The 102,280-nt window shown below is 24.4% G+C and overlaps 4 protein-coding genes, 1 long non-coding RNA gene and 1 other non-coding gene across 9 annotated transcripts in view; 2 read left to right on the top strand and 4 right to left on the bottom strand.

Annotated features, from left to right (window-relative positions):
• The window catches only part of LOC127290915 (uncharacterized), a 2,442-nt gene extending 1,213 nt beyond the window's left edge, over window positions 1-1,229 (bottom strand). The window contains exon 1 of the mRNA XM_051319759.1: window positions 894-1,229. Coding sequence (XP_051175716.1) covers window positions 894-1,112 — 219 coding nt within the window. The 5' untranslated portion in view covers window positions 1,113-1,229. The remainder of the gene's footprint in view (window positions 1-893) is intronic.
• Window positions 1,230-6,029: 4,800 nt separating this feature from the next.
• On the bottom strand, window positions 6,030-6,148 carry LOC127290924 (5S ribosomal RNA). The gene has a single exon (XR_007844513.1). It is a non-coding gene; the product is annotated as a 5S ribosomal RNA (ribosomal RNA).
• Window positions 6,149-7,750: 1,602 nt separating this feature from the next.
• LOC127290913 (probable isocitrate dehydrogenase [NAD] subunit alpha, mitochondrial) lies at window positions 7,751-13,343 on the bottom strand. The gene is made up of 6 exons (XM_051319756.1): window positions 13,171-13,343; window positions 12,730-12,855; window positions 12,197-12,369; window positions 11,709-11,943; window positions 8,822-9,100; window positions 7,751-8,654 (listed from the first exon to the last, which is right to left on the bottom strand). Exons 1-6 carry the CDS (start codon window positions 13,195-13,197, stop codon window positions 8,415-8,417), a joined length of 1,080 nt encoding a protein of 359 aa, XP_051175713.1. The 5' UTR covers window positions 13,198-13,343; the 3' UTR covers window positions 7,751-8,414.
• Window positions 13,344-13,914: 571 nt separating this feature from the next.
• Window positions 13,915-22,648, top strand: LOC127290910 (myelin expression factor 2). Of its 3 annotated transcripts, none has more exons than XM_051319747.1 (7): window positions 13,915-14,008; window positions 14,691-15,063; window positions 17,559-17,825; window positions 17,940-18,815; window positions 19,243-19,378; window positions 19,759-19,824; window positions 21,130-22,648. In XM_051319747.1, the coding sequence occupies exons 2-6, from the start codon at window positions 14,701-14,703 to the stop codon at window positions 19,812-19,814; spliced, it is 1,698 nt and encodes a 565-aa protein (XP_051175704.1). In that variant the 5' UTR covers window positions 13,915-14,008; window positions 14,691-14,700; the 3' UTR covers window positions 19,815-19,824; window positions 21,130-22,648. The 3 variants fall into 3 exon arrangements, with proteins under 3 accessions (XP_051175704.1, XP_051175703.1, XP_051175702.1); XM_051319746.1 differs by lacking the exon at window positions 21,130-22,648 and adding an exon at window positions 20,471-20,805 and having other exon boundaries at window positions 13,938-14,106; XM_051319745.1 differs by having other exon boundaries at window positions 13,939-14,106.
• A 1,093-nt stretch (window positions 22,649-23,741) lies between these two features.
• Window positions 23,742-25,701, top strand: LOC127290918 (uncharacterized). The gene is made up of 2 exons (XR_007844511.1): window positions 23,742-24,530; window positions 24,603-25,701. It is a non-coding gene; the product is annotated as an uncharacterized LOC127290918 (long non-coding RNA).
• On the bottom strand, window positions 25,091-90,045 carry LOC127290908 (protein fem-1 homolog CG6966). Of its 2 annotated transcripts, none has more exons than XM_051319743.1 (8): window positions 89,504-90,045; window positions 34,526-34,685; window positions 32,558-32,758; window positions 30,470-30,721; window positions 30,079-30,235; window positions 29,037-29,475; window positions 28,474-28,680; window positions 25,091-26,500 (listed from the first exon to the last, which is right to left on the bottom strand). In XM_051319743.1, exons 1-8 carry the CDS (start codon window positions 89,561-89,563, stop codon window positions 26,087-26,089), a joined length of 1,890 nt encoding a protein of 629 aa, XP_051175700.1. In that variant the 5' UTR covers window positions 89,564-90,045; the 3' UTR covers window positions 25,091-26,086. The 2 variants fall into 2 exon arrangements, with proteins under 2 accessions (XP_051175700.1, XP_051175701.1); XM_051319744.1 differs by lacking the exon at window positions 89,504-90,045 and adding an exon at window positions 52,960-53,010.
• Window positions 90,046-102,280: the final 12,235 nt, after the last annotated feature.

Below are 102,280 nucleotides of genomic sequence, written 5' to 3'. Positions count from 1 at the left end.
TTTTATACTGTTTTAATTAATTCTTTTATTTTCTTTATATTTAATATATAAAATTGAGGGTGTGTGTGCGTGTGTGAAATTTTACAATCATTTTTGATCGTTTGAAGGACGATTATTTTTCAATCCCTGGATAACCCCTCAAAAGGGGCGATTCTCTCGTATAAATGAACAGCTACGATTTTGGGTCAAATTTTCTCGACTCTAGGTATGCTAAGGAATCACCTGATACCCAGGTGAAGATGGGGCATCGTAGGAAAACTTTTTTTTTCTTTGCAGCCACCAGTTCGGAATATTTAATTGCAATGTTTAGTGAAAATTGTGTAAAGATTTAAATGTCCCACTTGAATAATAAATGTTCAGGAAAGTTTCACATTAAACATTTATTTAATCGGGACATTTAAATCTTTACACAATTTTCACTAAACTTTGCAATTAAATATTCCAAACATTTTCAAATAAATATTTAGGAAAGTTTCGGTGCTGTCGGGGAACGGACAAACGAAAATCGTTAGTATAGTATTGGTACTTTTCAAGTGAGAAATTTCTCTCCGTGTATATTTTAAAGATTTGCCACCTTTTTTTGATTATTTTTAGGGCTGATAATAATAATTATTTTTTTAAGGAGGTTTTCTCCTTACATTGATAGAGTCAAAACAATGTCCATTTAATAGTAAGGAAAAAAATTTAACAATCCATCCAAGTCAAGTAGTCAATAAAATAAAAGAAATTATTTTTGACTCATTGAGTTTTAATGCATTGTCAACATTACCCAAGTTTTGGATTTTATAAAAAATAAAGTTAATGTTTAAATAAATGAAATTTCTTTTCAACTTCAAATAAGTGTATAAAAGTATATAATTATTTGAATTTCAAACAAAAAGAAAGAAACTTACTTTTTTGACAGCTGGTCGATAATTTTCCAAACCATCATTGAAATCACCAGCGGCAAAGCTTAAATCTAAATCGCGTGACGATTGTTCAACATTTTCGTCAACAAAATTGATGGGTTCATTTGCAGGAATACTGTTCGTATTGTCAACATAATACACTCGGCCAATAGCTGAGCTAATTACGAGGACAAGAACGAAAATGTACACGAATCGATGTTTCATGTTACGTGTTTATGTTTTACACTAAAACTAAATTCACATCAGTATATCTCTCTCTCTCTCGTTGTTATCCGCACAATGTAGAATATTATATAGAGAATACCAAGAGAAGAGAAAACACTTGCTTGTTATTTAATTATAGTAGCATCTACTTTCAAATTCTCATTTAATCCCCTCGTGTAAGAAGATTGTTCCATACTTTATTGATATAATTATTAATTGATATTCCTAAATTGAATATATATGACAAAAGTTTCTTCAACAGAAAAAATACGCGCAGATATTAATTTAAATTTTAAATCATCTCTTTTTTATTTCAATGTGTCATGTGCATTTGCAAATTATAAAGCCGAATTTAAATTTGAATAACAAATTATTTCAATCGAGAGGTTTATTGCTATATAAATCTACCTGCGATTTGTTTTACCGCAGTAATATACACACACATATATATATATATAGATGCAGAATCGTTCGAAAATATACTCGGGGCATTCTTTGTCAACTTTGACCCCCAATTTGTCCATTACAGATTTAAACGAAAAAAGTTTTTCTATGCCTCAAATTAAAGCTTGAAGTCTATATTTTTGTTTGTAATGTGGCCTTTATGAAAAAAATAAAATTAATTGATCTGAAGCAGTCGAGACACGTATAAAAAATTTATTTGTTGCTAAATAAATATAAATTCTATAATAAATGTCGTTCTTCTTACAACATACCCAATCAGCACGAAAACTTGCAAGAAATTTGCCGTGCAAGATGTGCAAGATTGCAGTGCAAACATGTAGCAAGTTTGGTGCAAGCAACAAAATGTTCTCTTGTGGCAAACTTGCAGGGCAACATTGGCTCAAGTTTGCAAAACTTAATACGATCCGCAGTTGTATAAACGGAAGCTCTTACGGCTGCGCAATAAATTTTTTTAACCTCTAAAGCAGGGTGTCCTTTATGTTTATTTAGTAACAAATTGTTTCGAAAAAAATTTTTTTTTAGTATTATACAAGCGTGTAACAAGCTTTTTGCAAGTTTGCTGCAAGCTTGCTTAACTACCTTGCCACAAGAGGACATTTTGTTGCTTGCACCAAACTTGCTACATGTTTGCACTGCAAACTTGCACATCTTGTACAGCAAGCTTCTTGCAAGTTTACTGAATATTTCTGGAGTTTATCCTGAATATTTCGTGACATTTTACAACACTCAGTTTCGTAAAGAGCTGTATCCGCTATTCCGTGATAGTTCTGTAAAATCTACTGAATTAATTTTTTCAACCGCTTCGCCCACAAAAATACGAGATTTTTGAGCATGTGTGGTAAAAAAATAATTATTCGAAAAAATGAAATTTCGGTAAAATAAAAACTGAGCTGAAAATTCATTCAAGTAACAATTCTGTAATATAAAAATTCGATTAAATGAAATTTCTGTTAAATAATAATTGGAACAAATGAAAATTTGTCTAGATGTAAATTCTAGATAATGAAATTCTGCCAATTGAAAATTCTAACAAATTCATTTTAGAGCTTATTCATGCGTTTTTTTTTACAGAAACAATATTGCCGCACATTGCTTTTGGTAACGCGGCAGAAATATTGACGAATTAAAAATTTGATTTTAAATTCTTTTTTTTCATTATAGAAAAAATATCAGCTTTCAAAATAAAAACAGAGTATAGAAAATATTGTCTAACAATGGGTTAAAATTGAAAAAAGACTTAATTTAAAAAAACGGCTAAAAATATTTTTTATTGCTTTAATTAAAATTAATCAAAAATTAAAATATCAAAAAAAAATGTATTAAATTCAAGTTTGGATTTTTTTCATAAATAATGAAAGAAATGACTTTTTTTTAAGTTGTTTAACGATTTGGGGAAAATTTCACTTCTATACAATGTAATCTATATATAAGTATACAAATTCTCTGAGGAAAGATTTCCCATTTACTAAATGGAATCTCGGCAAAATATATAATATTAAAAAACGGCTTTTTTTTCGCGCTCACAGGATCATTTGCACTGACTATATATATATATATATATATATGCGGGGAGGGTGTAGTAAGGCAAGTTCTGAATTATGCATGAAATTTGTTCCCGGGAATCGAATCTCTCTTCTCGTCACCGACGGCACGAGAACAAGAGAGTGAGCATAAATCTAAATAATTTTAGCTCTTCGAATTTTTATTATTCCTATATATATATATATGATGACTAAAGGTATAAGTGATGAATATGCATATATATATCGTTTAATGAAACAGTGAAGAATCGAATTTAAAATGTTAGGTTAAAAATACAAGTAATGATTTTTTTTTAATTACTAAAATTCTTTTAAAAATGTACTAAATACTTATGTTTCAAAGATATTCGGCCATTTACTGCAAGTTCGTACAGTTTTAACGGCTACAATTTTCTTCCTTTTAAAAATATGAGCAAAAACGTCGCTGCCCCGCCATAAGGGGCAAAGCCGTTTTTTTGCATCTTCTTGAAAATAATTAAATTAAATAATAATGCTTATAATAAATTAAAGAATTATTAGTAAAATTTGTTGTTAATTAGTTTGAAATTAATTAGAAAAAAAATCACGTAAATTGATGGTGTAATAACGAAAATATTTACAAATAAACGTTACATTAGCGTCTTTGCCCCGCTCTCCCCTACTCTTTCTACGCTCATTAAATTCACATAAAAATGCTGTCAGTCTTTTGGGATGAACTCTCGGTAAAAATATATACATATATTATTAATTTCAAGAATATTATTTTTCTTTTCTTTTTAAAACAAATTTTTGAAATTTAATATTCTTTTATGTATCTAGAAATTTAATCATCTCTCTTTTATTAAATATTAAAAATGTATAATAACATTTTTTACGGCAATTTGGACAAATTTACACCGCTATGAAAAAAAAAATGTGTAATTTTGCGACTCAGAGTTAAATAAATATTTAATTCAAATATAATTTGAAAAAAAAGAATGGTTAATTTTTCCAATTTTTAAAAAAGATTTAAAAGCGTAATAAATTAACGGATGAATTTTGATACCTTCAGGAATACATACATACATATATAAGAAATAAGCTTTTCCATGGGAAATTAATCATCTTGTAAAAAATTCCAATATCTAAATATTTTACAGGGACATATCCCCATTATTCACTGAGAAAATTTCTTATAAATCTTGGCGAATTAACGAGCAACAAAGATGACATTACGTCGTTGCTCGTTTCTTTTCGTTTTCCCCCTTTCGCTGTGGTAGATGATCGTTTGCCAAGACTGCGTGAAATATAGCTCGCAACTTTTCTCATACTTGCGGGGAAAGTTTTCTCAAAAAGCATATTCTTCACCCTCATTGCAAAATATTGTCTTATCTCTCAGATGAAAAGAAACCCGCGTGAATAAAGGAACCAACTGTTACATACACCTGATGACAGAGAAAAGATCATTTTTCTCTCAACTCGCATATATATATATATATATTGATATTATAAATTTTGCAACGAAACACTTTACGCGTTGATATTTGTATTTTTCTAATTAAATGCATTTTCAAATTTAAAAAAAAAGAAAACATGAGAAATAAGAATTTTTTTTCCTCAACAACAATTAAATTAAAATTTATTAAAACTGCTTTTTATTTTATTACATATTGTGACGCGCTCTGAAAAAAGGGACCTTAGAAGCAACAAAATTGAGGTTATGTTTTGAAATTTTAAATTGAAATAAATATACAAAGTGGATCAACTTTCAATAGAAATAATTGATATTTAAGTCTTCATTACATACAAAATATTTAATAAAAACTTATTTTAATTTTACAAAAGTAAAAAGAAACTTGTAAAATTACCGTAAACATAACCTATAATTCGTTTGCTTATAAGGTCCCTTTCTTCAAAGCGCGTCATATTTATATTGTATTAGATTCATATTTTATTATTTATTTTATTTATATCCCATATGGATATCCTGCGATATAATATCCAATAGAGATTTTGTGGATGTCTTAGGGATATCCTGTTGATGTCCCACAGACCGGCGGTTTGGATATCCTAGGGATATCCTGGGGATAATTCTAGGATATCGACCATTGATATGGATATCCTAGGGATATCCTTTTGTTATGAGGGTACCCTTAATACAACAAATTGTATTGCCGATTTAACAATTTAGTTTTTTGTTATTTCAACTGTTCCATAATAATTTTCTTTTTTCATCAAACAATTCTGTTTATTCACCCAACAATCCAAATAGTTTTAATAACAATCCCATTTGAACAATTTTTTCTTGTCTCAAAAACAAATAGAACTGCTGGTTCTATATTGACAATCCGGAATTGTTGTGTGGACTTAATTTTTAATAACCACAACAATATTTTTTTCTCCGTGTAGGCCATGTAATATTTTGTAAAAGAAAATTAAGTCAAAATACAGAAAGCGAGCAGAAATTTCAGGAATATTTAGTGCATTTCTGATACTATAATATAATAATGATTGTAACGATCATAAAGTCATACCCAAACAAAAGGATGCGAATCTGAGAAAGCGATTCTGCATCAGCTCAATACGCTTGATGTGCAAATCATAATATGGGAACCAGATCAATGATGCAAATTCCAGAATTGGCCTGACTAACAAAAAAAAACAATATTTTTAATAATAGGGAATTTTTAAATAAATTAGCGTTTCCGGTGACATTGTAAGATTAGCATTACCAATGGAGTATCTGTGCCTGGTTATAAGTCTTTTCCGTGATAAAGATAAAACAGAGCATTTTTCCAAATTCAAATGAAAATTATTATTATCACACCATGTCAACTGAAAATATTTTTTTCAAAAATAATAATTAATTTAAAAAAATAATTCTAATGAATAATAAATAAAATAAGTAAACAAAATTTTGAATTATAAAAATTAAAAAAAAAAAAAAAGAGGAAGCCAACACTACGCGGTATTCCCAAGCGGTCACCCATCCAAGTACTAACCGCGCTCAATTGTGCTTAACTTTGGTGATCGGACGAGAACCAGTGAATTCACAATGAAATGAGCGTTGGCTGAAAATATGAGTTTTACAAATTGTCCAAATATTCAACTCTCAGGTCTAACAACATTTGGCTACATTTATCAGATAGTAAAAAATAATTAATTATTAGTAAAAAAAAACTAATTTTCAGTGTAAAAATAACTGAAAAAATGTTGATTAATTGAATTAGTTATATAACAGAAATTTTTGTTTATTTTAACATAACCTAAAAGTTAATTTATAACTGATTTAAGTATTTAACTAATAATTTGTTTTTTTAAACCAAAAAAATTATTACAAATTTTACTATTATTTTCTCTAAAGAGAAAAACGTATAGGTAGCCCGACCTCAAAGTTACTTGGTGTTCTCTTTTTACAGGCATGGTGGAGGGGGGGGGGGTGATTTTTGAGAAATTAATTTCTATGGGAATTTATTTAATTTCTATATCTAAAACTGAATTTTTGCTTCTTCTAAATATTGATTTGGATTCAGTCTCAGTGACTTTAATTAATAACATAGAAATTGGATATATAAAAAAAAATTTTAAAAGCGGATTTTTTCAAAAAATTGTTTGGATTTTCTTGAAACTTGCTATTCGGGGGTTTTTGGGGTCCTTGATTACAAATATATTAGTTTATAAAAATTCAAAATGGCGGAAAAAATGAAACGATTTTTTAATTTTTGTTTTTTGAATAGCTTACCCTCTTGAATTTTTTTTTAATTTTTCATAATAAAACAGAGAATCTTAATTGAATATAGGAAAAATACGGAATTTGACGGAGAGATATATTTAATTTTAATTTGTCTATAATTTTTGCTATTTTAAATAAATTAAGAACTTAATAATAATAATAATAAAACAGTAAAAAAAAATAATTTGTAAGTTGTTGCTTAAAAATTGTTCAAAACAATAACTGTTGATAAAATTAAAATTTTGCATAACGACTTTTGGGACATATTTTGATTCGCAAAAACTACAAATTATTAATAAATTAAATATTTAAATTAATTAATAAATTATTAATTATTAACACTTAAAAATCTCATCATAAAAAAATTACTAGCCCATTTCAGAATTTTTTATTATAAATTCTGTCAAATGAAAATTTTATTAATAAAAAATTCAGTGATTTAGATAATTTGTCATACAAAAATTCGGTTAAATTAAAAATTTGCTGAAATAAAATGTTTTTAAAAAATTTAATAATAAAATTTGTCTCAATAAAAGTTCAACCATATAAAAATTCTAATTTATGAATTTTATTTATGCCTCAAAATTTTAGTAAAAATTTGTATATTTTTAGTGAAATTCCTGGTTAATTTCAAATTAATTTAAATACCAGTTAAATACTACGATTATTTCAAATATTAATGTAAAAATAAATTACATTTAAAATAAGATAAATTCTCCAATAATGAAAAGAAGCAATAAAAAGACTAACTGTTTGTCATGTTGTTATCTGTAATTAAGGTTACTTAGAGCACGAGATAATAACTATTTACGATAAATTCTATTTCAACACACGTATTAATTTAATGCTTGTCAAATCGACAAAAAAAAAATAAGTTTCTCGTCTTTTTAATTAAATTAACAAATAAAAATAGGTTTCTTTTCTTTTTAAAAGTTCTAAAATTGTTTTTCTACATTTTTATTGATTTTTTCATATATAATACTGCACAGCACGTCGATGCCTGTTTCTCTTTAATCGAGAACAATTATTTCGCGTGTTAAATCAATTAAAATTATTATACACATCTTATACATTATGTTACACTGGTAATTCGTGAACAATAATATTAATATTTAATATATAATAATAATTTATCTACTAGAGGACTCAAAATTAAATGAGACGGACATATTTACGAAATGACAAAAAGAAAACCTAAGCGTTAACAAAAAAAAAAACGCTTTCAGTCCCATAATAATGATAATTGTATTATACAAAGTCATCATTATTAAATGATAATTGAAAAGTTCAATACTAAACTCAATATTACAAGCAATTCGTCAATGAATATTGTTTTGTTTTGTGTTTTTTTTTAAAGTGACTTCTACAAGGAAAAATTAGAAACAATTCTTGACCGTTCCAACAATTATTTCATTAAATTGTAGAAATTTGATCGGTCTGTCAATAAAAATGTGTGCAATTTCATTGCATCGTATTTACGTGAACAAGAAAATGAGAGTATTTTTTAATAACAAATAAATCACTCTCATATTATGAACACGATTTCTACGAGTATTTGGCAGTTCTCAATTAATAAGGCTAATTAGGCTGTTTTTGTTGTTTTTTTTACTTTGTCTGCGCAGATATCTTTTTACAGATTTCATCAGTGTATTCACTGCACTTTGCAGTGCCACCAAGATCACCAGTGAGATATTTAGCTTCTTTGATTGTTTCATAGGCGGAATTCTCAATTATTCTTGCATGATCATTCAATCCCATGTGTTTTAACATCATTACAGCTGATAATAAAAGTGCTGTGGGATTTGCTTTATCTTGTCCTGCAATGTCTGGAGCAGTTCCGTGCACCTGAGGGAAAAAAATTGTTTATTTAAATTGATATTAATGAATAATTAATTGCAATTATAATTATTATAAAATTGCTTCTTTATAAACATTTTTTTTTTAATTTTACTGACAAAATTTTTTTACAAGACATTGAAATAAGTTTTATTGAAGAAAAAAAGGATAGTTACCGATTCAAAGAGAGCGCCATTTAAGCCAATATTTCCACTGGGTGTAAGTCCAAGACCTCCAACAAGACCGGCACACATATCGGAAAGAATGTCACCATAAAGATTTGGCATAACAAGAACATCATATTGACTTGGATCTTGTACCATATTTAAACAAACAGTATCCAAATATCTCTCTTCAAATTTAATGTTTGGGAAATTTTTCGCTGCTTCTCGACAACACCTCAAGAATAGACCGTCAGACATTCTCATAATATTTGCTTTGTGTACAGCTGTGACCTATACGAACATTTTTTGCAACAATAATATTTTTAAAATCATTTTAGGATTGTCGCAAAAGTTTTATTTTATGTTTTTCCCTGAGTTTCAGTCAGAATTAAAATTTTTTTTCCCCTAACTCTAATGAAAATATTATTCAAGAGAATTTCGATTGTAAAAAAATTAGACAATCATTTTTTAAAGCAAAAGTTTGAATTGGAAACAAATATTATAATTTTAGTAGTATTTTTTGAAATTTAATGTTTTTCCAGTACTTTTTATAAAATTTCCTGATTTCCCTGATTAGTGTAAACCTTGGATTTGTTACAAGTTATAATTTAAAAGAATTTTTGAATTGGAATAATTCTCAAAATTTGAACTGATAATATTTTTTAGAAAATTTTAATTATTCATTTGAATAATTAAATAAATTATTATATAAATAATATAAATAATTTTTATATTAAATCAAATAATTAGGCCTCGTATCGACTTTAAGGCGCAAAAAAGTCGTTTTAGTCGATTTACATACCAAAAAAGTCGATTTATTTGAATGAAATTTAATTAGTTAATAAATATTTTACTTTAAATAACCAATGTTCTTAGATATTAAATTCATTTTATTAATTCCTTAACAATAATTCTATAAGAATATTATCAAAAAAATTTATTTGGAATATTTTTGAATCAACCTAAGACAAATTTACGAAGCTGAAGTACTCAATGTTTATGATAAACGATTTTTAACGAAATAATTTTTTAAAATCAAAAATTCTATAATTTTTCGCCTCAAAATAATTTTTTTTATGATTTGTTGATTAATGAAAACTACAAGAAATATTTTTTAGGCAAAAAGTTGAAAAATTTTTCATTTTAATAAATTATTTCTTTAAAAATCGTTTATCATAAACGTTATGTACTTGAGCTTCGTGACAAATTTTCAAAATTTTAATTAAGTATAAGACAAATTTCTAAAGTAAATTCTTAAAGTTCCATTTTTAAAATTTTTTTCAAGTCTGATTTAAACAATTTATTTGATTTAAAATTTTGACATAGTTTTTAGTTTAAATAATCAAAAAAAAATTTCGGACAATAATTAAGTTACACAGATTTTTAAATTAATTTTTGCTTATAATAATTAAATTACAAAAGATTTTAAATTTAAAATAAATTATCTGTAAATTTAAACTGCTGTAGTTTTTTTATGACAACAATTTAATTTTAGAGTTTTTATTTCAAAATTTTTTTTTAAATAATTGAATTTTAAAAAAAATATTAAAATTATTAAAAATAATTGAATTTTGGAAGAGTTAAAGTTGAAATTTTTAGAAATAATTGACTTTCAAAAGATTTTGTTAAATTTCAAACAATAATTAAATTTTACAGAATTAAAAATAATTTCTCACATAATTTTAGATAATCTTTTTTAAAATAATTCAACTTTAGAAGATTTACAATTCAGATTTTTATAAATAATTGAACTTTAAGTGATTTTTAATTGAAATTTTTATTAATTTCTATTGCTGAAGAATTTATTAGAAATTATAGACAAAAATTGAACTTTAAAAGTTTTTAATTGAAAAATGTTTTCTGATAATTGAATTTTCGAAAAATATTATAAAAACATAAAAAATAATTGAATTTTCAGGGTGTTTAACAAAGATTGAGAAAAAAATTCCCTGACTTTTCCTTGACATTTTTTTATTTTCCCCTGACTTTTTAATAACCTTATTTCTGCTTTTTTTGGACAAAAATATGGTTACTGGCATTTTTAACAATAAATTAATTTCTAATGGTAGTAACAAATGGTAATAAAAACCATTCAAGTTTTTTTAGATTTAAAAATTTTTAAATTCAGAAAAATTTTTAATTTTTGTAGAAATTTACAGAAATTTCCCTGACTTTGAATGAAATTTTCTGAAATTCCCTGACATTTCCCTGACCAACAAAATTCCCTGACTTCCCTGACCGTTAGACACGCTGATTTTGGAAGAGTTAAAGTTGAATTTATTAAATTTCAGAAAGTTTTAGATGAAAAAATTTAGAAATAATTGAATTTTAGAAGGATTTAAATTAAAATTTTTGATAACATTTGAATTTGAAGTGATTTTGAATAGAAATATTCGGCAAGTTTTATTTGCTGGTTTTATAAAAATTTTAAACAATTTATTTATTTATAAAAAAATTCATTAAAATTATTGAAATTTAAATTAATTTAATTTAAATTTTCTAATTTACAGAAGAATTTTAGTTAAAAATCTGTTAAAGAATTGAAATAAAAAAGATCTGCATTGTATACTAAGAAATACGTATTTTGTTAACAAAATTTTTGTAAAAAATATAAAAAAAAAGTCGAAAAAATCACATCTTATTAAAAAAAATCAGACAAGTGCGAGTTAAAAAAATAAAAACTAAAAAAAAAATTAAAAAATAATAACTGTACTGCTTGTAAATCGTAATTAATTATAAATTGTTCTGTTATATAACAATAAAATACTTTATGGAAAACAATTTTTTATACTCTATTCCAATTTTAAATAAAAAAAATGTGTTTGAAAAAGTCGATTATTTGTAATTTTATTTCATAGATGTCGAAATAAGTCGAAAAAAAAATAATAATGAAACGTACCTTTTTTCTATTATTTTCCTGAGCATACTGAAAGGCAAATTCAGCAACTCTACTTGATGCTTCTTCAGTAATGAGCTTAATAGACTGTACAACACCATCAACAATCTCATGTTCAATACCTGAATATTCACCTTCAGTGTTTTCTCTAATTGTGACAACATTAACATTATCATAAAGAGTTTTATATCCCTCCAATGATAGACATGGTCGTACATTTGCATATAAATTGAATTCTCTGCAAAAAAATTTAAAAAGAAAAGAAGAAAAAGAAAATTAAATAATAATAGTGTAATCAAGTCACAACACTTGCATTCAGTTATTTATAAATTATCGTAAATCTAAAATTACTTGAAAGATAAGTTCAATGTTAGACTTTATAGTACAAGATCAAGGCGATAAAATGATTCATTGTCAATTAGAATTATCAATGAATTATATCATTTTCAAATGCAAATTGCATTCAATATATAGTATTTATAGATTCTTACTTTCGTAAAGCGAGATTCAGAGATCTATGACCTTTTCCTATTGGAGTCATTAATGGTCCTTTGAGGCCAATTTTATTTCTATTGACAGAATCAATTGCTGCCTGTGGAATTCCAAATTTTCCATCTGGACCTCTAACTGGTGTCACATCAACCGTTTCCCATTCTATTGGAACCTATTTTGTGAAAAAAAAACACATTTTTTTCCATAAAACATGAAAAAAAAAAAATAATAACCAGTGTGTCTTTAATCAATAAAAAGATATTAAATTGTGTCTTTAATTGGATCAATGCGGGAGAGATTAAAATGTCACTGGGACGAGTTAGGTCACCTTGCGCGACATTAACGGATAATTATTAAACAAATAAAAGAAAAATAAAGAAACACACTTTTTTTCGACTCAAAGTTACGTGATGTAAGTGAAAATAGGTCACGATCATTGGGGAAAATGTATAAAAATAATTGAAAAATCAACTTTGGTTTATAATAAAAGGAAAGTGAAAAAAAGGGTTAGTATTAGATAAAAATATCTTACCTTGGCAGATTCGAAGATCTTTTGTACGGCTGCTGAAATTTCGGGCCCAATTCCATCTCCAGGAATAAGTGTACATTTCTGTAGTTTACTGCTGTAAAGACGAACACCTCCAATTTTTGGGGAAATCTATTATACAAGAAGCAAAAAGAGAAAAAAAAAAGAGTGATGCATGAAATTTTCATTGTTACTTCGTTCTTTTCTTTCAACACTTAAAGAGTGATAAAATAAAATAAAGAAAGAAAACGAAATATTTAGAAAAAAGAATTAAATTTAAATGTTAAAATTTTAGATAATAATGATGATGAGAGCAGACGGATGTTTTTTTCAAATAAAAATACATGGGAATTTCTAACCTTTATTTCTTGTATTGTAATAATGATCAAAATAGAAAGGAGGTTCTCATATGATCAGTAGGATTTTAAAGATTAAATATTAACTTACAACTTGGCGTATCCATTGGCCTGCCATTCTTATTAATAAACTTTTTTTTTTTTGTTAAAAAAGAAGTTCACTTTTTTCTCTCTCTCTCTCTATAAATTAGATAAAATTAAACACGTCAGACCCGATACGCACAGAAGATGAGAAAAGAGCAGAAAAGCACTTGATTGGCCGGTTTCGAGAAAATCTTCTGCTATTCCAAAACGGAAGTTAGCGGACGACGCGTAAGAAAAATGTTCATTGCGCAAGCCGACAAATTTTTGCGGTAAATTCAAAAATATTCATCTTTTTTATATATTTTTATATAAATGTTTTTACATTGTTGTAAAGTTACAAGCACTATATGAAAAAAAATATAATTGCTTATTCAATTTTATACAATTGGGATAAAAGCTAATATGGCGTAGAGACAAAATATCAAAATATAAAAGAATATAAAATTTCCTAATTTTAAAAATCACAGTTAATTAGGTATTTTTAAACAATAGATTATTGTTAAATTATTATTATTATTTAACTAAAATAATGAAATTATTAATAATAATAAAATAATGATAACAATAACGAAAATAAATAATAATTATTATAGAATAATAAAAATATTAATATAATAATAATTGTAAAATAATAAAAAAAATATAGTAAAATTATTACAAAAATTAATATTAGGTATTAATTTAGTAAAATTTGCGAAAATACAGAAAATTAAAATTGATAATTCTAATTTGACGCACGTAGTTATTTGCTTCCGGTGCGGCTAAAGTTCATCAGCAAATCCGGCCATCTTGTTGGACGCGCTTCTCATAGGACGTGAATATTTTGTGACTGTGCATTTTCTGTTGTAAGTTTTAAGTTTTCTCGACTAAATTTGACATCAAAAAAAAAAAAAAATAATCATAACTACATTGTAGTTTCTGAAGAAAAAATGAAAACCGAGGAGTAAGTTTTTACATTATAAATTATTCTACTTCATTAAAATTGTTTTTACTTTAACAATGCTTTCGGCATCTTTTTTTTTCATCGGTTTATTTCCGCATTAATATTTCACATATTTGTGAAATTATTCTTCAACACGTTTATTGTGAATAATTTTAATATTTAATATTGAAATAATTTTAAGTGAACTTTTTTCTATTCAGCATAATTTAACGTATAAAGTACGTTTTTTTAAATATTAAAAAAAAAAAAAAAAAGTTTCGCCCTTGCGGCGAGTAACGAGTGCGTGTATAAGTATAATTCGCAAAAGGTTTCGGTTTCGTCATCAAACTTATCGATTGGTGTTTTGTTTCCATGGAAAGGGGATTATAAATTTAGAAATTTATTCAATAATTAGCTAAATTATGGAAAAAGTTGACAAGAGAAAATTCTCAATGTTTTTTGAAATAAGTTTGCAATTTTTATGAAACAATAATAATTTCATAGTTAATGTTGATTTTATTTTGTCTTATGATAAAAATTTTATGAACTTTTTTTTATGATTTTCGTTATTTTCTGTGTGATAATAATTTTTGATTTGCCTTCAGCGGTTCTCAAATGCAAAATAACGACGAGAGGGATCGGAGCCGAGAACGCGATCGCACTAGACGATCGGAAAGAAATAGAGTTAATTCGGCAAGTCGTGATCGTAGCCGAGACAGAAATAATGATCGAGGAAGAAAAATTTCCGAAAGACGTATTTATGTTTCAAATATTCCATATGACTATCGTTGGCAAGATTTGAAAGATTTGTTTCGCACCGAAGTTGGCAAAGTGGCACACGTTGAATTATTCACTGACGAAAATGACAAACCACGAGGCTGTGGAATCGTTGAATTCGAGGACGCTGATTCTGTTAAAGTGGCTGTTGAAAAAATGCATCGTTTTGACATTAAGGGACGCAAACTTGTTGTGAAAGAAGTGAGTTTAAATATTTATTATCTTTTCTTTTATTTCAATTTAGTTTGAAAATAATTTAGTAATTGCAATTAATTCCATTTTTCACTCTGTTTAATAAAAAAATTTCTAAAAAAGTTTTCTTTTTAACAGTTGTCAAAAAAATAAATAAATAAAATACACAAATTATTTAAAAATATAAATTTTATTAATTGCATTTTTTATTCAAAAAAGTTGAATTTATTAGATGGAAAAAATTTTATTTAACAAATTTTTCATGTAAGAGATTGAAAATAAATTTATTTATTAATTTTTACATGCAATTTAATTTTTTTTAAATTTATAATTTAAATTAATTAATGAATTAAAATTTTTTTTTTAAATTTGAAAAATATTTCCAATTTAATTGAATTTATTATTTTAATAGAATGAAAAATATTTGCAGAATTTTGATTTGACGAAATTTATTTCCATATAACAGAATTTAATTTTTAAAAAAAGAATTTTTATGAAACAAAATTTTTGTTTAATTTAATTTAATTTCTATTTATCTGAATTTTTAATTAACAAAACTTTTTGAACAGAGCGACAGTTGTTTTTACAAAACTTTATAATTATTTGTTAGAACCTTGATTTTAAAAATTTCATATATAAGAAAATAAAAACAAATGACGCTCTGTTCAATAAGCGGTTCTCAATTCATACATATTTTATAATCTCCAAAAAAAAATTCTTCACAAATTCAATTATCTTAAATTATTTTTGAACTAAAATTTTCATGAAATTTAATAATTGTTTATAATTTTATAAAAAAAATTAGCAAATAAAATTATCAAAATTTTTTAATTCAAAATCACTTGAAATTTAATTACTTGCAAAAATTTCTATTGTTTTCAATGATTTTTATAATATACTGATGTTGCCAAAGTTGAATCGACAATAAGAATTTTTTTTCCCTACGATTGAATATTTCCTCGCCTTAGTTGAGGATTTTTAGTGTTTAAGGATGTATTTGGGGTCGAAATAAAGAAAGTTTAAATTTTAAAAAATTGGTTCTTGGCCTTTAAACTAATCTGAAAACGAAAAATACGTTCGTTGATTTATCGAATCAACGTTGGTAACTTCAGCGTCATAAAAATTTCTCTTATTATAAAATTATTGTCTGAAATTTAACACAATCTTTGGGAATTCAATTATATTCAAAAATTTCAATTTAAAAGCTTCTAAAATTTAATTATTTCCAAAATTTTCTATGTAAAATTTTTTGAAATTTAATAATTTCAATTATAACTCTCCTGAAATTAAATTTTTTTTAATGATTTTCATAATATTCTTCGAAAGTTCAACTATCTAAAACCATTTTTCGCTAAAAACGTTTTCAAATTATGGTATTTTTGTCTGCAATTTCTTATAAATTTTTTAATAACAGAAATCATATAAAATTTTTAATTAATAGTCCTTTGAAGTTCAATTAATTTCAAAAATCAAAATTGTAAATCTTTGAAAATTCAATTACTTTTAAAAAATGTTATCTAAAATTATTTGATAAATTTTATTTAGTTCTGTAAAATTGAATTATTGTTTGAAAATTAACAAAATCTTTTGAAATTCAATTATTTCTAAAAATTGCAACTTTAACTCTTCCAAAATTATTATTTTTAAAAAAATGTTTATTTAAAAATCTGTAAAACTTGATTAAGTATTACCTGTAATTTTTTTTAACCATAAAAACTAAAAATTATGGCAAAATTTTTAATTTGAATAAATTGCTTAAATCAGACTTGAAAAAATTATAAAAATGGAACTTTAAGAATTTTTTTTAGAAATTTGTCTTACAATTAGTTTGATTCTGAAATATTGGAAATAAATTTTCTTGATAATATTTTTATAGAATTATTATCATTACAGAATTAATAAACTAAATTTAATATTTAATAACATTAGTTATTAAAAATAAAATATTCATTAACCAAATAACTTTTGTTAAAATAAAAATTCGACTTTTTCGACTTTTTTGTGCCTTAAAGTCGAAAATATGCTTTAACAGGGTTTCTACAAATCATGGAAAACATGGAAATTCATTTTGGATCATGGAATCATGGAAATCTCATGGAATTTCTGATCATATCATGGAATTTTTTCAATTCCATGATCTAAAACTCGAATTTACACGTTCGTTGAAAATGACCCATTTTCAGTATTTTAATTCGTTATAATTTAATTTTATAGTGAATTTTAAAGTAACATGGAACTTTTATCATTTATCACCTGGAAATCATGGAAAAATCATGAAATTTCGCGAAGAGAAATTTGTAGAAACCCTGTTTAATAATCGAAGAGCTTATATTACTTTTTTTTATATTAGATCTTGGATTAAAAATTCGCCTAAAATATTTCTTGCAGACCTGTGGATTTCTGTGTAAGAATATTGTAAAGGGAATTGAAAAAAACCCCACAAATTTGCTTCATTGAAAATAGTAATTGTATAAATATTGAGTTGAAAATTATTTCTATTTCAGGATTACGATGTAGAACGTGACAAGTACGGTCGTTTGGCTTCCTCTCGTAATAATGATAGGCCACCACGTGAAGATAGATTTAGAGATCCTCCCAGACAAAATTCAGGAAGACAAAATATGTCGGCACCAAGTAGTGGAGGAGGTGGTGGTGGCGGCGGCGGTGGCGGTAATGACAGCAAATTTGGTAACACTTATGGTCTTAGCACACACTTCTTGGAATCGCTCGGCATCAACGGGCCTCTAGTCACCCGAGTTTTTGTTGCAAACGTTAGTAGAAATATTTCTTTATTTTTCATTTTATTTATTTATTTTTTTTTTTTTTGTAAAAAAAATGTCTTTTTTCGAGAAAGAAATATGAAATTTATTTTTCCCTTGATTTAGCTGGACTACAAAGTGGATGAGAAAAAATTACTCGAGGTTTTTAAACTTGCTGGTAAAGTTTTACATGTGGAATTGGGTAAAGATAAAGATGGAAAATCGCGTGGTTTTGGCGTTGTGGAATATGATCATCCAGTTGAATCGGTACAGGCAATTTCGATGCTTCACAATCAACAGCTTTTTGATCGTCGAATGACGGTACGTCTTGATCGTGCCAATGAGCCTGATATGCCACCAAAATTGCCCGATGGCTTAAAAGGCATTGGCATGGGATTAGGAGCTAGTGGTAATCGTTTGACTGATGTTGCACGTAATATTCCCAATGTACAGCCAAATAATCCACCAGTAGTGAGTTCAATATCGGCGCCAGTACTTGCGACTGGTGCATTTGGCGGTGGTTTAAATAATGTTGTTCCTGCACAATTGGCATCTGTATTGTCAAATTCAAATGCAAATGCATTGCAAGCAAGTTTAGCGGCCGGTGGTTTGGGTGCAAATCTTGCGACAAGTTCACTTTTAAATCAATCGTTGACAAGTGAATTGGCGTCGAATTTAAGTAATTTTGGAGGCGGTGTCGGTGGATTGTCAAGTTTACAAGCATCATTGGCAAATGCTCAGGGAAATAATAGTTTTGCGCCAAGATTATCAAAAATGGATAATGACATTCCATTTGGTGGTAATAATGCATTTGGTGGTTCAAATTATGGAGGTGGTCGTGATTTTGATGGATTCAATAGAGGCGATGGAGATCGAGTTTCTGGTGGTAGTGGAGTATTTTCCACTAATCAAGGAAGCGGTGGTGGTGGTGGCGGCGGCGGTGGAAACAGACAAAATAGCAATGGATCGCGACCATTGTCTGACACAATTTTGATAGGAAATGTAAGTTAAATTTTTATTTTTATTAAGAAAATAGAAAAAAATTCTTTTTATTTATGTAGAAATTGATGAAACATTTTAGATGCGCCTAAAATTCTGAACGTTGAAATGAACGAAATAATTTTTTAGGTCTATAAATTTTTTTAAAATTACTATATTAAACAATAAATAAATTATTAATTTATTTTTGCATATAGAAAGGAATATTTTAGAATAAAATTTGAAGTTAAAAAAGTAGTAAACAGATCTTTTGTTCATTTGAAAAAATTTAAATTGTTCTTCATACAATGTTTGTTTAACATAATTTTCATTTGATCGAATTTTCGTTTATCACAATTTTTTAAATAGAATTTACATTTGATTAAAAAAAAATAACAAAATTCGTTAATGTCAGGGAAAAACACTAAATATTGAAATTTTTTATTTACAGCTTCCATCAAATGCAACGTGGCAAATGTTACGTGATAAATTCCAAGAGGTCGGAGAAGTCAAATTCGCTGAAATGCGTGGTTCCGATTTGGGTTTAGTGCGATTTGCAAATGACTGGGACGCAGAGAGAGCAGTGTGTATCCTTTGATGACAAAATTTATAACTTTCAATATTTAAGGGTCATTTTTGAAAATGATTTTACAATTATTTTTATTTTATTTTTGCAACAAAAAATTTAATTAGTTTCAATTATCATTATAATTAAATATAAAGTTTGGACAGTTTCAATTTTTAATTCAAAAATTTTATTTTCTTTGATAAAAATCAGATTTAAATAAAAAAAAAAACTCGAATTTTTTTTAACTAATGATTTTTATCAGTCTTGAAAAATATATTTAAAAACAGTTTCTATTTTTTTCATTTTTTTCTTTATTTTTATAAAATATTTTTTCCATTGAAATAACAATTTAAGAAAAAAATTATTTTCCTTAATGAATTTCTTTTTCTAAATAAACAGCAATGATGAATCGTTCACGACTTGATGGAAGAACAATTGATGTTCGTCTCTACTAAATCTCGTCAGGTAATTTTATTTATTATTTAGTTAACAATGGTTCGAAAATTATGAATTTTTTTCCCTTGATAAATTTGAAAAATTTTATTTCAAACTTTGTGTATAATTTTGAAATTGAAAAATTTTTCTAATATACACTAGATGAAATAAAATTTCTCTTTTCGGTATTTCATTATTTTTATATCTGTAATATTGCAATTGATCTCATATTATTATTATTATTTCCTGTATTCAAAAATATTTAACAAAATGGAATAATAATTTTAGAACCGAATATTTAGTTTCTTTAAATAGTCATTTTAAAGAAAGTAAATATGAATTAATGTCTAGAAATTTCTACACAGAGATAGAAAATCGTGGGCAAAATTTACGTTTTCTTAATTGAGAAAATAAATGATAAATTTTTGTCAATGATTTATCATCTTTTGTTTAGATAATATGCTTTTAATTAATTTTGAAACAAGAGAAATTAACGCATGTTTAAAAACAAGCAAAAAAAATGGACTGCTGAATGCTGACTACGTTTCTTGCTATTTGCAGAAGGTTTTTGAATATCTCTTGGACTTTTTTTTCTAGGAAAAACGCTCTCGTATTAGGGGTATTTATACTTTTTTTTGCTTAAATAAAAAAACAAAAGAAATTGGGTTTGTTTCAGACAATTTTCTATATTGGATTCGCAAGTTCAATTTAGGTGAAGAGTGTCAGACAATTAGCGTCTTCATTTTATCTGTGAGAAAAAGAGAAAGAAAAGAGAAATGCTGAGAAATCATTATTTTCTGGGAGGACTGCTCTTATCGTATTTTTTAATTTTTTTTTTTTATTTTTTTTTTTTAATTTTTGACTGCGATGAATCATGGACTCATCTATGAAAAAAGAAAATTCGTATTCTCGACTATGTGTAATAAGATTTTTGTCGTTTTCCTGGAAATCTTGATCGCCATTCTCTCATATATAATTATCTTTCATCAATAAATTTTTTCATTATTTCAATTTCTGACGGTTGGCTCTTTTTTCCATTTAAAAAAAAACTCTTTTTACCTTTCTAATGAAATATTTTGTGGAATTAAAAAAAAAAAATTCTTGTTTATTGCTTGAACATTTTCCTTGTGGGGCAATATTTTTGTTCTCTCTTTTGACCAAAAAATAAGCGAAAAATAATTATCACTTTTATTGATAATTTTAAATTGATGAAAAAAAAGAGAGAATCAACGATATTCACATTCAGAAGTCCATTTCATAATGATTAGCGTTGACTGGTATTTTTTTCTTTTTTTGTAAAAAAAAATAAGGTTTTTTTCGTATTGTGATTCACAGCACTATTTTATTTTGGCGACAAGAGCTCGATATTTCGGGGGATTCTGAATTCGCTTCGTTTTAATTGTGAAAGCATCAACCCAATTTTGCGTCAGGTCTTGAAAACCTATTATTGATATTAAATCGTTTGCCATCTTTTAGGGAGAGAAAAAAAAGAAATGAAACTTTTTTACTGGAAACAAAAATTGTTACCTAATTTTTTGTACGTCGAACACAATTTTTTTTGTGTGGATTTCGGAAATTCTTTGAAATATTGTGAGATTTACTGATTATTTGGTTCTTGGATGTAACGATGTTGGAAAAGATGAACGAAATACGAAGATGTATTCAAGAAAAATACAAAAGAAAAAAAAATTGATAAAAAAAAGTCGAGCAAAATTCATCGCAGAAGCCAAAGGTCGTACGCTTTGCACTTTAATGAATTAAATCTATTTTTTTTTTTTTTTTTTTTTTTTTAAGAAGATACATTTCTTCGATCAAGTGTGACTTTTTTTTGTAGAACTTTGTGAAAAATTGTTCTACATTTAGGGGACGAGTTGAATTTTGTTGATTGAAGTGGCATTTGTTTTAATTCACGTTGCTTTATTAGAGTTCAAAGATTTTTGAGAGCAAATTTTTTTTTCTATCCTGAAGTTCTCTATTTGTGCATTCAAAATGTTAGTTCAATTAATTTTTTGTATTTATAAAATGTATATTCCATTTTGAATTAGTTGAAGAAATTAAATTTAATGCATGAAAGATAGAAAATATTTATGTCATTATTGAAATGTCGCTTTTTTTTCAATGAAAAAAAAATGCATAAACTGATTTTCTTTGATCTGATGGAAAATTTGATTAATTTTTTTTTTCTTTCAATTTGTTAATGTATTAAAAAAAAAAATAATTTTTTTTTTCAAACAATAAAAAGAAAACGAGTCCCTGGTCTCTATAAGAATTTTGCAATTGTCCATAATATTCAACGTTACGAATTTAGTTTTCAGCGTTGATAGTTTTTAGTCTTTTAGTATGTTATTTAAGGTGAGGTATATTGTGGTTTGAGAGGTAGCAATGTCTTCAGTCGTAAAATTAAATTTTGTAAACATTTTTTAAATTTCAAAAAAAGCAAAACAAAAACAAAAGATATGAGAATAAATATCTTACTCGCAATAATAGGCTGTTGGTTCAATTTTTGACGAAATAAAAAATAAAAAGAAAGAATAAAGAATGGTTGATAGTTTTGTTATCGATATGTTTACCAAAAATAATTGGGTTTTTTTTAAATAGAAAACTACAATGACAATTTTGTTTTTAATTCTCCATATATTAAATTATATAAGCTTAATATTTATTATTATTGTAAATTTTCTCGTTTCTTGAAAGGTGTGATTTTTTTTGTTTTTTTTTGGTAAACATATTTTTTTCCTCTCGCCACGTAGATCTCAAGGAATATTCTACGCATTATATAACATTCTTGTATACTCATTACTATTGCAAAGATGGTGATTGAATAAATTTCAAATTCAATTTGTCTATGAAATCATTTTTTGGTCGTTTTGTGTTTTATTTATTTAAATATTGTGCTTTCTCTTTATCATACAAGGCATTATTTTTCCTGTCAAAAAAAAAGGAAGGAAGGAAGAAGAAAATGTTGATGGGCAATTTTGTTAATTTAATTAGAAATATTCATCATATTGCCGTCGAAACAACAATATTTATGGATCAATAATTTTTCTATAGATAATTTGAAAAATTCGAAGTACTAACAATGGGAATGTATATTTTATTCGAATCTCGCTAAATTCTTATTTTGTATTGTATTTTCCTTGATATCGGTTAATTATTGTGATATATGTTGATGATGATTAGATTCTTGAGAATTTTTTTTTTTTTTGCTCAGAGAATTTTAAATGGTCGCAAATAAGTTTTTTCGATAATTATTATGTAATCATTAAAGAAAAGAAAAAATTAATTTTTTTTAGTTACCAATCAGGATAAATTAATGTGTCAAAAATAATTTTTTGGCTTGTTGAAAATTAACTTGAGTGTCTACTAACGAATTAAATAAAATTTACTAAAGAATCAAAGAAAGGTAAGCAAATTTTTGTAAAATTTTGAAATTAAAAACATAACATTGAAAAAAGTTTACCATTTTTTCTAAATTCAACAATTACAAAAAAAAAAATAAATAAATTCACAATATTACGTAATTCATTAACAATATAAATTCGAATATATATTAAAAATTTCAATTGTAAATTAATTTTTAAATTCCTTTGAAATATTTTTTTTTCTTTTTGATGATCGTATTTATGAAAATTTGCATCTAATTATGTAATTTATAAATTAAATTCTGTACTTTCATGTTTTTTAAAAGCTTTTAATAAAATTAAAAATAATTAAATTTACAAATGAATAAATTTAAAAATAATTGCATTTTATAATTGTAATTAAATTTTTTAAAATACGTGAACTGTATTGTTAATGAATTAATAGTATTAATTTTTAATTTTTATAAGTTTATAATATTTAATTATAATTTTTCATAATTTATTAAATTTGGAAAAAATGATAAAACTTTTCAAAAAAAAAAAATATAATAATTAAATTTACATAATTAATTACGAAAATATTTGAATTTCAAAATAATTAAATTGCAAAGTAATTATATTTGAAAATAATTGATATAAACTTTAGACTAAATTTAAGACTCAATTTAAAGTTTTTCAATTGAAAATTTTCCTTCGTATTAATAGTTTACAATTTAATAGTTATTAATAGTTTAATAATTTTATGAAATTGAAATTTTAAATAAAAGTTAGTAGACACTCGAATAAAGTGAAAAAAATTTTTTTTAATGAAATATAAAGTTTACAGTCGTTTTTTTCCAAAGTAAATTTTTAAAAAATTAAAATTTCATTAAAATAATTATCGAAATTTTCAAGAATAAAATCCGTTTGTATAGAAAAAAAAATCATGAAAATTTGAAGATGCCATATGGTAAGTTACATTCTTTTTATATCTTCTACACAGTTGATAATCAATATTGATTGCTTGGTTTTCAATATCTTCAATTTGTTGAAAAAGATAATTTTTTATAAATCATTTATTAGGTTTTCAATATTTGTACTAACAATTTCAAAAAATATGTCATCGTTTAAATATTCTTCAAGAGTCTTTGTTGATGATGATGTCAGTTTTTTTTGCGTACAGAAAGTTGATTTATTTATCCAATTTATCTTCTCTCTCGTTTATGAAGATTTGTTAATCCTCGCATATAATACGCTTATAAAAATATTTTCTTCGTCGAGAGTGTTTCAATTTTTCCTTATTTTATTTTATTTTTATAAATATTCATCTTTAAATTTTATTTACTTTTTTTCAGATAAGAAAAAAAAATTTCTAAATATATAAATAACAATTCGGTAAGCAATAACTTCTCTTGGGGGACAGAAAGAGAAAAAAAAAATGTTTACATATAAATTTTCCTTTTACAGGCAATTTAACAACGCTTCTGAAGGTGATACTCGAGTTTTTTTTGTTTTTTTTTTTATGAAAAGTAAGTAGATATTTTTTAATAATTATTTAATACAATAAATTATATATTTATTTAAATAAAAATGTAAATGAAAAACAAAATATTTGTCATAGAAATTGTATAGGAAATGATTTTTTTAAATAAAAAAATAAATAATTAGCAATTTTTTATCGCACTTGTATTTTCACAATCTTTACATTTTATAAAATAGTTTGATGGAATAAAAAAAAGCAAGATACTTTTATTGTCTGTAAAGGTCGGAATTTTTTTTTCGCTAAAAAATACTAATTTACACTTTGTCGTAAAGATTGGGCAATTTTTTTTTTTTTTTTATAATCAACTTTTAAAATGTATCCGAACTTTACAAGATTTAAAAGAAAAATGTATCTTACTTAAGAAAATTTCTAGTACGTATTTTTTTTATACAATTAATAATAAGAATAATAGTAATAATGTATATATGTATATTTCTATCTATATGTCTCTTTTTATCACATTTTAAATCAAGGTATCAGTGTTACACAAATATTAAGAACGTATTCCTCCTTAATTAATTTCGTAGTTTTTGTTTCGTTTTTAAACGGAGTTCAATTTTTTTTTTAACATTTTGACATTTCGACAGTGCAAATACTGATCACTTTTTGACTGGATTAATTATAAAAAAAAATTTCTTTTTTTATATCTTAAGTCGTAAAATAAAATAAATTATCAATCGCCGAGGTTTTATACGATTTTATATTTGAGAGATACACTTCCAAGACCGTTGATTAAATTATCAGTAAGAATAGAATTATGCATAGGCGAGCATATTTTTTTTAATTTTACATTATTGAGTACATTACAGAAAAAAAAATTTGAGACAATATTTTTTTTTAAATATATAATATAAGAAAAACATTTATACATGAGTGCACAAAAAAAAGTCATTTAAGAAATAAATTAATCAAATATCGCGAAAATAGTTCTCAAAAATATAAATAGCTTTCAGTAAATATTATAATTTACAAAATATATTTAATTTTCCAATTATTACACGAAAAAAAAAAAATCACAAATTTCACTACACATTTTTAATTTTTCAATAACAATAATATTAGTACAAATCAATAAAGGCTCTTTATAAAAAAAAAATTCAATTTTTTTTCCAAGTACGTGAACGCTTTCAAGATTATAATGATGTACCCTTTTTTTAAATATACAAACGCAAATAAGAGACCAGTCTTTGCGAAGATTCTATACAATATTAATTGAAAAGAAGTTTTTTTTTTCTTTTACAAAATTGATTGTTTAAACCCCGTTGTTTTCATTTAAATTTTTCGGAGATTAGTGATCACAAATTAATATATATATATATATAAAATTTGACGATGTGTTCTCACAATAAAAATTAACTAACAAAATAATTCGGCATTTTTTCTTGTTTTATATATAATTATTATATTACTAATGCATTTGCACAAAATGTCGAAGATGTCTAGGTACATTGTTAATTGGTTGTGTTCTTTTAACAACTCTGGCAGCAAGACATGTTAATGTTGTATATTTAACGGGATTCACAGCATCATAACGTGTTTTATCATTTAAGAGCATCTCAAATGTTTCACCATCATTATTAACGGCATCAATATGAGCACCAGCTTCGAGTAATGTTTTTGCCACATTAATACGCCACGGTATTGTACTACGCCACATTGCAACAAGATGTAATGCTGTATTACCGTCGTAATCTTTTGCCGTCACATCGGCACCAACTTTTAATAATGCACGTGTTAAATGAGGTGATGGAAATTCACAGGCGGAATAGCTACTGACAAGTGCAGCATCTTTGCAGTGTGTCAATTGCAATGTGTCTCGACCCTGCAAGGAAAAAAAAATTGAAATGAAAAATTAGTCATCAATATTTGAAAATATTTGCAATTTCGGACAAATGAAAATTTCATCAATTAGAAATTCTGTTAAATGATTTTTTGGTTAAGTAAAAAATTCTCTAGCATGAAAAATCGGTTATATGGAAATTATATCAAATAATAATTCAAACAAATGAAAATTCATCTGAAAGAATAAAATGAAAATTCTATGCAATTAAATTTTACCCAACAAAAATTTTTTAAAATGCCTATTATGTTAAATGAAAATACGGGTAAATAAAAATTTGAATAAATAAAAATTCTGTGAAGCGAATACTAAAATACTAATTCGGCACAAAAATAATTATGACAAATGAAATTCCATAAAATGAAAATTATAACTAATGAATTTTAGAACACAGGCCTCGGATTATACGACTATTTCGACTTTTTTCGACTTATTTTAATAAAATGCGATTTTTTCGACTTTTTTTTACATTTATTAAAAAAAAATTTAAATAAAATTTTTAGTATACAATGCAGATCTTCTTCAGATCTTCTTTATTTCAATTATTTAACAAATTTTTAACTAAAATTCTTCACTAAATTAATTATTTTATTAAATTTTTAATGAAATTCTTTACAAATTCAGTTTTCTTAAATTATTTTTCAACAAAAATTTTTATGAAATTTAATAATTGTTTATAATTTTAAAAAAATTAGCAAATAAAATTACCAAAAAATTTTTAATTCAATATCACTTGAAATTTAATTTTTTGTAAAAATTCAAATTATTTTTAATGATTTTCTATAATATTCTTCGAAAATTCAATTATCTGAAAGCATTTTTCAATTAAAAACTTTTGGAATTCAATTTTTTTATGTGATTTCTAATAAATACTTCATTAACAGAAATCACTAAAAATTTCTCTTATTATAATTATTGTCTGAAATTTAACACATTCTTTTGAAATTCAATTACTTTTAAAAATTTCAATTTAAAAACAGTGCAGATCTTCTTTATTTCAATTATTTAACAAATTTTTAACTAAAATTCTTCACAAATTTAATTATCTTCAACTATTTTTCAATTAAAGTTTTTATGAAATTTAAAAATTGTTTATAATTTTAAAAAAATTAGCAAATAAAATTACCAAAAATTTTTAATTCAAAATCACTTGAAATTTAATTATTTGCAAAAATTTTAATTCTTTTTAATGATTTTTATAATATTCTTCGAAAATTCAATTATCTGAAAGCAATTTTCAATTGAAAACATTTGGAATTCAATTTTTGTATGTGATTTCTAATAACTTCTTCATTAACAAAAAACACTCAAAATTTCTCTTATTTTAATTATTGTCTGAAATTTAACACATTCTTTTGAAATTCATTTATTTTCAAAAATTTCAATTTAAAAGCTTCTAAAATTTAATTATTTCTAAAATTTTTTGAAATTTAATAATTTGAATTATAACTCTCCTGGAATTCAATTATTTTTAATGATTTTTATAATATTTTTCGAAAGTTCAACTATCTAAAACTATTTTTCGCTTAAAAAGTTTTCAAATTATTAAGTATTTTTGTCTGCAATTTCTAATAAATTTTTTAGTAAGAGAAATCATAAAAAAATTAAAATTAAAAATCACTTGAAGTTCAATTAATTTCGAACATCTAAATTGTAAATCTTTGAAAATTCAATTGAAAGATGTTATCTAAAATTATTTAAAAATTATTATTTTTAAAAAATTTTAAATAAATTATTATATTTTTTATTATGACAAATGAAATTCCATAAAATGAAAATTCTAACTAATCATTTTTAGAATATAATCATGCGTCCCAAATATAATGGATTGATTCTCATATTTAATAAAAAAAAATTTCTATTAGGGAAATTGAAAAAAAAAAATGATTCTTGTGTGTCAACCTTGAAAATTTAAAAAACAACTGAATAATAGAGAGAAAGAAAAGAATACTAACTTCTTTGCCCTTGGCATTGATTTTCACTAGTTCATAAAGTACTCGATGTAACTCCATGTGCTCAGCACTATCGGGTTTTGGTGTATCTCGAGTCAGCAAACATGCCAAATGAAGAGTGATGACTAAAACACGATTTAAATTTGACAAATCTCTTTCGCAGGCAGGCATTTTGTCTAACATTTGCTTGCCTAATTTAACTTCCAATACCTAAAATAAAGAAAGTAATTAAAATCATATACGTTTCAGAACAATATTTTGCTTTAAAAAAATATATTCGATAAAACATACTACCTATTTTCATACTAAAATAAATCCTTAAAACTGTTCGAATTTAGTGTTTCGATATATTTATAAAGTCGAATAAAATTTTTAATTTTCGAAAAGAATTTTATAAATCAGAATATACAAATAAGCCAAAATTAACCGAATTTTTCAATTAAAAATTTTTTATTTAACCAAATTTCTACTTAGCGTTATTTTTATTTAACAAAAATTTTATGCAACAAATTTTTTAGTTCACCGAATTTAACAAAATTTTCATAAGAAATAAAAGAAAAATTTACCGCTTTTTTGAAGACTCGCATTAATTCTTCACGTTCAACTGGAGGCACACGTTGTCCTCTACTCGTTTGTTTGACATCGTCACCAACCATAAAACTAAAGAGTTCAGTGAAACTAAAAAGTGAGCCTTGTGTCATTGAATTAAGGGGTTCAAGCATGCTTTGCTGTATGTCAAGAGCATAATTCCATAGTTCAATGCATCGATTAAATTTTCCAGAATCCGCATAAATAGCACCACGAAATCTTATATAATAACTTGTGTCAGGATGAGCTGGTCCAAGTATTCGTTCTCTAATAAGTAATGCTTGCATTCTCATTTCATCAGGATCAGCGAATAAATCTTCTAATGCTTCTGGATCGGTTATTTCACGGGCAAAATCATAAGCTGCTACACCAGGTAGTGCCATTGGTTTTTGTATCACAGGACCATCACCTCTATATCTAAATAAAAAAAAAATTACCAAATTCCACAATTAGATATTATTCAATTTTAAAAGAATCGTATTCCATTTTTTTACAATATTTAAAAAAAATATGTCTTTTTTAGTATACACTGCAGATCTTCTTTATATTTCAATTATTTAATAAATTTTTTAACTTAATTCTTTTGTAAATTATTTTCAATGATTTTAATGAAATTCTTCACAAATTCAATTATCTTCAACTATTTTTCAATTAAAAATTTTATAAAATCCAATGTAATTGTTTAATTGTTTTTCAAAAATTTCAATTCAAAATCACTTAAAATTGAATTATTTTCAAAAATTTCAATTTAAAAGCTTCTAAAATTTAATTATTTTTAAAATTTTCCATCTAAAACTTTCTGAAATTTAATCATTTCAACTATAGCTCTTCCAAAATTCAATTATTTTTATAATATTCAATTATCAGAAAGGATTTTTCAATTAAAAACTTTTAAATTTTACTTGAATTGAACTTGAATTGTTTTTTTATTGACACCATAAGGTTTTAATTCCGTTTCACAATGACTTAGTGAACAGAATCCAAAAGAAAAATCGAAATTCAAAAATAAAAAATACAAACCTTTCATCCATGGCTCGTTTCCAGAATTCTAATGCACCAATCATATCACGTTTCTTATCGACATAAGTGGCACCTAAAAGTTCGAGGGCATCTATTTTTTCTTTTCTGCAAACTAAATGCGGTAACCACATAAGATATTCAACAATGTGCGTGTGACCTGAAAAGTTAAATTATTTTTAAATTTACAATTTTCATTGTTTCCAATAAATGAGGGAAAATATTAATATGTGCATTTATCACTTTGTAATTTGAAAATTTATAACTGTTTTTTTGCTTTCTCTCTCTCTCTTTTTTTTTTCTTTTAAATTGTAAACATTTTAAAATTTCTTTTTACTGCATATTTATAGTAAAAAATTTACTTTTTTTTATATTTGAAGAATATTTTATCTACCTGCAATGGCAGCTGTTAAGAGTGGAGTCATTCCAAAAGAGTCAACATCCATTCGTGCTCCATGCTCAATAAGTACTTTCATTATCTCCAACGAACCACTTTCGGCGCAATCATGCAGTGCCGTGTTACCTTTAACTGACTTTCGGTTGGCATCTGCTTTCAAAGAAAGTAGAAATTTGGTGATTTTTACATGTCCTCTGAAACATGCTATCATTAAACAGGTATGGCCATGTCGATTCGCTAGTTCGATATCTGTGAAAAAAAACAGAGAATGTAAAAATTAGAAAAAAAGTTTCTTAATTCAATTATTTTTTCTTTCCTTTTTTCATAAATAGTACACTTCATAATTACACTATTTAATAACTAAAAAAGAGGTCAAAAAATTTTTACACAAATATGTTCCATTCCTCGAATTTATCAATTTTCCAAAGATCAAATTAAACTAATTTTGATATTAATTTCATTTTAATTATATTTTATTTATTTATATTTAATGAAATATAAAATAAAAATTGTTTTAAATTGAAAATTCATTTAAATAAAAATTTAATGCTAATTGAAATTTTTTTTCTTTAAAAAAAAAAGAATAAATAAATTATATTTACCATAAATAAACATTAAACAATAACAGGCCTCGGATCGACTTTAAGGCAGAAAAAAAGTCGTTTTAGTCTATTTATATTCCAAAAAAATCGAAAAAGTCGATTTTTTTTATTTTAACAAAATTTAATTGTTTAATAAATATTTTACTTTAAATAACTAATGTTATTAGATATTAAATTCATTTTATTAATTCTGTAATGAGAATAATTCTTTAAAAATATTATCAAGAAAATTTATTTCGATTCATTTAGAATCGAACTAATTGTAAGAAAAATTTTCAAAATTTTATTTAAGTAGGATAAATTTCTCAACAAAAAAAACTTCTTAAAATTCCATTTTTATAATTTTTTCAAGTCTGATTTAAGTAATTTTTTGGAATTAAAATTTTTGTCATAGTTTTTTAGTTTTGATGGTCAAAAAACTTTCAGGCAATATTTAATCAAGTTTTACAGATTTTTAAATAAAAATTTTGTTTAAATAGATAATATTATTATTTATTCATAGTCCACACCATTCGGTTTCGGACGAACTTTCGGTTTACATCTTTCTGTTTAAATAGATAATAATTTTGGAAGAGTTAAAGTTAAAATTTTTAGAAATAATTGAATTTCAAAAGATTTTATTAATTTTCAGACAATAATTAAATTTCACAGAACTAAAAATAATTTTTTAATAATTTTAGATAACATTTTTTTAAAGTAATTGAATTTTCCTCGGAATTTTCAAAGATTTACAATTTAGATGTAAATGTAAGTTTTAGAAGTTTTTAAATTGAAATTTTTAAAAATAATTGAATTTCAAAAGAATGTGTTAAATTTCAAACAATAATTATAATAAGAAAATTTTTTAGTGATTTCTGTTGATGAAGAATTTATTAGAAATCACATAAAAAAAATTGAATTCCAAAAGTTTTTAATTGAAAAATGCTTTCAGATAATTGAATTTTCGAAGAATATTATAGAAAATCATTAAAAATAATTTGAATTTTTACAAAAAATTAAATTTCAAGTGATATTGAATTAAAAATTTTTTGGTAATTTTATTTGCTAATTTTTTTAAAATTATAAACAATTATTAAATTTCATAAAAATTTTTGTTGAAAAATAATTTAAGAAAACTGAATTTGTGAAGAATTTCATTAAAAATTTAATAAAATAATTAATTTAGTGAAGAATTTTAGTTAAAAATTTGTTAAATAATTGAAATAAAGAAGATCTGAAGAAGATCTGCATTGTATACTAAAAATTTTATTCAAATTTTTTTTTAATAAATGTAAAAAAAAGTCGAAAAAGTCGCATTTTATTAAAATAAGTCGAAAAAAGTCAAAAAAATCGTATAATCCGAGGCCTGCAATAATTAAAAATATAGTTTTTCAGATTAGTTTCCGTTTAATTATATATATAGGAAAAATTATTGATAAAACGATTCTTGAAAACAATAATCATTAAAGTAAATTATATAATTTATTTTTTTTTATTTAATTACCTGCGCCGTGTTTGACTAGGAATTTAACAATTTCAAAATATCCATCAAAGCAGGCAGCTCTGAGTGGTGTTGAATTTGTTTTTGTAGTGGAATTTACTTTAGCACCTCTTTTTATTAAAAGCTCTACCACAGCAAGATGTCCAGCTGCTGCAGCACACCACAAAGGCGGAGCACTTTCTATGGTATCTCTATCAAAAACCACTATATGAAAAAGACATTCAAATTATAATCAAATTTTAATTATAATTATATATAATCTAAATATATGTAAAATTAAAATTTCAAAATTTTCTCACTTTTTGAAAATTAATTTTAATTTTATTTTTTAATTCTTTTCTTTTCTTGTTTAATAATATATTATTTTGTGAAAATGAAACGAAAAATATATATAATTTCATATTAATTTTTGTTACGAGATTGATATTTTTCAAAATTTGACTTTCCTGCAAGATAAATACTATTTAGAATTGAAATTATTAATAATCTCATAATATACAAATCGGGGTCAATGAACAACGATCAAAATAAAAGAAATGTTCGAAAATTTATTTTTCTCTTCTTATAACCAAATCAAAATCCTATTTACATCCAGAGAAAAACAATATTTGTCTCAGAGCTATAAATAAATATATTTATTTGTTCTTTAAATAAATTTTATTTTATTCAAATTTTTTAATTTTATTTAATTCAAATATTTCATTTTTATTTGAAACAAGTAAATAATATGCTCTGAGACAATAATACAATTTTATTGAAATAAATTACATATTGTGTTGAATGAAAAAAAATTTCTCTAGCGTTTTTTTTTTTTTTTTTTTGTTAAAACAATCGTTTTTCAATGTGTAAGATGACGTTTATGTTTGATTTTTAGAATTACAGTCTATTAAACGTGTGCTACATATCTACAACGATGAATTGCATATTTGACTTTCTCACTAATTCAGATTTTAGAGAATTGACTGAAGAAAATTTACACTTGCATATAAACCTAAATTCACGAGCATAATTTTTCTTATTTACGTTTATTTTATGAATGCAATTCCCGCACATTTCAAACTGTAATTATTTTCAAAGAAATTCAAATTCAAAAAATATACACATCGTATGAAAAAGTTTAACATCAATTTACCGTTTTTAATATATCTAGTATATATAAATGTGACTGTCAGGTCATGTGATCATCTCGCAATATTTATTTACCGGAACTAACAATCTCACATTCTGTTATTAAAATGATACTATAAAAATTAATTACAAACTATAGGAATTAGTGTTTATTTAAGTGTGACAAATATTTCTTTTTTTTTTTTTAATTTAAATAGAACCTCGTTAAGTACAATTTTAATTTTACTTTTTGGTACAAAAAAAAAATCCAATTGAAAAATGGAATTTTCTAGAAACAGTCAAACCTTTAGAAGTGGGATTTCAATTATATTGGAGAATAATTTTGACGGTACTAAAAAAAACAGTTCTTACGTAATATTAAATGTTCAAGTTACTTTTTTAAGTGGAATCACAATAAACTGTTAGCGTCTCACTTATCTAGGTTTAACTGTTTATCTATTTCGAGTAAATTAACGAAATCTCGATTTTACAAGTTCTATTGTAATAAAATCATCCGAAGCAAAATTATACAGGTTTTTGTGTACTAAAATAATCAAAATCCCAGTTATAGAGGTTCTACTGTAATAAAATCCTCAGAAATACTATTATACAGGTTTCATTGTATTATAATTAGAGTGAAACCTCGATAATCCGAATACATTTTAATATTCAAATTAATAAGGTATTTTATACGCTCTCTAAAAAAAAGAATTTTTTTATTAATTTTCACTGCGAGGTTCTACTGTATTTAGAAGTAAACAAAATAATTAACAACTCTATAAAAAGGACACTGTTCATATATAGAAAGTGATTTTTTTTTCTCCTTTATGATCGCAGTTATATAAATTAAAGAAAAATGTTTACCTGATCCAGGTTGTTCAACATCGGCTCCACATTTTTCAATGAGGTATTCAACCACATCGTAGTGTCCATTTCTGCATGCCATCACTAATGGAGTGGCGCCATGTGTTGTAGCGCCAACTAATTGTCCTACGACATCTTTTGATCGATGGCCCAAAAACGTCTGAAAACAAAAAAAAATTTCCTATTTAATTTACAAAAAAAAAAAGAAAAATATTAAAATTATTTAAAAGTAATTTATTTAAATAAATAATAATAATTTAATTAATTATTAACTAATTTAATATTTAATTAATAAATATTAAATTAATATTAATTTCATATTTATTCATTTTACAAAAATTAAAACAAATAATTATATATATAAAAAAATATAAGGGCCGATTTCACCAATGCGGATTAAAGTAGGTGGTTAGATAATTAGTTTATCTGTTAATACATAATTTAATAATAATTAATTTTTATATTCTATTACACAAAAAATGATACTATACATTTTAGTCGCTGTTTACCTGTAATCATATATTCAATTTGAAAATTTGAAATAACTGACTTATTTCTATTGAAATTGACTCTGATTGGTCATCAAGAACTTTCTTGACCAATCAGCTTTAATTAGAGTAAGATACATGTTTCTTCTCTCTCTTTCTTCCTATATTGTTTACATGCGGGATCGTACTATTTTACCTGCTTTGTTTGATCTCATTTTATTAATAAATGTGAAGTAAATAAAACAATTTCCACATTTCTGTGAAAATAATAATGTAAAATTTATAAAGCATGATAGAAAATGCAAAAATAGTGAGTATCATGTGAAAATTTATATTATACATGTGCATGTACATATATTTGTATCAGGAAGAAAATATAACCTTAAAATAAAAAGATCTCAGTATGTTGAAGAAAGATCTTGTACATATATTGAAGAAATTTATAATACCTTATAATTTATTAAAGGAAAACCGAGTAAGAAAAAACTCAAATAATTGATACAAAAACTTTTAATTTTGAGCGTTTTTGAGGTTATATTCACGTGTCAATAGAGTAAGTATTAAAATTACACAAAACTTAGATTCAACAAAACATAAATGTGACGCCGCACGAGAAAAGGTACCTATCCCCGAAATAACATTAGGCTCAGTTTTCCGTGCACTATACACAGAAAACTAAGCCTAATGTTATTTCGGGGATAGGTACCTTTTCTCGTGCGGCATCACAAATATTATTATTTTTACTTTTGATGTTTTTATTTTCGCTGTGTCTATTTAGCCCGCTAGCGGGAGAAATGCAAGATTTTGGCTATTTAGCCCGCTTATTTTAAAAAATCATCAAAATGAGAACTATTTACTTTGCAGTAAGTATATTTAAAATATTTTTTATTTTTCTTATTCAATTATTTTAGAATAATAAAATATACGGAAGCCTAAAATATATTTTATTATATAAAATGTATATTAAGTGCAATTAACAATAAGGCAATCGTTTATTTAAATATATTAATGTGATTTAATACAAAGTTTATTTGCTCCAAAATGAATTGTTTTAATAGGGTTGTTTATTTAAAATATATTATATATTATTTAATTTAATTAATTATTTAATTAAAGTTGTGGTAAGAAAACAGTTTAACTACAGGTACATTTATTTTCTAATAAATTATTAGAAAATAGTTTACGGAATTGTTTTCTATTGAAACTTTAAATTCCAAATAAAAATTAATTTTTGAAATACCAATTAAAATTCTTTTATTTTATAAATACGTAAGGGAAATTTTCATTCAAAATTTTTTTTGTCCGAATTATTTTTTTCCAAATCTATATATGAAAAATAAGAAAATACGCATTTTTTTATTTGATGAAAATGAAGGAAGTTATGATTTTTTGAAATTTAACGTCAACAAAAGAAGTGTGTTTTTGGAACATTTTTATAAAACTGAAGTTACCAACGTTGATTCAACGAAAAAAATAAAAGTTAAGGATTCTAATTCCCATCAAAGAAATTTATTTATTTTCAACCCTCCATAAACTATTCTCTAATAATTTATTAGAAAATAAATATACATACCTGTAGTTAAACTGTTTTCTTACAATAAATTTGGTTTAAACAAAAAATTGTTTTTTTATCCTAACTTTAATTAAATAATATATAATATATTTTAAATTAACAACCCTATCAAAACAATTCATTTTGGAGCAAATAAACTTTGTATTAAATAACATTAATATATTTAAATAAACGATTGCCTTATTTTTAATTGCACTTAATATACATTTTATATTATAATAAAATATATTTTATTATTCTAGAATAAATAAATAAGAAAAATAAAAAATATTTTAAATATACTTACTGCAAACTAAATAGTTCTCATTTTGGTGATTTTTTAAAATAAGCGGGCTAAATAGCCAAAATCTTGCATTTTTAAAAAAAAAGTTTAGTTTTGATACTAATTCTGTAAATAATATTACAAAATCGTTTTTCAGTTTTTTAATCTGCAAAATTGGGGAAATCAACTTAATCGGAGATTATTATAATAATAATATATATAGTTGGGTGAAATCGGCTCTAAATTTAAAAAAAAATAAACCAACTTTACTGAATTATTAAAAAATTATTATTATTATTATTATTATTATTATTATTATTATTATTATTATTGAATGAATATTATTAAAATTAATATTCTTAAAATGATAATTTTGACAATAATTGAAATGTGCTTTTTCACACATTTTTAAGAATTTTAACCCCCCCTCCCCTCCCTCAAAAATATAGACAAAGTAATATATAAAATAAGAAAAAATTAAATAAAAACCATTTTTTGCATTTTATTGATTTCTTCAAAAAAATTTTTTTTTAAAACCACTTACGCTAGATAATGCGGAACCCGTCTTGAATTCTTACGCGGGAAATCGCAAAAACAAAATGAGGCAAAGCCACTTTTTTTCTCGTGTTTTTTTAATATATGTCACGAAAATTTTACACAAATTTAACTTGAAAAAAATTGTTCCCATAAAATTTTACGTCTCGTCACTGAACAATGATGATGATGATGATAATGATGATGATGATGACTTCTCAAGTAATAAATATTTAAAATATGTCTGCGGCTCTTTGCGACCTCTTTTTGTGTTACAAGTCTAAAGTTCATGAAATATATTTAAGCATTAACTCAAGGAGAGTTAGAAAATATTATGCTCTTTTTTTCACAATTTCAACATATCCTTTTTGCTAAGTGAATTTTTAAAAATTCTAAAATTGTCCGCAAAATGTATTGTAAATTTTTGTTGATAATTTTATTGTGAATTGTTTTTCTTTTGAATTTTTTTTTTTTTTTTAATTCTCTTCTTTTGTTTCTCATTAATTTTTTTTTTGCACAATTACATTATTTGCATTATTAATATATTTATTGTTACGAAATCACACGCGATAATGAAGAGTTCAATAAACTAGATTCAGTTTATTAGAATTTAAACTATTATTTAAATTTCTAAAATATGAGTTGCAAATTATTTGTATATATTTATGTGTTTTATTTTATTGTTTTGTCATTTATCAATGGTCGCTTATTACCATTATCTTATCGTTGATTTTAACTTTACCGGTTTAATTATACGCGTTTTCTTTATCAGTCAGTTTTCGTTTCTTTTTTTAAAAAACTTTAAAATACTTTAATATGTTAATATGTATACACTCGAAACAACATTCAAAACTGTAACAGAAAATTAATGCTCTAAATTGAGGTTTTCTTTTAAAAAAATTTGTTTTTTTTATACGTTTTATTTTCTATTTACCATTTTATTATTTTTTCTATTTTTAATTTTTATTCTGTTTATTTAATAATATTCTTTTTTATTATTTTTTTCTATTTTTTGTTTATTTTATATTCAGAAGAAAGATTGTTTGAAATTTTTTTTTAAGTTAAACCTTCAAAAAAAAAAAAATAATAATAAAAAAAAACTTTGGTTCAATTATTATTAAATCGAAATATTGTTCTTATTTTCACATTATATCAGAAATTTCGTTAATCAAATATTCTATTTTTTAAAAAAAAACTTTCAAAGTGAAAGTTTTCAACAGGAACATAAAATTACTCACTATTTACAAAAGTTTGTTTAAATCTTAATATTAAATATTTGTCATTGTTTTTATGTTTATTTAAAAAAACAAATTGTTTTTAATATTTAATTAGGCTTAAAGATAATATTAAAAAAAAAATAATGTATAGTATAAATTTTACATAAAAATTCTATACACAAACTTATTTGTTATTGATTAAACAATTTTTTTTTTTTTTAGAGCTTAATCAAAAGCTGTTTATCGCATAAAACCGCACGAGTTCCAGTTACAACACAGTACAATAACAAATTGTTACACTTCACTTTCACGAATTCCTATCACTTTTGACAAAATAATATAGAGAGAATGAATGGATATAAAGGCGTTAAATTATATTATAATTTATAATCAATAATTTTTCATGGATTAGAAACATTTTTTCAAAATTATAATTATATAATTAACATAGTAACAATTAATAATTAATAATTATTATTTGATTTTTTACTTTTATTATTATTATTGATATAAATAAATAAATGTTTTATTAATATCGATTTAAAAAAAATTATCCAAAAAATTTGACAATATTATTTATTTATAATTTTCAAAAAATGTTTTAAAATTAAAAAAAAAAAATTTTTTTAAACTGCGGAAATTTGTTTTTTGAGTCAAAAAAATTATTATCTAAGCTGCATAATGAGCACCAACATTTAGTCTCGAGGAAGACACTTCCCGGTGATACGCGTTGTCGTGGACTGACCGATGGAAACTCGATTTGACGATCTCATCGCAGGTGAAATTCATTCGCCATTACCTCCACCTCTTCATCTTTTTTTTCTTTGCCCCTCTTTCTTATTTTGTAGGTCCCGTTAACGAATAATTGTCAAGGGTCCAAATGTTTTATATATATACATACATACATATACTGAATATTATATGTATTTTTTCATTTTTACCTCAGGTAATTTTTTTTACACTTTTTGTTTGCTCGCATTTTTACCTTCCTTTCTCCCTTTCTCCAATTTCAGCTGATCGTTTTAAACCAATGACCGAATTTTTTTTTCACTTATAAGCCAATCCTGTATTTTGGATTTACTATATATATAATGAAAGGAGGTCAAGTGATGATATATTTCGTTCACCATGTTCCTAATTTTATAATCTTCCAAAAACATCTTTGACTAGGCATTAGAAAAAATTTATTCTCCAAGTGGCTTCATTTTATTATAATTATGATTTTTTTTTAATATATTCACAAGTTTCGAGGAATTTAGAGAGCACGTCACTTGCACTTTAAAAAAAAATAATTCGCATCTACATAATTGGAGATTATATATATAAACTTTCGTTTTTTTTAATTTCTCCAATATTGATAAAATTTCATAAAAAAAAAACAAAACAAAAAAATTTTAATTTCTAAACTTTAAATAAAAACCTTTAAAAGTATCTTCAAAATTTTTAATTTTATTTTAAAATTTTTAAATTAAGGGGAATTTCTGGTTTAGAATTGACAAAAAAGTACACGTTTTAAAACTTTTATTGTAAGAAAAGTATTAAATAAATTGCAAATATTTATATGTTTTCGAGAAAAACGCGTTTAAACTTTTCATAACATAATACATTAAGCCAGGACTATCAAACAATTTTTGATTACAACTTTTGTTTTTTTACATATTTTTTAAAAAACGTTTTGGGACAGTAATTTTATGATACTAAGGAACATTTTCAAGCAAAAAAAAAAAAATTTATTTTTTTGGAATTCTAAACCAAAAACTTCCCTTAACATAAAAATTAAAAATTTTAATTAAAAGTTGAATTAGTCAAATTTAACTACTTTTTACGATTTACTAATTGACGAAACAAAAATTCAGTCAAAATTTTACTGACTTCTAAATATTTTTAACTAAATTCATATTTAGAAAATAATTAAAAAATTTAAATTAAAATTTTCAATTTTAAACTTAAATTAAAATTTCTAAATTAAATTGTATAAAAAAAATGAAGAAATAAAATTGAAATTGCTTAATTAATTAAAATAACACACGCACGTACTCTTAGTTTTTAATTATAATCGTTTTGTTTTTTGGAAAACATATTTTTTTGAAAATATAAAAAATTTGTTATCAGAAAACATTTGAGAACTTTATGAATATAATTGAATGATAAAATTATTTTAATCGCTTTTATTTTCATATAAGGTAGAAATATTTAAATATCTATATATCTTTATCATTCAAATCAGAAAATATTACTTCAGAGATTTGCCAATAATAATTTTTTTATGATAGATCTTTAAATTGAAAATTTGAACTGGATTTCCAATACATTATATATATACATATATAAAATAAAACATTTATATTAGTGACGCATTTATTGTGGCAAAATTGGCGCAAACAGGATTCAAGTTCCGTTTACGTTGAATTCAAGATCAAATTTGCATAATAATTCTCTCTCTCTCTCTCTCTCTCTTCCTTCGAGTTCACACACACACACACACACACACACATGATCCCGCGCGAGCGCGCGTAAGATTTAATAACAATGATTTTATTATACAAATATTAAAATTTACATTCACAATTTAATTTATTTTACAGGCCTTGGATTTTACGACTTTTTCGAATTTTTCCAACTTTTTTTTCGAAAATACGACTTTTTTCGACTTATTTCAATAAGGTGAGACTTTTTCGACATTTTTTAAAAAAATTTTTAAACAATACACATTTCAATTATTTAACAAATTTTTAACTAAAATTCTTTTCTAATCTAATTATTTTATAAAAAAAATTTTAATTAAATTCTTCACAAATTCAATTATTTTCAACTATTTTTTAATTAAAAATTTCAAAAAATCCAATAATTGTTTAAAAAAAAATTACTAAATATTTCAATTCAAAATCATTTGAAATTGAATTATTTTCAAAAATTCAAAACCTTCTAAAATTTAATTGTTTCTCAATTTTCTTCAGCCTAAACCTTTGTGGAATTTAATAATTTACCTCCATGAAGTTGGCGTCAACGCTCAGCGCCGAAAATTATTTTTACAGGCCAAAAAATGTCAAATTATTTTTTTAAAAATACTTTCGGTCCAAATAATACCTTGAGAAATACTTTTCAAGGTATTATGTGGACCGAAAACGTTTTTAAAAATGATTTGATATTTTTGGTCCCATAAAATATAATTTTCGACGCTGAGCGTCGACGCCAACTTCAGGGAGGTAATAATTTCAACTACAGTGGAAAAAAAAAATTTATTTGCTTTAAATACTCAATTACTTGACTATTATCAAAAAAATATTTACTTGAACGAAATAATATTTATTTGAATTAAATCAATATTGAATTTGAACAAATAATTTCTGTATTTGAAACAAATACAATTTAATTGACTCAAATAATAATTATTTGATAGAAATAAATATTTATTTGATAATAGTTAAGTAAACGAGTATTTGAATCAAATAAATTTTTTTTTCAATGTATAACTCTTTCGAAATTCGCAATTATTATTCTTAATGACTTTTTATAATATTATCGAAAATTCAATTATCTAAAAGCATTTTTCAATTAAAAACTTTTGAAATTCAATTTTTGTCTGTAATTTATAATACATTTTTCAGCACTAGAAATTTAATATTTCAATTATTTATTATTGTCTAAAATTTTACAAAATCTTTTAAAATTCAATTATTTCTAAAAATTTCAACTTTAACTCTTCCAAAATTCAATTTTTTAAAAATTTCAATTAGTTACAAAAATTTTCAAATAAAAATTCTAAAATTGAATTTTTGTCAGAAATTAAAAAAAAAAAAAAACAGTATAACACAGTTTAAATTTGCAGAAAATTTATTTTAAATATATAAAATTTTCTGCAAGTAAAGTATTTAAAAAAAAAATTATATTTTACAATAGAAAATAAAATGTAAATAGTGTAGTGTAAATATGGCTGTATCTGGACAAGAAACAAATTTTGTATTGTCAAAGAAATAAAATTCTATTTTATTCTAAATTTTTAATAATATATTTTATATATTAAAAATATTGCATATTTTATAATTAACAAAATATTATAATAATAATTTAAAAAAAAACTAAAATTGTTGAAATAAATTGAAAAAAAATTTTCTAAAAATTTTTAAACACTTTTATAGAAAAAGTTTCTATATTTGCGAAGAAAAATCAAAATGCATTAACTGTCATTCATCATCAGTAAAGCATGCTCATAGGATATTTCAATGAATGAGAACGAAACCATGCGTGTTAATTATCATGTGTGCATATTCTCTGTTCCGTTACAAGTTACATTTTATTACAGCTCATTCATTCTCTGCATAAATTGTTTTTTATGAATTAATCTGACATTTCACTTTCACCTAATTTCGATCATTAATCTATATATTAAGTCCGATTACTATAATACACTTTATTACATAAAAAAATAATATACTACATTAAAACAAAAAAATAAAATAAAAATTATATTTTTTATTAAAAATAAAATAATAAAAAAAATATATTTATATTAAAATTTAGGTAAATTAATAATAATTTTTAAATTATCATTAAAATATAAATAAATTATTTATAAATAATAGTAAAATATAAATTATTTGGTCATATATGAATGAAGTATAACTAATTAATTTTGAAAATTGCCCTGAGGTATAAAAGAACAAGATTTCAAGGAAGACACGTTTATATAGTTAAAGAGCAGCCAAGTTTTTGCACACAAAGATTCAACGAGAAACTTTGAAAACGATTTTTCAAGCCTTAGGTTTGTTGGTCGTTAATTCCAATTTATAGACATGCGGCAACCTTGAAAAACTTTAAGTTCGTTTTCCTACGAAACCTTGCTTTCTTATTATAGTTTTCAAACCTTAAATTTTAATCAATTTTATTGCCCTGAAAAAAACAATTGTCGCACAAATCATTTAATTTGTAATAAATTGTGTCTTTACACTTTTTTTTTGTTATAGAAACATTTTATTTGAATGGTTTTGCACAATTAAAAATAAAACATAAAATCAATATAAAATTTTTGCGATAACTTGTAAAAATCATAGAAAATCAATTTTTAATAATTAATATTTAAATCCAATTTTGTTTTTTATTAAAACAATTAGTTTTGAAAATATAACAAAAATTTTACACCTCGTCTTTAAAAAAAAAATTTAGATCTTTAACTGTATTTATTTCTTTAAACAATAGTAAAAAAAAAATAATAAAATAAAAATATAATAAATTTAAAAAAAAAAATTTTTTTTCCAAAAACATTTTTTCTATTGATATATTGATAATGCTCATATATTAACTCGTCAAATATACTAATTATTCATTTCCTCGCGTATTCTTGCCTTATAAATATGCGGAATTTTGTCGAAGAAATCTTCAACACTTATTTATGTCTACTGTTCTAATTTCTCTTCTAACGGTACAAATAAACTTTGCACTAAAAATAATAAAATTTCAAATTTTATGTTCCTTGAGAATATGTACGAAAAAAAATGAAAGAAAAAAAAATTTCTCTCATCAAAAACTTTGGATGTATGTTGTCTGCCTTGAAACTAATATTCATCAGTTATAGAAAAAAAAGAACATTAAATTCTAGACAGAGTAACGGTAGTTGATTTCCGACAATATTTAAAAAGAAGTAATTTTAAATTTATTTACAAAAAAAAAAAAAAAAAAAAAATGAAAAATAAATTTAAAAAAAGCAAGCATTTCAATTTTTAGTTTAAATTATTGTTTACATTAAAATTTGAATTATTTTAGTTACGATGTATTCCTAAAGTTATACGTGTATTACGGTAAAAAATATTCTAAAATTAAGAATACAATGTTTTGAATATTTTAATGTAATTTATATATATTGTTAAATTTAGTTCAGAAAATAGGAATTTATTATAAATTTAAGAATTTTTTTTTTTGAATATAAAAAAATATTTTTTAATAATTTAAAATATATAGTTATCAAGAAAAATATTCTGAAATTTAGAATATATATTTGGCATACTAAACAAAAATTTATTTGATTCAAATAATCGTTTACTTAAACTATTAATAAAAAAATATTTATTTGAACAAAATAATTTTTATTTGAATTAAATAAACTGTAGGATTTAAATCAATAATTTTTGTATTTGAAACAAATACCAATTAATTGACTTAAATAAATATTTATTTGAAAATAGTTATTTTTTTATTCATTATATAGAAAATATTCTAAAATTTAGAATATAAATATATGTTTTATTTAAAAAAATATGTTCCAAAAATTTTATTATAATATTCTAATTTAAAGAATACAAATTACTTATATAATGAAAAAATTTACATTGAAATATATTCTAAAATAGGTGCCAAGGATATTATTATTTTTCTTCTGTACATATGAGCATTTGTCTTATTATTATATATTATTCCAAGTCAATTGTCTCGAGAAAGTCACGAGAGTTATATTATATTTATACGTGAAACAGATTAAAAAAATTTTATAATTATAAAAATAAATTCCCCTTTGAAAATCGCACGCATAAACGATTGCGTAAAAGATATTAAAGGAAAAAAAATTGTTTTTTTTTGTTGCAAAAATGACAAAGTGTGAGTTGCGATAGGACACGCGCACTCTCTATATACTTGCGTCAATTATACAGGTGATAATAATTAGACAGTTGACGCGAGACAGAAAATGCTATCAGGACCGTCCTCGACCAAGTTTACTTCAGTATAGTATTATATTCGTTGTCTCTTCCACATATAATATCAGTGCCAAAGACTTGAATTTGTACATTCTACGGCAATCTGCCAATTATACATGCTTAGTACCTAATTATAATGTCGTGCAATTTTCACTAACTCTTGTGCGCAAATCTGGGGGAAAAAAATTATGTGATTTAAAAATTTTTTTTTTTTTCTTTACATTCATAACAATATCGAATAATTATAATCTTAGCTATTCTTGCTTGGCTTCTATTGTAAAATGTAATCTATGAGTATTTTGAGTTTATGTTTGACCAATTTCTGGAATTTAAAACTAGGAATTATTAATATTTTATTACTTATTTTTTTAAAATTTTATTTATGATTTTTATTAATAATAATTTTTATTATTTTTAATTTTTAAAACAAAATTTATCGAATTTTTTTAATTTTTCCTGTCAAAGTTTGACCTAAATTTGGGGTTATGTTCGTTTTTTTTGGTCATTTTCCTCCAAATTTTGATATAAATTTTGAGGTTATATTTGTTTCTTGGTCGTTTCCCGCCAAAATATCATAACCTCACCAGGGTGGCGATATGACCAGGAAACCGGGAAAATGACTAGGAATTTAAAAGGTGACCGGGAAAAGCAAGAAATGACCGGGAATTTTTAGATACTCTAAAAATTGATATCGTCTATTATACATCTTGTGCATTAATTTCTCAGAAAAATGTATTTTTAAAATAAATATCTTATTTTTTTGTAGTAGTAAGTTATTAAAATTTATTAGAAGAATTAATATTAAAAAATAAAGAAGTTATGAATTTTTTAGAAAAAATGGTCATTTTTTGTGTGAAAAAATTAAATTATTTACAAAATTTTGACCGGGAATTTATAATCATAAAAATTATCGCCACCCTGCTCACAATTTAGATCATTTTTGGTGGAAAATCCCCCTCCCCCTCAAACATAAGGGAGGGCGGCTTGCGACTATATTCAGAGTTTTGAACCGTACATAACCTCTAAATTCAGGTCATTTTTGGAGGGAAATGCACCTCCACTTGCTGCTATATTCAGAGTCTTGAAACGAACATAATCTCAAATTTTAGGTCATTTTTGGCGGGAAATTGAAAGAGGTTGGGAGGGGGGAGGACTTGCGGCTATGTTCAGAGTCTTGAAACGAACATAACTTCAAAATTTAGGTCTTTTTTGGCGGGAATAGGTGGGGGGGACTTGCGGCTACATTCAGAGTCTTGAAACAGCGACGATATCTTTTTGTAATATAGGTAGATAATATTTTTGAAATAGAAAAATACTATTCTTCAAATAAGAATACTACTAATTCGGATAAAAATTTATTCTATAATTAAAGATTTTATTTTGGAATATTTTTATACAATTTATTTTCAAATTCAGTATTATACTATTCTCAAAATAATATTAAAATATATTCTTAATTTAAGAATAGTATATACTGAATTTAAGAATAATTTTTTTTTATATTTCTCAAATAGGTGCCAAGGATATAATATTTATATTCTAAATTAAAGAATATATTGTTAAATTTAGATTATATTATTTTTAAGAAACGAATATTTTATTCTTAAAAGAATATTTATTTTAATTATTGTAATACAATTTATTTTTAAATCAAATATACTCAGTACGAAAAAACATATATTCTGAAATTAAGAGTAAATTCTTGAAAATTATAGAATATTTAATGAAATTATAAGAATATTAATTTATTATAAGTAGTAAAAAAAATTTATATTAAACTAAGAAATCAATAATTAATTAATATTATTAATTAGATAAGTTCAAAAAAAAAATATAATGATAATGATAATTCAACTTTTGTTTACGATATATAATAAGAGCGTAAAATATAATAAATTTCTTCTCATTTTTTTAAAAGAAAATGAAAACGGTAAATTATCGCGCAATTAACTGACTATAATTAAAAAAAATAGTTTCGATTTATTAAAAGATATTATTGCTTGATATAAATTATTTATTATTACATAAAGGTCTTTATATTAATAATCGCGCATGGTGTTTTTAGATTTTGATTCAGATAATATGAGTTCCTTATACCTCTATAATATTGTAGAATTGGTTTAACGCAATCGTGATAATAAATGACCATCAACTATTTATGTTTATAATTTGAACTTCTATATCAGGAAGAAATTTTTTTTATTAAATAATTATGAGATTATATTTTGTGTACAACAAAGTATACATATAATGCCAATAATATAGTATTTTCTCTCAACGTAATCTGTAATGTAATTTTGTAATTTCCGTCTATTTTTTCTTACTTACAATTTTTGTTTAGAAATAATTATTAATAATAAATTTATTTCTGAAAAGTAATTTTTTTATTTGTTTAAGAATTCTTTTAATTAAAATTTATTTTTTTTTAAATTCTTAAACAAATGACAAAAATACTTTTTATAAATAAAAAAATTTATTATAAATATATTTATTGTCTATTAATAATTATTTCTAAACAAAAATTGCAAGTAAGAAAATATAGACGGAAATTAGAAAATTACATTACAGATTGCGTTGAAAGAAAATGTCATATTGGTTAATTTTTTATTTATTGTAGTATTTTTTGTTAAATGTTAAATTATAAATTAATGTAATTTAATTAAATTAATGCAAACCTCTTTTTTTATTAATAAAACGCAAATTATAATAATTATCTGAAAGAAATAAGTAAAGTGTTGAGTGTCAATGGACGTAAATTTAAGCAGAATGTCAAGTTAACAATATTTGTTTATTACTTTTTAGGGTTCCGTACCCGAAGGGGGAATCCTATTAATGAGACTAGTGAAGCAAGGCATGTACCCCCCCACCCCTAGCGGCCACACGAATTTATCTAGAGGGCTGAAATTTGATACACATATGTATTTTGGCGTGTAGACTACAGGAAAAATATAGCTAATCTCATAGGAATTGATTATCATAGCGTTGTCAAGGAAAAACCATGAATTTTTACGAAAAATCCCTAAAAATGACTATGTACCCCCCCCCCCTGGTGGCCACATTTTTTCACATAGAGAGCTCAAATGTGGTACACTTATGTATTTTACGTGAAAATTACAGGAAAAATATAGCAAACATGATTCGGATTGATTTACATAGCGTTGTTAAGGAAAAGTAAAAAATTTTGAAAAAAAAGCGTTTAATCCTCCTAGCGCACACACTATTTGACCAAGACAGTTCATATTTGGTATATCTCTCTAAATCTGAATCAGTAGAAATTTTACTAATTCAATCAGTACTTTACATTTTAACTGAAGTTTCAGTTATTTTTTGAAATTTACTAATATAATTAGTGAATATGCAAGCAATAGAAAATAACTTATGTAAATCAGTAATTTGTATATAACATAACCTTTAAAATTAACTATTAAATCAGTAGATTTTGTGGCCGCCGCTATATATTTATATTATTGATTCAATCAGTAATTGATATTTTACTAATTGAATCAGTAAATTTCTACTAATTGTCAGTTGCTCAATTCTCGCTATGGCAATTAATAGATTTCTACTGCTAATCAGTAAAATATGACTGATTCAGATTTAGAGAGTACATGCGTATTTTTGCGTATAGATTACAGGAAGAATATAGCGAGCACGATTGGAATTGATGATCATATTGTTTTTAAGAAAAACTCATATTTTTAGAAAAAATCATGGATTTTTCGAATAAAAAAAGAAGAAAATTTTATCTCAAGGGATTCAAATTTATACATTTTTACGTACACAGTAAACTTGGTTGTCTCTTTTTCTATTGCAACGTTTTGATGCACATAAGTTATATCAAAAAGAGATCGTTTTGTGTATCATTTTTAGAAATGATACACGAAACGGTCTCATTTTTTGATGCAAAAAATTTAATCAATTTATATTAATCATGGCCGAATTGAATCGACTCAAAATTAAACGAATTTTTTTCAGATATTTTGATAATAGTACAATTGCGGAGACCATTTCACTATTTAATTTGAATATGAAAAAAAAGAAAATCAATGACAATATGCAATTTGATAATTAAAAAGTGACAGCTTATAAACATAACCTAAAATACATGAGAAAAAATTTGTCGATAAAATCAATATAGCCGAGCTTTTTAGAAAGTAGATGGCAGCACTCATCTATTTTCTTTCTTTAAATTTTTTCTGAATCGTTTTTATAAAAAGCAAAACTGCCATCTACCTTCTAAAAAGCTCGGCTATATTGATTTTATCGACAAATTTTTTCTCATGCATTTTAGGTTATGTTTATAAGCTGTCACTTTTTAATTATCAAATTGCATATTGTCATTGATTTTCTTTTTTTTTCATATTCAAATTAAATAGTGAAATGGTCTCCGCAATTGTACTATTATCAAAATATCTGAAAAAAATTCGTTTAATTTTGAGTCGATTCAATTCGGCCATGATTAATATAAATTGATTAAATTTTTTGCATCAAAAAATGAGACCGTTTCGTGTATCATTTCTAAAAATTATACACAAAACGATCTCTTTTTGATATAACTTATGTGCATCAAAACGTTGCAAAGATTTGATGCAATTTTTGGTCTCAATTTGAGACTTTTAGGAAAACTGTGTATTTTTATGTGTAGATTACAAAAAAAATATAGCGAGAACGATTGGAGTTGATCATCATAGCTTTTTCAAGGAAAAACTGATAATTTTCGATATATGTGACTATGTTTCTATCTATGTGTTTTCATGCTCACATTACAGGAAAAAATAAAGCAAAATTGGAATTTTTCCACCTGCCTTCACACTTTAACTCCCTTAAATTTTAGGTTTAAGGGTACGAAGCCCTCGGTTTTAATGGGAGTGTAACTCACACTTGTCCGATTTTTTTCTTATATATATATATATAGATTCGCTTGCGAAGTATTTTTTTTAACCAGTTCAAAACTATATAAGAAATTGCGGTCATTAACTTTCTGGTATTAGATTAAAGTAATTTTGCAATCAACTAACGTCCGGTATTTCAAAAGAATTCAATTGTTGTAAGAATGTGACATAAAATTTTACAACAAATATTACGAGTTAAAAGTACACGTTAAATAGAAATTCGTTTCAATGTCAATATATATATACTTAAACAGGAAGAAGAAACTTTATCATATTTCGCTCATTATATTAACCCTTTGCCTGCTTTGGGATATTCCCACTACAGTGCTATAGAATGTATTTCCCTTATTCCTCACAAAAAAAAATTATTTTTAGAAATTATTTGATATGTTTATAATAGTTTCTCAGAGTAATATTTTATTAAAAAACGAATTCCACATGTATATAGAATTTCTATTTTAATACTCGAAAATTATATCAGAAAGCTTATAAAAAGCACGTAACAGTATATAATTTTCTATAATAATAATTATCAGCAATTTGTAAATTAGAATTTCAGAATTGAAAGTTATAGGAAAGTAAAAATAATTTGTAAAAAAAGGAAAATAATATAAATCTTTTTTTATGAATAATTTTTTGTCACTTTTTTGTATCTGTTTTGATTATAGAATAAAATATTTAAAAAATATTATATTATATTATATTCTTGAAATAAAAATATTTCCTTATCTAAAAATTGTGAATATCTATTTTGAAAAATCTTATGATCTATTGGCATAAATAAAATTATATTTTTAAATAAGAGCCAAGATTATATATTCTTAAATTTATAATATAATTTTTTCGGTGCAATTATATGAAGAAATACTAGTTCTCTTTGCGTAAGAAAACGCAATAAATGTTCTCTAGCGACTAAATGATTATTAATTTTACTTTATGATTCACTATATATATAGAGAGAGAGGGGACAATAACCTATATGTATCTATACACATTGATATTACATTAACAATCAGCTTCCGATTTATTTTTAGAAAATAATATGATTAAAAAAAAAAAATTTTTTTTATACCCGTGTGGAAAAGTGATGTGGGCCCCCAGCGGGGGCCCTTATGGATCGCCCTCATGCCATGAGGGCCGCATATGGATGATCCATAGGGGCCCCTCATGGAAACGACATGCTCATCGATGAGGGCGCCCGCATGGGCGATCCATGAGGGTGCCCCTACGGGCGCCCTTATGGGCCCTCACGTTTGCCCTCATCTTGCCCTCAAGTTTGCCATAATGTTTTTTAATCAATAATATTAATAATAAAAGTTAATTAATAATAAATAAGCTTAAGTTATGAATAAATAACATATTTATTTAATAATTATTCAATTTTAAATTAAATTCTTACTCAAATTCAATTTATTAATTAACGTTCTAATTAATTAACTGTCGGATATAATTAAAAGTAATAATAAATTAATTAATTAAAAAATTAAAAAATATTTAATTTATGCATACTATTAACGGATATTTTCATTTTTCAATTAATTCATACATAGAATTAATGATTAAACGCAAACCTGAGAAATAAATAAATCTAACGCATGGGGGGAATCGAACCTACGACCTACGGACTATGAGTCTAACGCTTTACCAACTACGCTACGTACGCTACTTCAAAACGAATGCTAACTTCTTGATGCTATTTAAACTTCAAAAATACCTAACAAAGAAAAGTGCTTAACATCATTTAGTTAAAGTTAAGATATTAAATTATATTTTCCAATCAAATGCAATTTATAAAATATAATTAATTATATGCTTTATGATTATTATCATGAATCATCTCAGGCGAATTTTCAAAAAAGTGTAAATATATTTTTATTAAAAACGCGTTTTTCGTTGTTTTAAATCATTGGAAACATTCATTTTTTGTTGATAAAAAAATATTTGATTTTTGGACTTAGAAAATTTTGCTAATCGATCATGAGGGCGATCCATGCGGGCCCCTACGGTGGCCCTCATCTATTTTGCCATAAGTGTGAGTGTTATTTTCAAAAAAGTGTAAATATATTTTTATTAAAAACGCGTTTTTCGTGGTTCTGAATCATTATAAACATTAATTTTTTGGTGATAAAAAAATATTTGATTTTTGGACTTAGAAAATTTTGCTAATCGATCATGAGGGCGATCCATGCGGGGCCCCTACGGTGCCCCTCATGGATTCGCCATAAGTGTGAGTGTTATTTTCAAAAAAAGTGAAAATATATTTTAATTAAAAACGCGTTTTTCATTGTTGTGAATCATTATAAACATTAATTTTTTGGTGATAAAAAAATATTTGATTTTTGGACTTAGAAAATTTTGCTAATCGATCATGAGGGCGATCCATGCGGGGCCCCTACGGTGCCCCTCATGGATTCGCCATATGGATCAGCCCTCATGGGCCCCCGCCGGGGGCCCCGAACTCTTGAGGGCAAGATCGTGGCTTTTTCCACACGGGTAGTAACTATTTAAAAAAATAAATCAAATTTCTAAACAAGCATTGATTTTAAATTGCGCGGAAAGGTCATTGCACTCTACATCATTTATCTAAACTCTTGTTATATATATATATCAAACTAAAAGTTTGAAATGTACGGAAGTTTTCGCTCTTCTATATTTGAAAAGAAAACAAGCAAATGCTTTGAGAATCATACACAAATACATGTCGGAATTATAGAATTGAGTGTTTGCATCTGCCAAATGCATTTTATGTGAAAAGAATACTATATTTATTTTTCTCACTCACCCTTGTTAAATTTCCATCGAAACTTGCAAACGCCATTCGTCTGACACTTGTCAAAAAAATTTCTACTGATTTTTTTTTTTTTTTGTAAAGAAAGTCAAAGACTGTCACTTTGTTTTTTTTTCAAAAGAGAAGAAAAAAAATTGACTAACTCGATTATTACTGTCAAAGAATTCTTTATTTTGTTTAAAGAAAAGAAATAAAATAGATTTCTTTCTTTAAACAGAAGAAAAAATTTGAGAAACTATGAAATAAATGCAAAATTTTGTATACAATAATATGCGGAAGGCGTTTATAGAACTTGATCGTTTTAGTTTATAAAATTTACTGACGAGAGCTCTCCGCAGGTGAATCTTTTAATCGAGAAACAAGAACTATACTAGAGCTCAAGGCTTTGATCAAAAGAGAAAGAGAGTCCCGATTCTATTGCCAAGATACATCGACGAGAAAGTTGACTTGACGATATTTACGTGACGCGTCAGTCCGGTTTCACCTGCTGTGCAAGGAAAAACACGAATGCAAAAGATAGTTTCAATTTTGACAAATGTAGACAATAAATTATAGTAAATAATAATAATAATAATAATAATGATAAAATTACTCAAACTTAAATGCTATTAAAAAATGACAAAATAAAGTGTACATTTTTATCTCTGACATAAGAAACAAATAACAAATAATTGGCACGCATGAATAAGTTCTAAAAATCATTAAAATTTTCATTTTAGGGGAGGATAGTTAGATAAGATATTTTTGTATCTAGCCGTGAAATTTAAACTGGCATCGAAAAAAGAATAGTATCGTTCGAAAGCCTGTTTATTTAGCTACAATTTTGCTATACATTTATTTTCTTGTAGATTGTTTTTAGCACAAAATTTTACACCAGAAAACATTTACGCAACCAAATATATTTAATAAATTATATTCGCAAAAATAAGATTGAATAATAAAAATAAGGTGAAAATATTTTAGCAAAACTGAGATTTAACACAAATGGGCACGTATAGCTTCTACAAATAGTGTCCCCGCAAGCTCAAATTTTTACTGTCGTCTTTTGGTGTTAAGACGAGTGTACATGATAAATGACCCGTTTTTTTGACGAGCCGTTTCTGTATTAGAGCCACTAACTATCCTTGCCCCACCCTCCCCTATAGAATTTTATTTAATGTAATTATTTTTTGAACAGCATTATTATTTTGCATAATTTTCATTAAACCAATTTTCTAACAGAATTTTTATTTGTTCAAATTTTCGTTTGTATAAGAATTTTTCGAGGGGTAATTTACTCAGGTAGTCAAGTGTACACTCTTCCTGTAATACTTGTGTAATAATGTGTAATACCGTGTAATAATGCGTTATTACAGTGTTGTAATAACGCAAAAAAAAACTCTGTAATATCTCTGTAATAATGTGTAATACTCTGTAATAACGTGTAATACTTAGTAATAAGGATAATATGAGGTGTAATAACGGTAGTCAAGTGTACACGTTTTTAACTAGTAAATTCCCCCTTAGAATTTTTATTTGCTCGAATTTTCATTTAACATAATAGCCATTTCAATGAATTTATTTTATAATAATTAATTATTACAAAATTCGATCAAATAAAATTTTTGTGAACTGAATTTTCGGTAAATGAAAAATTCTGTAATTCAGCAAATGGTAGCCCCTTTGGAAATTATTTCGACGGCAATTTTTATGTGTTCCCTTTTATATGAGACGGTCCATGCCAAACCAATATATCGTCGACATTGACCTCTTCGATTTGGCTCAAATCTTTGTTACCATTTTTTGTACCCTCCAAAAAAGAGCTTCATGATTTTTTTTCAAATTTCTTTATCAAGCCGCTTACGAGATATGAATATTTCAAAATTGTAGAATTTTAATCATTTTTAGGGTTCCGTACTCGGTTCGGAACCCTATTAATATCGGTTTTTTTTTGAAATCGTGTACCTCCCCCCCTAGCAGCCACACGAATTTATCTGGAGGGCAGAAATTTGGTACACATATGTATTTTTACGTGTAGATTACAAAAAAAATATAGCTAGCATGATTGGAGTTGATTATTATAGCGTTGTCAAGGAAAAAACATGAATTTTTACGAAAATCCCTAAAAATGACTATGTACCCCCCCCCCTGGTGGCCACATTTTTTCACATAGAGAGCTCAAATGTGGTACACTTATGTATTTTTACGTGAAAATTACAGGAAAAATATAGCAAACATGATTCGGATTAATTTACATAGCGTTGTTAAGGAAAAATAAAAAATTTCAAAAAAAATAAAAAAAATGGTTTATTCACCCTAGCGCACACAATATTCAACCCAGACAGTTTATATTTAGTATACAAATGTATTTTTACGGGAAAAATACAGGAAAAAAATCGATCACGATTACAGTTGATGATTAACTTTTTATCAAGTATTTCAAAAATAAATGACAATTTTAGGAAAAAAATGTATTTTTCCACCAAAAACGAACAAAATTTTATTTAAAGGGATTCAAATTTATATATTTTAACGTATTTTTACGTATAAATTACAAAAAAATATAGCTAGCATGATTGGAGTACTCGAAACAAACTTATTTGGTATAGAAACAAATGTTTAAAAAATATGTGTTGTGTGTCTAATAATATAAGTGATACAAAAAGGAACAATTTTGTAAAATTTAAGAAAATTGTTTCTCTTCGTATCACTTATATATTATTTGACATACAACATATATTTTTTAAACATTTGTTTTTGTAGCAAAGGAGAAACAAAATTTTCTTAATTTTTTTTTACAAAATTGTTCCTTTTTGTATCACATACATTATTAGACATACAACAGATATTTTTTGAACATTTGTTTTTATACCAAATAAGTTCGCTGCGAGTACGGAACCCTCGATTTCAGTTCGAGTGTAACTCGGACTTGTCCGATTTTTTTTATTTTTAAATGCTTATAACTTCCTTAAAAATGCATCAATTTTAAAACTTTTTTTTTTCGAAATCAGAGCATCAAAATACATTTTTTATGTATTATGCTTTTTTTAAGTTTTCATATTTTACCCGAAAATTGGATTTTCATGATGAAAACCATAAAATAAAAATATTTTGGGTAAAATATGAAAAATTAAAAAAAAATGCATAAGACATAAGAAATGTATTTTGATGTTCTAATTACGAAAATCATAGTGTCAAAACCCAAAAATTTAATTTCTATGATGAAAACCATAAATTTATGACTTTGTATGGTTTTCACCATAAAAATCAAATTTTTGGGTATTGTCACTGTTTTTGAAAAAATCAAAGGATACAAACGCTGTTTTAAAAACAAGATTTTAACCTTTAAATTACAAACAATATAGTAAATTTTAATGTAATGTAATTTTTGAAAAGTTGAGTTAAAAATACACATTTTGAAAAAAAAAACTTTTAAAATTGATGCATTTTTAAGGAAGTTATAAGCATTCAAAAATAAAAAATTATTAAAATTCTCCAATTTTGAAATATTCATATCTCGTAATCGGCTTGATGAAAAAAATTGAAAAAAATCATGAAGGAGTTGCAGACATTTATCTCAAAATGAAAACCACGAAAGTTTATTAAGTCGAATTCACAAGTGTCGAATTGACAAATGTTCTAACCTCTATTTCCATGAATTGTATATTAAACGAAATGTTATTGTTTCGAATACTAATATGATCAACTTTCATGCGCAAAAAATTATATTTTGATCTAATTTATATTTTGTATAATTTTAAATTTCTCTAATTTTTATTTATCCTAATCTTTATTTAACCTAATTTTCATAAAGTCGAAATATGAAATGTTATAATGTTGATTTAACCTAAATATAATTTATAATAAAGGTAATTTGACATAATTATTATTTATGGTAATGATTTAATGTACGAATTAAAATGAAATCAATTTTTCAAATGTTTAAATTATATTCAAAGCGAAATATTATTTTTTGGAATTATATTTTCACATAATTTCTATTTACACTAATGGATTAATGACAAAATTAAAAAATGTTAAATTTGTAATAGACTATACTCTTAAAGTTGACGAATTTCTATTTCATAAAAATTATTATTTGCCTAATTGTCATTTAATATAATATGTTTCTTTACGAAATACAAAGTTCTTTAATTTTTATTCATCCGATTTATAAGATAACCTAAATGTTATTTTTCATATTTCTTATTCGTTATAAATAAGATGTGTTCTAATTATTATTTATCATAATTTCTTTATTTTCGAATTTAATTCTAACCTAAATATTAAAATCATTAATTGTAAATTAATTAAATCAAATTTCGTCGAATATGCATTTCAACTAATCTTCATAGCATCAAATTATTATTTAAAATAAATTTTACTTAATCGAATTTCAATAACTTATAATGTACATTACATTTAATTTTTATTTAATTGAATTATCGCGCCACATAATTGTCACGTGTCCGAATCGTTTGTCGTCGAATTATAAAAACCCGAAAATTTGTAGCTGAATGAGTTTCCTATCTATGACATTTACTTTTTCTATTAGTATAGCCGATAATGTAGATTTAGATGACGCTTTTGTCATTTTCTAATCTCTAGTTTTATTGAGCGTCAGTTTTAAATATTTCACACTTTATATGTATATTAATTTAATTACTATATGACGCTTTATAAATGTTATAAAATCATCGTTATTATAAATCTACATTATCGGCTATACTAATAGAAAAAGTAAATGTCATAGATAGGAAACTCATTCAGCTACAAATTTTCGGGTTTTTATAATTCGACGACAAACGATTCGGACACGTGACAATTATGTGGCGCGATAATTCAATTAAATAAAAATTAAATGTAATGTACATTATAAGTTATTGAAATTCGATTAAGTAAAATTTATTTTAAATAATAATTTGATGCTATGAAGATTAGTTGAAATGCATATTCGACGAAATTTGATTTAATTAATTTACAATTAATGATTTTAATATTTAGGTTAGAATTAAATTCGAAAATAAAGAAATTATGATAAATAATAATTAGAACACATCTTATTTATAACGAATAAGAAATATGAAAAATAACATTTAGGTTATCTTATAAATCGGATGAATAAAAATTAAAGAACTTTGTATTTCGTAAAGAAACACATTATATTAAATGACAATTAGGCAAATAATAATTTTTATGAAATAGAAATTCGTCAACTTTAAGAGTATAGTCTATTACAAATTTAACATTTTTTAATTTTGTCATTAATCCATTAGTGTAAATAGAAATTATGTGAAAATATAATTCCAAAAAATAATATTTCGCTTTGAATATAATTTAAACATTTGAAAAATTGATTTCATTTTAATTCGTACATTAAATCATTACCATAAATAATAATTATGTCAAATTACCTTTATTATAAATTATATTTAGGTTAAATCAACATTATAACATTTCATATTTCGACTTTATGAAAATTAGGTTAAATAAAGATTAGGATAAATAAAAATTAGAGAAATTTAAAATTATACAAAATATAAATTAGATCAAAATATAATTTTTTGCGCATGAAAGTTGATCATATTAGTATTCGAAACAATAACATTTCGTTTAATATACAATTCATGGAAATAGAGGTTAGAACATTTGTCAATTCGACACTTGTGAATTCGACTTAATAAACTTTCGTGGTTTTCATTTTGAGATAAATGTCTGCAACTCTCATGAAGCTCTTTTGGACAAGAACCTCGGTTTTTGGCGCGCAAGTTCAAAACGTTAACCAATTACCGTGTCGATAAAATAGAAATAAAAATTAGTCGAATCATCATTTATCACGAAAATTAATTTTAAAATGCATATATGACGAATGATTATTCAGACTTATGATATTCTAGACAAATAAAAATTTGTATGAATGAAAATTTTGCTGATTTGAAAATTTTAAATAGAATTTCATTGCATAATAATTATTTTAGCTTCGCAAAAAGGCGGCATTTGATTATAATTTAAAAAAAAAATCTTACCTGCAGATCGTCTTAACATTCTTCTTTTACAATTGTCCTTATAAATGGATTATATTACAAATGATATTAACTTTAATTGTAAACTGCGATAAAATATAGCTACTGTTTCGTAATACATAGCAAGGGAAACTCGATCTGTTTATACCGCGTCTGTGTAGATTTAAATATATTTTTAAACCAATAAACGACTTACCTGAAACAAAAAAAAAAATAAAAATTATTAGTATACAAGATTTAAAAATTTTATATATATAAAATGGCTTGAAAAATAAAAATTAATCAATATTATATATATGTCATATATAAGGAAGTAATAGAATTTATTATTATTCAATAAAATTTCAATCAAATGTTATTTCAAAAACATCAAACAATTGGTTCAATTTTTATTCTTTATATTAAAGAAATATTAATAAATGATACATTATTGGTATAACATTATTGACATATATTATAATAGTATAGTCAATACATTCGACAGCTTTCTAATATTGTCTTTCTGATCGACTTTTACTTTACGTACAATATAATATTATCAATAAATTATATATATATATATATATTTTACATTAAATGAATATTAGTACCTATAATAAAAATAAAATATTATAATAAATGGAAAATTTAACTATTTTCAAATTTTTAAAAATATTATTTTCTTTAAATCAAAAATCGGGAAAAAAAAGAGCATATAATAGTGAAAAATGAAGATTAAGTATTACGCAATGTTGTGAGGCCTTAACATCTCATTAAGACAATCTTGCAATGCCAAAGGGTACAAATTCTCAAACAATTTCAAGGCCACAGTTTTGATATATATTTTCAAGTATTGCAAATGAGCAATCGTAAATATAATTAAATAGCAAAAATTCTCATCTCGATATTTCCCCCACGTGTACGGGCATATATATATACATGTATGATTCATTCAGAATTACGTTCAATTAAAATTGTTTAATAAATAATTAATTTTTCAATCGAGAAAAATTAAAAAACTAATTCTTTTTCAATAGATAAGTTTTGCAACTATTAGGGAGATCCTTAAAAAAACACATAATATTGTTTACATATAACGTCACTTATGAATCATTTTTTTGTACATATTAATAAAAGATACACTGATTATCTTTTTTATTTTCATTTCAGTAACTTTAATTGCATTATCATGGAAAACAATTTTTTTTTTTTTAATGAAAAATAGTAAATAGATAATTTTTTTAAAATTCAGACAATTACTAAAATTATTATAAGAACAATAAAAATAATAAAAAAAACATTCTTGAATAAATGTAGAAAAATAAGTTTTAAATAAACATAAACAAATAAAAAAAAAAAAAAAAACAGTTTTCTTTTAGTCGTTTAATTATCTGTCATTTGATTTTTAAATATATTTATTCAGCAATAATAGAAACTGTATTTCTAGTCCACTTGTTCGGCTCGGTCTAATAATTTACGTTAAAGTTATTTATTTATTTATTTTGGGAAAAGTGGTCCACTAATTATAGAAAATGAAGTTAATTAATAATCTACAAAATTATTATTAATTATTCAACAATAATACTAGAAAAATATTAAATAGATTTTAAAATCATTTTCTTTTTTATTAATAACAATTTTACATTTAGTAAATATATTCATCGAGTTTCCAATCTTTGAATCGTTGGTACACGGAAAAAAAGAAAAAGTAATTTTTACTACTTTCATAGTAAAATGGGATCTGTCCGAAGTTTCTGCGCATCTATGGCAACTTTTACTCCAAAAATAGTAAAATTTGCTCCAGAAATAGTAAAATTTACTCCAGAAATAGTAAAAATTATTACAAAAATAGTAAATTTTACTATTTTTTGAGTAAAAGTTGCCAGAGATGCGCAGAAACTTCGGACAGGTCCAATTTTACTATGAAAGTAGTAAAAATTACTTTTTCTTTTTTTCCGTGTAAAGTAAACAGATTTGTTTACGTGTTAATGAATTATAATCAGAAAATGACGATAATTTGAATAGTCGATTATCCGCATAAGCTTATATATAGTATAAATGTTTTAAAGTATATGCAAAGTGATTCAACACAGTTTGCACATATATACAAATTTTTTTACATCTGTGTTTGGAATCTCCTTTTTCGTGCCAGTCAGCTTCTATTCTCGCACTATTTAATTCCGCATAAGGTACAGTATCTTATTAATGCTCATGATAGCAAAATAGAATTTACGTAAATTCTGCACCTCATGTCAAAGTGAGAAAAACAAAAAAAAAAAAGAAATAATAAAAAAAAACTTATTAGGAGAACATTAGACAACTTGTGGAAAAAAAAAATTTATAAAACTCGCTATTCTTTCTGACTGTTAATTTTAAGTATATATACTTATCAACAATTCTTCGCGTCACTCACATATTTTAATAATTGAAAAATCATAATTTGTTTCACGTTAAGGTAATAAGTGATTCTTTTTTTTACTTATCGTTATGTCTATTATCATGGAAAATTTGTTATAAAATTCTCTTTTGATTTCTTTTGTAATTTAATTTTTATCTTCAAATCAAAAATAAAAGCATACTCTTGTCAAATTATTTAATTAAATATTTCGTTTACTTTTAATAAATTCAAAAACTTAAATAAAGCGCCAATATTTTAAGCGAGCGCCTGCAGCTCCATCTACTGTGTTTAGAAACGAAAAACAGTACGCCCTTCTATTCAAATTTTACTATCTTAATGCTTGATTTCTTATTTCGATAGTTTTCGAGTTCAACGTCTTTTTTTGAAAATATAATAGTTTTTTTTTTTTTTTGGTTATGTTTAGTATGCAGTGTGAAAAAGTTTATCTATAAATAAATAACAAGTTCTTTTAATAACAGCGTAAAATTATATCTGTCTTTTTTAAAAAATTAACATTTTTTACTTTTTCCACCACCTGATGTCCTATAACAGTTTAAAGTCGATCTCAATGTCACGTGACGTGAAGGTAGCGCTACTAGTGTTCATTTTTGGCAACAATCGGTAGTCGTAAATGTAACATCAGGATTCATCGAATCATATTTTTTGTAAGTATTGTTTATTAATTTAAATTAAAAAAGTGATATAGTAAATGTGTCTCTTGTTTTAATTATAATTCAATTGTTAGTGACGTTTAATAAAAACGTACCAGATTTCCAGAACTTTGCATGAATTATACAATTTTAAATTTCTAACCTCAAAATTTCTCCCTGTTACAAATTATAATGGGTGAAAATTTCCCAACTAGGCCACCTAAAACTGACTTTAAATCTAAAATATTTTTTTTTCATAATCTATTGCAGGAAGCCGAATTAAAAACATTCCTGCAATGCGTTTTTAAAAAAATTAATTTTTTAATTATTTATTAACAATTGAATATTTTGTTACCTTCCACTAAATTTGCAATTACTCTGTTGCTTGTTAATGAAATTTAATAAAATTTGGTGAGTATATTGCGAGTATATTCTGCAGAAAGAGACATCATTCAAAGAGACATAATTTTTCTATATGCTTACCAAATTTTATTAAATTTCATTAACAAGTAACAGAGTAATTGCAAATTTAGTGGAAAGGTAACAATATATGCAATTGTTAATAAATAATTAAAAAATTAATTTTTTTAAAAACGCATTTCAGGAATGTTTTTAATTCGGCTTCCTGCAATAGGTTATAAAAAAAAATATTTAAAATTTTAAAAGTCAGTTTTAGGTGGCCCAGTTGGGAAATTTTCACCCTAATCTGAACCTTAGCAGTACAATCTTGGTCAGTTATGCCTTACACCTTTACGTCCTTGTTCCATGCACGTGTTATCATGTAAACACGTGTATAAGACAAGGACAGAAAAGTAATAAGCATATATTTGACCAAGACTATACATATCTTAAAAAAAAATTATTGTTACTTGCAATTGAAACGCAAATTGTTTCATTTAATAGAGTTTACAAAATGAAATTATTAACTCTATACAAAAATTACACAAATTAATTTAATCTTATCTATCAAATAAGTTTCTTTTCTTTATGAGATATTGTTGAGGTTAGGAAATTTTAAAATCATATAATCAAAACACTTTTACACATTTTTTTTTTTAATAGTTGTAATTGATATAATTACATAGAGGAAAAAAGCACACACACGATGAATAAACATTTTAAGGAGGATAAAAACGTAATAATAAAAATCATACTAATAATATTTTAAAGTTAAATTCATTTATAGGTTATGTAAAAAAAACAGAAATTTTAGTGAAAGTTGTATTAAATTAATTCAATTAGTGAAATTTGACTATTTTTCAGTTATTTATTTATTTATTTTTTTTTACTAATAATTAGTTATTTTTCACGAATTGATAAAGCAAAAAGTGAGTCATTATTTTACTCATAATTACATGGAGAAACTTTACTTTGTAAAATTTGACATTATAATAATTATTTTTACACGAAGCTGAAGAAGGCAACGTTTATGATAAACGATTTTTAAAGAAATAATTTTTTAAAATGAAAAATTCTATAATTTTTTGCCTAAAAAATATTTTGTTATTATTTGCTGATATAAGTGAAAACTACAAAAAATATTTTTTAGGTAAAAAATTATAGAATTTTTCATTTTAAAAAATTATTTCTTTAAAAATCGTTTATCATAAACGTTGCCTACTTCAGCTTCGTTATTTTTTACAAAAAACCAATTGTAAGAGAGGATGAAGTGATAATAAAAATATTAATATTTTTATTCAAGTGAGTAAATTAGTATCATAGTATTCTATAATAATCCTTAGTGGAGTAATTTTTCTTTTTTTCAATTTTAGTAATAATTTGACCATAAAAATTAAATTCAGATTTATAGAGTGCTTTTTATTATAATAATCTTGCTGGGAAAAATAATATAATTTTCTCCTATGGTTGTGAATCAGACGTGAAATTTCCTCAAGGAATGCAATGAATGCAAGCCGATAAAAATACACTTGGCCCCTAAAACAATGAAGCGAATGCCCTACTGAAAAGTTTCTCTGCGTTTAGAGATCTTCATCATTAACAATTTTTCTTCTTTCATTAATTTAATTGAATTTCGTGGAAAATAAATTTTTTTAATTCACGATTTATCCCTGCTTATTTATATAATGTAGAAAATTTTAATGTAATTTTTTTTCAATTCATTATGATCCACTCTTACAAGAATATATTTTAAATTTAAGAATATATTCTTGGCATTTAGAGTATTTTCTTACTGTTTCTAATAAATTTTTATTTTAAGAGTAGAATATACTAAATTTAAGAATAAATTTCATTAAAATATTCTCAAGTAGGTATCGACAAAATAACAAAAAAAAATATATTCTTTATCAAGATTTTATTCTTTAAATGTAGAATATTGTTATTTTTGGTTATACTCTCATGTTTAGATTATTTTTTCGATTTTGAAAAAAGAATTTTTCTTGTGTATTTCCTGACATGCCATGATAATGACCATTTATCTGGGAAGTCATTGTCGGAGATCAGAATATATTAATTCCATTGGCTGAGTAATATTATAGATTAGCATACACGAATTAAATGCATAGCTCATCCTCTTAAGCTATGTTCTCCTGTTTTGAGTTTACTATCGTAATAAGTTTTACTTGTTGAGTTTAGTACACTGAAAAAAAAAATTTATTTGATTCAAATATTCGGTTACTTGACTTGTCAAATAAATATTTCCTTGAACCAAATAATTTTTATTTCAATTAAATAAATTGTATTTTAACCAATAATTTCTGCATTTAAAACAAATACCATTTAATTGACTGAAATAATAATTATCTAATACAAATAAATATTTATTTGATAACAGACAAGAAACCGCGATTATTTAAATTAAATTTTTTTCAATTTATAACTTTTATTTAAAACAGTAATAAAAAATACCATTTTATTGGTTTTATGTATTTTTCAAAAAAAAAAGTGTATTTTATAATCAACGCGAAAATTAATAAAGGATAATTGAAAATTATTATCTGCATATTAAATTAAGATTTTGAATTTATAAGATTACAAGTTTTGAAACTGGTTTTCTGCAATTTTTAAAAGTATTTTAATTTTTTTAGGTTTTTTCCATTAAATTTTTTTTACGAAATTTGTTTGAATTCTTATTTTTTATTTTCAACATTTTTTTTTTTTTTTTTTTTTATAACGACTTGTTAGTTTTAATAAACTTTATATATAAAGATCCTTAAACTTGACCTCCGCAAGTTGAGAACGTCGGAGAGTTTACATGAGTGACTTGGAGGAATCACTAGAGCGTTTCGGAATTTCTTTAATACCGTTATAGTTAAAAAGAAACTTTTTTTTATGTAACTAAATGACAAATAAGTACACTATTATTTTATTCAAATCACACTTAAGCAATAAATATATGATAGACAAAAAGAAATCAACGTCCATTAAGTTTATGGTTTTACAATTTTTGAAAATTAATTAATTAAAAATAATAATTATAATAAAAATAATAAATAAATAAAAAATAAACAAATAATCAGTATAGAATTTTATTTCGAAATCTATTTTTTTTGTCTTTAAATGATTCTGATTCGAATGATTTAACAGAACTTTTTTTTATTTAATTAAAAAACTGGATGAGTTTAGTATTGCTATATTACGTAACATAGATTACATCAATCAAGTTCTTGCGCGTAATAATTATCTAAGCTGAAGTAAACATATACACCGCATATAAGTAACACACGTGCTTCAACAATTTATTCATAACCTCATCATTTAACAAAATGCCTAATGTAAAAAAAACGTAAATATATACCTCCATGAAGTTGGCGTCGACGCTCAGCGTCGAAAATTATTTTTATGGGACCAAAAATATCAAAACATTTTTTAAAATGGTTTAGGGTTCACACAATGTCTTAAGAAGTATTTTTCAAGGTATTATTTGAATTGAAAAATTAAAAAAAAAGTAATTTCAAATTTTTGATTCCACGAAAAACAATTTTCGGCGCTGAGCGTCGAAGCCAACTTCATGGAGGTAAATATATATATTCCACGATTTTTTTTTAAATTAATGATAATTTTTTATTTATATAGAAATTTAATATTATTTATTTATTATATTTATTTTATATATGAGGCATTTTACGTGTAATGTCCTGAGCTAAAAAATTATTTATTTAAAAAAAAACGCATCGATTTTAGTGAAAATAGCAAATTTATGTTTAATTATAGAAAATCAAGGTCAAAATTCAAAAATTTTAAAAAACGAAATTCACCATTGGAAAGAGCATGAAAAAACCTTCAAAAAACATACCTGCCAAAATTTTTTTTTATTGCATTTATAAACAGAAAAATTCAAATAGTAGGCGGTGTCAGAGAAAATTGATAAAATTGACCCCCCTCTATGAGGCCGTCCATAAACTTATTTAAAAATGTATTTCCATTGAATAGATAACAATTTCCAATAAAGAGAATTCAATTTAAGAACACATAAGGAATTTTAATTTTAATTTTTTATACTAATAATAATAAATAATAAATAAATAAATAAATAATAATAATAAATAATTTATACTAATATTTTTAAACAAAAATTTCATCTGTAAGAATATTACACCTGTTTTTTAATAAGAAAAAATTACTTTTAATGAAAATTTTACGTTATATAATTTTCAAATTATATAGTAATTCGAATAATTAATTAATAATATTAACATTACATAACTTTTAATTTCTATTAAAAATTAATTCTAATAAAAATAAGTTTAACTGAAACATTCTTACCAGTTAAATGTTTGTTAAAATGAAATAATAATGTATTTACCATTTTGTTTTGGCAGCAAAATCGACAAAGTGAAATTCATTCTAATAATTATGATAAATAAAAATATAGCTAATTAAAAATTTCAATGACTGAAAATTTAGGAAATTGTAAAATTCTTAATTAATAAAAAATTTTTTTACAATATTGTTTGCATTAATTTCTTTTGATTTTAAGTAATATTTCTAAAAGCAGGTGATTTCGAAACACTAAAAATGCAATTTTATAATTTTCATGGCATATTATTCGTGAGACCCAATTATTTTTCTTATTTTCATCAAGTTTATAATAATCAATTTAAAATAATTTATACATATTTAATTTTACAAAAATTCTACTTTATATTCATATATCGCTTAATTCGACATTGGAATTACCCGCGCAATTTAAAAAATATCAAAATAAATGACTTAATAAATACAACTACGTAGTCATGGCTTGAACCCCCCCCCTCCTCCCCCTAAACTGGGTACGTGGTTTATAGACGGCCCCTATCTCCCCCAAATTTTCCAAAAAGTCAAAAATTTTTTGGAGATATTTTGCTATCAGGTAAGACAACAATTTCCCCAAGTTTCACGTAAAATGCCTCATATGTATAGTATAGTATAATATACTATATAGTATACACTTTTGAATGAAGATAAAAGGTCAATAAACTTGAGAAATTCAGAGAAAATTTACTACATATTTTGATGGTCAAATATACATCAGCAGGTGCGTGATTTTCTTATTTTGATTGTGTTTTGTCTTTTACAATCTTTTTCTAATATCTAAAATGTAACAGAAAAAGTCACTCACAATTTCTATATTTAAATTTATAGAATGTGAATTCAATAAGTCATTTTAATTTTTTATTTAATTTAATATAATATTAATTTATTACTTTAATTTAAGCAATTAATTGTTTAAACATGTAGAAGAATCATAGAAAGAATTACAACAAAGGCTAGCGATCCGAACAATTATTGCTGTAAGATTCCTCTATATATTGAAAAAAATTTATTTAATTCAAATATTCGGATACTTGACCTATTATCAAATAATTTTTATTTGAATAAAATAATTTTTTTTTGACTCCATTTAGGGGTCATTCAGGTATTAAGTAAGCATCTAAGGGGGATGCTCAGGCACCATACAAAATTCTTTTTTTTTCCATTACAATATGCTTATTTGGGGGAGGGAGGGGGGGTCTAAAACCCTTGAAAATATGTTTACGTAATACTTGAATGATCCCTTAATTTGTTTGAAATACATAAATTATTGGTTTAAATAAAGTTTGTTTGATTCAAATAAATATTTAATTGTTAATAATCAAGTAACCGATTATTTGAATCAAGTACATTTTTTTTTCAGTGTAATTTTTGTTTACAAGCTAAAAATTTTCTACAAAAATAAAATATAAATTATTCTTATTGAGATTACTATATTTTTGAGAACTATCGATAGTATGCTATATGTATATGAGTGTCTAGACGGAAAGTATTTACTTTCATTTAAATGCACATTGCTTTGAATTTCTTATGTATCTATATAAATTATTTTCAACACAAAATGAAATTTTCTCTCGGTTTAACAATTTACTTTTTTTCAATTATTTACAAAAATTTTAAAAAGAACCATTTTTTTCAATTTATATTTTGAATTAATATATCTAGTTTTTCTTATAATAATAATTATTACACTGAAAAGAAATTTATTTGATTCAAATAATCGGTTAACTATTAATTATTAATAATAATCGTTTGACTATTATCAAATAAATATTTATTTGTATCAAATAATAATTATTATTGAAGTCAATTAAATGGTATTTGTTTCAAATAAAGAAATGATTGGTTGAAATAGAGTTTATTTAATAGTAAATATTTATTTGATAATAGTTAAGTAACCGATTATTTAAATCAAATAAATTTTTATTCAGTGTATAAAAATGCGATTATAAAAAACTATCATCATAATATATGATAAAAGATATCCAGTGGTTACTCATCCTTTTTAGAAAACATGCAATTCAACACAGACTAAAGGGATATACGCGCAGAAGTGACTACAAATTTTCAACATGAATTTATTTTGGTAATTGGGACATTCGACACTGACACGCGCGTACAAGAACGCAACCCAGATTGTATAATTTCCTTTGCCTCACTTATAAAAAAGAAAAACAATTGAATTTAAAATAAAAATTTCGATTGCAGCTCTCCATAAGATAAAATTTGCATCCTGTCATTCTGAGAGTAATAGTTTAGATTGGCAAGTATTTAAAAATGGTGGATAAAAATAAAGGAATACTCTAAAATTAAGAATTTATTCTAAGTGCTTACATATTATTGTTAAATTTTCTAACATAGTCTAAATAAAAAAAGAATATTACAGAAAAAAACCTAGTTTCATTTTTGTTGCAACTCAAAATGAGCCAATGCTAAACGACATAGACAGTGGCGCCACCAACCTGACTCATTTTTGTTGCACTTCAGTAGTGCACTTGAGTAGTGTACGCTACTCATTTTGAGACCAGGTTTTTTCTGTGATATTGAATTTAAGAATAAGTTGCATTAAAATATTTTAAAAACGTCTTAAAAAAAATTTTTTTTTGACTAAATTTAAGAATATAAATTTCATTACAATTTCAATTTGAGAATATTTTATGTTGTATTTGATTGAAGTAGATTTTATTCTTTGCAGTATAGAAAAATAGTGTGAAGTATATTTAATGATAAAATCATAACCTTAAGCTATGAATATCAACACGGTTGCGTAATAAAAGTTGAGAATATGAGAGTTCGACAATCTTGACTTGCATAATAAATAATATAAAATAATATTAACGCACAACTTTGTCTTTTTAATTACTTAATTATATATCTCGTTGAATTAAATTTACAAACTATATATAGATTCATTTTTAGACGAAATTTTAGGAAAATATAAAATTTGTAGAGAAATTCATTTTTAACTTAAAATTCCGGTATACCAAAATTTCTTTTAAGAGTCTAAATTTGAAAAACTAAATTCAAAAATATTCATATTTTATTATTTTGTGAATAATAATGTTTTTTTTTGCGATTATATTAGGTTTTGTCTAATTAGTGAATAAATGCAATATTTGAAATAAATATTGAATGCATATAAAAAAAAAATAATTTTTTCATAAAAGTTTGATATTGATTTTATAAATTTTGGACAAAAGCCAAATGAATATAAAGAGTGATATGACCCAATTTTCCAAGAGAAATTCTAATTTTAAAAAGTATCATTCTGCAACAAAAATTTAAAAATATACATCCATTTTATTTAATTTCAATATTGAGAAATAAATTGCACTCTAAATAAAAGCAAATACCATAAAACAGTATATCGCAATTAAAAATAATTATATCATTTTGTATAATTTGATTTAAAAATAAAATCGTGTATGTTAAAATTTTTTTAATACAAATTCATGAAATTAAATATCTTTGAAAATGAAAAACTCTCGCAATTGAACTTGACCCGTACATAATGGATTAAATGTTTAAAAAGTCAAATTTATGTTTCAAAGAATAGATATGTATAATAATCAATTCGTGTTCAGTGAAAAAAAAAATAATTTACGTACTATAATATAATCACACTTATATATAGGTGTATATTATGTACCATTTCATACTTTTCTTACGTATGTGGTTTCATTTATTGATAAAAAAAAAAATTGCCACTCTAACTGAAAGCTTTACATTTAATCAAACTTTTTATAGTTTTCAAAAGAAACAGTATTACAAACTTTTTTCCATTAATACAATTTTCCAGAACTCATGAATAAGTTCTAAAAATAAATTGTTAGAATTTTTATTTAATAGAATTTGATTAGATATAATTTTCATTGAGCCAAATTTTATTTATTCGAATTATTATTTGACCTAATTTCCTTATAACCAATTTTTCATACTAGAGAATTTATACTTAATCGTTTCTAATTGATTGAATTTTTATTTGTCCGAAATTGAAAATGACCAAATAAACAATCGACAAAAAGATTTCGGCGCGATTTTTAAAATCAACCAATCAAAAATTATCCATAAAATTGTGATTGGTTGATTTTAAAAATCGCGCCGAAATCTTTCTGTCGATTGTTTATTTGGTTTATTAGAAATTCTGTTAAATCATTTTTCAGATAATAAAATCCGGACAACTAACAATTCTATAAAGTGAATTTTCGGTTATGTAAAAATTCTGTATAATATAGAAAATCGGTTTAATTAATGAAAATTTTGCAAAATAATAATTCGAACAAAATAAAATGGGTTTAAAAAATCCATTTAATCTATTTAATCCATGCTGATTATATCTAATCAAATTCTATTAAATGAAAATTCTAACAATTGATTTTTAGAACTTATTGATGGGTTCGAATTTTCTGAATAAAAAAAGAAAAATGTAATATATTACTGATGTAATGTTAAAAAATGATCTATTAAAAATTAATTGTTTCAAACAATAAAAAGAACGGGTAATTATCAATGCTAATCAAATGATAATTTTAATGCTTTAATTAACAGAGCGATGCAATAATTGTTCTTATTTCTATGTCTTTGTTAAGAATATATCGTCTTATTCAATTTGTCGACATCATTGCGTTTGACATGGGTTAATTGTTTCGGGGTTTACTCAAGTGTTATATATATGTATATATGAACCATCGTTGACCTATTCAACAATGGTTTGCTCAATTCACATCCCATTGCCTAATAAAAAAAAGGTATTAACGTTTTAATTTGATTAATTTCAATACTAATTAATAATACTAATTAATAATAATTAATAAATAGAAATAATTAGTTTACTAATTCAAATTAGTAGAAATTTTCACTAATTTTTAGTAAAATATTACTATTTAATTTAGTAATATTCTTTTTACTTAAGTTTTAGTTTAAAATGACTAAAATTAGTAGAAATTTTCACTAATTCAAATTTAGAGAGTATAGGTTATTAACCCCTTCGCAGTCGAGGCCAAAATCTCAAAAGTGGGCCCAAAATGTCAGTAAATTTTTGAAAGACCAAAATTTGTGCAAATGTGATATACTATTGTATTTAAGGTCGCTGCGATTACGATTTCAAAGTCAGATTTAAAAAATTCAAAATGGCGGAGTCAATATGGCGGACGATTTTTCAAAATATATCAAAAAAAAGGTCTGATAAACCTTTTTCTTTAAATAATTTGTAAAAAAAAATTTTTATACCTTTTTTTTCTATTTTTTTAAACTTAAAATGTATTTTAATTTGCATTTTATATGAGTGAAGTAAAGGCCATTTTAAATTGAATGAATTATTAAAAATTATGATTATTAATTAATAATTGAGCAATTCCATGGGATGTGATCACAAGAATTTTTGATGATTGGAGCAATTTTATTAAAATCTTGTGAATATGTTTCTTTATTTGTACACAATTTTTGGTCTCAAATATGTCTCAAATATGTAGATCAAATATGTAGATCTTTTTGTTTGAAACAACTTTTGTCTTAAACATTTTTTACGAAAATTCGTACTTTTCGAGATATTTGCAAGTTTCCATACTATATAATGGACGTGAAAACTAAGATGCGCGCGTCCCGTCGCGCCGCACGTGACGTTTTCATTTTTTTCTCGCAAAGTTCTTGCTGTCCCATTATGAAAATTAGAGAAGTTATTCTTAACATCATAGGCAATAAGTAGAAAAAAAAATTTTCAAAATCGAAGAGGTAGTTTTTTCAAAAAATGAATTCAAAATTTTTTTTTAAACTTTTTTTTGGGCAAAAAAAAATTTTTTTTTTCAGGAACCATTTTTTTCTTAAAATAGCATCTTTTTGTGAGAAATTTGAAAAAAAAATTGATCTTATTTGGATAACAGGAAAAAAAGTTACATGGTTTTTTTTTTTTAAAATGACATAAACTTTTAATTAGAGATATCTCAAAAAATTTTGAAAATTTTGAAAAATTGTTTGTGAGCTTTCATTCTGTACAAATAAAGGAACATATTTACAAGGTTTCCATAAAATTGCTCCAATCATCAAAAATTCTTGTGATCACATCCCATGGAATTGTTCAATTTTTCTATTTGATTTTCAAAAATTTTGTAAAATATTAGTTATTACTAAAATCTTTTTATAAATGTATAATAAGAAAAAAGCAGTAAAACATGCGTAATGAATTTCGCGAGAATATAAAATAGTTTTCGCGAACGAGTTTCAATAAATAATTTATTTTTGGCCTGACCTTGAAATTTTAACATAAAACAATTATTTAAGCAATGAATATTCTTCTTTTTTTTTTTGTTTTACATTAGTCGGAATTTCTGCATTCTATAAAGTGTTGCATTATTTTTCATCAAAATTTAAAAAAATAATTAACTATTAAATAATAATGGTAGTAATGAAAATGTTAATAAAAAAAAAATATTAATGTAATAATTAGTAAATAATTAGTCTGTTTTTTTGCCATTACTGCGTGATCAATTATGATTTTAAATACAAACGTTTTGGAAACAAAGCCAGGCCTGCATTGATAATTATCATATATGATAAAAATGACTAATTAATATATGCGCTTTATTTCGTAGGGAGGCTTTATATATTACCTTTTTGAGACAATGAAATGAATTTTTTTTTAAATCCTTTATTGAGTCATGATTATAAAGCACTTTTTTCGAAATTAATTTACTAATCAATCATGCATTTGGTTTATAATGAAAAAAAAACCAATCAACGTTTAAAAAATTCCTTTTCAGCTTCTTTTTTCAATTACTAATAATCTACTCTTTTATATAAATTCAACAAAAAAAAAATCCTTTTATTTTTTATCGAAATTAAATTAATGTCTTAATGACAGATTTGAAAGTATTTTTCTTTAAATATTCAAATTATCTATATATATAATTTGAATGAAAATGAATAATATTGTATATATCAAATTGATTGATATTTTTAGAATATATTTTTTTAGAAATGAAATTGAATTGAATTTATCGTTCGAAATTATAACAATATATATTGATAAAATCTAGTTCATTTTCTAAAGCGCAATTTCTTTTATTTTTTTTTCTACAACTGATGTCACAAGTGACATGGATAAATCGATTCAAGCTTACTCAAGCATTCTATAACCTGGCTGGTTTTAAATAAAACCATCGTCTGACCCTTATAACGCAATTTTATGATAAACATTCATTTAAAAAAAAAAAAAAAAATGTTTTCTTCGTGGTCAAGCGCCTTAAGTTCTGAACGTTTAAATGAACGAAATAATTATTTTTGGCATGAAATTTTTTTTTTAAATTACTACAGCAATGACAAATAAATAATTAAGGTACATTAAACATTTCATAAATTATTTTTGAATACAAAAAACAACTCTCTAAATTTGAATTAGTAAAAAAGTATACTAATTTGAATTAGTGACTCACTTTTTGCTTTTCAATTAGTAAAATTTTACTAATTATTAGTAACTTTTACTAACAATTAGTAAAATTTAACTAATTCTAAAGCAAAAAGTGAGTCACTAATTTAAATTAGTAAACATTTTTACTAATTCAGATTTAGAGAGAATATTTTATAATAAAATTTGAATTTAAAAAAGTAGTAAATAAATTTTTTATATATTTAAACGTTCAGAACTTCAGGTACTATTTTCATTCATATTTTCACGGAGAAAAATGGAAAAATGAATAAAGTAACTTTTACTACTTTAAAAGTAAAACCGAAAGTGTGCGCAGTTTCTGCGCATTTCTGCGGCAATTTTTACTCCAGAAATAGTAAAATTTCCTATTTCCGGAATAATTTTTACTATTTCAGAAGTAAATTTTACTATTTCTGGAGTAAAAATTGACAGAAACTGCGGTCAGTTCCGGTTTTACTTTTGAAGTAGTAAAAGTTACTTCCCAATAGGAAATTTGCCAACACAGTTTTCTTGTGTGTATCAAATTGATACAAGTATTAAGATCAACTCATGCAACGTTTTGATTCGATATAAGGTATCAAATTGATCCAAATATTTGGATCATTTTCAAGAAATGATCCAGAATATGGGATCACTTTTTTGATACCTGAATTAGTATCAAAGTATAACTGTCATGGCTGGCATGCTCTTATTGACAAGTTTATTAATTAATTTATTCACTGCACTGAATATTCAGAAATTAAAATTACTTTTATTATGAATTTTAAGAAAGAGAGAAGCGAAAACTTATAAATTGCGAGCAATTAAATAAGAAAAAATTTATTTCGAAATAAAATGAAATACACAAAACTTTATTTATGTTTATCACATAAGATTTAAGTTAAGTTCACAATCACAACACTTGAAAATTTTTAATTATTTTTATGGTTCAAATAATTATCAATAATTTATTTATTATAAATGAACAAAATTTAAGTAATGCACGCTTGATAAATATTTCTAATGCGTTGTCAATTAATGCAATTAATAATTTCCTATTACACAATATCATAATCGACATATATGACATTTGTAAACAAACAGGGTTGGGAAATATGTTCGTCCAAAGCGAACTTCAATCCTACCCAACTCTGCTTTGGACGAACATATTTTGGGCTCTTGTTTCCCAACCCTGTTTGTTTACTATTGGCACCCAATATTAGACCGCGAATGGTAAAGTCTTGGGATGATCACGCCATTGCCAATCATTGGTAGCTTGGTTATTAATTGGCTACAAAGATTAGGCCAGTATTGGAAGCCAATCATTGGTTATCAACAATGGTCCTATCTTAGTAGCGACAATAATTCAGACAAGTGGCGTATAGGGTGTGTGGTAGTCGTTTCCACTCGCAATCAAAGTGTTACCCTTACACTATATAAGAACAGATTTCTTTGTCGTTAAAATCAGAATTCACTTTTTTTCACACTTTGCCTTTTTTTGGTGGCAGGAGATATTTTAATTATCTCCATATGTGAAATGAATTGAATTAAATTTTTGTATCCTTTTCATGTCGAATTATTGGCTGCCAATAGTTTTTCACGTTTTATTAAATTTTGGGATGATATTGTCATTATTAGGTTTCAATTATTGTTTTTTCATTGGCTGCCAATACATATAACGAATATTCAAATGCTTGGTTAATAATTGGCTACTAAGATTGGACAATTGTTGATAACCAATGATTGGCTTCCAATACTGGCCCAATCTTTGTAGCCAATTAATAACCAAGCTTTTGAGAATCCGTTTTTTTGCCTTGGTAGCCAATTATGGAACAATATTGGCTACCAATGATTAGCAACGGCGTGATCATCCCAAGACTTTACCATTCGCGGTCCAATATTGGGTGCCATCATTGCACCAATATTGGAACGACTGGCTCCCAATGCTGGACCATTATTAAACCAATTGTTTATTTCCCATTGGGATTTATTCGTTTTTCCATTTTTCTCCGTGTGTGATTACGATAATTTTTAATTTCGATTGCCCCTAACTAAAAAATAAAGAGTAATTGATTAATAAAAAATAATAAAAAACAGAAGTGATAAAAAAAATTGTAACAAAAGACAAAAGAAAAACTTTTTTCTATTACAATTCTTCAATATCGAAAACCATTTTTTTAATCTAAAGTGAAAAATAAAAAAAAAATTGTAAAACTATATATATTTATAAACTAAATGCAGTGTAATAATTTATTGTTTGATATCTGAAGCGTAAATTCCCAAGTTCTTTATCACGAAGAGCATATCTAGAAGCTTACCGATATACACTCAATGAAGCACTTGTTCAAAACAATTGTCACTGTTATTGCGCACACTTTTATTTTTCATTAGAAGAAATTAGTAGAAAATGCAAATAATTAATTAATATATAATATTTTTTTTACTATTTCTAACTTCATTATTTTACAAGAAAAATATAAAATATATATTTGAAAACAAATTTATATATTTAAATTCCACTTTTACTATATATGTATATTTATTCATTCACATTAATAACAGAAGATCATCATGCATTGACATTGAAATTGCAAATTAATTTTACCATATTAAGGTAAATTTATTGTTGAGTCATTATTCACCAGGTTAAACTGATTTATATGCAATAATAATATGAGCATTAATAATTTTTGTGTTCACCATATTTGATGGTAGACAAAATCAAATGCAAAAATAATCATTCATTATATATGTTTATAAGAAAATTAAAGAAAATAAAGTTTTTTTTAAAGTTTTAATAAATGAAAAGTTTATTTGTCTTTTTATAAAAAATTATTATTGTATTATTTATTTTCTTTTTGTGTAATTACATATTACATTCTCATCAAAATGAGAAAGTATTACATTTGCCCGATTTTGACCAATCTCTAATTCTTGTGAATCTCCACGTTTCAAGACTTCCTGATGTCAAAAAAATAGGTTTTAAAAAATTGTTTGTCTGTATGTATGTATGTATGTATGTATGTATGTCTGTATGTCTGTAGACAAAAAAGTTGTCTCGACGATAACTTGAGCAAATTTTAATAAATCGACTTCAAAATTGGTTTGCAGTTTAAGTGCACCAAAATCTCGCCTGAGTTCGTTGGGCAGACAATTTCGTCAAAAAACAACTAAATTAATCAAATTTTGAGTTTTTAAAAATTCCTAAAATTCGCATTTTTCAGAAAAAAAATTTTTTCTATTTTTTTTTCGAAAATTACGACTAAAAATAAACACTTTTTTCATTTGACAATTTTTAATAGCGATTAAAACAAAAAAGTTATACCATTTTTTTAAAAAAAGACAAAAAATGACAAAAACGGATGAAAAATGGGTAAAATGCAGGGCAAAATTACTTTATTTTGAGAAAATATGAGCAACTATGTATTATCTCTGTTTAAACCACCTTAAATTAACACAAATTACAGTAACTTACTCATAAAATTATAATTTTTTTTTTTTTTTTTTTAATTAAAAATTTGTTTTTACATTCTCATCAAAATGAGAAAGTATTACATTTGCCCGATTTTGACCAATCTCTAATTCTTGTGAATCTCCACGTTTCAAGACTTCCTGATGTCAAAAAAATAGGTTTTAAAAAATTGTTTGTCTGTATGTATGTATGTATGTATGTATGTATGTCTGTATGTCTGTAGACAAAAAAGTTGTCTCGACGATAACTTGAGCAAATTTTAATAAATCGACTTCAAAATTGGTTTGCAGTTTAAGTGCAGCAAAATCTCGCCTGAGTTCGTTGGGCAGACAATTTCGTCAAAAAACAACTAAATTAATCAAATTTTGAGTTTTTAAAAATTCCTAAAATTCGCATTTTTCAGAAAAAAAATTTTTTCTATTTTTTTTCGAAAATTACGACTAAAAATAAACACTTTTTTCATTTGACAATTTTTAATAGCGATTAAAACAAAAAAGTTATACCATTTTTTTAAAAAAAGACAAAAAATGACAAAAACGGATGAAAAATGGGTAAAATGCAGGGCAAAATTACTTTATTTTGAGAAAATATGAGCAACTATGTATTATCTCTGTTTAAACCACCTTAAATTAACACAAATTACAGTAACTTACTCATAAAATTATAATTTTTTTTTTTTTTTTTTAATTAAAAATTTGTTTTTACATTCTCATCAAAATGAGAAAGTATTACATTTGCCCGATTTTGACCAATCTCTAATTCTTGTGAATCTCCACGTTTCAAGACTTCCTGATGTCAAAAAAATAGGTTTTAAAAAATTGTTTGTCTGTATGTATGTATGTATGTATGTATGTATGTCTGTATGTCTGTAGACAAAAAAGTTGTCTCGACGATAACTTGAGCAAATTTTAATAAATCGACTTCAAAATTGGTTTGCAGTTTAAGTGCACCAAAATCTCGCCTGAGTTCGTTGGGCAGACAATTTCGTCAAAAAACAACTAAATTAATCAAATTTTGAGTTTTTAAAAATTCCTAAAATTCGCATTTTTCAGAAAAAAAATTTTTTCTATTTTTTTTTCGAAAATTACGACTAAAAATAAACACTTTTTTCATTTGACAATTTTTAATAGCGATTAAAACAAAAAAGTTATACCATTTTTTTAAAAAAAGACAAAAAATGACAAAAACGGATGAAAAATGGGTAAAATGCAGGGCAAAATTACTTTATTTTGAGAAAATATGAGCAACTATGTATTATCTCTGTTTAAACCACCTTAAATTAACACAAATTACAGTAACTTACTCATAAAATTATAATTTTTTTTTTTTTTTTTTTAATTAAAAATTTGTTTTTACATTCTCATCAAAATGAGAAAGTATTACATTTGCCCGATTTTGACCAATCTCTAATTCTTGTGAATCTCCACGTTTCAAGACTTCCTGATGTCAAAAAAATAGGTTTTAAAAAATTGTTTGTCTGTATGTATGTATGTATGTATGTATGTATGTCTGTATGTCTGTAGACAAAAAAGTTGTCTCGACGATAACTTGAGCAAATTTTAATAAATCGACTTCAAAATTGGTTTGCAGTTTAAGTGCAGCAAAATCTCGCCTGAGTTCGTTGGGCAGACAATTTCGTCAAAAAACAACTAAATTAATCAAATTTTGAGTTTTTAAAAATTCCTAAAATTCGCATTTTTCAGAAAAAAAATTTTTTCTATTTTTTTTCGAAAATTACGACTAAAAATAAACACTTTTTTCATTTGACAATTTTTAATAGCGATTAAAACAAAAAAGTTATACCATTTTTTTAAAAAAAGACAAAAAATGACAAAAACGGATGAAAAATGGGTAAAATGCAGGGCAAAATTACTTTATTTTGAGAAAATATGAGCAACTATGTATTATCTCTGTTTAAACCACCTTAAATTAACACAAATTACAGTAACTTACTCATAAAATTATAATTTTTTTTTTTTTTTTTTTAATTAAAAATTTGTTTTTACATTCTCATCAAAATGAGAAAGTATTACATTTGCCCGATTTTGACCAATCTCTAATTCTTGTGAATCTCCACGTTTCAAGACTTCCTGATGTCAAAAAAATAGGTTTTAAAAAATTGTTTGTCTGTATGTATGTATGTATGTATGTATGTATGTATGTCTGTATGTCTGTAGACAAAAAAGTTGTCTCGACGATAACTTGAGCAAATTTTAATAAATCGACTTCAAAATTGGTTTGCAGTTTAAGTGCAGCAAAATCTCGCCTGAGTTCGTTGGGCAGACAATTTCGTCAAAAAACAACTAAATTAATCAAATTTTGAGTTTTTAAAAATTCCTAAAATTCGCATTTTTCAGAAAAAAAATTTTTTGTATTTTTTTTCGAAAATTACGACTAAAAATAAACACTTTTTTCATTTGACAATTTTTAATAGCGATTAAAACAAAAAAGTTATACCATTTTTTTAAAAAAAGACAAAAAATGACAAAAACGGATGAAAAATGGGTAAAATGCAGGGCAAAATTACTTTATTTTGAGAAAATATGAGCAACTATGTATTATCTCTGTTTAAACCACCTTAAATTAACACAAATTACAGTAACTTACTCATAAAATTATAATTTTTTTTTTTTTTTTTTTAATTAAAAATTTGTTTTTACATTCTCATCAAAATGAGAAAGTATTACATTTGCCCGATTTTGACCAATCTCTAATTCTTGTGAATCTCCACGTTTCAAGACTTCCTGATGTCAAAAAAATAGGTTTTAAAAAATTGTTTGTCTGTATGTATGTATGTATGTATGTATGTATGTATGTCTGTATGTCTGTAGACAAAAAAGTTGTCTCGACGATAACTTGAGCAAATTTTAATAAATCGACTTCAAAATTGGTTTGCAGTTTAAGTGCAGCAAAATCTCGCCTGAGTTCGTTGGGCAGACAATTTCGTCAAAAAACAACTAAATTAATCAAATTTTGAGTTTTTAAAAATTCCTAAAATTCGCATTTTTCAGAAAAAAAATTTTTTCTATTTTTTTTCGAAAATTACGACTAAAAATAAACACTTTTTTCATTTGACAATTTTTAATAGCGATTAAAACAAAAAAGTTATACCATTTTTTTAAAAAAAGACAAAAAATGACAAAAACGGTTGAAAAATGGGTAAAATGCAGGGCAAAATTACTTTATTTTGAGAAAATATGAGCAACTATGTATTATCTCTGTTTAAACCACCTTAAATTAACACAAATTACAGTAACTTACTCATAAAATTATAATTTTTTTTTTTTTTTTTAATTAAAAATTTGTTTTTACATTCTCATCAAAATGAGAAAGTATTACATTTGCCCGATTTTGACCAATCTCTAATTCTTGTGAATCTCCACGTTTCAAGACTTCCTGATGTCAAAAAAATAGGTTTTAAAAAATTGTTTGTCTGTATGTATGTATGTATGTATGTATGTATGTCTGTATGTCTGTAGACAAAAAAGTTGTCTCGACGATAACTTGAGCAAATTTTAATAAATCGACTTCAAAATTGGTTTGCAGTTTAAGTGCACCAAAATCTCGCCTGAGTTCGTTGGGCAGACAATTTCGTCAAAAAACAACTAAATTAATCAAATTTTGAGTTTTTAAAAATTCCTAAAATTCGCATTTTTCAGAAAAAAAATTTTTTCTATTTTTTTTCGAAAATTACGACTAAAAATAAACACTTTTTTCATTTGACAATTTTTAATAGCGATTAAAACAAAAAAGTTATACCATTTTTTTAAAAAAAGACAAAAAATGACAAAAACGGATGAAAAATGGGTAAAATGCAGGGCAAAATTACTTTATTTTGAGAAAATATGAGCAACTATGTATTATCTCTGTTTAAACCACCTTAAATTAACACAAATTACAGTAACTTACTCATAAAATTATAATTTTTTTTTTTTTTTTTTTAATTAAAAATTTGTTTTTACATTCTCATCAAAATGAGAAAGTATTACATTTGCCCGATTTTGACCAATCTCTAATTCTTGTGAATCTCCACGTTTCAAGACTTCCTGATGTCAAAAAAATAGGTTTTAAAAAATTGTTTGTCTGTATGTATGTATGTATGTATGTATGTATGTATGTCTGTATGTCTGTAGACAAAAAAGTTGTCTCGACGATAACTTGAGCAAATTTTAATAAATCGACTTCAAAATTGGTTTGCAGTTTAAGTGCAGCAAAATCTCGCCTGAGTTCGTTGGGCAGACAATTTCGTCAAAAAACAACTAAATTAATCAAATTTTGAGTTTTTAAAAATTCCTAAAATTCGCATTTTTCAGAAAAAAAATTTTTTCTATTTTTTTCGAAAATTACGACTAAAAATAAACACTTTTTTCATTTGACAATTTTTAATAGCGATTAAAACAAAAAAGTTATACCATTTTTTTAAAAAAAGACAAAAAATGACAAAAACGGATGAAAAATGGGTAAAATGCAGGGCAAAATTACTTTATTTTGAGAAAATATGAGCAACTATGTATTATCTCTGTTTAAACCACCTTAAATTAACACAAATTACAGTAACTTACTCATAAAATTATAATTTTTTTTTTTTTTTTTTAATTAAAAATTTGTTTTTACATTCTCATCAAAATGAGAAAGTATTACATTTGCCCGATTTTGACCAATCTCTAATTCTTGTGAATCTCCACGTTTCAAGACTTCCTGATGTCAAAAAAATAGGTTTTAAAAAATTGTTTGTCTGTATGTATGTATGTATGTATGTATGTATGTATGTATGTCTGTATGTCTGTAGACAAAAAAGTTGTCTCGACGATAACTTGAGCAAATTTTAATAAATCGACTTCAAAATTGGTTTGCAGTTTAAGTGCAGCAAAATCTCGCCTGAGTTCGTTGGGCAGACAATTTCGTCAAAAAACAACTAAATTAATCAAATTTTGAGTTTTTAAAAATTCCTAAAATTCGCATTTTTCAGAAAAAAAATTTTTTCTATTTTTTTTCGAAAATTACGACTAAAAATAAACACTTTTTTCATTTGACAATTTTTAATAGCGATTAAAACAAAAAAGTTATACCATTTTTTTAAAAAAAGACAAAAAATGACAAAAACGGATGAAAAATGGGTAAAATGCAGGGCAAAATTACTTTATTTTGAGAAAATATGAGCAACTATGTATTATCTCTGTTTAAACCACCTTAAATTAACACAAATTACAGTAACTTACTCATAAAATTATAATTTTTTTTTTTTTTTTTTTAATTAAAAATTTGTTTTTACATTCTCATCAAAATGAGAAAGTATTACATTTGCCCGATTTTGACCAATCTCTAATTCTTGTGAATCTCCACGTTTCAAGACTTCCTGATGTCAAAAAAATAGGTTTTAAAAAATTGTTTGTCTGTATGTATGTATGTATGTATGTATGTATGTATGTCTGTATGTCTGTAGACAAAAAAGTTGTCTCGACGATAACTTGAGCAAATTTTAATAAATCGACTTCAAAATTGGTTTGCAGTTTAAGTGCAGCAAAATCTCGCCTGAGTTCGTTGGGCAGACAATTTCGTCAAAAAACAACTAAATTAATCAAATTTTGAGTTTTTAAAAATTCCTAAAATTCGCATTTTTCAGAAAAAAAATTTTTTCTATTTTTTTTCGAAAATTACGACTAAAAATAAACACTTTTTTCATTTGACAATTTTTAATAGCGATTAAAACAAAAAAGTTATACCATTTTTTTAAAAAAAGACAAAAAATGACAAAAACGGTTGAAAAATGGGTAAAATGCAGGGCAAAATTACTTTATTTTGAGAAAATATGAGCAACTATGTATTATCTCTGTTTAAACCACCTTAAATTAACACAAATTACAGTAACTTACTCATAAAATTATAATTTTTTTTTTTTTTTTTAATTAAAAATTTGTTTTTACATTCTCATCAAAATGAGAAAGTATTACATTTGCCCGATTTTGACCAATCTCTAATTCTTGTGAATCTCCACGTTTCAAGACTTCCTGATGTCAAAAAAATAGGTTTTAAAAAATTGTTTGTCTGTATGTATGTATGTATGTATGTATGTATGTCTGTATGTCTGTAGACAAAAAAGTTGTCTCGACGATAACTTGAGCAAATTTTAATAAATCGACTTCAAAATTGGTTTGCAGTTTAAGTGCACCAAAATCTCGCCTGAGTTCGTTGGGCAGACAATTTCGTCAAAAAACAACTAAATTAATCAAATTTTGAGTTTTTAAAAATTCCTAAAATTCGCATTTTTCAGAAAAAAAATTTTTTCTATTTTTTTTCGAAAATTACGACTAAAAATAAACACTTTTTTCATTTGACAATTTTTAATAGCGATTAAAACAAAAAAGTTATACCATTTTTTTAAAATAAGACAAAAAATGACAAAAACGGATGAAAAATGGGTAAAATTTAGGGCAAAATTACTTTATTTTGAGAAAATATGAGCAACTATGTATTATCTCTATTTAAACCACCTTAAATTAACACAAATTACAGTAACTTACTCATAAAATTATAATTTTTTTTTTTTTTTTTTATAAGTCCAACCATTGTTATCCATTTCCAAACATTGCAATTGTTTTATAAAAAATCCTCTATTCCAAAATAGTTTATATTGCGCTGTTTATACCAGATTTTCTTATGTTTTCGATTACTAACTCGCTGAATCCGAATTTGAGTTCAGATTAAAAAATTTCAAAATGGCGGACCCAATATGTAAGAATAATTTTAAATTGATTTGTTTCGTTTAAAATTTTGTACTCGGGAGTTTTTGGGGTCGCTGAATCCAAATTTGAGGTAAAATTTAAAAATTTCAAAATTGCAAACCAATATGGAGGAAATTTTAAAATTGATTCGATTCGTTCAAAATTCGGTACTGGTGGTTTTTTGGCGTCTATGAATCCAAATTTTGAATCTGTTAAATCTATCCCCAAATTTGATTCAACGACCCCAAAAACTCCCTAGCTCCGCATTTTGAATGAATGGAATCAATTTTAAATTTTTCCATCATATTGGGTAGCCATATTAGGTCCGCTATTTTAGATTTTTTTTATATCTGACTTTTTTGGATTCAATGACCCCAAAAACTTTTAATACAATTATATGATATTTCTGTGGAAACTTTTTTTTTAGTCCGTTTTGAGCCCACAGCCCACCCCTGTTCCAATATCCTGCAAGTGATCCTAGTGTGATCATGTGTAGAATTCTTAACAGGATTCCTCAGGGAACCTATAAGAATCCTATATAGTAACCTCTAGAAATCCTTTAAGGATTATATACAGGAATTTTTAACTAATTGTAAGTATGTTTCAAAATTCAAGACTAAGGTTTTATTACAAGTGTTTAGGAAGTAAACTTTAACTTTGCAGTGGTTTTTTTACATTCTCATCACAATGAGAAGGAATTACATTTGGGCGATTTTGAGCATTCTCTAATTCCAGTGAATCTCGACGTTTTTTTTTATAACTCCAACTGTTGTTTTCCATTTCCAAACATTGCCATTGTTTTCAAAAATTCCTCTATTTTAAAATAGTTTATATTGCGTTGTTTATACCACAATTTCGTATTTTTTCGATTATTTACTTTTGAATTGGTTTAAATTCATTTATTTGTAGATTTTTTAAATTCTCATCATAAGTTAGAAAGTATTCATTTTGGTCGATTTTGACTTTTTTCAAATTTTAGTGAATCTGTATGTTTTGAGACCTCTTGATGCCAAAAAAGTATGTTTTGAAATCCTGTCCGTCTGTTTGTTGTCTGTAGTCTGTCTGTGGACTCATTTTGTCCCCACGATAACTTGAACGTATCTTAACGAATCGCTTTGATATTTGGTACACGCTTTCAACATGTAAAAATGAAGCCTGAGTTCGTTGGACAGACTAATCCGCCCAAAAATTCAAAAATTATTCAAATTTTAAATTTTTAAAAAATTCAATTCTTCTTGAAAAATTTTTTTTTTTAATTTTCTCTTAAAATACTCCCAAAAGTAAACTTTTTTTTCTTTAACCCTTTTCGATACAGATTAAAACAAAAAAGTTAAAAAAGTTATGTTCTATTACGTTTAAGGTAACAAAAATTTTTAATTTTTTTCGATGTGTTATTTTACTCATTAATTTTTTGCGGCACAGTTTTAACCTATTTTGACACCTTTTCTTTTAGCAACTTTCCTCTCTATAGATTTAAAGTTTTTGAAGCAGTATTCATAAAACATTTTTTCCACTATAACGAAAGCATTGTGAAGTGAAACAAAAATAATAAGTGTAGCAGGCAAAATTATAAAGAATTATAAATTAACTAAGTATAAACATTGCTATTTTTTAAGAGAAAATTCATTTTTCAACAATCTTTTAACAAATTTAAATAAATCTTTCTACTCCTTGGTTTTTTAGTTCGCTCATTACGATTCTGAAGTTAGTTTTTAAATATTCAAAATGGCGTATTGAAACATTTTTGACCCGATATTTTTAGCATTTAAAGGTATTCTGAAGGGTTAAGATTTGAAAAAATTAAAAAAACTGAACAAAAATTCTAAACAAATCTTTTTTTTAATGCTTGTAAATTGTTTATTTAAAATTTTTCGGTTCTTTTAGTACACTATTTGATATAGCCTCAAATTACCTGTAAAAATTTTATTAATGGGTTAATGCATGCCTACTTTTCCTATTGTATGTTTCTAATTTTCGAGCGTGAAACGCGAGTGTCGTGATGAGAATGTTATCCTTAAAGTCAAAGTACTTTAAGAAAATGAAATTTAATTTATAAAAACCAAAAATTTCACTTATATAAATTGTACAAAAAAATTTTTATGAATAAAAACATGAGGGCAAAACCTCATATAATAAATTTGCTGATTTAAAAATGCATTTACTTTAAAGTTCTTTTTTTTAATGTTTTTAAATTTTCAATTAATTTTTTCTTTTACTCAATTGAAATTAGTTCAAAGCGGAATATCTTATTTTAGTAAATAATTTGATTTGTCGATTTTCGTTAATTACAAAGACCTGGCCAATCAACGGCGCAAAATTAAGGAACTAAGTTTGAACAGCTGCACTGCCGCTATTCTCTTTTTTTTGCTCGATAAAAAATGTATTCTAATACCTTTAAAACTTACCTATTTGTAGAATTTAATTTAACGCATTTTAATAAAGACTATGAGTTGTTTCTAATAAATTTTTCAAAACAAGTCGATTATATGAAGCTCCCCTTTTAAAATAACTACTTTTGTACTTATTTTAACTCTGTGTGTAATTAATTTTACTCTTTTTAATAAAATTAATAAAAATAATTTCTTTCTTCTTGACATTTTACTTCAAAATTAATTATATCAACTACAAAGTCTGAAACAACTACAAAATCTCATTCTACCAAATGGATTCTTGGGTCATTCAACTACTTTCTGGTAGTATAATTAATACAATTTTTGAATGTAATTGAAAAATTTTTGAATTACACAGTGTAGTTAAAAAGTAATTAATGCTACTAGGTTTTGAATTGTAATAAACAAACAAAGCGCGTAGCGCGATGCTTAAACAATGCACGCGAAGCGGGACGAACATCCTTCGCGCGCCCCGGGGCGCGCTCAAACTAGCGAGCGAAGCGAGCCCCTACGCGCGAAGCGCGTGATGAGAATGTGGCCGCCCCTGCAGGGGGCTGCCGGATTTTTTTTACATACAGTGCCACTCATGAGATTTTGCCCACCCTATACAAAATAGGCGTTGCAAAAAGTTTTATATTTTTGTTTCTAATAAAGATAAAACAATAAACAATGACTTTTTTTAAAGCTCACATCCTCTACTTTTATAATATCTAAAAAGTGAATTAAAAAAATTTTTTTTACTGTTTTATTTCTCTTATTAATAAACAGAATTTTAAATTTTTTGTTGGTAAATTTTAAACTAATATATTTTTTTAACAAATCATCACATTTTTATTGTACATATAGCATTTGAAAATGTAACTGAAGTCCGCAACGTTTTTATAAACGAAAACGAAAAAATAATTAGATAATAATGTATTACTTTGACATAAAAAGTTTTTTTATAGCTATAAAAAGATTAATTTCTTAAAAGTTTGTGCAAATCAAAATTAATAATAAAATGTCTTGAAAAAATCATTCTATTTTAATTTTTCGTTTTTAAAACGTTGCAGACTTTAGGTTCATCATTTGAAAGATAATTTATTATTACCTTTAAAACGCCTTTTTTGGGGCGCATGATTATTCCATAAAAATCATTAGTTAGAATTTTGATTTGAAAGAATTTTATTAGATATAATTATTTTTTAGACGAATTTTCATTTTTCAAATTAGAATTTGACACAATTTCTCTTCAAACGAATTTTTATTGTACAGAATTCTTAAAACGCCGAATTTTTATTTGTCCGAAATTGCAAATGGCCGAAAAAACAATCAACAGAAAAATTTTTCAACGCTTTTTTTAAAATTAACCAATCATGATTTTCTTGACAATTTATGATTGGTCAATTTTAAAAAAAGCGTTGAAATTTTTCTGTTGATTGTTTGTTCGGCCATTTGCAATTTCGGACAAATAAAATTTCGGCGTTTTAAGAATTCTGTACAATAAAAATTCGTTTAAAGAGAAATTGTGTTTAATTCCAATTCGAAAAATTCGTTCAAATGAAAATTCTAACTAATGATTTTTATAGGTATCTTTATGTTTTTCGACCTCAGGAATCCAAAAATCACATTTTTAAAAAATGTCGTTCCGTGTGTATATATGTATATATACACTAAATTTTCTTAAATATCTCGAATACTATAAGAGCTAAAGGGATAAATTTTTTTTTAAATTGTAGGTCTCTCTGGCGAACAAATAATGAGAGTATTTTGAGCCATATTAATAAGGATTAACTATTATTTTTTTAAATTTATTTTTAAATCGTGTTTTGCCCATAACTTAAAAAAAATGTTAGGACACCTATGAATATTTTTCTTTAATTTTGTAGAGTTTTTTAAGACGCATCTTTTGAGATATTAGCGAACATTCTACTGATATTCTATCCAAAGTTATTGAATTTTTAAAAATTAAAGAAAAACATTTTTTGCCCATAACTTAAAAAAAATGCATTGACACCATAATAGATATTTATCTCTAGTTTTGTAGAATTTTTCAAGACGCATCTTTTGATCTATTAGCGAATATCCTACTGTTATTTTATCCAGAATTTTTAACATTTTGAAATTGAAAAATTTTGAAAAACCTGCCTTTTTTGCATTTATTTATTAAAAAAATATTTATGTATCTTTAAAAGTATTATGAACAACTTGGATAATATTTAAAAACAAATCAATTGACCTATTATTGAACCTTTTATTGTGAAATATTACGAAGTTATTGATGTTTAAAATCTATCTCTGCAAATACCCAAAAATACAACTTAATACCTTCTTAAAATTATTATAATACCAAATAATCTATCATAAATTGATCACAAAAAATATCCATTGGGAAGCAAAGTGTTCATTTTATAAACACAAAAAGTTGATACTTCAACTTGGCAGCAGTTTTTAAAACTATTTTTCTCTAATTTGTTAATAATTAAGAACATAAAATCAAAACGTAAATTCCAAGAAACAAAAGGAGTATGTAATAATTAAAGTCAGCTGATTGTGAAGAAAGAACCGCCACATATGGTTTTTTTTTATTGGATACTTAACAAAGAACAGTGTTATTGTTTTTCAAATTCGTGTATAGTAAAATATCCAGACTTTTTTTTGTACCAAACGTGTATTAAAATTTATTTCAAAATCATCAAAAACGAATATTTAAAAAAAAATTCAAGAAATAGATTTCTAAATATATTGTTAAATAGTATGTTGAAAATATTTATTTTTTAAAAATAAAAACTCACCTTGAGTCGTCTTATTCTTCCGTCCCTCGCCGAGTTATAAACTACAGTTGGAAGATCCATCTTTTCATAATATGAGTCAGTCAACCCAGCAACACACGAGAGAATACTCGTGTGCAACTCTGTCTGGTATTATTCCTTTGTGGCAATGGTGCCAAGAGATTGGTTTTGTTTTTTTTTTTTTTTGTTTTACTTCTTCTACTCACACCTAACCTAATCCTTTCGATGCAGGTATAACAAATCAAGTTATACTGTTAAAGATACAAAATGTCACAGTTATTAAAAAATAAAAAAAAAAGATATTCACGATTTTTCCTTTCTTTTTTTTTTATATGAAACACTTTTTTTTGGGAAAATTTATTTTTTTCAAAAACTTGAAATATTGTCCTCGACTGTAAAAATAATCAGATGGATATTTCAAGTATACGATGCTTCAGAAGCTTATATGTTATATTTGTGTGTTAAATTCACCGCTATATAGAAACGCCACCAATCCTTACTCCACGGCAACTTTGCGGAAACTGAAATAAGTCTGGACTGGATCAATAGTATATTTGTCTGTGTGTTGTTGTGGGCGTTTTCCAAGTCTTTACCTACTTGTGTCTTGTTTCCTCCTTCGGAAAAGCGCCTGCGTTGTCGCAGTTGCCGAGGGTCTCTCCTTTCTTAATCAGTAGTTGAAAATATCTTTGTCTTATCCATAATCTATATATGCATGTAGACTTAAATGTTTTGATATAAGTTTTGATGATTGCTCAGTCGGTCTCTTTTTTTTCTGTTTTTGTATTTAAAGGTGAATCCCTTTTTTTCCCGCCGAACAATAGTTTGTCAATAATGTAGAACAGAAACTTGACGCGAGAGTGAACCACTTGCTGGAATCGTGATGATATGTGATCATATGTGGGATTGTAAAAATGGTATGTAAAACAATTTTATTTTTATTATTAGATTTAATATTGCATGAATTAATTATAAATTTATATTATATATTATTAATTTTTATAATTGTAATTTACGATATTTTATTCATTATTATTATTATTTTTTAATTGTTTCAATTAAACCGGTCTGTAGTTTGTCTGTAAAACACAGTTTGTGGTGTGGCGCTACTTTGACCCTCCCCTCCTCTTTAATATTATGAAGAAAGGTATTGCAGCTGTTCTGCTATAGTGTCATGTCAATACGTATAATTATTGTAAATAATTTCTGTTTTTATACAATTATAAGTGTTACTACACTATAATTTAAGGAGGATCTTGACCGTAACATAACCTCAAAGTAAAAAATGATTTTTTAAGGCCATGTGGGCAAAGGACGTTTTTTTTGTGGTTTCCAACTTTCTTTGTAATAAATAATGATTTCGGGTTAAAATATTCAAGACTTGATAAAGGAGGGTGCAAAGCATAGGGCTTCACTTAACGCAAAAATAATAAAAATAAAGCAATAAATAGTAAAATAATGTATTATATCATAGTTCATTCAGAGGCCACTTGCTCGAATTGGCGCTGTTTACTGGAGTACTGACACACTCAAGCAACGTCTGTGTATGCGCCGCCATCTTTGTTGTCATTTTCGTTTAAAAATTAAACTTTTTAAATAATTTAACGCAAAATTAAGTTTTTTCAAAACAGCGCGGTGCATTGTACCCAAATCTATCAATCCTCAAAATTTTAGCCTAAAATCTTTTTTCATTTTAGAGAAAGTTGGAATATTGCAAAACACATTTTCCCATAGTAGGTCACGTGGGTTTCTTCCACATGCCGTTAAGGCAAACAAAAATAGGGTAAACGTGGGTAATTAATTAAAGCGATTTTTTAAAAGAAACACTGAATTATCAAAACTTAAAATTGCAATAAAAACCAAACGAATAATTTTTCAAAACCATTTAGGGATTTTACTCTACTGGGGTAGTGTTTTCATCTTATCATAATATAGTCAAGTCTTAACCCAAACAAATTTTTCTAAAATTGTTCCACTGTGTTATGTTAAAAAATTTCATCATTTTTTAAAAATATAAATCGTCGTTTCGCTCAATACATTTTATAAAGTAATTGAGGAGCAAATTTTCAAACGCTGATAAATCCATTTTTTCAACAAAAAAAAAGAGGAGATAAACATAAATTTAATATTTTAAGGACCTAGAAAAAAAATCTATTAACAACGAATTTTCAATTTAAAAACTTTTTGACATAAGTAACCAAGATGCTTATAATTTTTTTTGCTTTTTATTAGAAATAATTACCAAAACCTGTAAATCACTAAATTATGATAAAGTTTACCCCTACAGCACCGAAACTTTCCTGAATATTTAGTAAATATTTATTTGCAATATTTGGGATTTTTAATTGTAATGTTTAGTGAAAATTGTGTAAAGATTTAAATGTCCCGATTATAAATAAATGTTCAGGAAAGTTTCGTGCTAAACATTTATTCAAGTGGGACATTTAAATCTTTACACAATTTTCACTAAACATTGCAATTAAATATTCCGAACATTTCAAATAAATCTTTAGAAAAGATTCAGTGCTGTGGGGGTAATTAAAAATAGAACGTCTTGAATATAAAAACATTGCTATAGAAATAAACTATTATAAATTTTTTATTTTTAAAGTAACTGTAGTGGTTATGTGAGATAATTTGTTTGTTTTAAATTCTCGAAATAAAAAAATAAGGATTTATCAGGTTTTGAAAACTTTCTCCTCAATTATAATAGAATGAATTGTTTCTTTAACTTTTTTGTTAACCACTTTTTTAGGCCTCGGATCTTTCTTATTTCAAGTATTTTTAAAAAACTTTAACTAAAATTCTTAAATTAATTATTTTTAATAGTTTTAATGTTATTCTTCACAAATTCAGTTACCTTTAAATATTTTTCAATTTAAAATTTTATGAAATTCAATAATTGTTTAAAATTTTTTAAAAATCAGGAAATAAAATTACCAATACAAAATGATATAATAATAATAGTTATTTAATAATGAGATAATTAATTATTGTAAATTTATTTATATTTTTTTATTGACTTACTTGACTTCTAATTTAATTTTCAATTAATTTAACTTTGAGGTTACTCTTAGTAAAATGTAGGTATCTTTTTAAATATTTAAAATTCCAGTCATAAATTTTTTTTATTAATATTTCAAGTCAAGGTTAATTCTTATGGTTGTATTTTTTTTTTTTTAATATTTGATAAAAGTTTTCTTTCTTTATTATTCAAAGTTCATAAAATCACATCAAAAGGTATACAATATAGACATAAAAACAAATTCACAATCACGCTCTTTTGTTTTGTTTTTTTTTCTTTAAAGGAATAAATCAAGTTTATTTTGAAATATAAATGATTTTAATTTATTCTTTTAACAATTTGACTAAATTACGAATTGAAACAACTTTACATTTTTTTCATATTTATCAGATTTTAATATATATTTGTTTAGATACAACAAGATATTTTTAAAAAGATATCTCATAATTCAAAAATTTCCGAAAATTTTTTTTTTTTAGTTTATATACAGAAAAAAATTTATTTGAATTAAATATGTACTTGATTACTTGACTATTATTTAATTAATATTTACTTGGACCAAATAATTTGTATTTCAACTAAATAAATTGTATTTGAAACTAGTAAACAATAATTTCTGTATTTGAAACAAAGAAATAAATCAAATAAATAAATAATAATAAATCAAATAAATTTTTTTTCGGTGTTAGAATAAAATATGCTTGTATTATCAAGATTATGTTCTTAAATTTATATTATTTCTCTTTTTTTTCTTTTTTTTTTTTTGACTTAATAATAGTAATATTTATTGCTGACAAACTTTAATTTTGAAAGTGTTAAAAAAAGTTTTTTTTCACATTACCGTCGGATTGGTTTTTCCAAATTCATAATATGGCGCGAAGAAACAGATGTTTTAATTTTGAGTTATAAAATTTTTATTGCACTATATTTTACGATGTGAAAATTCCCTTTTTTCCCCATGAATACGTATCATAAAATGAATGTCAAAAAGAAAACTTCTTAAGTCGGTAAAAATATTTTGTTCTATACATATTTCCCAAAGTAGACATACTATTTTTGGTTAAAACGAATAAAAGATTTTAAAATAGATATAGGTATGTAAAAATATTTTGTCGCTTTTCATAAACAGTTTATATTGCCCTAATATTACAAAAACTTTGAATTTTGAAGATAAATATTCGGCCCACACTTGAACTGGTATAATGGTCGTTAAAGGATTATAGCTTAATCTTCTCTTGGGGGTTACAACAGGAATTCTTAGGAGGCGTATCCTAAAGATTTGACCCTTGGGACATTATTATTCCGGTCATTTACCAATTGTTCTGCAAGTGCTCTCAATAAATTACTCTTTTGAAAATCTTTTAAAGTAAACAAAAATTGGGAATTCCCCTAAATCTTAATTAGTCAATTATTACTAACCTATTTTTTCGTACACATCTATTATTTATTATTATAAAAATATAGTTTAAATCACGAAGCTGAAGTACGCAATGTTTATGATAAACGATTTTTAAAGAAATAATTTTTTAAAATGAAAAATTCTATAATGTTTTGCCAAAAAAATATTTTTTTACAATTTGTTAATTAATGAAAATTACAAGAAATATTTTTTAGGCGAAAAATTATAGAATTTTTCATTTTAAAAAATTAATTCTTTAAAATCGTTTATCATAAACGTTGCGTACTTCAGCTTCGTGTTTAAATCATCTTTTTTTTCATTGGTTCGTGTAATTTTAAATTTATGTATTTTGATAAATAATTATTTTATGATTTTTTATTTTTTTTTACCTATATTGCTTAAAATTTCATAATTATAAAACTATTTACATTATTTATTGCAAAACATTGTAACTTAGTAATAGATATTAACAGACCTCTGATTTTATGACTTTTTCCGAATTTTTTTCGAAAATACGACTTTTTTATTAAAAAATAATAAATTATTATTATTATTATTATTATTATTATCATTTAAAATTTAAACAAAAATCAGCAAATAAAATTACTAAAAATTTTTAATCAAAATCAGTTGAAATTCAATTGTTTTCACAAATTTTAATTAAAAACTTTCTAAAATTCTATTATTTCTAAACTTTTCCATCTAAAACTTTCTGAAATTTAATAATTTTAACACATAACTTTTGAAATTCAATTATTTTTAAAGATTTTTATAATTTTATAATTTTTTTTTATTTCACAATTAAACAATTTAAAACATTTTAAAGTTCAATTTTTGTCCGTAATTTTTAATAAATTCTTCAGTAATAAAATTCGCCGAATATTTTAATCAAAAATCACTCAATCACTCAGTTCAATTATTTTCAAAAATCCAGGATAACTGGAGGAAACAAATTGTGAAGATTTTAACCAAAGATATCGATTTAAAGTGGTGTAAATTTTTAACTGGCCTTAAAAAAATATTTAAAGAAAATAATTTATATATAAAAAGAAGCTTTAAGTAAGTTTAAAGTTTGAAGTTGTATATGCCCATGCCCTATATAATGGCTGTAAAAAACTACAAGTTTAAATTTGAAAAAAAATTCATTTCAGATTTAAAATTTTCTGCAATTCAATTGTTTAAACAAAATTTATTCATAATAATCTGTAAAACTTAATTGTTGTCCGAAATTTTGTTAACCGCATGGAAAAAAAAATTTTCCTAGAACAGCGAAATATTTCACTAGAATAGCGAAAGTTTTAATTGTTTCAGTTAAATCTTTCACTATTTCAGTAAAACCTTTCGCTGCTCCAGATGAATTTTTTTTCCATGCATTAAAACTAAAAACTATGCCAAAATCGAGTGAAAATTTTAAATTGCTTAAATCAGTGGTACATACGGAGAAACTTTAGTTTATAAAATTTGATATTATAATACTAAATTTTACAAAAAGCCAATAGTAAACAAGGATATAGCGTTACCTTTGTGAAAATTACTATTTAAATATTATACTGAGTGAGTGTTCTTCATTTGGAAAGAGTCATATAATAATTATGGATTTATATTTTTAAATAGTAGGAAATTTTAATAAAAAAAAAAATAGGAAACTGAAGTTGGTGAATCGTTGAAAACGAGCTTTATAAATATATTAATAACTGAAAAAGAATTATGAAATTTACAAAAACTATGGTAAATATCCATTCCGTGTGAAAATAAAATTACTATAGTGTTTTGGGAATATTGACATAAAAGTTAAAAAGCCCTCCACAATAATAGAAAAAAATTACTACTACATACTAAATTTTATCATAGTCGATAATTAAATGTTCCAAGTTGCACCTTCAAATATCACAGTAAACATATTATATATACTCACACATATTACATATTCTTGAAGAAATCACGCTTTTAATACAATACTAATATAAAGAATTTATTCTAATAATATACACATTTACATAATCGTCGCAATACATGCTTGAGAAAAAAGGGAAGTTCTTTAGATACTAAACAACAAAAAGTATTGCCGCTTGCGAGAAAATTTCTACAAATATATATCTAATTTAATATTTTAAATTTATTAATTAAAATATAAATTATTAATATAAATAAAGTAAAATTTAAATTAAATTCTCATAATTAAATATTATTCAGTAAATTTCATTTTGTGTTTCCTTCACTGTTTAACTTTTTGAATAATTTTAATAATTTAATTTTTTTTAATTTTATTTTTTTTTAATAATTAATTAAAAATTTGAAAAATTTCTTCAAAATTTTAACAATAATTCAAAAAATTTAGATTTTAAATAAATATAATAAAAAAATTCTAAGAATGACTTTTTTACAATAAAATTATTTTAAATTTAAAAATTAGAAAATTTCATTTAAATTAAATGAAATTTGATTTAAATGAAATCGTAAAATTACCAAAACATATTTTTTTTTATAATAACGCTGTGAATATTTAAAAACCATTATTCGGTTAAATTTTTTGAATAGGATTGTTATTGGTGCTTATTAATGTGTAAATTTCATATAATCAACTTCATTTTATTAATATTTAACGAAATTTTCAGATAACCGCGCCATCTAACCCCGAATGTACTTTTGAAATATTTATTAATTTTTTATAAAAACTGTTAATATAAATGAAAAAATTTTGTTTGTTTCTTAATAACAAATGTATAGAGCTCAAAACTTAATACATATTTGAGCTCTTCTAAAATTAATTTTTTAAAGAGATATCACAAAAAAATGAAGAGGTTAAAAAATTACTTTGGAGTGCCAAAATCAGTTATTTTAAACTATACTCCACTTTAAGCAGAATAAAGAGAAAAATTAATGTAACTTAACACTTTTGAATAAACTCAAGTGCGCCAAGCAACCCCTGCGCCAAACAGCACCGGTCTCCCCTACTTTTTTTGAAACTATTTTTTGTTTTGATTTTTTATTAAAATTTTTCAATATTTCATTTTCAGAAATTTTTATGAAAAACTTAAAATAAATAAATTATTTTCAATATAAAACACAAAATAATAATAAACACATATTTAAAAATAATTTTTTTATATGAAATTACACATTTGATTTAGGTAATTATTATTTAAATTAATCTAATTCGTTAAATCTAAATATTGAATAAAATGTTCAAAATAGTCATTTCTCATATTTGCAAACTATATGTATACTTAATACATATATACATATTGATAATATTACTATTACGTGATGAACCCAATCGAATGCTACTAAGAAATAAAATTCCTATTTTCAATGGATATATTTTTAAAAAACAATTTTAGATGTTACAATAACCAATTTTAAGATGAGCAATATTTTTAGCACTTCTGCTTCTTTTCAATAAAAATAGTAATATTTTTAAAACAGAGTGTAATGTGTGAAATTTCAACTTTTACTTTTAATAATTATTCTAGTCAAAATTCTTTTTGTGAATATCTCTTTTTCCTAATTTACAATTCATATAGCTTTTATTAATCATTCCAACTCCTTTTTGTAAATATTAATAATATACTATACTTTTAAATGATACCGATAAATGTATTTTGTAATACAGTAGTAGAAAATAATGTCATTTTTATCACTTCATCCTCTCTTACTATTGTTTTTTTTGTAAAAATAATTATTATATAATGTCAAATTTTACAAACTAAAGTTTCTCCATGCAGGAACTAGCGCCAATTCGAGTTAGTGGCCGCTCAAAGAAATAACAAAAACCTATTAACTCCACTATTAATTACTTTTCTAAATTATTTCGCATTCAATTACAGTATATAAGTAGAACAGCCCAATTCCTTCAACCCTTTTTTTATCATTCCTCAAAATTTTAACCTGAAATTTCTTCTCATTTTCGAGAATACTTTTAATAAAAAGGAACGATGATTTTGAAAAAATCATAAATTGAGGAAAATTTAAATAAATAAGTTGTAAAATGAAACAAAGGGAGAAAATGTGTCTTTGGCCCATCAAGTAAAATGGAAGAGGGGTGGAAAAATGGGGATGAGATGCTCGCCACTTCACTTCCGACGCAGAGGGACTTTAATGCGTTAGAAGTGACACACTCTTGCGAATATATACGCGCGAGCTTTCAAGTTGAACTCGTTCGAGTTTCTCATATACAATACGAACAAAGAACTTCGTCTATATAGCGAGACTTTGGTTTGTTTTCAAAGTCCTATTTATATGTACAACTTTCAAAATCTCTTTTTTTTGTCCCTCCTATTTTGTAATTATAAATTACTTTAGTTTTTTTATTTTTATTAATTTATTAATTTTGTTAAATTTATTTCAATATAATATATAGTAAACTTTTTTCATCTTCTTTAAGGATCAATTTTGAAAAAATTGACAGAAATTCCAAGTTTATAAATCAATAAAAAGTAATCAGAAAGTAATATTTTTCACGAAAAGTTCTGTTTTTCTCTTTTATGAACAATATTTTGAAAAGTGACATAAATAAAACTCAACAAATAGAGAAAAAAAACCACATTTTAGTATTAAAAATACAATAGGGTTGTAGGTATTTTGTTAGTGAGCAAAAAAAAAAAAATTTTTTTGGTACATTTTGACATTTTTATAAGTCCATTTGCAGACTTTAACCTTATGCGACATAAAATGCCATAGTCACTATACCTGAATAACACATGGTGGGATGAGTAAATGAAAAAATATATAATACAAGAAATTCTTTTATCCTGTTGAGAAAATTTTTAAAAAGAATTATACTTTTCTGAACATTTATAAAGACGAGGAAAAAAAAGTGTTCAATTGTAATAAACTATTCAAAATAATTTAAATTTAAATTCACAAAATGATTTTATTTAGCCCAGAAAAATTAAAAAATTATTCTTTTTCAAAATTAAGTTTTGTGATGACAAAAAGAAACAATTGTAACGGTAACGTAAAATTAAAAATTATTTAAAATAATATAATTCACAAATTAACTATAATAATTTCCGTATTCATTCATTCATTCCGTCTGTCCACACTTGAAGTTAGTCGTATTTTGTTCCTTTTGTTTTTCTAAAATTTTGACAATTCTTGATTTCGTAATATTTTATGGTTAACACGACGGATATTTTTATTCATCGTCATTAATTAAGTCATATACTAAGTGACTGTTTAAAGTAAAAAAAATATTGTTCATTGTGTGCAGCACCAGTATATTTCCTACTTGGTATTTATAGAAAAAAAAGTTTCAATTATAATATAATTTTTATTATTATTTATAAATTTATTATATTATATATACATTTTTTTAAATATAATGATTATTACAGATAATTAGAACATTTTAACTTATAATTATTATTTATCTTTCATTATTTTTTCATTATTCATTATTATTTATTATATATTATTATTCATAAATTTATTATTATTAATTATAAAATTGTTATATTTTTTTATCTATAAACAATATAAAAATAGTTCGCTTTTTTAAAAAATTTTTAATTTGATTTTAATTTTTAATTTAAGTTTAAAGTTTAAAACATTACAATTTTTTTTAGGTTTTATTTTTTCAAAATTTTTAAATATTTTTTAGTTGCTTAATACTTTTTAAAATATGATTAATAGTTTTCAGTTAATTTAAACTTCTTTTTGATTACATAATTTTTTAATATTTATTAATTATCAGTTAATTAAATTTTTTGAAAAAAAACATAAATTTAAAATTTTCATTTGCAACGAAATATTTATAGAAAATACAAAAAAATATTTAGCATAATTAATTTTTTGTAATTTAAAAGATTATAAAAAATTCATCGAACATTGACTTTATCAAAAATATTTATTTCTAAAATTTTAATAGGTATTTATATTTTAAAATTTTTACTTAAATTTATTTATTTATATAACATCAAACTCATTTTTTTCTGTGTATAAATAAATGATAACGTTAAAATTATAAATATACCTATTATTAATTTAATACTCCACTGATGCAGAATTATTATTATTATTAATATTATTATTATTTTAAAATAACCATTGCAATCAAAGTTGGACGCGCGCTTGCGCGCGTGTAATTTTGCTAGTTCAAAAATAGTTTTCTTTAATTATAAATAAATTATTATTTTTCAAAAACAAATTTTTGTATCGAATTCTGCAAGTCCAATACAAAAAGAAACAATAATATTCACGAAATTTTTTTTTTTAAATTCAATTTTTAAATTAAAAAAAAAGAAACTTTCTTCAGAAATATTCAAAAGTTATAACTTTTCATAATTGTGCTAGTCGAGCACAAAATTTGTTTTTTAAAAAATAATAATACATAATACAGTAAAAACCCGTTTATCCGGACTAATAGATAGAGAAATAATTTATTTGAACCAAGTAAAATATATTTGAGTTAAATAAACGTATATTTGTCTCAGAGCCTATTAACTTATTTATTTGGCGCAAATAAAAATTTTATTTGTCAGAAATAAATTTTTCTTTGGCTCAAATAAATTTTTTATTTCAATGAAATGAAATATATTTGCAACAAATAAATGACTTAGTAGGCTCGGAGATAAATAGGTATACCATTTCTCTGAGTGTACAGGCAGCTGTTGTCCGGATATAAGAAAATCCGGATAATCGAAATTACAAAACACAAAAATTTTCTTTATATAATCTTTGGTATGTATGTATTTATTTGCAAACATGAAAGAAAGAAATTCTTAGATATTATATAAATAAATACATAAATATTTGAATTGTTTTAAATAATTTCTGGTTTGGTCCAATCTAAAAAAAATTTTAAATTCGATCAATTTGAGTGTTTGCAGAGATAAATTTTTAACATCAATAACCTCGTAATATTTTTTAATGAAAGGTTGATTCGTTTTAAAATATTCTCCAAGTTGTTCATAATAATTTTGAAGTTACATGAAGATTTTTTAATAAATAATGCAAAAAGTAGAATGTTCGCTAATAGCTCAAAAGATGCGTCTTAAAAAACTATTCAAAATTAAAGAAAAATACGAAAAAATTTTCATAGGTGTCCTAATAACATTTTTTAAAATTATGGACAAAAAACGATTTTTCAAAAATTTTAAAATGCAAAAAACTAAATGGGAAGTGATTATATTCTAAAAATCATTAGTTAGAATTTTCATTTTATGGAATTTTATTTGTCATAATTATTTTTGAGCCGAATTTTTATTTGTTCGAATTAGTATTTTGCAGAATTTTCATCAAAACGTTTCTCTATATTACAGAATTTTTATATAACCGAAAATACACTTCATAGCAATTTTATTTGTCAGAATTTTTATTTACTCGAATTTTCATTTAACATAATAGGCATTTTAAAGAATTTTCAATAGGTAGAATAGGGTAATTGACCCAGTCATTGGCACCCTTCTTAGTTTTCTTACAAAAACAAGAAACAATAAAATTTTGGCCTTTTTTGCATAGGTTTATTAAATTCTGCATAATTTTTTACATAAATGTAGTATATATGTAATTTATATTTATTATATTTGAGCACCTGGAAATAAGAACTCGCCAAGCGCTCGGCTTCACGCTACAAAGCCAGTCAAACATACAAAAATGATGAAAAAATAAAATTCGAAATTTTTGATGTTTGAAAAATTCTATCTTGTAGGAAATGAAAAGGCGCATCTTTTTTTCCTCTGGATTTTTCTCGTCAAATGAATAGTTTAATTAATAAATGTAAAAAACTAATAAATTTTTATTTCCAAATTTCATTCAATTTTTAAACATAAATCATCGTATCTTCGACAAATATTAATCAAATCCAATGAGATTTTGCATACTTCCGAGTTTGGGTCCATAGATGACGATAGTCTAAAAAAAATGTTGAATTTTTTTCAATTGTTGACCAATTTTTAATTATAAACAAATACCTGTCGGTAATCATACTCAGTTATCTTCGCCGACAAAAAGTCTGTGGGGAAGTTCATAGTTGAAAGAACTTCCAGTGAGACATTTGTGTATTAGGATATAATGAAGTTTTCTGTAAAGTTTCAAATAGATTAATTCAATAGTTTAAAAAATATTGAATTTTTAAGATTGCGCGTGTGGCGCGCCAACGAGTAGGCAAGTGGATAGAATCGCTGAGCAGTTCATTACATGAAAAATGACCACTTTCTCACATCTTTTTTCTCTTAATTTCATTATTATTATATATAAATTGTTTTAAATTGACTTTATAAATAATATTTTTTTTAGTATTTATCATGTGTATATATATATATATATATATATATATATATATTTATTTGTTTATATTTAAAAATACAATTCAATAATAAAAATTAGAATGTCTTATAAGTATTCAAAATGTACATAT

The sequence above is a fragment of the Leptopilina boulardi genome, unplaced genomic scaffold (assembly GCF_019393585.1).
Source record: "Leptopilina boulardi isolate dan_hultmark-lab unplaced genomic scaffold, ZJU_Lbou_2.1 LbouV2_95, whole genome shotgun sequence".
NCBI lineage: Eukaryota > Metazoa > Arthropoda > Insecta > Hymenoptera > Figitidae > Leptopilina > Leptopilina boulardi.
This window is presented reverse-complemented; position numbering and strand designations above follow the sequence as displayed.

Coding starts and splice junctions, on each gene's coding strand:
- LOC127290913 (XM_051319756.1), bottom strand. CDS start 13,197: ATGGCAGGCCAATGGATACGCCAAGTT. Junction 12,370..12,729: donor AGATCTTCGAATCTGCCAAG/GTAAGATATTTT, acceptor TTCACAAAATAG/GTTCCAATAGAATGGGAAAC. Junction 8,655..8,821: donor ATGGCGCTCTCTTTGAATCG/GTAACTATCCTT, acceptor TTTTTCCCTCAG/GTGCACGGAACTGCTCCAGA.
- LOC127290910 (XM_051319745.1), top strand. Junction 17,826..17,939: donor CCCGAGTTTTTGTTGCAAAC/GTTAGTAGAAAT, acceptor CCCTTGATTTAG/CTGGACTACAAAGTGGATGA. Junction 18,816..19,242: donor ACACAATTTTGATAGGAAAT/GTAAGTTAAATT, acceptor TTTTATTTACAG/CTTCCATCAAATGCAACGTG.
- LOC127290908 (XM_051319743.1), bottom strand. CDS start 89,563: ATGGATCTTCCAACTGTAGTTTATAACTCGGCGAGGGACGGAAGAATA. Junction 32,759..34,525: donor TGTTGAACAACCTGGATCAG/GTAAACATTTTT, acceptor TTTTTCATATAG/TGGTTTTTGATAGAGATACC. Junction 30,722..32,557: donor CCTAGTCAAACACGGCGCAG/GTAATTAAATAA, acceptor TTTTTTTCACAG/ATATCGAACTAGCGAATCGA.